The following is a 139,257-nucleotide window of genomic DNA, read 5'->3' on the forward strand; positions in this document are numbered from 1 at the left end:
CTTATGACCAAGCTAGGTTATTTATTTATTTAGGATGATAACCAGGAAGGAATCTGTTAGCAGATTTTCAGGAGTTCATTCTTGGTGCTCATCCCGAGCAGATTTTGGAGAGCACAAGTTCCTCCCAACTTTACTGGAATGGCAATTGGCTTGTTCTTATCCTAAGGCTACAAGTGTCAAAGGGAAAGTGAATGTGTGTAGCAGAGAATGCTTCAAAGCAATTTGTGGTTAGGAATAATTTGCATTTAGAAAGAATGAAAGGGCCAGGGCCTCATTCTCCTGCCCTTAGTGATGCTACCAGATAGAAAAGAGCCATTATCCTTGCTTTCCTACAGAGGCCCAGCTCACACTTCCAAGACTACTGCTCATGTATGTACAGGTAAGCTGTTGTGCTGCGTTATTGTTAATGAAAAATGGCAGAGTTACTAGCACTCATGTTTTCTTCATTACCTAACTTCTTGTACTAACATTGCCCAGTTGGACATCCCAACTGGAGCTGAATCTTCTGTCCATGGTACAGTATATCTCTTTTGGCATGTTCGGAATGGTGTGGGGGGTGTAGGCAGGGCAAATAGCCATATATGACATGATTTGGTTTCAAGTGTGCTCTGAAATCACACCTTTTACAGCTCACAGTGGAGTGCTTGGAAGATTTCATTTTAAAAAGCATTGGCTTATGGAAACTCCTGGGCAAGGTTTAATCATTTGTATCTGAAATACGAGCATGTTGGAGCAGCCACAGATATTTGGACTTGGCTAACTTAGAATTTATTTGGAACATTTTCATGGCAAAGCTATCGGAAGAAACTTTATTCTGAGGAAATGCATAAAACACACTTGATTTACATTCCATGCACCGTAAAAAGTCCTTGTCCTCATGGGAATTTGAAGAGCTCAAGCTGCCTTTCACTATTGGTTTTTGCCACTTCTCTCTTCTTTTTTCTGCATTACACATACAGTTGAGGTGGTTTTAAAAGAATAAAGCAATCAACAATAGAATAAGAGTTCAAATGATCTGTAACAATTTACTACACAGCAGGAGTTAAGAAAAGCAATATTATTAAAAGACCTGCTAAAATAAAGCCATCTTTGCTTTACTAGTGAACAGTGATTGGGCCAGACTTAGGTGTTCTATATTTTGGATAAAACAACCCCAAATGCTTGATCATCCACCAAATGGCAGTCATTAATGCTCCCTTCATAGTAACCATTTTGTTATAGCACCCACAGTGCACTCTGAAGATTTCAAAAAGTTTGACAACAACTGATATTTCTGATGGCAGGTATAGTTATCAGGTGGATTTCAGAAGCCTATACACTCTGAGGAAACTTTGCAATAATACCAGGAAGCAGCAGGAGTCAGGAAAACGTCATTTTCGAACAACCAATCAAGAACTTAGCATAGCAGCTAGGATTTGCTAACATAGGTAATGCTAAGGTTTCAACTAGTTCCTACTGAGCTATAGAAGGAGCCACACCCAGAGAGAGGGTGTTTTTATTGCAGGCATAACATGTCTCTCAGAGACAGGCCCCCACCCCCACCCCACACAGTACAGCTGAATGCTAGAAAAGAGTCTCCGAGATGAGAGTGAAATTCTTGGGCATCAGCTAGGCGAAGTGGTTATTGAAATATTCTGCTCCCAGGCCATTTGAGGCTTTGGAGGTCAAAACCGGCAACTTTCTCATCTTTCAAAATGCTAGCTGGGTGGTTGTCTTCGTTTTCTGTTTAGCCTCTATTACCTTAAAGGAGACGGAAGAGCCTAGGACTTGCCAATCAGAAGGTTGGCGGTTCGAATCCCTGCGACAGGGTGAGCTCCCGTTGCTCTGTCCCTGCTCCTGTCACCCTAGCAGTTCGAAATAATGTCAAAGTGCAAGTAGGTAAATAGGTACCGCTCTGCTGGGAAGGTAAACGGCGTTCCCGTGCGCTGCTCTGGTTTCGCCAGTCATGCTGGTCACATGACCAGGGGAAACTGTGGACAAATGTTGGCTGCCTTGGCCAGTAAAGCGAAATGAGTGCCTTAACCCCAGAGTCGTTCATGACTGGACGTAACTGTCAGGGGTCCTTTACCTTTACCTTTACTATGTTGGGTTTGGGGTTCACTTCACTGAGGTTAAGGATCCTCGTCTCAACATTATTAGGGGGGCTGTTCAAATTTGGTTCACCCACTTTAAAGAGCATCTTCATCCCTGTAGTAAATAAATTATATAGATTTGGAAGAGAACTGTCTAGCACAAAGAAGCAGCAAATTGGTTTTAAAATTGCCCTGTTATTGTTAGTCTGGTATGCATATGCTTATTCCAACAGAAAATCAAAAGTTGCCAGTTGTGTTTTGAACTGTCACAGGGGAAATAAAGTTTGGGAGAAGGATGACGTGCTACCTCTCTCTCTACTTCTGTTTCTCTCTGTACTGGGCCTGTTAATTAATCCCCCTAGGTATGTGGATGTGGGGGTTTTTTTGTTTTATTTTAAATCATTCCAAAATTCAGCCAACTTTCATTCTCTGTGCGTGCTTATTCTATCCTCACTTTATATGGACAGCTTGTATTTGTTTATAAGTTCTGTGTTTGCTCATATGTTGCCAACTGAATAGATTCTTGGGTTGTATCTACATGACAGTCTCTTCTTCCCCTCTCCCCAGAGGCCCAAAGAACTACGTAAGTGATCTTGTTGGGTTTAATGCTCTCTAAAGATATCTCAGCATATCACCTGGGTCTTGCATCACAATGATCTAATGTCAGTTTGCAGTATGAATGCATCCATTGTGATGTAAGTTTGCAGTATGGATACACCCATTGTGATGTGACACATTGAACAGCATCCCAGGAGGTCTGATTAAGTGCAAGGAGACCATGTAGCAGGTGAGAAAGAAAGTGGTTCTTAGGCTATTTGGGCTTGGGAACTGTTGTCTTCCATAGGTGGGAGATCTGTTGTTTCCTTGTTATTCCTCAGGAGCTTAAAAACCTCAAAGTCCTATCAACCCTGACTTAGATGAGATTTGTGGTCATCAGGTCAACAAAGATTCAGCATGGTAGGTAACATTTTATTGAACATGGACCCCCACACAGACCTTCATCCCCAACCATAAAGAGGAAGATTCTTGTTTCTTTGTTAAGTCAGGAAACAGAGAAAAGTAGTGGCTACATAGCACTATTAATGAATTTGTTTAAAGCTCAGCAAAAAGTAACCCTGTGCGTGCGCGCATTTAAAAGGTGAATTAGTATCAAGCCATTTCCAAGGTTGGCAGCCATAGTGGTGATTGCTGAATGTGTAAGTCAGGCACTTAAAGATCTTATGTTACAGGTTGGAACCACAAGAGGTTTTGATTTATTTAATAACACAAAGAAAAAGATCAGAAGAGCAGAGATAAACAGGCACGCATGTTTTTTATTATTTCTGCCCTCCAGAATTAAATTTATTATTTCCAATCAACAGCGACAGTTGGTTTTTATTCCCTTTCATATTCCTGTAGGCTCCAAAAATAACATAGCTAAGCCATGCTGACACATAGTTTAAATAAACAGTGCTATTGAAGATTTTTTTCTTTAAAAAACAAAACAAGAAAACGAGCAAGTGAAAATTTTACAGTACCTGTCAACCTGAATTTTATATTTAGTTATAGTTTTACTTTAAATTACGATAATTGTGTTTTATGTTCACTTTAAATGTTCACACTTCATTTAATTATTATTTAATACTTGTTATGTAACTGCGATTGTAATCAGAATGTCTACTATAACAGCCGAATGGTTTTCAAAAGATTTGATAATATGGTAAGTTGAACTTAAACCTTTTGTCCTAGTAAACTCTTGTGTGTTGATGTTTCCCTATGGGGCCACAAGACCGTAGGAGAAATTTGTCAATGGACAGATACCAACCATACATGTAGTTGTCGCTTTGTTGATGGAATATAATTAAGATTTCTTAATGATTTGCACAGCTGGGGTACTGGGTCATGTATCTCTGAGTCCTCTTGGTTCTTTCCAAACTGCTTTTCATGCTGTGACAAGAGAATGAATACCATGGGCCTCTTCAGAAAAACCCTACATTCAGTTAATGCTCTTGCCCTGATGTATGTGCAGCCGATGGCATCTGTACAGAGACCCAGTATGGTGCAGTGATTAGAGTGTTGGACTAGGACTTGGGAGAACAGGGTTCAAATCCCTACTTGGCTATGAAGCTCACTGGGTGACCTTGGGCTTCTCAGCCTGACCTACCTCACAGAGTTGTTGTGGAGAAGAAATGAAGAGCAAGAGAACCACCTTGAGCTCCTTCAAGAAAGAGGCAGGATATAAATGCAAATAAATAGACTACAGGTGCAAAAGGGGATGGGAATCTGGCAAAGTGATCTGTGCAAGGGATCACATGGGTGGACCCCATGTGAGGTCGATTTCCCTACTGTGGTACCTCGGGTTACAGACACTTCAGGTTACAGACGCTTCAGGTTACAGACTCCGCTAACCCAGAAATAGTACCTCGGGTTAAGAACTTTGCTTCAGAATGAGAACAGAAATCGGGCGGCGGCAGTGGGAGGCCCCATTAGCTAAAGTGATACCTCAGGTTAAGAAGTTTCAGGTTGAGAACGGACCTCCAGAACGAATTAAGTTCTTAACGTGATGTACCACTGTACAGAAGTTAGTCTACTAAATACCACCCATTGTCAGGAAAGATATGAGCTGTGTCTTTGGCCTCTACCCTCTTGTGCTTTGACTGAGCCAGGAGAAGAATATAATAGTCACCCAAACTTTGCCCCCAAACTGTTGTACTGTAGAAGGCAGAATGCCCCCAAGCCCTCCATTGATTTTTGCTTTTCCTTCAGGAATTGTGCTGGTATATCCATTTCATATCCATTTCATTTCATAAATGGCCTCGGTCCTGTATACCTGAAGGAGCGTCTCCACCCCCATCGTTCAGCCTGGACATTGAGATCCAGCGCCGAGGGCCTTCTGGCGGTTCCCTCATTGCAAGAAGGTTACAGAGAACCAGGCAGAGGGCCTTCTCGGTGGTGGCATCCACCCTGTAGAACAACCTCCCATCAGATGTCAAGGCAATAAACAACTATTTTACTTTTAAAAGACAAGTGAAGGCAGCCCTCTTTAGGGAAGTTTTTAATGTCTGATGCTGTATTGTTTTTAATATTCAGTTGGAAGCCGCCCAGAGTGGCTGGGAAAACCCAGCCAGATGGGCGGGGTATAAATAATAAATTATTATTATTATTATTATTCATATGTTATCTGTATGCAATGAGCAGGGTATACAGCAGGAGTTGGAAACGTGCAGTCTTCCAAACCTTTTGGGACTCCAACTCCCATCAGCCCCAGTCAGCATAGCCAATGGCCATGGGTGATCAATGGAGGCCAGCAACATCTGGAGAGCCACAAGTTCCACATCCCTGTTGCAAGGGCTAGTCACAGCATCTCCCTTCCTACTCCTACACATTCCCCAAACCAAGAATCATCTTGTGGGCACGCTGAGAATCAGAGGGCGGCTTGGCGTACCTGTATCTGATGCATGAGACCACAAATCCTTCCCTCACCGCGGCTCTCTTGAGGGGAGGTGATTTGTGGGGGCATTCTCAGCAACCAATATAGTAGCATGAAAATTGAGCGCTGGACTGTCAGACGTCCTGCGGTTAGATGTTTCATACACAGCCGTTCTTGCTAATGTCAGTGGGCGGAAATAAAGGAGAACTCCAGCCTCAAGCATTTTCATCTTCTCCCCCCCCCCCCCGTTTTCTGGCTTGGCCCTAGTACAGAGCTAGAGTTGCGAAAGCAAGGGGCAGAGCAAGATCACATTTTACATTGCCATGCTGCGGTTCGTGCACTGGAAGGACTAGCGAGTGGGTGTTAAGACAACTGGGAGCTATAAAGAATGCGATTCTGGCTGATCCAGGGAAGCAGGCTGAAACGTTTTGGTCATGTTGAGAAGGCGACGAGCTGAAGAAAGCATTTTGTGCTGGCAGGATATCAGGCAAGGGACCCTTTCATGTAGAGAAGGAGCAGCTCCGAACAGACATGTCCTCCAGGCCTTTTAAAGCTGCTGGAAAGGATCAAATTTTTTGCTTTTGGTAACAAGTGAGGGACTCTGCCTGCCCCCACTGCTGGTTTTGCTCTCTTCGTTTCATTGTCTTTCTAGCCTGCCCTGTCTCCAGTGAGTTCCAATTTAAAATTGATGCAAAAAGTATCCAACAAAATTTGACGGAGCTAAACCATATGTTTAACAAAAACACATCAACCTCACACTCATCCCAAGGCCAGCCAAGTATGGCCACACCAGCACCCCTTGTGTTATTTCTCATTGTTTGAGGTAGCGCCGCTATCTTCAAGCATCCTGTATATGCAGGGAGGTGATCGACCTGTGTCTGGGTCATAGCATCTTTGGACTGAAGATGGAGGCTCACAGGAGTTAGTGCTCCTCCGCAGAAATATAAGAAATGAATTCTTTACTCATAGACAACGAGCATGCCAAGGAGATGGAAGGGCTAGATCATGTCTCTTTCAGAGGTAGTTTCCCAAGGTGAGATTATGTTTTTGTATGGAAGAACAAGTTTTTGTATGGAGTTATTTCTACTCCCTCCAGCTGTTCACATCTGCACAGCTTCAATTCATTTTGGTTTGTGCACACACCAGAGGGTGTTGACCTGACAGGGATTATCTCAACCCTATGCAAAAGCCATGTGGCTAAGGACAAATTAGGAAACTACAGTGGTACCTCGGGTTACATACGCTTCAGGTTACAGACTCCGCTAACCCAGGTTAGAACTTTGCTTCAGATGAGAACAGAAATCGTGCTCTGGCAGCACGGCGGCAGCAGGAGGCCCCATTAGCTAAAGTGGTGCTTCAGGTTAAGAACAGTTTCAGGTTAAGAACGGACCTCCGGAACGAATTAAGTACTTAACCCGAGGTACCACTGTACAGTCTGTGTGAAGCTAGTTTGAGAAACAATGCATCGGACAGTGGTATATTGTAACAAAAGGACACACACACATTTTGGATAATGTCATGTGGACACTTTAAAAACTCAGCCGCGTCTGCCTGCTCAGTCTGCTGTTGATGGGCGACTTCAAGGCCTCTGCTCTCCTTGCTTATCTTTCCACTGGACTTGGACCTGGCAGTTCTTCAAACAGAGGCCTGTCTTCTGTTAAGTAGGACATATGGCCATCGTAGACAGCTGTGCTGCTTAGAACACCACATTGTTGCAGCTACTTGTGAGCAAATGACTTAATGAGCTGATGCAGCAATGCCCTTCATAGGGCCTGTCCAAACACTTGAGGGGGCGACTGTGGAAAGTTTGCATTAGAGAAAGGCAACTGACCTTAATCGCTCTGCAAAGGAACCCAGAAAAACAGTGCATATCACAAATAGGTCTTGAGATGAAGTGGGGGTTGTAGCAAGGACATCCCTCTCTTTCTCTCTCTGACACACGCAAGCAGCAGACAGACATTATGTCCTCTTTTTCCAGGACGCACCCTCTTTTTCATGGGTAGAGTCGTCATAGCGATCCATAGTTAAAAGCAGAAGTCGGAAAATGTGTCCTCTTCAGAATATGGCAACTGTATACGACCAATTTTTTGATATAGTCATTTGATTCCACCTCTTGCAAATGCTATGGTCACCACAATAGCTGTAGTAATGTATTCCAGAACAAAGAAGAAAAGTTGACGGGAATAATTTTCTTCATAGAATCATTGCCAGGGTGGGAAATAAATGTAATAAATGGGTAATGAAACCCCTGGTAATTAATGTAGACCCCTAAAATAAGACACTATGGAGCCATACTGTCACTTCCTTGACCAAATGCTGAGGATGATATTGATAAGCTGTTGTAATAAACAAAAATCTGCCCTTATTCCCTTATGGGGAACATGAGCCCTTATAGAGTCCTTTGTAGATTCTCCATCGGTCGGAGAAAATAAAAGAGGCTAACCAGAGAATATTGTGAAGCAAAGCAGCTCGTAAGCCTGATCTTTATTGAACTGTTGCAACAGGGTGCTCCCCTCACACGCAGGAAAGGAGGAGGACCCCGAACAAAGATAAGGTTCCTGAAATTACGATCAATGTTGCCAAATTCTGTGTAGCCGCTATTAGGCGCAGGAAACAAGAGCTTTCTAATGCCAATATGCAGGCGAAGGCAAATACTTAATTTTATTTATGCTGTCTAATTTTAAATTGCTGTTATGGCCTAATCTGTATTGAAATTGTCCTTTGTTTTTTTCCGGTGTTATGCTTTGTTGACTAGCTGTACGAGTTAATCTGGTCTGTGACCGTTTAATAAAATTTGATTTGATTTGAAGGTGTGCCCGCCCTTATATAGACATTTTAAATTGCCCACCCTGGAGTCCAAGACCACCCCCAGAAACATCATACATACATCACAGAAAGGGGTGTAGCTCAAAACCACCCCCTAGATACATCATACCTACATCACAGAAAGGGAAGTCTACAACATAAATCTGAGTGCGTTGTTTATCTCCTGTCTGGCAGATTACCTGTTAATAGTTACTTGATTGGTTACCCTGGCCAGTCTTTTGTTATGATAAATACTTAGTTCCTGAGCCAGGTCACAGGCTCACCCTATTCATACACAGACATCCCCTTAAGACAGGATTTGTGAAGGAAAAGACAATGGGGAGGCTTTTCCATTTTCCTTCGACCTTGCAGAGAAAATATTTGGTCAGTTTGGGAGTCAAAATGGTTTCAGGGCTGTTTTCCTGTGCTGCTTCAGACATGTAGTTTATACATGTTTGCTTGGTACATTTATGAACATGTATTATATATATAAGACCTTACATTTTTTATTTCACTGTATTTGCTAAGGGTTCCTGGAACTGAAGCTCTGTGCCAGGTAAACCATGGTTCCTAGGAATCCTTAGGGTGGGATGTGCTTTAAATGTATGTTGTGTGTGCAGCTAAAGCAAGAAATAGTCAAAGGAGATAATGCTGTAAGAATAAATGACTTCACCTACCCTCACATTGGCTTGAGATACACACACACACACACACACACTCCAGCCCTGCCTAGCGGTATTATATCCATAAAGCATTATTGGATGTTAGGCTGTGGCTGAGAGAGAAGCATAAAACAAACTTGCACTGCTCTCTACTGCTGTTATCACCATGCTGGAGGTTGAGGAGGGTCAGGTGAGTGGGGGGCGGGGAGTGAGAAATGTCCCTATTTTCATCTGAGGAATGCTGGATGTTATGACAAGTTTATCCAGTGAGGGAAAGTCCCCTTTCCCTTCTTTTGAAAAAGGAAGGAGTAATTGGCAAAAATGCATAAATCAAAATCAAATAAGTGTTGGAAGTGCAAAGAGAAAGAAGGTACTTTTTATCACATGTGGTGGTCTTCTAAGGTTAAAGCTTACTGGGAGATGATATATAATGAATTGAAAAAGATGTTTAAAATAACATTTGTAAAAACAACAACCCAGAAGCTTAGGTTTACATTTACGTGAGCCACTTATTTTCTCAAAGAAAAAGAAACTCAGCTGAAATGGAATATCCTAAACTTGGGTGAGTGAGGAGATATATATAACAAGATGCTCACTACCATCATGTTAAACTAACGTCGATTTCTCTCCAGCCCCAGCAGCACTTCCGCCACTCTTGGCCCCGCATATGGTGGAGGCACTGTAGCAGGAACCGGAAGTCAAGGCGACGCCGAAAAAAACCCTTGCTTATCGGGCTTTCTCTTCCAACCCCCAACCCCCGCATCTCTTAGCGTTTCCCCTTCTCGCCGAGGCACAAGCGCCCGGCTGACGACAAACATGCGGCGGCGCGGGTGCGCATGCGCGCGCCGGGGAGAGAGCCTCAAGCCCGCGCGAACGGGCGGGCGGGTGAGTGAGTGTTCCCAACGCAGCCTCAGGCAGCGCCAGCGTTCCCGCCACGCGCCGACGCAAGGCCGCGCGCATGCGAGAGAGCGCCGCTAGGTCCAGCCCGGCCTCGTCGCGCCGGCGGCTGGGTCGCTCGCTCCCCAGTCTCCAGACGCTGACGGAGGAGGGCAGCGCTCGGGGAGCTGGAGGGCGGAGCTTAGCAGGGCGGGCCGGGCCCCGGGGCTGCGCGGGAACCTCGTCCGCGGTGCCTGAGGGGTGGAAGCGAGGCTGGAGCCTTCGAGCCGAGCGCCTTGAACTCAGGGCCTCGCCGGGTCCTCTCCTGGGGGACGTGAGGCGCCGAAGCCGCGACTCTTCGCCCCGTATCCTAGCGCTGCTGCTCCCGTCGGGTCCCAGGCAGGGGCTCCCGTTGCCATAGCGACGCGTGGATGAGCCCTTTCCAGCTACAGCCCTCTCAGAGTAGAGATGGCGGTTGACATTTCTCCTGCCATGTGACTGAGGAGCTTCCCAGCCCCCCGATTTGTGGCCATTCATGTGGACCATCCATCACCACCTTGGTCTCTGTTGGCTGCTTAGAGCCCAGCTGCGCCCTGCAGCTCTCCTGAGCTTAAGTAAGACCAAGTTGCTTGAGAAGGTTTGCTGGCCTGTGTTGAAGTCGCCTCGGGTGCGATGAGATGGGGATGGTGCTGCGTTTATTCCCACCTTTCCCAGTGTGTGCTTTGCTTCAGGCAGCCTTGCTGTGAAGTAAATGCTACATACATGAGGAGAGAGGGGAGACTTAATGTAAAAAGGAATATATGTGGTCCAGCAATAAAGCTACTGCTACATTTGCAAAGCTAAGCAGGCTCTGGTATAGTTTCAAATTGGATGGGAGACTGAGATTCCTGCGTAGATGACCCCTGAGGTCCCTTCCAACTCTCTAATTCTATGATTCTATTAAATAAAATATGCTATGATTTTTGCATTAATAACGTTCTGCTGCACTTCACTGACAAAATGTTGCAGTAGGTTTTGAGATCCTAAAAGGACATGCTGGAATAGTTAACATTCTAATACTTGGGTTTTGTGGCAGAGGTGGAGTTTCAGAAGGGGAAGGGAGCCCCTTATTTGGGGGTGACTCAATTTTATTTTCAAATTGATAGGACACGTGAGTTTTTTATTTGAGAGAATCGTGATGTTCTATTTGTAAAACATTCCCATTAGAATTATCAAACTAAAAAGGCACCTAAAAGTTTTCTGTGGCGGTTTTAAAAACCTAACTGCTGTCTATATTTGTTTCTGTTTTTATTTAAAGGCCAGCTTACTAGCACAATAGAAAAGGCAGATGTGTGATACGACTATATTGTACAGCGTTGTCACGTTTGTAGGCTACTATCTGGTGTTTCCTATAATTGTTTTTGTACTGAGGGGGGTGGTCATCCTACATGGAATGGTAGTACCTTCACAAAAATATACTGCATGAAATCACCAATGGACAGACAAATGCTATACTGTATGCTTATTCATTTGTTTTCAGGGAGAGTCCTCAGCTGTGTTTTCTCTTGGATGGAAGTATGCTGTTCTCCACAGAAGATGGTAACCTTGAAGTATGAGCATGGAAAAGGGGATAAGCTCAGTAGAAGTTCTACCCTCCAGATCTTCACACACCACTGCAGTAGGGGAGATGGTGAAAGAACACGAAGCAAAGCAAGCTCAGAAAGGGAGACGAGTGGGATTTGTACTTGTCCATGCAGGTGAAGGCATGTGCGGTGTCCCATAGGAAATTTGTGTATAATATTTTGGGGGAAGATGGGGGGTAGAGAAGAAATTTATACGCAGGAAGTTGCTCTCATTCAGGGCTATGCTTCATCTCATTTAAGTTAGGAAGTACGATGCATATATCTTTGCACTTCTCATTTGAGCTGGAGACATCTCATTTTATGTTTAACATCATATTCTCCTGCACTTTCTCATTTGAAAACAAAAACTGTATTGGGCCCCTTTTACATTTGTGGCCCAGTGTGGGAGCTGCTTCTGCATGGTGGTGTAGTTTCACACTTTAGTGTTAGGCATGTGTGTGGGTATTTCTGATGCAGCTGGCACTCTGCTAGGAGGCCGGGTGCTGACTGAGTGCTGAAGACCTACATGTTCAGTCCCTATTCTTGAGGTTGCACTGTGCACATGCATGTCCTTATACTGCTGGATTGCACTAGATAGATTTAGTTCACCCACTGATGGCAATGTGTATGAATGAACTTTTAATGGGATGGATTATTTTTAGCTCCAGGAAGCAGCTGGGCTGTATTTTATATTAGTGAGGAAACGTTAGTTCCGTTAACTTTAGATAAAGTGAGAGGGTCTAACTCATTAAATTAATCCCTTCTCTTCCCTTCAATTCTTCCTTGATATTAGGTGCAGGGTATCATTCTGAATCCAAAGCCAAAGAATATAAGCATGTGTGCAAAAGAGCATGTAGGAAGGTAAGAGTTTGCTAGTTTTGGAGCAAGTGTTTAATCTTTTGGAACATGTTACTGTATTTCTTCATGAAGTACAGAATTGAAATGTTAATCTTTTCTCCATGTATGCACAAGGATGTTCCCTCCCGTAAATATATAACTTATACATTAAAAAATGTCATCTGTCCGATAGCAACTTTGAACATTTAAAATTAATTTTTAAATTTAAGTGACTTTTCTGCACAATACTTGAGAAAGTCATCATCTTGTGCAAGAAAGAAATGGAATGCTTATGTTACTTGTGTAGTGTTTCAGCTGCTTCAACACCTTGAAATGCCTTGATCTTTCTGCTCTTCTTAATTTTCTCATTTTGCAAGATGCTTTTTATAAACTTTGGATCTTCACAAATTGTCTTTTTATTAGCTCTACATGGGCTGAATCTTATACATATGTACGGAGGAGTAAGTCCTATTGAAGTCAGTGAGACTTACTTCTGAGTAGCCATGCATATGGTTGCACTGTTAACTATTTTATTTCCATTTTTTCTCTTACTACGCTTGGTATAGTATCAGACCTAGATGGTGTTACACTGACTAAAGAGTAACCAGCTCCCTTGCCTCTTGCATTTTAACTTCAGCTTTATCGCTATTTAATATGTTTTAAGAGTTTTAAAATCTCAACCTTATTTATATAGTTACATATTTAAAACTTGCTTAGAAACAACCATAAAAATATTTTTCTGAGTTGAAGTGGGATTTTGTATTGCTTCTCACTTGGGCTTTCTTCAACCCCTTGGAGGGAAGGAATTCTCAAATTGGGGAATAACAATGGGGAATATCTCCTTGTGTCATTGTTAGGAACCCAAGCTCAACAGCCTGTAGAAATCATGATAGGAAGTGAGGAAGGCCCAGAGGTAATCTCTGTCAATTGGAGCCCTGTTGGATAAAAAATCTTCAGATGTGTCTTCAGTGTTATACGATGGTACCTCTAGATGCGAACGGGATCGGTTCCGGAGCCCCGTTCGCATCTAGAAGCAAACATAACCAGCGACGTCACATCTGCGCACGGGCGTGTCGCTTTTCATTTTGAGCGTCTGCGCATGCGCAAGCGGCGAAACCCGGAAGTAACGCGCTCCGTTACTTCCGGGTTGCCGCAGAGTGCAACTTGAACGCGCTCATCCCGAAGCACATTCAACACAAGGTATGACTTAAAACATCAATGGAAGATGTTCCCTGTAGATCCTCTCCCCTTCCCAGTCCACCAGATGTTTGGATTGCTTTTAGTTGCTGTGTTTGCCATTTCACTTCACTCTACTTTCTGGACAGAAAACCAACAAATGTCTAATCTGAAAGCAAGCCTTATAACATCTTTTTCGCCTGTAGTGTGGCATTAGGTTAATGCAGTGTGTGTGTGTGTGGTAGAAATCTGTTTCAAAACAGAAGTATGCTTTCTTTACAAATCCATAATTTGAAAATTATTTTGTCATTATTGACTGGTTTGTTTCCTATTTCATGCAGTGAAACTGGGGGGAAATTCCATTTTTCTCTGTGTAAATGGTAGTGCTGGTATTTTAATGTCCTAGTGTTATCTTAATATGTGAAGTACAATGTAGTCAGAGTTACTGGTATTATGTGGTGCCTTAATTTAATAATAGTGAAATAAGTGTTTAGTTTCTTTATTTCCCTTCTCAGAGTACTCCTTACACCAGGGATGGGGAACCCCTAGATGCTAGTGGTTTGCAGCTCCCATATTCCCAGACCATTGGCCAGGCTGGCTGGTGCTGATGAAGTCTAGCAACTTTGGAGGACCACAGGTTCCCCATCCCTGCCCTGAACCCTTCTTGATTATAATTATGTTTTGTAATGTCTGTCTCAGGACCAAGTGACTCTTTGGCCTTTTCTGTATAGAAGATTTAGTATGTAAAAAATAAGAGGCAAAACTTTATATCCTAAAAATTCTGTCTTCTAGGCAATTGAAAAGCTACAGGCTGGGGCTCTTGTAACAGATGCAGTGACTGCAGCGCTAGTTGAACTAGAGGTACTTCTCTTTATTCAGGCATTCACTCTTTTGGTTGCAGTTTGTTGACCACATTTTTCTGTTCAGCTGCCCTATATTAAATGCATTAAATTTGCAACCAATGCTAGAAGTCTTTCATATGTAAAAGGGCAATTTTAATATAATTATGATTTCCCTCCTCATTTTTCTGTCTGCTTCTGCTTTTTATTGCTGCAGGTGTCATTCCTTTTGTGGAAAGGAAGGTGGCTGAGCTTATCACTCTGGGTGCATTTCAGCTTTTTGTTGCTTTTTCTTTGGCAGTTAGGGTTTGCTTCCTTAATGTCTGCTTTAATTGTTGTGGGGAGCCACTAGTAATTCCTAATGTGCTTTCAATAAAGACATGCATCTGTTTTCATAAGATGAGGGACAGTGCCATAACAAAACACCACATTAATTCCCTAGGTAAGACCTTGAACAACTAATCTTGCTACCCTAAATATGTGGTATGATTTAAACAAACATTTTTTTTAGTTAAATTTAAAAAGTGCAGTAGAATATCATTTGGTATTTCTGAGGAACTTAAAAAGCATGAATAACTAAACGGATAACAGTACTGGAATTACAGTTGTCCCATAGGTCAGGTTATTGTGTTTGAAAGTAAAAATGTTCTGAATCCCTGCGGTTGTGCAGGGTAATTACATAGAGAGAATTAGCTCCTAATCGAATGATTTCTGATATCAGCTCTTGGCCACTCAGCTTTGGTTTCGTAGGAGGTATAGGTACTTCACTGTCTCTTAACTATGATTTGAAATATTAAGCTTTAAACCTTTAGCTATTATTATGAATATGCCATTAAATGGTTGGCATGTGCATGGAAATTGATACTGCAGATGAGATGGGTTATTTCTGAATAGATGGGTGAATGCCAGACAGAGCTTTCCTTTCCGAGCCAGCTTTGTCTGTTTTCTTTTCCTTAGTCTCTGCTTCTTCCCTCTCTCTGTCCCTTGGTGGTTCTGCTTCACCTTACCTGCTGTTTTCTATATGCTCTTCCTTCCCTTTGGTCTTATTCAGTGGTAGTCCACCCCTGTGACCATGTTGGCAATGGTGGGAAGCAATCTTAAGTCTTCTCCCAAATATATTTGGAGGCCTAGCAATAAGCATTACTACGAGAATGGCTTTGCCACAACTTCCCCATAGAATCCACTTTCTTTAACTTGGTTACCTTTCCCCGCCTGCATGTCTTTCTCTGCCTTTTAAAGCTTAATTGGATGCTGAAATGTATCAGTTGGAATATGCACAGTGCCCCACCTTGCCCTTTAGTCCAGCTGTGGGGAACCTTCCCAGATGTTGCTGGGGGAAAAACATATTTGGAAAGATCTGGCTTGAGTTCTTTCAGTTCTTGATATTTCGTCTTTATTTCTCAGTTCCAAGGGGATCTTGGAAACTGTGAATAAACAAGGGTTTACAACTGGTAGGAGGAAAACATTACTTTCCATTCTGGCTGAACTATAATCATATGAGCTCTTAATGGAATTGAGTTGGGAAGGAACTTTCCCTCAATAGCAGATCAGGGCCTTTATCAATGTTGCTACCAGTACAGTGGTACCTCTGGATGCGAATGGGGTCCATTCCAGAGCCCCGTTTGCATCCTGAACTGAACGTAAGATGCGATTGTGTGTCTGTGCGCGCACGGGTCACGTTTTGCCGCTTCCGCGCATGCACGTGATGTCATTTTGAGCGCCTGCACAAGTGGCAAAACTCGGAAGTAACATGCTCCGTTACTTCTGGGTCGCCACGGAGTGCAACCCGAAAATATTTAAGCTGAAGCGTATTCATCCCAAGGTATGACTGTACCTGTAATACTGATAGGAAAGTCTCTGAATGTAGTGGAATGCATAAGGAGCTCCTGACTGAGGTTACCTTTTTATTTTCATTTTTACACCCTTTTCTACAGAGACTTCTACAGAGTAGACTACAAATCATCTGATTTTGTTTGAATGTGAGAAAGAGGGGGAAAGATGATGTGCCTTATCAGGCAGTTGTCTCCTCCCATCTGCTCCCCACTCAGTTCTGCTGAGTTTACATGTTGTCGATTACACAGGATTCCAGCCAGTCCAAGAGGCATCACTTCAAAGACTTGTCAAGGAGCAGGAGTTTCTATTGATCTTTTATGAGCTAGTAGACAGTTTGCTTGTGGTATGCTGGCTGTTTTTTGCTCACTTTGTGTGTAGAAAGAACACAAGCTTCTTGTGCCAGACGATGTGACTTCACAGAAATGCAGCCAGCTACTCTGTGAATTGGAGATAGCAGTTTGCATGTTGAGAAGATAATCTGCTGTGATTTAGTTGTCAGTGACCGCCGTATTTCCTAATATTAAGGTGGCCGATGTTGATTGCAGGTGCTTGCCAGATGGGGACATAATTAAGTATTTTTACATTCCTTTGGTGTGAGCCAAAAGTGTGACGAATATTTGTAAATACAGCACAAAGGAATCTAGAACATCAGCGATGGATACTTAACGGGACAGCACAAGCTGTAAATATGAATGCTGTGGGTGGGAACCCCTGTGCGTCCTGACCAGTGTGCAAATCCAGAGTTTCAGATATTTGGGTGGACGGAGAACTGGAACATGCTTTCTTTACTATGGAGGTTCCTTAAGGATGCACTCCCTCCGCAGCACACATACACACTCACTCTCTGATTATTTTTCTAGATTGTTCCCCAGGAAAGTTCCTCAGTACTGGGCAGTAAGTAAGGGCTTAATTCTAGTTAAGATGAAATGGAAGTATTAGCTATTAGACCTATGTCAGGTGTGGGGAAGGTCCATGGGCCAGTTGTGGCCTGCGAGGCCATTTCCCGCAAACCACACTCACCTGTGCATCAGCTGATGTGTCTGGTGATGTCAGCCAGGCAGGAGGACAGAGCTTAATCCTGTACTGGCTACATGCCTGTTCTCGGCGGGGAATAAGGTGCTTCTCAAAGCATGCTTGAAGCACTCTGTACACTTCTCCTGTAACAGGGAGGGAGGGTGGGTGGGTGGCAGCCGCTGCTGCCTGCTCACAGGAGAAATTTCAAGCAGCATTTTTGAGAAGTGATGTAAAGCAGCCCTGCTGCTCTTGTTTCAGCTGAAATGGGATAACGGGGGCTGCCTTAAAGCACTTCTCAAAAACGCAGTTTGAAGCAGCTCTCTTCTCCATTTAAAAGAAAAGGGGGTGACTACTTCCAACAGCACTTCTGCAAAAGGCTTTAAGACAGCCCCTGTGTTCATAATTCAGGCTGAATTTTATGTGGACCTTAATCAGATGTGAATTTCTGTGTATTGTTTCTGGAGTTGGAATGCCCAGGACAGTCTCCATAATTGGTCAGTTTTCTTGGCATTCCCAGAGACATCACATACAAAGTTTTGCCTTGCTCATGACATTTTTTAGATTGGTCAGAGAAGATAAATGTGATCAGTGTTTTGCAGTTATCTGTTGTTGCTTAAACACAACAAGATTGTTCTTGTTGTTGTAGAAATAAAGGGAGGACTTTTGAATAATTTCAGTTGAAATAAAATATAGTATCAAGTCAAGTGCATGCTGTTAACTTTCAAGAAAGCAGTGCTGAGACAGTTTCTCTATTGGAGTACTTTTGATTATTATTTATTACACCTGCTCTATTGCAGAGTGTATTGCTTTGGTCGTTGCTTAGCCTAATTTTTTATTTTTTATTTTTATTTGAAAAAGGTTTTGTGCTGAGCTTTGTGGGTGGCTGGCCATTTCTCTTAGCTTGTTCTCGCTCCTTTTTTTCCGAGTGAAAGAAAACTCTTATTTGTTTTCTTAACAGATGAATATTGTATTGACACGTTTTGGAGGACTGGAAACTCTAAGCTGAAGAATACTAGAGACGGCAGTGAAATGCATTGCTGCTATAAAAGAGTGATAAAAATTCCTAGCAGATCTTTCAAATTTTAAATGTGACTTTATTTTAATGATTGCAGCTCATAAAATGAGATTTTCAAATCATTCCCTCCCTCCTTTCACAAGCATAGGTAGTCTTAAATCACTGGGCTAATACCATTGGTATTTAAATGATATATTTGAGTTCATTCTTCGGATGGTAATTGACAAAGTGTAGAGAAAAGACCATTTTCCATAGGCGTTATTCTTTTTCTGACTATTTTGGGCGGTGTGAGTGTGACGTTTTTCCTCTGATGCCCTAACATTTTATCTGTGATTAAAACACAGTGGCTTCAAAGCATAGCCTAAAATTTAACATACCAAAAGATTCTTTCTTGTTGAATTTCATCGGTTTGCCACTCCCATTTTCCAACAAGGACCCTTTCTAGTAAGGCATCTACTCCCTCCCCCAAGTTGCTTGTCCTGTGGTGACTATCAATAGAAAGGGTCAGTGCTTTTTTTCTAAAAAAAGTTTAAGTGTACTCAAGAAAATCACCATTTTATAGTTCAAATTGGGAAAAATAAATACAGTAAATGGACAAAAGTACAAAGATGCACAAAATGTTTAGGGGCATTCATACCCCTGTGTACCCCCAGAAAAAAAGCACTGGAAAGGGTCAATCACCATGATGATGTAAGGACTGGTTGGAGCAATAGTGGAAGACTGGCAACTTTTGTGGACATGATCAAGACAGGATAGCTTGAGTTGCCCATGGCAAGAGAAGGCATCTAATAAATTCAAATAATAATAACTTGAGTTCCCAGTTATGTGACATAGACTACATTCGCTCATCCTAGTAAGGCATGGTTAATGGTTCACTGTGAACATGGAGATCAACTTTGATGCACCGTGCTAATAAGTTCGAGCAACAACCACAATCAAAGGCTTAGAAACACACACGGGGATTGTGCTGTGCTTTTCTCAAACCAGAAGCAGTGAGGCTTGGCTTCAGATGATGGCTTGTTTGAAGTGAAACAGACCATGATTCCTCATTTGAATGTAATGTTAATCAAAGAATCCTGGTTTGTTGCCCTTGCTTGTTATCAGGGAGAAGCGGAAGTAGGAGCACACTGTGTGTTTGTAGCGAAAATGTTATTTACCCTGAATTTCTGTTGTGTTGGAGGACATTCTCTTCTTATGCCTCCTATTCCAGCAGGAGGAGTCATCATGCCTTCCAGATCTTCCTGCCTTAGATGGAATAGGACGGGTCTTTTGCCTGTCTGGCGAAAATTCCCTTTTCCCCTCTACGTTTGCTGTGAGTTCATTCCTTCTATTTCCTCCTCTTCCCTTGCTGTCTTTGTCAGGTTTGTTGTTTACTTCTTGGTTTTTTTTTTATGTTTGTGTTTCCCCACAAACACCCACCCACACCTTGTGTGTTGCCTTTCTTTGTTTTTACTGGCCAGGGTGGGGGTGGTTTCCCTAGTCATTTTCTCCTGGTTCCTTTTTGGCCTCCTGGTGAGTCCTGCATTACTACGTCAAGCAGGACTACCACTGTTGGACACTGAGCACCCTTATTGCTTGGTGGATCTGGCAGGGTCCTGCATTACTCCATCAAGGAAGACCACCATTATCGTGAAAATGAACTCCTTCACTCCTCAGTGGCAATTGCAGTAGGTCCCGCATTTACCCCACCAAGTGATATTATTGTCTTCCCAGAGATAGGCAGCTAGTGTTGATTATACCCTTGGTGAGTCCTACATTTACCACCTCATCAAGCGGGACCACGATTAAACAGGCTTTGGGTGCCTTTTTTGTTCTTTATGGGATGCACCTGTAATTTGTACTGACAACACTTTGACATGAGCTTACATCAACAAGCAGGGTGGTACCCTCTTGCAGAGGTTGCTTTTGTATGAACTGAGTTATCTTCTAAATAACTTACAATCTTCCACAGTCCAGTTAACTGATGTTTTTAACCTGTGTGAATTTACAAAGGTTTTTTTGGTAATGGAAGATATCTGAAAATTGTTTTACATCAATGTCATAATTTATTCAAAGGCTTAATTGAAACAATACAGATATATTTCTGGAACAGAGAATATATCCCTTACCAGAGACACTCCTCCAGCTCAATCCAGTATACCATTAATCATGGCATATTGTAACCCACTGAGTCTTTGAATTGTCATTATGAGTTTGTTTCCAGCACTGTGATCAAGGCTTCCATACTGATCTTCATAAAAAGAACATCTTTGTTTTTTTGGAACATCTGAGGAAATGTGCTAATTTAAGAAGTTGCCTCGTTGCATTGGCCACAGACCTTTGATCTGATCTGCTTATTTTGCTTGTTAATTAGTTGCCGGTTATTTGTGTAACTTTAATTTATTGAACCGTTTCAGTGTTTCTTCACAGATATAAAATACCACCTGCAGTTTGGTTTTGAGGAATGTTTCACTTCTAGCAAGAGCAGAGAGATAAATAGAAATTGTAATTTGGGTTGTGCAGAACAGAAATGGGAAGAGAACGGAAATTCATATGGTGCTGTAATTTACTGATGTTGTGGGATAGCTCAGTCAGTAGAGCAAGAGGCTCTCAATCTCAGGATTGTGAGTTTGAGCCCTATGTTGGGCACAAAGATTATTGCATTGCAGGGGTTGGACTAGATGGCCCTTGTGGTCCCTTCCAACTCTACAATCCTGTGATGTTCCTAGGGCCTGTCTCCAGGTCAGGCCCTCAGCTGCTCTGCTGAGTCCAGACTTTCCTTAAAGTACTGTCTGCCATCATGTACTGGCAGCAGTAGGTCTCTCTCTTTATATTCTTCCTCTAGTAAATCTACGCAAGACACATGGAGTGAGATACAGTCACCTTGGAATCGAGCCAGACCAGATCATAGACAGTTAAAACATAAAAATAAATTTGCTTATGGAAAATAATATCTAAAACAAGTAGTCATTGTACACAGAATTGTCATATTTTCAGTATCATAACATAAGTCTTCTCCACAACATCTATGCTTTTATGCATGTGCTTTCATGATCTCTGTCATCTCATTCATCTTGTCTGTTTTGCTCGCAGACACTTTCTCCTTTTAGTTGTCATTTCTGAACCCCACCCTGTCACTCACTCTGCTCTGCCCAACATTCCATTCAGCTTCCCTAATGTCAATCATCCTTCCATTGACACTCAACAACTTTTGAAGATTAATGCTGCAGGTCTTAATGGCCATTGCCTATTGACACTTTTAGGAAATAGGTATTCATACTGTCACATGTTCTCCAAACTGGGGAGACCAATTACGTAACCACATTTTAAAAAGTTAGTATTTATATATACTTCCAAAACAGATACAGTTTATTGGTCTCTACCCCCCTTTGGCTTCTTTTCATTTAATTGTAAGTAGCCAGTTGAGTGCTTGAGAAAGAGCTGACAATAAGTAAATGCGAGAAATGAGAGAGTGCTTGCTTATAGTGATAGAGTCTCTGTATTGTACCACAAAGTGCCTCTGGCTCGTAGTTCAGCCACACTATTAGGTGTTTGGGAATGCAGTAGGTTGTATTCTAGAGCCTTTTATAGCTTTGTCTTACCTGAAGGAGGCTGAAGTGCTCAGTGGACTTCTAACTAGCTATTACAGTGGTGCCTCGCAAGACGAAATTAATTCGTTCCACGAGTTTTTCGTCTTGCGAAGCACGGTTTCCCATAGGAATGCATTGCAAATCAATTAATGCGTTCCTATGGAGACCACCTTCAGACCAGGTCCGGGGACAGCGGGGAAGACGCGCTGCGCTTCCTCGCTGTCCCCGGAGATTGCGGGGCTGGCGGTGGGGAGAAGGGCTCTTCTCCCCACCGCCAGCCTTCAGAAGAGGTCCGGGGACAGCGGGGAAGACGCGCTGCGCTTCCCCTCTGTCCCCGGAGCTTGCGGGGCTGGCAACGGGGAGAAGCGATCTTCTCTCCACCGCCAGCCTTCAGAAGAGGTCCGGGGACAGCGGGGAAGCGCAGCGCGCTTTCCCTCTGTCCCCGTAGCTTGCGGGACTGGCAGCGGGGAGAAGCGATCTTCTCCCTGCCGCCAGTCTTCAGAAGAGGTCCGGGGACAGCGGGGAAGACGCGCTGCCCTTCCCCTCTGTCCCCGGAGCTTGCGGGGCTGGCAACGGGGAGAAGCGATCTTCTCCCCACCGCCAGCCTTCAGAAGAGGTCCGGGGACAGCGGGGAAGACGCACTGCGCTTCCCCTCTGTCCCCGGAGCTTGCGGGGCAAGCTTCGTCTTGCGAAGCAAGCCCATAGGGAAATGTGTCTTGCGAAGCACCTAAGAAAACGAAAAACTCTTTCGTCTAGCAAGTTTTTCGTCTTCCGAGGCGTTCGTCTTGCGGGGTACCACTGTACTGTGATTACAATAGGTTTGTACACAGTCTCATAAATGCAACAGTGAGGATTTGTTTTCACAGAAGCTCGCTCTCTGTATGCATGTATAGAAATATATCTAAAACCAACAACTTCATATGTCCCAGAGGCCTGAGATTTTGTTTTTGACAGTTCATAGAGAGATAGATAACTGTAATTATTTAATGATTGGTCTTTAGGCAGTGTATGTAATATTAGCCCTGTGTATGAGCAAGCAGGGGTTAATCAAACTGGCCACTGAATGACGTTTAGCACATAGTGGCCCAGTTTCCATATCATGGTAAACCTAGTTAATGGTTCTGTGAGTGTGGAGATTGCTGCTGCTGCTTCGCTCCTTCCGTAGTGCATGTGGGAGCATCGATGATCTGTGGCTTAGCGTTCTGTCTGCACCATGGATTGTGGTTTTGTTTTGCTCCAAACAAACCACAACATGAAGGCAGGAACAAGCCTTGCCTACTCTTTGTAGTTTATTTGAAGCAAACCAAACCAATATCTCCAGTTCAGACAGAACACTAAGCTAGGGATTGTTGATGGTTACTTCCAGTTGCAAAAGGGAAGGGAAGCCCCATGTCCCCAGTCAGCAATTAGCTATGTCTTACCATGATATGTACATGCAAAGAAAAACTGTGCTGGAATCTCAGAATTCAGAAACTTCTTGAGGTGTTACAGCACTGAGCACAGTTATGAAACTGCCAATATATTAGCAAATAAATATTGGATAGAAAATATTGAAGAAATGTAAGTGATAGTACATGTGACGAGAGAAATTTATTTTGACACTGTATGATTAGAATTATCAACTGCAGTTGTTATGGGATTAAGTCAGTGATGACATAATTCTCATTTTCAGTGTGATAAACTATGCCTTAAGCTCTGAAGACTTGGTTGACAAATGCTTTGGCTGATGTTTTTAATCTTTATTCTCTCATTGTGATGGATTGATCTTGCTTATTCACCAGAACAAACCCATGATCATTCTGTTTGGGAGGATTGTGTGTGTTTTGCATACTCCTTAGGGAATGCAAAGTTGTTGTGTGTTTTTTTTTTAAGAAATGAAATCAATTGTGTCCTTAAATGTTACTCCCTAATTTGGAGGCTGGGATGAAAGGAGGAGGAGAAATGACAGTGAAACTTGGGCAGATTAATGGCCTCATTTTAAAAATGGCATTGCTTTCAAGGCTTTGTTTGGTCTTTTATGGAACTGAATGTTTGTAGCTGGAATAATTAACATCCTCTAACTGCTATATGGTTTATTTTCTAGTAAAAGGGATACCAGTAAGTTTGTTGCAATAAGGTTCCACTGAAGTATGTGTGAAAAGTTAGGCATGGCTAAGAGAAGTCCAACTGATTTCAATAGGGACAGAGTTCGACTAACTTGCTCTGGGTCTAACCCAAAGTACTTTAATCATAGCTGTGGATTATCTGATTCCTGCTGGCCTACGTAAGGGTTATGATGACAAACACTCTTTATTTCCACACTTCAAAGATGTTACTTGCTTTGTAGTTTTGGGGAAATGAGAATTTCTTCCATATGAGTAGTTTGACAGACTTGTTTCTTAAGCCACACCGCCTTTATGAGATGTGTAAATATTATAATAAAATGGCTAGTTAAGAAAGAAAATAATAGGGTGGCAAATTTGCGGAGTTGAGAGAAACCACTTTATCCTTCATTTTAGGTTTATTAAGCACATAACTTTATCATCCAGCTTGCAAGTCCCCAAATGTTTCACACAGCCCTGCGTTCAGCTGTGTACCTTACTGACCCTTATTCAAATTCTTCTAGACAATTCATATCTGGTGTCCATAATTGCAAATTTCCTTGTGGTGGCAGCTTTATTAACCCCCAACTACCTCCTCCTCCTGGAAGAGTAGTGGCTGAGAAGCCCCCACTACAAATGCAACAGGATCCTGGACAATATGCACAGATTTGGCTAATTTCTGGCCACATCCTTGGTTTTCTGGTTGCACAACTATATATAGACAGTTTACTTTGGAGCCTCTTTTCTAACATGCTTCACATGTCATGCAGCTTTGAGCACATATTTGCACGGTGTGTGAGGTTCCATGCATGTATGTAAAGCTTAAGTTTATTCATAAAAGTCTAAATGAAACTGCCTGAACAAGACTTATTCTTGCTATACTGAGAAGCAGTTGTCTTTTTCTTCATTTTTAGCTGGAACAATCAAATTCTTTTTATCTATGGTAAACTGTACACTGGCAACTCCCCGTTTGCACGGAGGTTGCGTTCTGGGTCACAGTGCATGTTAACGGAGTTGCCTATACATGTTTATCTTTGTTTTTCTCTACAGGCACAGGTACAGACACATTTTGTTTCCCATATTTATTTAGGTTATATTTGGCATACTGTTGCCCGGAGAGAGAGACGAAATCTCTGGTGGATAATGCAGGGATGCATGTTTATGTGTTAGAACTACATCCAGTATATTGGATGAAGTCTGACACTAAAATAATGATGCAATTTTAGCATTTGTTACCAGGGTCTCTCCCCCCCCCCCCGCAGTTCACACTCTTCGTGTGCTCTGCCAATTTTCATGTTTGGAATCCATTGAAATTGTTTCTCTGGTCTCATAATTCAGTTGTTGCAGAAAGTGTCTCAAATACTTCCCATCCTAGCCCTCTTTAAGGCAGAAAGCACAGTTGCTTTTTTCTCCACCTGCCATTCCTTTGCATCTTCCTCTTCACTCTGCATCCTTCATTGGCTTCTCTCTGTAAGGAAACTTGAGTTTCAGCTGATGGGATGAGCAGCATGTGCTGGGAGGCCAGTTGGCCCCAGTACTCATCATATAACTCCTTTGATAATATGCATAATTATGGATAGTTTGCCTTCATGCATTCTTTCTTTACATTTCTTTACAGGATTCACCCTTTACTAATGCAGGAATGGGGTCTAACCTAAACCTTTTGGGTGAAATAGAATGTGATGCCAGTATCATGGATGGAAAATCACTCAATTTTGGAGCAGTTGGCGCTCTCAGTGGTATGTTGAGCAAGCTCTAGAAGACGGAATGTTTAGATTCAAAAAGATATTTGAGTATGTAGTTGGAGTCCTAATACGCTATAAATATGGTGCATAATGTTACTTCAAATCCTATTACATGGATAGGATTGCATGTGACGAAGAGCAAGCACCGTATCTTTTTAGGCATTGCGCAAAATAATCGTTTGATGGCTATTAGCCATATTTTGTTTTCACCCTTTTTTTCTTATTAGTTTAAGGTTTTTGCCTTCATCTATCCTGTCTCTGTTCTGTTTTTAATTTGACATCTCTGGTGTTTGGGGTGCTAAAATAAGGCTTATTTTTGAGATGTTAATTGCAAAGCCAAGGAATAAATGAACCCCCCCCCGAATAACTTGTTGAGTTAATTGGTTTAATTCCAAGGTAATTAAAACTATCTGGAGTACTGCATGACCATTTCCTTAAATGACTTTTCTTCCTGTTCCTAGGAATCAAAAATCCTGTTTCCGTGGCAAATAGATTGTTGTGTGAAGGGCAGAAAGGAAAGCTGTCTGCTGGCAGAATTCCACCTTGGTAATTACTTTGTTCTGTTTGTTTCTTATTTGGGGCAGTAATGCATACAATATTTGAAAGTTACTCTTATTAAAAGAAGGCTGATGCTTTTTAGTGTGCATCAGTAATAGCGTGCTTTTAAGATGAGGACTGGCTTTGTTGTTGATCTTGGAACATCTTGCATGCTTATTGCAGCTGTAAATAGCATAACTTTGCCTTTTATCTTTAATATTCTGTTCTAAGTCTGAACTTCTTCCTCTGTGGTTGTTTATGCAGATATTTACACTGCTAAGCTTTTATTTCTGATGTTTCGGGTTCAAAATATTAAAAATCCAATAAATCAGACCTCAAAGCTAAACATAGCTTGTTGTTGTGAAATGTTACATTTGTGCTCTCCTTTTGGTTCCAGAGTTTTAAACTTTCAGCATATGCTCTCATTTTTGTTGAGGAGAAAATGGTTTCACATTAATTTTTATATAGATTTGAAGGTGAACTATAATTATTCACATTCGCTCCAATTGTAATAATTTTCAAGTGTGGGAGATTAAGGAAGTTTATTATATTTTTTAATAATAATAATAATAATAATAATAATAATAATAATAATAATAGCCAAACTATGGTCTGAACATCCTGTTCAAGCTGATTAGCTTACATGCTATATCATACACCTATAAATGTAAAAATAGGTGAAAAATCTTGCCAGAGAAATCAGGTTGAAATAAGTTTTTCAACAGTCTATATAGAATGTTGACAAAGGAGAAGATCTCTTCAGCTTAGCAGACAGGACATGATAGAGTATAGAGCCTAAAGTGCTTAAAGCCCCTGACCCTTAGGGGTAAAACAATGTCATATCCCAATGCTATTTTCAACAGGGATCATGTTCAGTCATACTTCTCTTCACAGAGGGCTTGAAATAGTTGGGTTTTTCTCTCTTGAGGAGGCAACAACCGAGTGGCAAAATGATGCAGGGGGTATTATGAAATGGTTTTTACTTTTTCTCAGAATACAAAAATCTGGGCTTTTCCAGGGTAATTGGTATGTGGCAGGTTTTAAGATAAGCAGAATACATTTTTGTGTGCTGTGTTAATAACCAATGATTAACCAAGTTGCAATAGTAGCTGGCTTAAATAATTGGCTACCTATTCGTTGTTGCTAGTCATGCGAACAAGAATCACAACACCCATCTTTGGAGCCTTGTGCAATCAACAACAAACAGGAGGACAACTGTTGCTGTTTCATTTTACACAAATAAGAAGTGTAGTAACTTATAGCGAGCAACTGATCTGAATGTGTGTGTACGGGGGGGTGGAACTTCTCATTGTTTCATTACTTAGGACTATGTTATGCCTGTTGTAACAACAGAAGTTCTCATAATAATTCTGTGTTCATTTTTTTTACTGTTAATTCCTAGTTTCCACCTCGTTTTAAATGTTCCAGAAATAAAGGCTAAAGACCAGCGCCTCTTAACTTGAAGAGGTGGATTAGGCTGTAACCCAAAACATTAGACTAGCTTTCCCCAGCCTGGTTTTTTCCAGATGTTGTTGGACTACAACTCCCATCATTCTTGACCCCTGGCTATGCTGGCTAGGTGCTGGTGATGAGGGTTCGGCATCAGCAGGAAGACACCAGCCTGGGGAAGGCTGTATTATTAGAGAGTAAGCCCCAATGAGGTTAGAGGGGCACAGTTCTGAGTAATCACGTATGGGGTTATTCACTTAACCTGAACCTGTAAATTGAATTACGTTTGTGACGTTTCCTGACATGATAAACGGAAACCTTGCATTTAAGCTGCAGCTAACCTTACCTGAAGTACATCCCTAGTCAAAGTTTGTCTTCCCCACCCCTTTTGTCTTCCTCATTGCTAGTTTTTTAGTTGGCGAAGGAGCTTTCAGATGGGCAGTGGATCACGGGATACCTGCCTGCCCTCCTGGTGTCATGGCAACAAGTGAGTAAACTGTTCCTAGGAATTCTTCTTCTGAGAAGTTTAAGGCACACAATCAAGAAAACAATCAAATCAGTGGGATCTAGGCCACTAAACACTTGGATACCGTTCAAATTAAAGAATGGTAGTCACACTGGATTTTTATCTGCATAACAGCCAAAATATCATCTCTGGAGCTAAGGAGGTTTTAAATAGTGTAACTGGTGGTGTAGCATTTGAAAAGCTTCAGCAACTTCAGTATATTGTCAGTCTCACTTTCAGATACTTACCGGTACTCTTAATTATTTTCATCTCTGCCTCTCCTTGGTTACGCAGTTTATAAGCTGCTGACCTAATAGCTTTGCTAAACAAGCTTACTCTCGCTGACTCTCTAGTAATTGTGCTTTGTAATCTTTCTTTTGCCAATCATTTTACCCCCCAGCCAGCTTTAGAAGGGAAGCTGCAGTACCACTTCAGCCACTTCAGTGCATTTTCGGTACACTCCATTAAATGACTGCTAGAGGGTGCTGTATGATTGGCCAGAGTCAGATTGCTTTTCTGAGGATTAGGAACATATTCTTTTGTTGTTGCTGTGATCGCACTTAAAACTCTTTCTAGGGCTTATAGCATGTTTCTAAATTTGTTTTGGTGATTCCAAACAATATTGTTGCTTTAATGCTGGTGGTGAACTAGACATGGTGATTGCTCATGGCCTGTGAAATTGTTGGATATCTAGCGATGCCTATCCTGCTTAATTTCAGTTCACTGCAAATAGAAGGAATCTGAATAACATTTCTGAAAATTTAGAGTATAATTAAACTGAATACAGTGGTACCTCGGGTTACATACACTTCAGGTTACATACGCTTCAGGTTACAGACTCCACTAACCCAGAAATATTACCTCAGGTTAAGAACTTTGCTTCAGGATAAATACAGAAATCATGCAGTGGCGGTGCGGCGGCGGCAGCAGGAGGCCCCATTAGCTAAAGTGGTGCTTCAGGTTAAGAACAATTTCAGGTTAAGAACAGACCTCCAGAATGAATTAAGTACTTAACCCGAGGTACCACTGTACATGGCTGGGGGCGGGGGGGAGATTGACTTAATAATAAATTTTTGACCAATCTGAATTTGAGAGGGTAATTTCACCAAACTTGCATAATCACCAGTTGAAAAGACCATGTCTCCAACAGGTGGCCAAAAAATCTTCCTCTTAAAAAAAAGTATTTGCTCATCTGGTTCACAAAAATATTCGGATTATTTAAAACAAACATAATTGTTTTAAATGCACAGATATACTCTGTGTGACCCCCTGTGCTTTATTTCTTCAGACCACTCATGGGAAGAATTTATAATATCTGTGATTGACACACAGGCCAGCCAGCTTACACTTCAGGGCCTGCTGCTGGTAGTTGCCATTCTCCCTCCATAGGTATCCAGACAGGTAGCTGATTCCTGACTATCCACAAAGGTCAGGATACAGCTCACATGAGCGTACATGCACTTTCCTTACCATATGTAGGTAAGCTTTTCCACCTTCTACTTCTGTCCTGTGTTGCGTGATCTGCAGCAGATACCAGCTATCAAGTGATGAATCTGACAGATCTGAACCATTTGGAGACAAAGAACAATTGAACCAAAGAGATTTCTTTAGAGGAGCAAACAGTTTCAAGCTTATCAAAGGAAACACAAAAAGAGTGTTCAGTCTTATAATGTTTCTTTCACATAAACATTAAGTGCCATAGATTAGGGTGACATACTAATAGAGAATGGATAGGCACCCTGTCCATCGTAGAGAGCAAAAGGATTGCCCTCCCGATCTTGGCAGATGTCATCACAAGCAGTGTGTGTCCACAAAGCAGTCAGTCAACTCCTAACTTCAAACAGGTCTATTATCAAGAAAAGCATTCCTTTGAAGATGGAGTGACATCCCATTGCTCATGGGGAGAAATATCCTCAGCATCCTTTGAAGTTTTCACTGTTTCATGCATGTACGTTTTATTAATGCTGCTGCAAATGTTGATAGGCTGTAAGTTGCTTTGATTATCTACAAGGAAGGTAGGGTAAAAAATAATTTAAAATAAACAAGTTTGTATTCATTTAAATAATGTTTAAATTCTCTGTGAGTGGGAATTCCATCTAAGAGTCTTTTAATCATCATTAGACAGTGTAACCATGATTGCTGACCCCCACTTTTGTTAGAATAAAGTTGAGTGTGTGATGAGATAAAAGGTCAAAATGCCATCGATGGCCAATGCAGTACCCTCCAGCTGTTGACTACCTCCCATCAATCCCAAAGGTCAGGGATGATGCGAGTTGTAATCCTATAGCACCTGGAGGGCACTATTTTGGCTACTCAACCGATGAAGATGATTAGAAGAGTTTGAAAGGTGGCAACCTTTCCTTTTAATGCAAGGCCACAGCCATGATCCCAGTGCATGTTCTGAAGGCACATGATGAAGCTAGCAAGGCAGGGGCCTGGTCAGTATCTTGATGGGAGACCTGTATGTTTCTGTGAGTTCCATTATGAAATAAAGGTGGGGATATAGAAATGAAGTAAGTAAGCTAGATACATAAATGTAGAAGTGACCGCTTGAATCCTCTTGAGATTTTTCTCTGTGAATCCTCTGTGCAAAGCAGAGCAGTTTTGCAGACCCTTGCCCTCTATATTGGCTAGCATTCTTTTTATACAGGCAACTCCCGTTTTAGGCGGAAACTATATGTGCACGGTCATGCACATGCTCACAGTGCTGCCCCTGGAAGTGACCCGGAAGTATCATAAAAATTTCACTGAAATGTCACTAAAAGTGCAGAACGGATGTGGGGCAGAGTGAGAGTCGAATGGGGTGCTTGCAGGTTTTTTCAACAAGTTTGCAAATTCACACAAGCGTGAAATGACCCGGAATGCAGCACCTGTGCAAACAGGGAGTTGCCTGTATTGCATTTTTATTTATAAGATAGAGAAATTGAGAACAATTATGTTCAACACAAATTTTAGAGTTGATCACATTTTAAGGAGAGCCATGCTGCTCAATACTTCCAATAGAGGAAGTGGTTTACTTTGGGTAAGTTTATAGTGAGGTTGAACCCAGTAGACAGGCTGAGGTACTCGACACCAGCTACTCTGGCCTTATGCAGGAAGCCAGCAACATGGCATATAGCAAGCCTGGGCTCATTGAGAATAAAATTAGTGAATGCTTTTATTTGCATTTCATCAATGACCTAGTTTACACATTTTGCACTGTGATTTAATGTGAATGAGAAGCATTCTAGTTCATGCTGTTCCACAGTTCCTGCTTCACTGCTCCTCCTGCTAACCTTTGTTCACACTGGGGAGGAATTGGATTGGCTTTGGGTTATGTGGGAACCAGCACTTGTGATTTGTTTTCCCTAGACAAACCATGATTGAGAAGCCAAGAAGCAAACCAAAAACACTGGTTTTGCACATAACATGAAGCTAGTCTCTAGTTTTCCCTGTTGCAGCAAATGATTAGCAGAGGGAAGAGCAAAGCAGGGAGTTCAGAGCAGTGTGCACCCTGCTCATTTGCTTTAAACCTTAGTTTCAAATAAGCTGCGGTTTAGTGCGACATGCCAGCTAGGCCAAGTTTTGAGTAATTTGTATTTTTGATATTCATAAATCCATGCTTATTCAGTGGACAGGATGAAATATAATCTGTACATAGATCTGAGTAGGGGCTATTGTTGTCAGTACCAAAGTGTAGTATTTAAAGAAGGTGTCCTTGGTTTAATTTTTAAGTAATTAAAATGCCATTAAATATTTTATAGGACTTAGTTTAGCAGCTTTTAAGAGGAACAAGAGGAAACTGGAATTGGCGGAAAAGGTGGAAACCGATCTTTTTCAGTTGAAGAAAAGAAGACAATCAAGTGAAAAGGTTGGTATCTGTTCAGAAAACTATTGGTCAACCTTAAATCACTACAGTGACAAGGACTGAAGTTTCTGGGAGTTCTTGTTGCTATTGTGAATTAATAGTCAACATGATGTTGCAGTATTATTTATCATTATATTTTAATTGCAACAGAGGTGTGCATGCATGCATGCATGCATGCATGCTTGTGTTGATTTGTCCTTCCAGCAATTTCCCCTTCTGGCTCATTGAAGGCTGCTCTGGAGAGTTCCATGGCCTTTGGGAGCAGCTTTATGGTGTATCTCTGTGTGAACATAACCTGTGTACAAAGGATAAACCACTTGTACTCATAGCCAACATGTCATAAGTAATTTCCCCCCCTCGTCTTAGGGGAATATGAAAACAGAACTATCAAAGGAATCTACTATTGTCTGCTGAACAAATAAGTGTGCCTTACCATTATGATTTGTTTATATATTTTACTATTCATTTTCACTTTTTCAGAATGTGCATGACACATGCAAACATGAAAAGATAAATATCTGTTGAAAAATTTTCTCCAGTTTAAGATTTTGGTGAACATTTCTCACTTTAAAGCATTTTCTGTGGAGCTGGAAGGGGATGAAATTGGTAATACCAGGTAGGTAAACATGTCTGGACATTTACCCAGCATTGACCTGGCCCAGAATGGTCCTCTATAGAAAAATCATAGCTGGGTTTTTTTCTTTACTAAGTGGTCATTTCTGCACCGTAGTTTTTACCTGCTGCCAACTATATTTTGAATACAGTTTTGCTGTCAGTAATTAAAAAGGAAAAATGAGGTGTACTGTAGAACTTCTTGCTCTGTTTCTCCTTTTATGGAGAAACAAAAGCAAAAAAACCAAAAAGCTATTCAAGTTACAGTAGCATATGTGAAAATTCATGTCTTTGGAGTATTGCTTACGTTTTATATCCAAAAAAACTAGGAGCCTTGAAAACATAAAACTAAGGAAACAGTACAATTTATATATTAAAGGTCAAGTCAATGCTTACATATGCCAGTACATGGACTTACCAACCTGCTATTTGAGATTTGGAGGGTCTTTTGACAATACTTTAAGGCAGCAGTTCCAAACCCGTGTCCCTGTCCCCACTGACCACTTGAAATTTTCTGGTTGAGTCTTGGCTTACAATTACATGCAAATGGGCCCAGTTTCTAGCAGAGCATGAAATAACTTCTGTTGCACTGTACTATAGCTTCTTTAGTGCTTAATAATTTTGAGTGTACGTAAATTCATTTTTACATAGTGAGATAATTATGTTCCAGTTATAATTTGGAAATTGAAGCCAGGTTTTAAAATTGCTTTGTGAACTCCATAGTAGTATATGTACTCTAACCCAAGCTGTGATTTAGATAATTGAATAAATAAGTAACTGGATTCCAAATGTCTTTTGTTAACAGATTGAACAGTTCATTAAAAAAAAATATGAATGGTTTAATTATTGTGTTAGACTTACATTGTCTTCTTAAATATTTGAGATTTCTTTAACCAATGGAATTCCCCCTTCCTCTCCCCCAGTCTTATGACACCGATGCAGGATTTGATCCATAGTTACTCTTCTGCAAATGGAATGACTCCTTCTGTTCACAGAAGGAACTGTAATCCGGTAGAGGCTGCCGGTTGGGGAAGGAAAGAGATATTTCTCTTTGTAGTCAAGTATGCCACCTTGCTTCCTGTTCTGTTGGGTCCCCCTGCCCTCTAGAGCAGGTTTCCGGGGTGGGGAGTGGGGTGGGCGGGCTGCAGAGGCGATGACAAATCAGTGAAAGTCTCTTCCCCCCCCCTTACTTCACTGGAAGTGTCCCATGAGTGGTATTCAGCTCATGAGAACTCACAATTCAAGCCACAGTATTTTTTCACATGAAAAAATGTTCACATGACAAGAATGAGAGAGAGGTGATCATGCATGTGAAATAGCTGATGAGGGGAGGCATGGTAGTTTGCCTTTTAAATCTGCCTCTTTTATTTGACTTTTTAGGGTGAAGGTAAGATTGTATTGCTTGATTACTGTAGCTTGATTTTCTGTTTTGAAGTCCCCAAGGATCTTCAGGTGAAGAAGGGTGGTATGCAAAATCAATCAATTAATAATAAAATTAGAGTGTTGTGTTGCATTTCCTATCTTTGTAATATTAAAATGGAAATGTTATCTTACATCTTAACAACTGTTAACAAAATTCTGTTTGTGTAATAGGACTTTCTTAGCCCTCCTCTCTGTGCCCCCCCCCCAAAAGCAGCTCCTGAGAGTTGGGGCAAATGTTGGGACCAGTGCAGGCATGGGCAAATGGAGTTGCCACTGAAATCCAGGCCCCTTTCCACTCTTGCTAGGCAACTTGTTATCTAACCCATTATTATTATTATTTTTACTTACTGTGGGTGAGAGAGATAAGTTTGATGTTCAAGAGTGTGTCTTTTGCTCTGTTTTGGCATACACTAGATTAGCCATCTGTAGAGTTGATCTAAAGACTCCTCCATTAGCCTCATTAACTTTAATAGGGAGGCTGAATAACGTTTAATAACAATTACTGCTTTGGGCACATTCTGAAAATTATCCAAGTCTGTGTGATTAAAGAATTCTAAATGGAGAAACCTCCTCTCCCCATGCTTTCAGTGCAATGTAGGTGAGCGAGTGTGTGATCCTGACTTTTTGCTATTGATTGTGAAGACAGAGCTTGTGGGTGATTAGGGTTAATTAATTGGCAATGGGTGTATTCTTTTGAATGGAATGCGATTATGCCCACAAGCTACAAGAGCTTTAATCTCAGTTAATGGTTCTCAAATGTTTTCGTAATAAACCTTCTAACTTTTAAAAACCAGTTTGAGCCTCCCTCTGGCAAAATAGAACAGCTCAGTTTTACTGTTTTTTATTCTCACTTGGCATTAATATCATTCAGATCAAAGCAAGAACTGTGGTGAGCCCTTTTGGAGTATTTTTGTTCTACTGAACTTAAAGCCTACCAAGTCCAGGGAATTGCCTGCTTGACTCTTTAACACAAGGCTGAGGAACCTTTGGTCCTCAAGAGGTTGCTGGACTCTCATCATCCTTGACCATTGACCATGCTGGCTGGGGTTGATGAGAGCTGTAGCCAGACAACATCTGGAGAACCACAGACTTTCCACCTCTAACATTATTCAGCAGTGAGGGAGGTATACCTTGCTCTTCTCTCTGCATTAATTTGAATGGGCAACTTGGCATTGTCTTTCAGCGGGAAGATCAGACAGGAAGTCTGGTGGACAAGTAAAGGGAAATAACTTTAATGGATAAGTTTCCTTTAGCCCCTGAGTACAGACAACAGCTATTGGATATTTGCTTTATTTTTTTACACATTTTACACTACCGTTCATATTTAAGATATGGTGTCTGTATACAGCACAAAATAAATATAAAAGAACAATAAAATGACAGATTTTCCTCATTTTAAATTAGTAAAATCTGTTAATGCCTAGGTAAAGAAAAATAATAGCAATGATAGCCCCAGGTGAACCTCCTTATTTTGTTTATTTCAACAATTTATATACTTCTTAATTAATTGTCTCTAAGACATGTACATCGAGCTCCAGAAATAAAATAGAGGTAAAAAAAGAGATACTGACTAAATATCAGGAAGAACTTTGTGACAGCCCATCTGTCATGAATGCTTTGGTTGAAACTCCTGCATTCCAGAGTGTTGGACTAGATGTTTCTTTCAACTCTACAGCTCTATGAGTCTATGTTTTTATGATTCTATGATTAACATGCTTGCTGAAATAAAAAGAAGTCGTCTTCAGTAGGTAATGGAAGTGTGATAGGGAAGAGGCTGAATGTCTGCATCTAAGCTATGGGTTGCCACTAGGAGTGACTCCCCCAAAGACCTTGACGATTGGGTAGGGATGTAAAGGCAGCTATTCCCTAACTCTGGTGCCATTGCTGAAAAAGTCCGCTCCCTTGTATATTGTATACCTTGGATAGAAGAGCTACATAGTAATCACCTTGGCATATGATTTTAAAGAATGGATATGTAATGGATCCAGGCTGAGTGAAGAGATATAAATGGTCCCACGCTGTGTTGCTGGCTCTGTGAACCAGTCATGTCTTCATCTATGGAGGCATCAAAATACTGTCAAGTCTGTATGTTTTCAGTGTCTTTGTTTCCCTGTCACATAGGAGAATGACTCAGGAACGCTGGATACCGTTGGAGCAGTTGTTGTTGACCAGGAAGGAAATGTCGCTGCTGCAGTGTCCAGTGGAGGTTTAGCCTTGAAGCACCCTGGACGAGTTGGTCAGGTAGGTCTTAGTAGGTCTTTCATGTTGACTTGCATTTTACCCTAATTGTTCCCAACTTGCTGTGAAAGAGAGAACTGGCTGGGTGACGTTCTTTACAACTTGGAAAAAGTAGTGTTTATGAGAAAGCTGTGTTTTACGTGATAAATCATTGTAAGTGGAATCAGCCAAAAGCTCGATATCATAAGCAGAGTTATAACTTTGGGTATGGGTCTAGGTAAAAAGAAAAAAGAAAAAAAGGTAAAGGACCCCTGGCAGTTAAGTCCAGTTGCGAACGACTCTGGAGTTGCGGCGCTCATCTCACTTTACTGGCCGAGGGAGCCGATGTTTGTTTTTCGGGGTCATGTGGCCAGCATGACTAAGCAGCTTCTGATAAAAACAGAGCAGCGCACGGAAACGCCGTTTACCTTCCCGCCAGAGTGGTACCTATTTCTCTGCTTGCACTTTGACGTGCTTTTGAAGTGCTAGGTTGGCAGGAGCTGGGACCGAGCAACGGGAGCTCACCCTGTCGCGGGGATTTGAACCGCTGACCTTCCGATCGGCAAGCCCAAGGCTCAGTTGTTTAGACCACAGCACCCCCCACGTCCCAAGGGTATGGGTCTAGGGTACATAAAATACTGCTGATTTGCTGATTGAGATGTTCCACATTCCACTGCTGTCTGAAGTATGATTGGTAGCTACATGGGACAGGGCTTTCTTGACCATAACACCCAGAGTTCCTCTTCTGGAAAGTATCCTGACAGCAGGTCTTGCAGAATGCACAGTTAAGATGGTCTCTGGCCCCTTCAGCATCATCTTTTATAACTGGAGTAAGTCAGGGCTGCACCTGCCCAGGCCAGCTGGAAATAGGCCAGCAAAGCAGGGGGCAGGACTTGCAGAGAAGGAAACCACAGAGACCAGCAGCAATGGTACCAATTTGTGTATATTTTTTTTTAAAGCAGCAAAACCACCTTAAACACATTATTGGTAATAGTATTCCAGAGCTCCCAAACTTCCACGTGTTAGGTCGTTGCTTTATCTAACTAGATGTCCAGACTAGGAGCACAGAGAAGTGAAGGCAGCTGGGTGATGGTGGTGGAAGCTTCATACTACTACTCCTTCAGCTACTTCACAGGCTTTTATCCTAGGAGTGACCATGTGCCAAGAGTTCTTACACTTTGCTTAGTCTCTTGATATGTGGCATTAGACTGATTTCTTGATTGCAGACATTATCTTGGACTGGAAGACTTTTTGTTGATATGTAACTACAGGTCATAAACTTTTGGCCTGATCAGAGTGCCTCTAGGCAAATGGACATATGCACCCTAGAACATGCCATTTCATCGTCCAAGGAATGTTCTTTTCCTTTGATCTGATTGTTTTGCTTAAAGGCAAAGTCCTATTTATTTGAGAGCGCCATTAGCAGCTACAACTTACTTCCCCTCTTTGGCACTTGCAGAGCCCCACTTTTGTTCGAAATCATTTGCCTTTCTCATTCATACAGTTTATAATTCATTACATTTAAAATAGTAATCGTACAAAGTAGGTTGAAACCTTCATAAGAATACTTGAGTGTATTCACAAAATTTTCAGATTCTGATTTTGCAAAATCATATCTGACTTATTGCAGAGTGTGACACCTGAAACCACATTCAAATGGGTCTAGATAATCAGTACCATTTTTAGAGTACCTGGAGCTGTCCAGCAACCAACTGCTTGAGCATCTTGCTCAAAAAGGGTGTTTGTGATCGCCCTACAATGACCACATTTTTCAAGGTTTGGAGAGACCTCCTTTAGGAGTGGTCTCTTAACTGCTTATTTCAGGGTGTCAGGGATCACCCTCTTTTTTCTAAGATATTTATCACTCCCTGTTCGAAATTCCCATTGTTCTAGGCACATTTTGCAACAGGGAATTTCATTAGCTTGAGCAGTTTCTGAGCTCTGGGCGCAGTACTGCACCTAAGTTTTCCGATTAAAACTGCAGAGTGCAAGAGGACCTTTTTCTGCCTCCCCACTTCCAGCTACTCTCTGAAGACTGGAGAAGAGGCCCTCTTTTAAAAATTAGGGGGGTGGGCAGGGGAAGGACTAGAACATGTAAAAATAATAATTTAGCTGCAGTTCATTCATTTTCAGCTTTGTATAACCTAGGTTTAAGGTGCCATTTAGCTCCTACCTTTTGTATCTCAGTTTCTAACACTGCCTGGATCCAGCTAGTTAATCCCCCTCTGCTAGCTGCATGAGGAGGGAAGAGCCAGCTAAGTGTTCTGGATACCTCCCTGGATTGAAGTGCCAAAGTAGTGGCATCCGTGCAAAATTGAATGCAGAGTACTTAGCAAACATGTTGCAGCGTGCCCTTGAGGGTACTTTCACATTTCTATGTAGGCCAAGCTGGAGAAACCCCCAGACCTCCTGGAAAAAGCACCACAAGATGGCATGCTGAAGATGCAGTGATGACAGGGAAGTATGGTTTGTACACTGTCTTCACCACTGTTACCATGTAGGCTTGATAATGGGCTCTTATCTGTATTCTATGGACCTAACATAGAATCGTCCACCAGTTGCTTGCATTGGACTTGAGATCATTATGTCTAAAATGGGCCGTCCATTTGAATCACATGGATGAAAGACCTGATTATACAATTCTTACCGAAATAGAGGTATATGGCACCATTTGCAGATGATCAAAGGAAACGATTCTTTACCCAAAAGTTTTACTTGGTGTAAAGGGACAAATAGTTCTCTCTCTTTCTTCTTCTGTCAGGCTGCTCTTTACGGATGTGGGTGCTGGGCTGAAAACTTGGGAATTCAGAATCCTTACTCTACAGCTGTGAGTACCTCAGGTATTTGCTGTTCCTACAAATATTTCACCGGAACATATTTTCCTTCTATATACAGCTATTTGAAGTATATTCTTATGGATGAACCTATATGAAGAACTGAAATAGATTCTACTGTTTCCATTATCTTACTTATTCAGATTCGCATTAATGGGAAGATGATGCTGTTACCATAATCATAAATGTGCAGATTAACTTTGATATACAGATACATGCAAAATGCAGCAAAAATCATGCTTGCTCCAGATTAAAGAATAAATAGTTATGAAACATTTATCTGTGCATTTAACAATGCAAAACTAAATGATGGTTTAGTATTGCATGAGCAAACCTTGGACTTTTGTGCTCCCCCTTCGCTTCTTTTCCAGTGCAGCCATGAGAAGGAGATTGGAAGCTTACGTTTTCTGTATATTACTTATTTCCGAGCCCCAAATTAGTTAGCCTTGATTTAGTTAGTTGTAATTTTAAACCATGGTTTGAAGCTGGCTTTTTGAGATATGAGTACCAGCACCTCATATTTTACACACACAAAAAGAGCGGGTAGGCACTGACTATACCAATGGTTGCTAATAAACTCATTTCAAAATTTGGAGGTGCTGTGATGGAAAATTAACTTTGGCTTTATCTTCCTTGAACTGCTATTGAGAAGTAACTTGTTTTAAGGAGCCACGTGGAATTTATATTCTTTATGTAAGCATGAATACTTATGCGAAGAAAGGGGTGCCTAGTGAGCGCTTGTTGTATCTCGATGGGAATTCTATTCCGTAGAATAGGGGCAGCCACACTAAAAACCCTGCTCCAAGTTACTGCAGAGTGGGCTTCTGAGATCTTTGGAATTTGCAGGAGAAACTCCCCTGTAGGTTGCAGTAATCTGCTTTGCATATGCAGTCTATATTGTTAGGAATCCTGAACAAGGCTAGTCATAGATTTTCATTTAAAATGTAGTTGTAGTAGGGGTTTTTTTTGGGGGGGGGAGTAGAATGCAAATTGTGCCTTCTTTCCACTACTGTAGTATTACTGTAGTAACACCATCTCTTACTCTAAATATCTTGCCTCTCCTGCTTCCTTTTCTTCACTCCTTACTGTCATATTGTAGAGTTTAAACTTGTCAAGACAGTGACCTGTCTTTTCCCCCTACTCTATGTTGCATAAATCATAATGATCGGTATAACCCTTCTGTTAGCTCCTGACAATCAAGTAAAATAACAATTGATTTATCTAAATCATGCTACCAGAGTTTCTTCCTACCTACCAGAGTTTTTAAGCAGCATGCTTGTTCCTAATTGCATTATTCCAAAAATTATCTTGCAACAATGTTGAAATCTCTTCAAAATTGGTTTGCATGTACAGTATTATATGTATATATAGAGAGAGAAGGAGAGAGTTTTATCAAGAATTGTTCCTTGAAAACAGCAGGGAGAATAGGGAGATACTATACTATGTACACGTATGTGGTTTTATTTATTATTTACTATTTATCATTGTGACTTAAAATGCTACGCTGAGAAACTCTTTTCAAAATACTACATAGCAAGTTTTGATATACTAATGAGTGCCACCTCTGAAGTAGTATACAATGCTGATTGTTGTTTTTTTATAGTGTTGCATAGCAGATAACAATTTTAATGTCTTTGTGTGCAGTTCTGTTTTTGTTTAGATTCCAGAGCTGTTTTGCTATTGCGGCAAGAGTATCTAACAATAGCTCACGAGCTATTAACATGCTGCCTGACTTTCTCCCTCATAGCCTTTTGCATATGGCTTGCAGAAAGAGGGCCTGGGTTTTCATTTCTCCCTCCGTTCAATAGGACTTGCTTTCATGTTTGAAAATTGAAAACGTGTGTGTTTCAGTGTGGTGTATGAATGTGGGTGCCCTATGACACACCTGCTTCTAATTTCCTGACTTGAAAGGAAAGCCCATCAAAAGGAGCAGAAAACAGTTTCTGTGACATGCTGCTCTGAAACCCTTTTGCTTTACAGAAGTTCTTTGCTATGCCATCTTTATTCCATTGCTAGATGACTCTGAGGTGCAGGGCTGGAATAATAAGTAATGTTTTACTTTGTCCTATGCTGAGGTTTTTTTAAGGCTCTTGTTGTGGTTACTTTAAAGTGCAGAAATCTGCTTAGGGGGAGAGCATGGTGTAGGTGCTGGGCTTTGTGACAAGCTTAAACGAGAAACAATACATATGGTAGTAAATGGTCATGTAAACTGATAAAGCGGGTTACACTGTTAACAGTTAAACTTTGCATGTTTTCAGTGTTTCATTGTAAAATACCTGAAATACTGCCAGAACTGAATGGTGTGCCCTCTATAAATGATTTCCTGGCTTAATAATGGCAAAGCAAAAGATGTTAGATACATTTTGAGGACTACTGTAATGCACACTGTGCCTGTAAATGCTTCCTCCAACTTTGGAAGCAACTCATTATAATGAGTAAATGAGAACCAAACTCCATGTTATGCAGGAGATCCACAAGGTTTTCTTTCCTCGCATTGAAACCACACGGGGCTGCCAGTTTGACTAAAGTGGTGGCTGGGGGAGGAGGTGTTGAATGCGCGCACACACACACACACACACACACACACTCACTTATCTGCTGCTTGCCCCGTGAGGGAAATACGAAATCATCTGGGGAAGTTTGAATATACCTAATAGTTACTTGTTTTCTGAAATGTACACCCTCTACCTTTTTTTTTGTCAAATTGCTGTTTAAATCACCTTATGACAGAATAAAATTATCAAATAACAATAAAAAGTGACAAGAACAAACAAAGCTTAGAACAGCATAAAATAGTCAGATAATACAGCAGATAAAGCAGTCAAACCAGCAACAGCTAAAATAAAAAAATAAAAACAGTAGTGTGGCCAATAAATCCAACAGATTAAAAAACACAATTGTAGCATAAAATGTTCTGCATTCGTGGGGCGCCTCAAGTAAATAAAGTTCAGAGGCAGATAGTAGAAGAGGTGGCATTGCCCTGATCTAAGGCTGTGTGTCATGGGCTTTCCAATGATACTTTGCTGGGCTGGTGGTACTAAAATAATAATAATTTAATTTTATATCCCTACCAGAGGAGCCCAAGGCAGTGAACAACAAGCAAATACAGTTGTACCTCAGAAGTTGAACAGAATCCGTTCCGGAAGTCCATTCGACTTCCAAAATATTCTACCTCCAAAGTGCGGCTTCTGATTGGTTGCAGGAAGCTCCTGCAGCCAATCAGAAGCCCCGTCGGATGTTCAGCTTCCGAAAGAACGTTCAAAAACCAGAACACTCACTTCTGGGTTTGTGCCGTTTGGGAGCTGGAATGTTCGACTCCCAAGGCGTTCGGGAGTCGAGGTACGACTGTAAAATCATTAAAATTCAAGTACAGATCCAGACTGAGAAAGGTCTCACCTTAAATGGCTTGCTAGAAGAGGAAGGTATTCAGTAGTTGCTGAAAAGACAACAAACGGTGCCTGTCTAAAATTGAAAAAGGAGAAATTTCCAAAGGGTCGTTGTGATGATATTAAATGCCTGATTCTTACATGGTGTGAATTGGATCTCCTGATAATATGGTATCTGTGGAAGACCCTCCCTTGCCTGCAGAGTGCAGTGACCAACTGGATTTATAAGGGGTGAGACAATCCTTCAGGTATTGACATTGCACATAGTGCACAGAAATACCTCACAGCAAAATTATTCATTTGCAGAACAGAGAAATAAAATCCAATCAAAACCTTCCATATTACTTGGAGGTATGAAAACAGGCATGGCAACTGCGTGACATGGTTCACCTGCTGAAATTCCCTCTTCTACATAACCATTAAAGATGCAGCAGCCCTGTCCTCTTTTTCATATGGCCATCCTCTTTGAAGGTAATGTAACTTTCAGCACAATCCTAAACATTTTTTTAAAAGAAAATCCCATTATGGTATGTGTGTCTAGGATTGTAGCCTTTGCCAAACAGTCCTAACACTGGTAAGTTGACAGGCCAAATTCTGAATTCACAGGTTTTGCTGAAAGGATTGAAATGAGAGGAAATATATGGTGTAAACCAACCCAGAGCACTTGAAATCTAGAGGGGAGGGGAGGAAAGAAAGCCAGGTAAAAATAAACTGTTTTGAGCGACCTGAATACATCTCATTCAGGTACCATTCCAAAAGCATCTGATCACTTTCAAATCTGGGTAACTTCTCCTGGTGGTTTCTTATCCTTCATGTATACCTTATGGTCATATCTAGAAGGACTTCTAGAGTCTTTCTCTGGAATTGTGCAAGTCCTTCACATTGAATCCATTTTAATGGCTAGAAGTAAGTTGGAGCAGTGAATTTTTGGCTGAATTTATGGGGATTAAACAATCTTGGTGTGTGTTCTCCTTTTAGCCCAGTATATTATGAGCCAAATTAACTTAAAGGCGTGTTTCTTTTCTCTCTCTTTTGTCCCTTGCCAAATAAAAATATTTTCCTAACATATTAGTGCAGTACTGTATTGAAAGTAGACAATCCAGTTCTGCAGACGCTTTGGGATACTGGTGGTGGCTCACACAACTGAATTATTCTCCATTCAAAAATGATGTCTGGGAAGTCTAGACCCTAGTTTTATGTGTGGAGAGAGAGTTCAGTTAAGTGAGCACTTAGAGTCTGACGTGGTATAGTTCAGACACAGGTTTGGTGCAATCTGAGAGCGAGGCCAGTATTTAGAGACACTCCTGTGTTGCATGTGTGGTAGAAATAAGTCGTCATGCAAGGTTTATTTTGTTTTCAAAGCGTAGAAGTTAGTCATAGCTCAGGTAGAGCATTTACAAGGGAGGAAGCCACAACACACAAGTTTTCTGTGGCATACAGGGTTTTTTTTACCAGCTGTACATTTATGGATAGAATGCGCAAAAATGATCAGCATAAAATATCTTTCTGCTCATCTGCCATCGGCTGGTAAAGTCAGAGGGTGTGTCTTTGCTGCCCAGCTGTGTTCTGGAATTCCTTGAAGTCTGCCAACAAACTTGGAGGTGAAAAGGACTGGGTGTATTACAGCTGGCAAACTCTTACTGCTGAATCCAAGGTTTGCGGCTGACTAAATTTCTGGGATCCTGTCTGTTCCATTCAGTTTGAGAAACAGGTTCACCGTTACTCTCTCTGAGCCCATTGTTGCACAGTTATCTCCACAAGCACTATGTTAGTCAGCTATCATTGTTGTTACCAGCATTCATGCTGAAAAAGATCTGCCACCTTGAATGAAGCCTCTGTCCTGAGAATGGCATTGGGAATAAAGTTAATTAGGAACATCTGTGGTCTTAAAAATCCCAGAAATCATAACTAAATATATTGAAATGACAAAGCGAAGGTACTTGCTGGTGTGCTTGAGTCAGACACCATTCTGGAAAATGTTCTGCCCTACTTTCATTAAAGTACAGTGGTACCTCGGGTTACAAACGCTTCGGGTTATGCGTTTTCAGGTTGTGGACTGCAGGAAACCCAGAAGTACTGGAAAGGGTTACTTCCGGGTTTCGCCACTCGTGCATGCGCATAAGTGTTAAATTGCGTCACGCGCAGGCGCGGCGCTGCAGGTTATGAACACTGCAGGTTGCAGACATGCCTCCGTCACGGATTACGTCCGAAACCTGAGTTTCCACTGTACAGACCTAGGGTGTAGCTTTTTAACCCTTTAAAATGGGAATAGGAGGGTTTTCCAGTTAATGGCTTTCCTGGCATCTGGTTGAGGTGAGTGAGAAGAGAAATGTTGCCTTAAACTTAGTTATACTGGCTCTTAACCAATCCCCCTAACCAATCTGTGAAAATTCTGACATCAAAAGGATTTCTGTATTTCTAAAACTGGTATATCTTTAACTGATGCACAACTATGTGCTTCCTTGAGTGTCTGTATAAATTGGACTTGACAGTTAATCGATAAAAAAAGGTCTTAACTTGAGGTTAGGGGAGGCATGGATGAGAGAAGGATTATCAAACACTTTGTACGTTGACACTTGAGGCCTAAATAAGTAGGCGTTTTCTTGAAAGTAAGCCTGTTGGGTTGTACTTGACACAACAGCCTTCACTGTGCTGTGGAATCCTAAGTCATTGTGAAATACGAGTTAATAAAGAATAAAACTGATGCCTTCACTTTTTAAATGTTTTCTTTTCCTTTGCATTATTTTCCTGCTTTGTTCATATGTCTTAACTTTCTGAAACCTTTCTTGGGATTTGCGCAGAGACAATATTGCAATGATTTGCCCCCAAAATTTGTGTTTAGTGCTTTTCCCAATCATACAGATATAGGTTAACCATGCTTGTTAATGTTTTGTGTAGGTTGTGGGGAGCACCTTGTACGGACCTTATTGGCCAGAGAATGTTCGTGTGCTTTGCAAAATGAAGATGCTCATCAGGCTCTACTAGAAACTATGCAAAACAAGTTTATTAGTAAGTACAAGATTTGTTAGCAGATCTCTGATGTGGCTAAGAGCTGGTGTCTGTCTACTTCTCTTCTGATCCTCCCCAAAGTGACACTTGTACCAGTGTTCCACTTCACAAACTTCCTAGCGTTGCTTCAAGTGGGTATTCTTTTAATATCCCCATGCTCCCTTAAACACCAAGAAGCCAGTGTTTCATAGTGCTGGTTATTGGCATTAATGGAGTTCACCTTCTGTGTTAGATGGAGACAGGTGTTGCTTCACATCTACAGAGCAAGCAGTTTCACTTAAACCTTTCACTATGCACAGGTGGTTATTAGTAAATGTTTTATAGAGCAAGTGAGATAAGACTTGCCAGCCATGTTGTTCTGTTGCTGCAGCAAAAAACAATGAGGCTTGTGACACCGGGAAGAGTAACACATTGATTAGAGCTTTAGCTTTTGGGGACTACCATAATACCTGTTCAGTGCAATGCAGTCTAATCTATTTGGGCGTGGGGAGGTTGAACTTCAGAGTTCCAGAAGACTCTGTTGTTTTTGTCTTAAGCCTGTTGCAGCAGAAATGGTTTTGGTATGTTAGGGGGTCTTGTGACACGAGCCGATAGCTATAATGTGTATAACACATACATGAAATAATTCAGAGTATAGAAGAGAGATATAAATAGGCAATATTGAGCAACATCTTGGTGGCTTTTGTGTTACCTACTTTTATACTTCAGTACCTTTTCTTCTGTGCTATCCTTCCGATTCTTTGATCCCACCTGCTTTGTTGTGTGGATGTTTGCAAATGAAAATGTGTAGGTGGTTGAATGTGTAAGAGGTTCGCAACAAAATCCTAAGCCCTTAATAGAAATGGAATTTTACCCAAAAGTTGTAACTGATTATGTTGAAGGGATGTGTGCATGTGTTGAAAATATGGATGAAGAATGTTTCTATGAAACCATTTCAACCAACTTCTCATTGACTTAAACTAGTATGACTACTAGTACTACTATTTTCAATTTGTGATAGCTTGCTAAATATGGGCAACTTCTGCTGAAAGTTTGCCATTAGTTTTTAGGCAAGAAAAGCCCTTTCAAGAATTGACAGAATGAGGATTAGTGAGTAGATTTCTTGTCATAGTAGCAGTGTTTGAATTAGAATGATCTTGTTTTGGCTTGGCTCTCATTATTCCTGGAAATATGTGTTTTATTTATGATTAAAAGGACATTAATGCTCTTGTTTTATGTGAGGGCTCCTAAAAAAGAAAACTGCCTTCTTTGCAAAATCTAAGATAGTCCTAACCTCTAGTTTATCTTCTGTCACATTAGTCACCAAAACAAACAATGGAGAAGTGAATGGCTCTTTAACTTGATTAAGACCTTGATGTAATTTTAACAACATCCTGAATAGTTTCCCGCCCCTGTAACTACTTCACAAAACACTACTGTATTTTTATAAGAATGTTTATGAAAGGGATGTTTAGAGCCTTTTAAACTACAACACATGCCTTTCTGTGCTGATAACCTTGTGTGAAGGTGGGGGGAGCCCTACTGTGTTTTAGCTGAAATGTTGAAAGGGAACTTTTTAGAGACAGAATATTTCAGTGTTGGGTCCAAAGAATCCTGAAACCCCAGCATATGGTTTGCTAAAAGCTGCCGTTTCTCGGAATCGGCACAGCTAACTTTTTGCAAAAGTACACCTAAGAGGTTATGCAAAAATACTGGGCATATGCTGAATAGCTCTTTTCTTAAAAACTTTCCTGCTGTTGATTTTAAATGATACAAAAGTTTGCTTGAGGTGTAATGTATGATGCAGGTTTTCCCTCTCCTATGAAATAACTGTGAATAAAATAGGCTAATAGCCTTCTTATGACAGTATGACTTGTTCTCAATTTTTTTTTTTTTTTAAAAGTAGCATGCTTTATGGTAACATTAAAACGTCTACTATAACAGTACAGATCTTTAGAGAAATAATAGCTCGGCAAGAAATAACTGAAAAGGATAGTCAGAACTGAAAATATTAGCCTCAAGGGCAGCTGAATACAGCTTTTTTCCACTATACTTCTGCTGATGTTCCTTCCTCCCCCCCCCAACTTTTTTTCATAATTCAGATATCTACAGAGGCTTGGGAATATTTCTTCCCACTTAGGAATACCTGACTTAACATCTGGGTGTTTTTTTTTTTAAAAAAAGGTGATGGGCAGAATTAGTGGCAGATGGTCTTTTGTCATCTGATATTTATAGCAAGCACTGCGGAGGACATAAATGATGATTGAGTTAACAGTAGAATACCTGGTTTGTTTATTTTTTTTATACAGATAGTTTAATGAAGATGTAGGATGATGTACACAATGGTCTGATGCAGAGTGGAAATGGTATTCTGTATACATAAGCATATTTCATAAAGAACAGTGGATTTTATAACTCGTCTAGTCCTTTCAAATTCAGCCAAGTTTGTGGAATGCAGCTTGTGGAATGTTTATCCTGTTTTGCAAGCAGGCAGATTGGGAAGCTAACAATGGAAATATGTGTAGAATTGCATGTAAAGTACTTTTAAACCTTTGGAAACCTGATAGTGGTGTTTTTTCGTGTGTGTTTTTTAATGCTTGCATTGTTTTGCAAAGGGAGTATTTATTTGAATCTTCTCCTTGCAGTTTTATCATTTTGTGGTGGCTGCTTCTGTGGCCAAAAAGGATGCCCCACCTCCAGAATGAAGCAGCTGTCTTGCTGTCCCCATGGTATCATCATTCATCAGGCATAGACAGATGGAAGCGTTCTAAATAGTCCTTTACCTTCAGATATACTTTTTTTTTAACCAAGAGAAGGACGGAGGTCCCATCAGCTAGCTCATTGTTGATGCCCCACCCTGTAATTCTGTGTGGGGAGAATCCAAATTGCCCTAGAGAAGCATTGAGGAGAGCAACAGACCTATCAAAGGTCCATATAGTTTTGGGGTAGCAGGCTTTCCTTTTGGTTGATGACATCTAGCCAGGACACCCTCTCACAGAACTACAGTTCCCAGCACTTTTAAGCTACAGTTCCTACAATTCTTTGGGTGAAGCTACAAATGTTAAGGTGGTAAAAGATTGCTTTAAATATATGGTGTGGGTGTTAGTCTAGGTCTGTCAATCAAAACCTTCTTACTCGCTTTCTCTGCTGTCCTGAAGTGCCCACCCTGTTTCCTTTGTTGTACCACCTCCTTGATGATATAAAAAAGGGGGAAATGTTAACCAGTGGCAGGGAAAGTTATTATTATTTGTTTCTGTGCAGGACGCCTAATTAACAGTAGCTAACAAGTGAGTTTGTTTTTGTTGAAGAAAATGCTTTCATTTCTTCAATATTCTCTGAAAGTACAAAATGATTTTTAAATTGTAAGTATGGAACTTCAGGCATAGTGAAACATGCATGCAGAACCAAGCATCCTTTCCAACATTATCATGGGCACGCAAGCGAATTGTTTTTTAAAAGGAAAATGGAAATTCCTTCATCATTTTTCTCCATGAAACTCATTAGCTAGCTTGAAGCCTTTTGATTATGGAACTTTAGAACCCTATAAAGTCTAGTTAAAAAAGTACACTTTGTTTTCAGTTCTGACCTAGAAACAGTAACACATACATTCACATCATTAACATGGAAAGGAAAAACCTTTGAGTGGAGACCTGGCTGTTCCAGCCCCCACCTCGCCAAAGCGTACTGTGAAGTAGGTCTCAAAACCCACTGAAAGCTTCCTTGCTGTACCCCATTGCTTGTTGCCATGCAAGCGGAGCCAAAGGTCTATTGAATTTTTGGATTGTTTCCATCTAACTTGGTTTTAAAGCTGTTCTAAAAAACAAACAAAACAAAACCTTGGAATCTGATTGGTACCAAAGAATTATTGGCATGATCATCTGTCTCCCTTGAGCATATGCCATCTAAACAGTGCGTTGTCCCAACTAAATATTGCTGTTGCATAAAGGCAATATTTTTGTGTGATAGTTGATAACATTTAGCCAACCATTTTTCTTTAAAAGGGAGTATTTGTGTACACAGTTCTGTAGGATGAAAACTAAACTGGTGATCCGTATAAATTTATTAGACTTACTTTTGGCATTTGTTGCATTACAGACACTGTAGAGGCTGTTGAAAACAGTTTCGAACAGTTTCTAGCACAAATGCTGCTTTGCAGATGTTATATTTGCACCTGTGCACATACAATATAACATATAGCCTTTAAGACTGACAACAGACACTGCAGAGAAGAAAAACACTTTTTCTTACGTATCCAATTTAATATTGCAGTATGTTGATCGACATTAATGTTTCATAAAGTTATGACAGAAAACTCAATTTGTATGTGAATACAGGTGTCTCCCCACTTATGCAGGGGTTACATTCCCAGGTACCACTTGTATATGTTAAATAGTGGGGAACATCATCTAAAAAGCCTGTAAACACCCTCTAAAAGCCTGGAACCTCTTGGCGAAAAACCACTTTAAAAAGCAGCAGCACTTACCAGACTGGTGTGAATGGAGGTTCTCAATCTTCCTCATTGCTGGAGAGGACAATGTGGAAACAACGGCAAGGAGGGCGGGGTAGACCGGTACCCTGAAGGGCCTGGCTCTGATTCAGAGGTAGACTTCAGAGTGCTTGGCTGTGGGTCATTTTTGCAGTTTCCCTGCTCTTTTGGGGTCATTTTTGCTGTTTTTGTGCCTTTTTACAGTTTGCTTTATTTCCCAGCACTCTGCATATAGGTCGCACATGAGTCAAAATGTGCGTAAGTGAGGAGACGCCTGTATTTATCTGTGTGTCAGAATAATAAAGCTAAATGGGATGGCATGCAGTCTGTTCTTGATGGTAGATACCAAGGGGTCAAATAGTACAATAAATTAACTGGTTTTATGTGTGCACTGATTGATACTTGTAGACCAGCATCAGACCTAAGAACTCATTTTCTGTTAATATGAAGTGGAAACTAATCAGGTGAAACAAAATTCTGATCTTGTTTGACAGCTGTGCTGATCCATTGGGGGGGGAATTATTTTGGCTGCTGTCCTTAGAGCTCCTTTAGGACTTGGAGATGCCATTAGGACTACTGGTTTGTTTTGTTTGCCATCAATTTTCTACCCTGCTTCTTGGCTCAAATGAGTCCCCAAGAGATGTTGCATCTTTTTGAACCTTTGGGCACATCAGAAATTTTGAGAATGCTGTGGGTATCAGCACCTCTTGCTTCTCTTCTCCCTCTTCCAGGTCATTTCTCCTGTCCCCAGACTGAAAGCACACACAGATGATTCGCAGTTACAAAAAGCAACAGTGGTACTCACTACTGAGGAGGGTGGCTGCCTTTTAAACTGAACACTGGCCTATCTCTTCAGCAGCATTAGCTGCTATTATGAAAAGTGTACAGAAAGTAAAAACTCTTGCCCTTCCATGCTTATGAGGTTCCTTTTTGGATCAGAGCCTAGATGTACTGCATCCCTTCCTCCAGAAAATAATGTAATCTTCTCAATAAAAGTTTAGAGTTGGGTCCGTCCCCCCCCCCAACACAAATCTGGGTAACATTTCCCCTCTGACCACCCTGTTGATGCAAATCATGGTTGCTGTTTACTATGTGTGTGTATTTTTGAGTAAATCTTTATTTATGAACAGGTTTAGATGTTACTGTGCAGCTTGAAATGTAGTAGAAATATTTATATTTCAAACTTCAAAGTCTCAAAATACTGCTAGTAAAAACTTCAGTGAATTCGAAAAATGGAGTGACAAGTATTCTTGAACTGCTGTTCACTTTCCGCATAGTACTACTGCTACTTCTTTTACTTGATGGTCCTGGCTACAAGACCTTCCTAGTCACAATTTATATTAGCAAATACCCAAATTCAGAAAGTGTCAAGATGTTTCACAAATGGATTTTCCTTTATTGACACCCCCTTTCCTTCCCAGGAAAGAGATGGTGCGTCTCAAGTAATTTCACATGCGTGTAGGCGCACATCACATGGTACATGTTTTCCCCTTACACAGTAAAGATGCTTTGGTATGGAAATGACATGTTGCAAAGTTTCCTTTATTGCACTAGAATAAGTAAGAATGAGGTTAGGACCCAGGAATTTCTTTATTGAATATGAACCTAATAAAATTCATGTAGTAATTAACGTTACTCAACTATGTTAGTTATTAAATAGTTACGGTGGGGAAATGTTGCTTTTAAAAAAGAATTGGGAATAACATGTTGAAAATTCATTGCAGCCTAGAGCATAAACAAAGGACTAGTAACATGATAGATGGCAAAGAGCATGATAGCTTGGTTATGTTATCCATTTATATGTCGGAATTGTTAATTAACGTTAAAAATTGTATTTGAAGTCTTCTTGGTTTTAGTATTTAAAGCTTTCCCCAACCTGATGCCCTCCAGACTTTGTTGGACTACAATATCCATCCATTCTGACCAATGGTCATGCTGGGGCAGATTGGCATTATTCAAAAATATGTTTTTGAAGGTGGGCGGAACCTGCAATCTGTTTAGATAAATTTAAATTTTCAGAAATCCAGAATGAAGGGGAAGCCCATGAGCAGGCTGCTGCAGCCCTTCTCGAAATTGTTGTAACCAGAGTAAGTTCCCTCTTTGGCTTTTGCGGAGGGATGGGCACCTTCCTTGAAAAAGTCAGAAATGCCTGGATAGTTCAGTTGGTTAGAGTGTGCTTCTGATAACACCAAGGTTGCAGGTTCAATCCCCGTATGGGACAGATACATAGATGATCCTCAGGATCACTTCTAACTCTACAGTTCTATGGTTCTATTACTGTGAATATCCTAGGTCTCTCAGAAACTCTTTGGGAAGGTTAGGGGGTTCCCTGGGGTCTTTGTGTTCATTTGATAGGTCATATTTCCCACCCATTTTTAAGGTCCCGGAGCCTGGAGTACTCCTTATTTGTCAGGCCCGGCCTCAACGTTCCTGTTTGTGAGCCAGGCTCACATTGGTTCCTGGGTTTCTGTTCAGCGTCTGAGTTTTTATCTGTGAAAGGTAGCTTATCAGTTAAACATTTTGCCTTCAACTGACTTCGATTACTGTGCTCCTCAAAAGTTAAGCACCAGTATTGGAGAAACTAATTGTAGATGTTACTTGGAGTAGTAATTAGCTCATGGCTTTGTGAAATAGATTGAACTATATCCCTAAGATCAATGTTATGTTACCTTCATATCCTTAGCTACCCAGCTATGTACCGCAGACATATCTTGCAGCAATCATGAAACAAACAGTGCTTTCTCACATTTTGGTTGTTCTAGCCAGAGGCTTGAAGTTTAAAATCTCTCATTCCTCCCGCATGGTGAAGAGATTGGCTCCAGTACAAGCACTGTTGCCCACGCAAATAGCAGAGTTTGGGGGGCTGCTCCAGATTAGAGTTGTAGCAGGGAGGAAAAGGTTAATGCCCACCTCCAAGTGCTTGCTTTTTTTTTTTTTTTTTAAAAAGCCTGCACTCCCAGGCTAACCATATGACAGTCACTTGTAGTGTGGCCCTAAGTTTTCACTTTTTTGGTGTGGTGTAAAGCAATCTTTCCATGAGTGGAAGGACGTCTGTTGATAGTGGTCCATAAAGCAAGTAAAGTTAGTTGCACTTAAAGTTCCATAGAAATCAGTGGGACAAGCTAGTTAAACTACTTGATTGGGCTGCCACCTAGATTGATGTTTCTAGCCTCACCCTACCCCACAAAACATTACGGTGTTAATATTTAGATTGCTCAGGGTTTTACTTGACCAATTGCTAATTGATTTGTGGAATCTCAGGAACATTTCTGCTAAAATGTGACAGTCTTTGGAATGGATATCAAAATCCTTGAGCACTTCCTTTGGGATGGGTGTAGAGACTGAACTCTGTTTCAGGCAGTGCTGCTGCTCAAAGCCTCTTGGCCTCCAGTAGCTTTTGTACAGGATCCACATTCAGTGTTTTGTACCATCTTTGTGCAGAGTATTCAAAGACCTTATGATGAAAAAACACATCTTTGTCCGAGTTTTAAAAAAATTGTCAAAAACGTACGTTTTTCTCAAGTAAAAATAAATGAAATGGTTGTGTTTCACTGTTGTTGCTTGATATTTAGGGCAATAAACATTTAGCAAATGTGTGATCAAAGACTTTTTGGCCTTAACTAACTTGTTACATTTGCATTTAATCTTGTGGCTTAAGATGTTTAGGTCATATTTAAACCATAAAATACTTTCCACGTTCTGAAAGCGTATGACATTAATTTCAAGTCACACAAAAGGGGAATGCATAAGTTTTATTTGGCTAATTTAAAAATAATTACAGCTTCTGGTATAGCACCTTTTTTTCAAAAAAGCATGTTTTGAATTTGAAAGGAAACATTTGTCAGACAGTTGTTTTCTGCTCTCTTGCCAATGTTTCTGACGGGCTTCTCAGCACGGAAAGCACAGGATGCAAACAGCACTGACTTTGGCCAGCTTTCTTTAGTAGTGGGTACTGCAACTCGTAGAAGTCCCAGTATTTTAGGACCTGCTGTTTATTGTCACTTCAGTGGTAGCGTGCTTATTCTTCTTTGAAAACACAAGAAAAGAACGTTTCAAAATGCTTTGAAGAGTGGCTGAAATGCTTCGATCTGAGTGAGTGATCCATGCCTCTGCCAGTACGGGATGGGATTCTGTAGGAAGCCCCTGGGCCTAATTCTGTCGTCTAGACCACTCCTCTGTCTGAGGCCATATCCATCAATGTCCCTGCTCCATGGCCCTAGGGTAACCCAGTCAGATGGCTGGAATGTGTATTTGAACTGTGCCTATTGCTTGCCTGGGTGGAGAGATTTGTGTGCAGAAACCTCTAACTTCTCTATGGCTCGAATGTGCTATATAGTACTCCTTGGTGTACAAAGGTTAAGAATCTCCACCCACTTTTTGTCTCTGGCTTCGCCCACCACTTGCCTGCAGCCTCCAGAAGTTTGCCCAGGAGGAAATGTGGCTCTTGAGCTGGAAAAGATTCCCCACCTCTGCTATAGGGCTTAATTGGATCCTTCCTCCCTTTCCTATATGGTGCAGGGTATACCGGAACACAAACAAATTCTTAACTTTGCACGTGTGCTGAGTAACCTGCACTGCACAACCTTGGACAGAAGTGAGGTGGTTGATTCTACATATGGCAGACACATGTTGGCCTCTTGGGGAAGGTAATGACCACATGCATTAGCATGCGCCTTGCAGTAAACGCTCCTGGTTGAACATGAATTGTATCTTTTATCATTTCCTCTAATGAGAAATGTAATGGGCCTAATTTGACGTGAAGGACAGAGAAATGGGACCACCAGCAGACAAGGGAGATTTTTTATTTTATTTTATTTTTTGCATACTCAAGTATGCTACTTGTTTTAAAACATATGGAGGCAAATTTGTACTATATAGTGCACTTTAAAAAAATCGATTTTCATGGTTCTCTCCCTCCCCGCCCCAAATTTCTACCCAGGTTCACCTTTTCTAGCCAACGAGGATGGTGTTCTCGGAGGTGTGATAGTTCTTCGATCTTGTCAGTGTTCTGCAGAGTCAAACTCTCCACAGGATAAGCAGTCTCTACTAGGTAAGTGTGCGAAGAAAACCCTACTGAATATCTTATTTTTAAGTTCTTTAATTTAGATATATTATTAACTACAGCTTGTGAGAGCTGGGGGGAAATGAATGGAAGTCAACAAATTACAACTCATATCAATTAGTTATAGCCCATAAAGCTGTCTAAATGTCAGAATTTTACTATTGGCGGTTTCCAGTTTTGTTCCTTCATTTGCGGAAGATTGCTTGTTCCATGAAAGGTTTCCATGAGTGAAAGCAGGAAGAAAGCTGTTTTTGCCAATTATTCTTTTCTTATTCTGCCCCCTCCCTGCTTCGTGCTACTTTACATTCTGTTTTCAAGGGTTCCCCTGCAATGGAATGTGGCTGGGAGAGTGCAGGGTGCTGCAGGGGAAATTGGTGAAAATTGCCTCTTCTATTCACCAAAGACTATGGGGGATAGTATGTGGCTAGGTTCTTCTACTATGCTCTCCTGAAGGGAAGAAATGGATAATCTGCCTGTAATTTAGCATGATTTCTCTTGCCATCTGTGAGCGTGGCTCTACATGGGCTTTCTTTTACACTTAATAAGTAAAGCATTACTGTTGTGTTTAAACCTATAGTAGAGTTCCTGTGGAGTCATACAACAGAGAGCATGTGTGTCGGGTATATGTCAGCACAGGATGGCAAAGCTAAGGTAAGTCACAAATAATACTTAGCACATGGGTAGGCAAACTAAGGCCCGGGGGCTGGATCCTGCCCAATCGCCTTCTAAATCTGGTCCGCGGATGCCTGGTGTTTTTACATGAGTAGAATGTGTGCTTTTCTTTAAAATCCATCTCTGGCTTATTTGTGGGGCATAGGAATTTGTTCATTTTTATTTTTTTTCAAAATATAGTCCAGCCCTCCACAAGGTCTGAGGGATAGTGGACCGGCCCCCTGCTGAAAAAGTTTACTGATCCCTGACTTAGTGTGTAAAAAATTGTGGTTATCTTGGGGTGTGTTTTCTCCCTATCCTTTTCTTGTACCAAAAGAAAAATAAAGGATGCTGAAGGGTTGTAAATTTCCTGGTTGAATTTGGATTCTATCTTTCCATGTCCATACCAAGCCTTGGCCCAGTTCAGATATTTTTTGCTATTTGTTCAATGGTCACAGGTGCTTATTTGTGCTTATGCACCATCCCCTTTTCCTAAGTTGTTCATACCATAGGCCACAGGGTGCTCCCAATTACCAAATTGTGCTTGGCCATGATGTCTTGAGTAGGCTTCTTTCTGGCATAGCATACCTGAAATAGTGACTATAAGCAATAGAAAATGAATAGTGTTCTTCAGCAAATCCAGTTTTTAAAAAATTGGCAAGAGCATTTCCTTTTGCTCCTGCTGCTTGGTCAAGTTGAAAGTTGCATCCAGATCTTTGACCTCTAAATACTTTTGGGATCAGAGTTATGGAGTAAAGCAAAAGTAGATGCACTGATGAAGTGAAACCAAAGTAAATAAGTTTCAATGGCTTGTAAGAAGATGGAATTGGTGGGTGGAAAGTTAAGCCTGCCTCTGAGAAAGCTAAGGAACAATAAGCCTGTCCATTGAATGGTCTAGATACAAGCAACACAGCTATGTCTGGGTTGCTTTTTAATCAGGTGTTTTGCAGGGAGGAAGTAAAGATAAAGAGACAGGTTTTCCTTTCAAGCTTTTATTTTAACTAGTCATACTGTAAGCCAAACTAGTACTGTTCAGTTGCTGATTTAGCCATATGTGAATATTTTATGGCATTGTACAAAAAAACACAATAAAAATATTCCTTATCAAAAGGAATCTGCCACTTTGATGCCTTGCTCTTCTGGACTTGTGTTATGACACTTGCCATAGATTCAGAAAAAGAAGACATGTCAATCCTTCAGCTTGCACTCTGCGCCCTTGTTCCTTTTGTCACCTCACAGTATCCAGTTTCCTGCATCCAAATGTCTTTATGCTAAGAAAAATGGTTTATCTCCCTAATTCCCAGAGAGTCCGTATTTTGGGAGAGAGGAATGCTACTACTGCTACTACTGCTGTATTGCTAGGCAAGTTCAATGTTAGATTAGAAGTACTATAATCCTAAACTTTATGTAGTACTAGGGTAGCATGTGGCTTGAAGGCAGCCTATGAGGCATTGATGCTAACAAGGCTAATAGTTCAGTTTGCCCAGAGATCTTTTCCTACTTGCAGAACCTCCATTGGACATCTGGTGTGCATTGTTATCATACTGCTGGCAAATTCTCCAGCTGGCAATTTTGATTGGGCTGACAGACACAGCTGCTCTTCTTGGTTCACTTTTAAATTATGCTTGTGACCTTCCTTTAGGAGAGTTAATCCTTCTCTTTCTTTTGAGCCTATGGCTGCAAATGTTTTCCAGAAAGTAAACCGCAAATGTCATGACCACTTAACTGCTAATGCTTAAGAAACCAACTGCTCTTGTAAAAGATGGATTTCTGTGTTCTTGGGAGTTGAGACAAACTTAAAGATGGCTCTCTTGAGCTAAGAGAGTGCTTTTTTCTGTATAAAACAAGGTGCTGGTACTCCTATATTGATAAAAGTGCTGTGTGTGCCAGCAGAAAATAGATGCTAAAGATGAGAAAAAAAGAAGAGCTGGTACCTTAAAATAATATTTGGTGTTTGCTAAAATACTGTTCTTTTCTATATGTTGCCTGCTTAGTATGCAATGCCTTTAGCATTAGATGTAGTACATCTGAAAGAAGCTCCAGGAACTTTTTTTAAAATGAAAATAGGCAACAGATTGTGCTACAAGATCTTGTTGATGGATTTCCCTTTTATTTGGAGGTTTGCCTTCAAGAATAGCACTTGCCATCATGAGGTATTTTTCCATGGGCCTGCTCTCTCTTTCTCTTTTGACCAACCACCTAACAATAGAAGCACCAGACCCAGCAGTTTGTCTATTGGCTGCGGCTACTTTTTGGGTTGGCTTAATAGAAGTAGACAGCAAGAGCAGCTTGGCTGTAAATGGCTAATGATCAAGGTTTCGATTAAAAAATAGTAGCTCTCTGAGCTTGTAACCACTCTCTTTTCCAGCAACTGTATTTAGTCTGTCTTAAAATACACTTTTGAGGAGGAAGATGGGAAATGGTTGGTTGGGAGGAAGCAACCCATTTGCCTGTGGAAATGTTATTTTGGGCTACAGTTCAGTACAGCTCGCTTTCGTGCCATTTCTGTCCTTCGGGGCAACGCTTCCTAAAATTAGCCCTGTGTTTCTTTGAAAACAGCATTGAAATAGGCATTTGGAGAAGTCTGATTCAGATCTTCTTGGAGATTATAGAGAGGCATAAGTGAGTGCCTGAGGGAAGCGTTCGTGGTGCAGTTTCACTGTGGGTTCATGTATGGGTGGTAGGAAGGCAAGTGCTTATTATTGTGGGGTGGGCTCTTGTTCCTTTTGTTAAAGGCTCTACGTGGTTGCCAATAGCAGAAATGCAATCCCTCACTGTACTTTCTTGTGTGCTTGATAGTGGACCTCACTCAGCTTCACCTAAGCTTTAACATAGGGGTCAGCAAACTTTTTCAGCAGGGGGCTGGTCCACTGTCCCTCAGACTTTGTGGGGGCCCGGACTATATTGGGGGGGGGCAATGAACGAATTCCTATGCCCCGCAAATAACCCAGAGATGCATTTTAAATAAAGGGACACATTCTGCTCATGTAAAAACACACTGGTTCCCGGACCATCTGCGGGCTGGATTTAGAAGGCGATTGGGCCGGATCCGGCCCCTGGGCCTTGGTTTGCCTACCCATACTTTCACACCTTCAATCTGATCTGCTGAGCAGTAAGCTCCACTTGTTGCCGTAGTGCTTCTTCCCAAGCCTGTTTACGTGGGACTGTAGCATATATGTGTGTTTAAACTGTAGCCCTCGTGTTTGTTTGGAAATATCAGAGATTTCTAAAACACAATTTTAAGGAAGTACACTTGGGGCGCTTCCTCAAAGTTGTTACAGTGTAGACTGCTACTGTTCAGGTTTCCATCCACTCCGTTCCACATATTCCCAACACTACTTTTCTCTCCATCTCCTCAATAGTCAGCATTTTGAGAACACTAAATAGGCTTACTTCTCATTGGGCTGGGTTTCTTGTAAGGGGCATCCCTCTTCAAAGGTGACTATGGGTGCGGCGCTCATCACGCTTCAGGCCGAGAGAGCCGGCGTTTTTTCGCAGACAGCTTTCCGGGTCATGTGGCCAGCATGACCGAACCGCTTCTTGCGCAATGGGACACTGTGACAGAAGCCAGAGTGCATGGAAACGCTGCTTACCTTCCCACCGCAGCAATACCTATTTATCTACTTGCACTGGTGTGCTTTTGAGCTGCTGGGTTGGCAGAAGCTGGGAGCTTACCCCATTGCGCAAATTTGAACCACCGACCTTCTGATCGGCAAGCCCAAGATGCTCCATGGTTTAGACCACAGCGCAACCTGCTCTTGAATATATATATTCTGTGTGAAGCAGACTGAGGTGGTTCTTTCTCTTCCATTTTTATATAGATGGCATATAGCTATCATTTTCTGGTTGTCATCAACAAAACTTTTATTTTATTTTTTATTCCCCAGAAAGGGGAGAGAGTGCTCCATTGACATCAATGTAGATATTAAATATATCCATCTTCCTCTTCCAGCACTCTGCTCTCACTCTCCTTCCCACCCAGTTATCAGTTTTTAAAATCTCTCACTCAGTATTCCAGGCTACTAAGTTATTATAGGGCTGTATGGTGGGGAGAGTTCAGGAGGGAAAATGAATTGGCCCCTTTAGGATTTTTTTTTAGCATTTTGTGGTTACCACGACTCTGCCAACCTAGCAGTGGTGTTGTTTGGGCTTATAGCAACCCTAAAGTATGAGTATGAGAAGAGTCGAACTGGTACCAGTGCCCTTTTCTTTCTCCCTCCTCAAAAAATACCTTGGCACTTGTTGAAAATCTAAAAACGTCAGAAGCCATGGGTTTGAGGTATTTCTTTCTTTAATATGCAGAGCAAGTGTTCTGAAAAGAGACAGTAATTTTATCATGCTGTGGAATAGAACAGCTTCTTGACACAGTAACACCTACCACCTGTAGCTAATTGGCTGGTATCCAAGTAACACTTTTGGAAATGCATGTTCTCCAGAGATGTTAGGACTCTGAAATTTTGATACAGTCAGAGTTGGAATATAATCGAGACTCAGGTGATTTATGTTTTTAGTCAGTCTAGTATGAAGTCTAAATTTTGAATACTCAGCCAGTGAAGACACTCCAAATCCAACTACCAATTTTAAACCTATTCCTTACACTTTGAATTTGTGCCGTGAAGCCTGAATCATCCCCTAGGCCTGGCTTCTATATTTCATTGCCAAATGTACATCTCCCCCCATTTTCTAATAGTGGTAGATTTAAATTTTGGTCCAAAGGAAAATAAAAGCCGAACTCATAAACAAAAATCTGTATTCTGCAGTGTTTTCAATGGATATTGGTGTGACGACCCCCGCCCGCCCTCCAAAAGGATTTTGCAAATGAAGTATTTGATATCATTGACCAATTCAATGAGCAGCTGTAGTATGCATTCAGAAGCCAGATGTGGGCGGAATTCCCACATCTGTCAGGGCCCCAATAGTGTTTTGTTGCCACCTCTCAGCAGATAGTAATTGCCAGTTTTCAGAATGAAGCTTTGCATCGTCTCCTGGTTCCCCTCCCTTGATGGCTGCCATCAAGTGTATTAAGGGCTGAAGCCACTGTATGTACACATGGCGGTTAAACGGGTGAAGGCTGGGGTGTCATTTAATACTGGTACTGCATTTAATACCCCTTTCTCTGGCTGTGTGTAAATGGGATACAATCGTTATTCCTGCTTAGGTTTGAGAATGCTAACTGGGCAAAATCATACTTTTCACAACTGTTAGTAATGCCATTTTTTTCACTGTGATAGCTTAAGCTTCTTCAAATGCAAGCCTTAAAGTTCATATATGTGCATTTTCCTCAGTGGACTTCTTAAGATGCTTTTTTTATTAAAAAAAATCCATCCTTATTTTTTTGTATTTTTATGTGTTTTGTGAAATATGTCAATGTGATTCATTTTTAATCTCTACAATAGAAGAAAGTATAATCTATTCTCTATACTGAGAACTCTGTGCCAGCTCTCAGCAACATACTGGCATTAGTTTATACAAGAATGTTTTGTTCTTGTGCTATAAATATATTACTGAAGCCCAGTGCCTGTGTGTAGTAAACAAATATAAGTGAATGTACATAATGGGGGTTTGCATTTTTGCCATATGGCAGCAGAACTGCTGAAATATGCATGTACCACAGTGTAATGTGTTCATGCAGTATTCCTTTCTTATAGCTTGCTTTCTGCATGAACATATTGTTTCAAACTATTTATGGTGTCCATAAAATAGCTAATACTCATTTATGAAAAACTTCATTGTCTAAAAATTAAAAGGTTCCTATGTCCTTTTGGTGGGGGGGAGAGACATGTGTTCCTTTGATTTCAAGATTTGGGATACACCCTGTGACCCAGTTACACTGTTAAAATGACCGTGACTGCCTTGAGACATACCGGTGACTTGTTTTATTGAAGCTTTAAAGCAAGCAAAATGGATTTTTCATTTCAACACTGTCCCTCGCAATTCTATCAACTTGTTTTATAAAATGAAAGCATTTGTATAACATATTACTTTCTTCCAAGGAGCTCACACCCGGTTCTTTTTTCTTTCCCCACTGCACCCCCCCCCCAATTCTCACAACAATTTTCTGTGTGTATGACTGGCCCATGTCCATCCCTTGAGCTTCATGTATGAGTGGAAATTTGAACTTGGGTCCTAGACTTGATTGATTTTGATTGATTGATTATATTTCTATGCCGCTTTTCATTCACATGAATCACAAAGCTTCTTAGAAGCAATAAATAACAATAACATAATAGAACATCACAAATGCAACACAAATCACACAGAATAGTTAACAAATCTTCAGTAAAACAGTTAGCAATCTATAAAACAATATTTTAAAAACCTAAAAAAAGAGAAAAATTACAACAAAAGTCATATTGTAGGATTCAGAAAGTACTACAGCATTCGTAATCTATAAAACAACATTAACAAAATAGCAACCAAAAAATAAACTAAGCACTGTTGAATTCATACAGGCACTTTCCACACCTCCATGACTCATAATCTTTCACTCGATTCAGTCCCTTAAAAGACACATACACACGAAGCCCGTGGCAGCAACTCTAACCACGTTAAGAGTGCAGATGTAATAGTGTGAATTTGGCCGGAAGCATGCTGTGTGACTAGGGATCTGTTGAGGAGAATATTTGCTGAGCACAGACCTGTCTTCAGTTCAGCAGCCTTTTCTTGAAGGCAGAGCCAAACCTGTGTAACGTAGTAATCAATCCAGACCTATTTCTGTGACCTCTTCCCTGGTACATAATTTGTATTTCTGATTATCTGGAGTGACTTTCCTTCTTACTCACCCATTAGCAGACCATAAATCTAAAGCCCATGGATGTATTTTATGCCCATATTTCCACCTCTCTCCAAGTCCCCTGTTTTCAGCACAGTGGAAGCCAGAAAAATGCTACTGAAAGAAACTGCAGTTTTCCAGGAACTGAGTAATATATTCTCCAAATGTTCATTGTGTTGAGACATTGTTAGATTCCTTTCCAACATTAAGTGGAATGTCTGGTTGTAAAGGTTGATCTATGCCAGGGGTAACCAAGATGGTCTCCTCTAGATGTTGGATCCCATCAACCCCATTCAGCATGGCCAATGGTTAGAGATAATGGTTGTTGACATCACATTGGCTGCCACTTGTATACAGTGTTAGGTGGACAGTTTGATATATGCCAGCAACTCTTAGAACTCACAACAAGCCTTCTCAAAAAACCATCTTGATTCATTCATGAGTGCATTCATAGGAAGACATCCTTTGAAACGTTAGCGTTGAATCGTCCATTTAAAGAAATATTCCCTTTGTGCAAAAGTATATATTAGTAATGCGCTATTGCTGATATCCCACCTCCTGAACCTTCATGTTTGCTGATTTTTAACCAAAAGCATCCTAGTCTGTGTGTGAGAAGAGGGATCGAGTTGTTTAGTACTTCACATGTATCATAGCATGAAAGAAAAGTCTAAAGGGTGACTGACTGTTGTGCTAAAATAGCAAAGCACAGTTAGCATATTAAAGTATATTTAATAAACTTATTCCCATGGTGCATGTGCACATCTGTGTATGCACACAACACACACACACACACATTGTGCCATTGTAATGATGAGTGTTAAAATAGGATTATATTTTTCTAGTACAAATTAAGCATTTACTAAAGCATAAATCAGTTTATATACCCTATTTAATAATCACTTATCTTGGACATGTTATTTTTCGGTTACAGTGGTACCTCAGGTTACAAACTTAATTCATTCCGGAGGTCCGTTCTTAACCCAAAACCGTTCTTAACCTGAGGTGCGCTTTCGCTAATGGGGCCTCCCGCTGCCACCACGCGATTTCCGTTCTCATCCTGGGGCAAAGTTTGCAACCCGGAGCAACTACTTCTGGGTTAGTGGAGTTCGTAACCCGAAGCGTTTATAATCCAAAGTATTTGTAACCCAAGGTACCACTGTATCTGAGGCTTCATGTTAATGGATGATACTTTTGTTATCTATTTTTGTTTTGTCATTTGTCTAGTGGCTTTTTAAAATCTACCTGAAGTCTCACCACTTTCTCTCTTGTTTCCTGATATCTCACCAATTTCTCTGCAGACCCACATTTCAAGACTTCCCCCTGGAGCTGTGGCGGGGCAGTCGGTGGCAATTGAAGGAGGAGTCTGTCGGCTGGAGAGCTCAGCAAGCTGAACCGCTCCTTGTCTGGTCAGCAAGCAGAGCACAAATCCATTATGTATATTAAGCTCCTTGGTGTTTTAACAGATGTTGAGGATTTTACTCTCATTTTATACTCCTTATTGCAACCACGTGCACCCTAACTTGAAACAAGTGCTGCTGTAGCTTTATATTCTTTGTTTGAATGTATATGAGAATTTGTCTCCCAGTGGAATAGAAACTCTGTTCCCAGTTGTGCAAATGAAAATAATGTATGGATAATTTAATGTTACGAAACATTTTTATGTGTTAATCGGTTAGCCTATAAGAAAATAATGCCCTAAAATTCCAAGGGGAAATGGTTAAAAATTGTGCGGTAGTAGCAAATGTTGTTGTTTCACATTGTGAAGCTAGAGGCTTCTAAGCTACTTGGAATACAGTAGTGACCAAATGCTCTTTACATTATTTAATAGTTTCAGTGGGTCCAGTGGTATCTTAAACATGTTCTTTTCGCATATAATATATATAAACAGTGATTGGTTTCAGTGAAACAATTTGGAGGTGACTATGGCCTGACTTTTTGTTCTTCCCTATTCAGTTGATGGTACTTTTTTGGCTTAAGTATTGCATACTTCAAGCTGTTAGATGTTATGAAAGGCTCTGTAAAGATAACGTACAGTCATGAAGTCGTTACTTTGTGTATAATGGAATATTGGAATGTAAATAAGAACAAAGTTTATTGGAAGAGTCAATATTATTCTTTGGTTTAAATATATTTTTAAGAGAATGGTGTAGAAATAAACATGATATTACTGGATAAATAATGTAAAGTGTATTAAATTGATGATGAAGAGGACCCTAATTCTACCTTTCTTCGTCAGTTCTTTAAATTCCAAATTTGTAGTAAAGGTATATAAATGTCTGCAATTATATTTACATGTTATGAATATAGAGTTACAAGTGGCCTTTTGAAGAATTTATACAGCCAAAATTCATGATATTGCATCATTTTATATACTTGATTCTTAGATATGAGTTCATTTTTCTTATTGTTTCAGGATCTTCAGCTGTTTAATTGTTTGCATGTTTACAGGGATGTAATGGCTTAGAACAATCTTATTGAGTACTTGATGAGCTGTCAAAATAGTCTAAGGGAATTTTATTGGAGATTTTTTATATTGTGTTGAAAGATGTTATATGCCGCCTTTAGAAATAATTGCTTGGTTTCATACAACTTATTCTTAATCCCACAACCAACTTTCCTTGGCAAATTGATGTGCCATCACTCTGTTTAACTTCACAAATGAAAGGAAACATTAAAAACTGATTTTAATCAGGTTCATTCTATTTGATATGTAAAGCATGAAATCTCAGTGGTAAGAAATATTTGTTGATCTTTTATTTCAGTTACATATTTGAACATGATGTCTGCTGGTTTGCTAAACTTCATCACAGGAGGCTACAAGTTGTGCCACAATAGCTGCATTTGGGTATGTCTAGATGCACAAAACTTTAGCACTAAGCCTATCTGGAAATGGGCTCAATGCAGCAATGCCACACATTTATCTTCTCATCCAGAAACAGGCATAGGGAGAACCATTTTTGTCTGGTCTGAAAAGATGCCAGTTTTCCACAGCACTGATTTGTTAAAGCTTCTGTCAGTCACACAGCTAACTTCCCTTCTTCAAATCAGGGCTGTGTTACAGTGCTAATTGGTGGTTTTTGTGTTGGTCACTGGAGCCTGATGAAAGGAGAAGTGGAACGCCATTTAAAAATAATGCACTATAAAAAATGAAATTCAAAGTGAGCAGCCTGCCTAAGGTGCAAGGAGAGGGAATGATAGTCAGGTTTCAGCCTGGAACCAGATTGCATAGACAATGAAAAGCAAATGTTTGGGAAGCTCACCCTGCAGCTGGGGGGGGGGGTAGGGGGAACCCACAATCTTGTTTGCAGGTTCACAATTTTTACCCCCAACATTCCTGCTTCTGGACAAAGGAAGCACAATCTGTTTCTCACTCATGATTCCAGATACTATTTATTCATAGTAGTCAGATGCCCGGCAGCAGAGATCGCAAATTGTTCACATCAAACCTGTGAAAAAAGGGAATTGGTTCCATTGTTAAACTTTCTAATTCACAAAGCACCGTTTTTTGTTCATTCTTGCAATAACCTCATGAGACTGTTTTCTAATAGAGATCCATATGGATGGGAGATAGGAAACTACTGCTTGCTTCCCTCCATTGTAAGAATTGTCAGTTTACCCTTTGCTCTCTGTTCTTCAGCCAGTTACCAAGCCGCACAGGGCCAGTCTCATTCACTCAGTCTGACAGAGCCTGTCTTTACATGCAGGGTAAGTCCCTAACTCACCGAAGGTGTGACTACCCTCACCTGGGGTAGCCAGCCAGTCAAGTCCATTCCTGTGGTGTGGTGCCTGAATTACATCCAAGTGCAATTAGGTGCAATTTCCCCCTTTACACTTTAGGACCAATTAGAGCATTTCTCCCAGAAATCTCCACCATGCTCCAGATTTATTTACAAAACACAGTGGTACACCGGGGTTAAGTACTTAATTCGTTCTGGAGGTCCGTACTTAACCTGAAACTGTTCTTAACCTGAAGCACCACTTTAGCTAATGGGGCCTCCTGCTGCTGCCACGCCGCCGAAGCACGATTTCTGTTCTCATCATGAAGCAAAGTTCTTAACCTGAAGCACTATTTCTGGGTTAGCGGAGTCTGTAACCTGAAGCGTATGTAACCTGAAGTGTACGTAACCCGAGGTACCACTGTAATCTTGCATGTGGGATTGTCTCAAGATAGGTTTGAAGGGAACTGATGGTGTAGCTTTGTGTAATGCCACGTTTAAAGGGCCAGTGGCTTGAATTCCACTGAGCAACCGCTGATCAATCTACCTAATTTCTGTCTGAGCACTACCATCTCATGATCTGAGTGTCTACAAAGCACATTTGGTGGCAGTTGATCTGATGGGTTTCTAGTAAGTACAATGTAGTTCTAGAAAAAGGTGCCGGAACACACAATGAACGCTTCCCTCATTTTCTTAGAATGGCAATGATGCCCACCTGAGAGGTGCCAGAACTGAGTTCTGGTGAGTTCCAGCTGAAAAAAATCCCTGGTACCATGTTAAGTATTGCATTCAATACATAGAGAAGGGATGAAGATAGCACAAAGTTCACCTAGTGTTAGCAAGGTTTTGTCCTTGTGCATTTTATAGAGGGACGCTCGAGATGCACGTTCACAACCCGCAGCGTTCACAACCCACAGCGGCACGTCTGCACATGCGCAGGTTGAGATTTGGTGCTTCTGCACATGCGCGACCGCTGAGACCCGGAAGTAACCCATTCCGGTACTTCCGGGTTTCGGTGGTCTGTAAGCCAAAAAAACGCAACCTGAAGTGTCTGTAACCCGAGTTATGACTGTATATGTAAAGCATGAACAGTTACAAGATCCAGAATATAAGGTACTATTATTGTACTCCATATATTGTACACTGATAGAGATACAGAGAGGCCAAACTAACAATATTAATCAAGGAATAACTCAAGGTAGATATTTGATTAATATTGTTTGGTTTTCTTTCATTATATGTACAATATAGCATAGAGTGAAATATATACTTATTTTTTAAAGGTAAACAGTGTTTCTTTGTGCTCTGGTTTCCGCCACAGTGTCCCGTTGTGCCAGAAGCGGTTTAATTATGCTGGCCACATGACCCAGAAAGCTGTCTGGACAAATGCCAGCTCCCTCGGCCTGAAAGCGAGATGAGCGCCACAACCCCATAGTCTCCTTTGACTGGACTTAACCGTCCAGGTGTCATTTACCTTGATTACCTTTTTTTAAGTGTGCCGAGTCTTGTTATTGTTTATGCTTTGGCTTCCAGGGACCCCTTCTCTCTCTTTACTTTATCCTGGGATTTTAGTTTTATGTAAGTTTTAGTTTTATGTAAGACCCTGATGTTGGGAAAGATTGAGGGCACAAGGAGACGGGGACAACAGAAGACAAAATGGTTGGACAGTGTTCTCGAAGCTACCACCATGACCAAACTGCGGGAGGCAGTGGAAGACAGGAGTGCCTGGCATGCTCTGGTCCACGGGGTCACAAAGAGTCGGACATGACTAAATGACTAAACAACAAAGACAATAAGTGGTCCAGATTGAAAAGCTTGGTCTGTGTAGCATTCTGAGAAATAAAAATGAATTATTAGCATGATGAGATTTGAACACTAAATGCTTGCTGACAAAGCCTTGCAAGTGCTGGTTTCACTGCCACTGTTAGAATGTCAAATGAGGGTGTGGCGTGAACTAAAGCTTAATGAATGGGCCAGGGTTCCTCACCTAAACTGCTCCTACTAGCATCTTGGGTAAATTGCCATTGGCTTCGTTTCCCTTGAGAAATGGGCTCAGAGTGTGCCTTTTAATTTTAGGAACAAGAAAGGATTATCAAAGATAAATGAATTCCAACATAAATGAATTCTGGAGTCCCTGGCACCATGTAATTTTGGCTCTCGGCGGTAACTGATATTGTCCAAGGAGAAATTACACACTTGTTGGTTGAAATTATAAAGGAAGGGCAATAGATGAAGTGCATGTAAATACAAATTGCTTGTAAACTGTTGATTTATGTTAATCAAACACGCAATTAGACTAGTCACGCACTAGACAGGTTGGAGCCGTAATTTCAACTGGTTTTTCTTAACAAGGCTTGGCCATGCTCTGTATGCTATTACATCTACAGTAATAATGTAGCATATTATAAAAGGGAAGTGGTATAGAATGCTAAGAGAATTTTAGGGTGGATATTAATCTTTCATGTGAAGGATAGGGAGACTACTGTTAAGAGCTTACTTGAGGTTTGCATAATAAGTGTATGCTACTTGTGGGGAAATGCAGGTGTGTGTCTGAGGGGACCTGATATTATTTGCAGCCCATTTTAAGATTACTGTATTTGTTTGGGAGAACCTTTTAAGAGAATGCAGTTACGTCCAAGAGGTCTGGGAGTATTTTTTTACAGCTCTTTTCAACTATATGCAACACCTTTTGACTGGAAGAAGAAAAACTACAATTGCCCAGAGTATTCCTAGCTGGTGAGTTGCTCCTCGATGCTGTGCTGCAAGGAGCATTAGCTTTAAAATTATAATGCCTTATGGGGTTTGTTGTTTTGGAATATACCATCAACTTGCAACTTGATCACCTGCAATTTGATGAGCTTGCATTTCTCATGAGCTTTGTCTAGAGTGAGGAGTAGTTCTAGACCCATGGTTCCAAACGTGGGGCACATTCCCCACAGGGGGGCAATTTGATTTTTAAGGGGGGCAATTTGAAAATGATATTTATAAGAATTATAATAATTATTATATGTCATGGGGGGTGCATCAGAATTTTAGAGATGCTTAAGTGGGGCATGGCCAAAAGAAAGGTTGGGAACCACTGCACTAGATGATCTGTGTTAATATTAATGGCTGTTGTCAATGAAATAATAACAATACAGTAATTTATTATTTGTACCCCACCCATCTGGCTGGGTTTTTCCAGCCACTCTGGGCGGCTTCCAACAAAGATTAAAAATACATTAAAATGTCACACATTAAAAACTTCCCTGAACAGGGCTGCCTTCAGATGTCTTCTAAATGTCAGGTAGTTGTTTATCTCTTTGACATCTGATGAGAGGGCATTCCACAGGGCGGGTGCCACTACCGAGAAGGCCCTCTGCCTGGTTCCCTGTAGCTTTGCTTCTCGCAATGAGGGAACCACCAGAAGGCCCTCGGAGCTGGACCTCAGGTCCAGGCAGAACAGTGGGGATGGAGACGCTCCTTCAGGTATACTGGGCCAATGCTGTTATGACTGTATTGACAGTCTGGAATCCTGGGACAAATCTATTCTTTATTTATCTCCACTGCCCCAGCCACACACACAGACTTTTTCTGATTTTTTTTTAAATTAAAAAAGCATCAGTCTTTTCACTTTCACAACAGTGTAGTTAAAGGCCCTTAGGCCAGGCTTCTACTCCAACGCCACAATTTACTCTCCTTTGACTCTTGCCACACAGGAGTTCAGCATGAAAAAAGGACAGGCTCTAAAGCCTACAAGAGGAGGAAGGATTAAATATAAAACTGGCGAAGAGCCACACTGAAGGATTGTAATGTCGGTGTTTGCAGTACTCTAGAAAGCCAAGCTGAGGGTGGTTCACTGTGACCAGTGTGTAATGACTGTGGGGGAAATTACCACAATGGGAGGGAAACCAGCTGCAGTTGCTGAAACTATAGTAAAGGAAGCCAGTTTAAATGAAGGCTAGCCATTTACTATGCCTTGAAAAAGCAGAGTATTTTCTCAGGGCGGTAATTGACAGCAGTATTTCACAAGGCCTTGGATAAACTACAGAACAATATAATATTGACATCTACAGCAGCTAGGGATTCCACCAATATGCATTTACCTCTCAAATTGCGGTTGGTTTTATGATGTTTAGATGTTATGTTTTGAAATTGCTTAGTGTAGTCATAAAACACTATGTGATTATGCAGTCATCACTTTATAATAACGCTTTCATGCACACTTGGGAGGCCAGCTCACAAAGATACAATCAGGTGATTTCAAAACAAGAGGGAAAACTCTTGATTTTGTTAATGAATAAAAACTATAAACACTGTGTGTTTTTTCTTTCTTTCCGTTAAAGAGGACATAACCTGAGACCAGTTCAGTGTTGATACGCTTAGCCCACCAGTGATGGGAAAATAACCCTTCTCCAAATTTTGATTCCTTGCAGCATATTGGTCATGTCAGTCTGAACTCCTTTTTCGTGTGCGTTATTTTGAAACATTTTTGCTCACAACTAAGTAAGAAACAAATCACAGAGCGCTAACTACGTTCCAGATGGTTCTGCTCTTGTTACATCCAAAAGAAAAATTAACGGGAGGGGGAAGCTAATATTTTAAAACAAGGTTGACTATGCTTGATTGAGCTTTCCCCTGAAGCACATCATGTCCTCTTTCTGAGAGCGGTCTTGCAAGTTGCAAAGATGCAGACCTAGATTTCTTAATCACTGGATGAGTTATTGGATTCAGATGTATTTGAGATGCACTGGGATGCATCCAGCTAAGTTCTCAGTCAATCCCATTGAAATTCATTTACCTAAGTTAGTTGTGTCTATTAATTTTAATGGGTCTACTTTGAGGTGTTACTAGCAATGGGTACAACCCAGTGTTCCCCCATTTTCTCTTGCTCTCTAAAACACACACTCAGTTTGGTTTTAACAGAATTCAGTAAAACAATTACAAGTTTCCAACTTCTTCAGTGTGTTGAGATCTTAAAGTGGCTTGCAAAGTTTAGCCAAATTGAAACACCGACTTTTTACCTAATTCTTTCCTGGAAAGCATTAAGCTTGGCAAAACCATTATTGCTCAAACTGCATTTAACGACAATATACTGCATAGAGGCAGACGTCTGTGACTCTCAAGGAAGTTAACTGAATTTTAGGGTGAATTTATAACTCAAAAGTTTAAAAATCAGCTCTACAAAGCTTCCTCTCCCTATTCACCCTCCCTGAAAGAATATAGATACATAGAGCACTGTCAAACTATCTTGGTTCCAGCCATTAGTTTGCATTCTGTTGCTGCTATCCAGAAAGAAGGAAGGCTTTGCTAAGGAACGGCATTGTTGAGGATGCAAATAGGCCCACTATTGCAGATGTGTCTGTCTTTTGCTCTATCACTAGTCATAGCCAGCTGCAACAGGTCAAGCATTTACCCTGCAATACTTGCTATATGTGTATTCTCTGAACTAAACCCCACTGAGTTCAATGAGACTCACCCTCGGGTAATGGGTGTTTTATTGAAGCCTTGTTATCTATTTCCCTGCCCCTTTTGAAACATCTTGTTGAGCCTTGAAGAAGAGAGTATCCCTCTGTTTGCCATTTTGACCTCCTGCTTTCTAGTACCTCTGCATCATTAATTACAGATTTTATTGTATTTAAATAACATTTTGTCTAGAAACATGGATGACTGCAAGTTGGCAATTCCTGACCATGACAGGGAGTTCAGAACAATCCTTGACTTAAAAGCTTTCAAAACTCATCATGTCTGATCGGCTCCATACATGTTGAAAGAATTGTCACCAGTATTACAATATTCAAAATATTAATCTGGACGGCGAATTGAGTTCTTGTCTCATAAACCTACATCCATTGCAATCTCATCTTTGGTTTGTTCTGCCAGCCAAGTGCCAAGAGCAATAATGACTGGCTGCCAGTTGGCCATTAGCCTTTTCACTAGTCCTGAAAAGTCATACTGAGGAAATCCATAAAGTTTTCATATGTGTTGAAAAATGTATATATTTCCATGTAGGGTATGACTAATGGCAATGCAAGCAGACGGCTTGTTCATGTTTAAAGCTGTATAATGGAGCCACATCCTTAAACACCCAGTTTTGGCATCGAAAGCAGTGTGAGAGGTGAGCGAGGTTGTCTTTCTTGGAGCTATTTTCTAGTTTGGTTCCTCAACCTGTGCATAACATAGTTGCCTGAAACTGCCACCCTAGGAAATACTTAACACTACGCCACATTTACACAAGTCATTTCTTTTTGTAGAATGGTAGCCCAAAGCACTGCTGAGAGAAATACCTTACATTATATTGAGAAATGAGTACTGTATAAGCAAACTCTCCAAAGCATGCTTGGGCTGCCATGCATTTTGTATCAGCACAATATAAATCTTAGAGATGCACTATTTCCACAAAGATACCTAGGTATAAATTAACTAGTGTAAACTTCCAAGACATAGCTGGCTGCATGTCTTCCCTGTGCCCTACACCCTTTCCCAGACTTTGCCCAAGCTACAGCTCAGCAGGATTGCAGCCCTGATTTCTTGGAATAGGACTCCCTCCAGTAACTCCCATATTCTACATATTCTCATTAGATGTCAGCAGTTATTCTTCTCACCAATTCAGGGAAGTAAGTTTTAATGAAACTTTGAGAACATTCTTCTGGTGCAAACTTCTGCTCCTTCGGCACATTTGTATTTTATATACAGTGGTACCTCAGGTTACATACGCTTCAGGTTACAGACTCCGCTAACCCAGAAATAGTGCTTCAGGTTAAGAACTTTGTTTCAGGATGAGAACAGAAATCGTGCTTTGGCGATGCGGCAGCAGCAGGAGGCCCCATTAGCTAAAGTGGTGCTTCAGGTTAAGAACAGTTTCGGGTTAAGAACGGACCTCCAGAACGAATTAAGTACTTAACCTGAGGTACCACTGTAGATGATATGGCTCTTAGCTTTAATTTGGATTGAATTGCTGCTTAAAAACCAGCTACTTTTTCATACTTCTGGAAATGCTGAGTGAATCTTCTGTATTCCATGCTGAGTATGCTAACATCTAAAACATTAATAGTTCCTGCCATGATACAAAAACTATTTTGGTGGAGGAAGTATGGAGAGTGCAACATTTAATATCTCCTGTAGGTCAAATAATGCTGACATCTCCCTTTTTTAGCATTTCTTTATTCATTTTTTCAGTTACAACCACCAACCAAAGAAAACACATACAGTACAACCAAGGCTTTTTTCAGCCAGAACTCACTGGAACGCAGTTCCGGCACCTCTCAGGTGGGTGATATTGAGAAGGGAGGCATTCATGGTGAGTTCTGTCACCTCTTTTTCAAGAAAAATAGCACTGTGTGTTGGGAATTCCATTCCACCCTTTGTTACATGTCACATGTCTGTTTACATTCCAGCACAGATTGCTGGTGTGAGCGGACCTTCCGCTCTATTGCTTTTGCTTTTTAGTCTCTCCGAGAAGACGGCAAGGAGAGATGCCATGTTTTCTTTGTCCTGATTTATGTATAATAAATGCGTAGTTTAGTATGTGTCTACAGCCTCAAGCCTCTTCTGTAGCGCAGCTTACACTGCTGAGTAAAGTGTGCTCAAGTCTGCAAGCTTGAGTCACTGATGTACGTCGGAGCAGAGGTCTATGGATCTCCTCAGCGGCAAGGCTGAGGGGAGACACTCCAGCTGGGGCCGAGCCAGCTGGCCTTTCAACCCCCCGATTCCGACACTGCGTACAACCCAATGCATAATCACACAGTCCCAAGCATGCTGTGCCTTATTAACTCAATAAACCTTTCCTTGCTTGTCTAGTGGTGCCACCACTCTGTCTTTCTTTGCTTTTAAAGGCAATGAAACAATACTACTGTTCTCTGAAGTCAAGGTCAACTCCATATGCTTCTTTCAAGTTGACCTGCAGATTAATTGTTTTGCAGCAATCATAAAGGTTAACTTGAGGATCACCAACCTTCTTGGATAATGGTCATGTTTTGAATGTTGATAGTCCTGGGGGCACACATAACACAAGATGGCTGCTGCAGAGTGCGGCATAACACAAAATGGCTGCCATGGGGAGCAGGACAGAACCCAAAATGAGAGAGACTACTACCCCAAGTGACCGTTTGCTTACCATGGGAAGTCAGTGTATCCAGCTGGTCCTCATTATGAAGGTTTCTTTCACGTACACTCAATGACTAATCCTATTGGTGTCTATGACCATCATGGAGCATTCCTCAGTAACGTACGAGGAACAATAGACAAAGTAATCACACCACACTCATTTTACATGAATCACTTAGAAGGTACCTCCACACATTACCCCATAACATCCTAGGAGGGCTAGAGACTTACTTTTTCTCAGTCTTCATGGGTGCATTGTGCCTGCAGGTGCTGGGTTTGTGTTATCTTTCTATGGTAACTTCTTATTATCACTTTCAAATATCAATAGTGATGCTAGCTGAGAAGTTGAATGAACTGACTGTCCCACAATGACCCAGTTCAACTTCATGGTCTTCCAAAAGGACAGATGAAATTAAGTGTCAATACAGTGATGAACCCTGAGGACTTTAATGGGTGTCTGTAGAAAGGGGGACAGGGCAGAAACAATTCAATGTTGAGTTTTAATTGTTGTAATTCACCCTATTACATTAGGGAAAAGGGCATGTAATAAATGGTAATATAATAATAATAATAATAATAATAATAATAATAATAAAAATAAAGAATAACATATACAGTGGTACCTCGGGTTAAGTACTTAATTCGTTCTGGAGGTCCGTTCTTAACCTGAAACTGTTCTTAACCTGAAGCACCACTTTAGGTAATGGGGCCTCGTGCTGCTGCTGTGCCGCCGGAGCACGATTTCTGTTCTCATCCTGAAGCAAAGTTCTTAACCCGAGGTACTATTTCTGGGTTAGTGGAGTCTGTAACCTGTATTTCAGAATTGATCATAGGTTATTTGATTATAGGTAAAAATCAGATTAGGGATATGTGCCTGTCCTGGAAATTTGATGTCCCTCTTTCTTCCTTCCACAATAATAATTGTGAGTGCATGTGTGGCAATAATTGTGAGTGCATGTGTGGCATTTGCCCTCCTGGGTGTGTGACATCATGCTGGGTCATAAGGAAAGGGTTAAATGAGTGTGAAGTGATTGGCAAGTGGGGACCCAAGGGGAGGAGTTAGAGTTAGAGTTGTGAAGAAGTCAGTCGGGTGTTAGAGAAGAGAGAGGGAGGATAAATCTGTGGGTTGGGATAGTTTGATGTGAGAGAGTGAGAGAATCTGTTAAGAGGAGTCAGATAGACAGTTGGGATAATCAGTTAGGAGTTATTAGGAAGGTATAGGCCGGTAAAGAAAGTAAGATTAAGAAACTGACAAGAAAAATTATCTGAAACCATAAATTTGTTAATGCTTATAAAATAAACTTGTTTATTTGGTTTAATGTTAACAACTGTGTGGACTCCGTGTGTACCCGAGAGAAACGGGTTGGTGGCACTGGGGAAGCAATCACAGTGGTGGCACAGGGATCAATAGGCCGTCAAACGTCCGGGGACCCTGTGTGATCACCACAGCATGGTGTTAGGCAGCAAGCCTATACCCACTTACATGGGAGTAAGCCCCATTGAATTCTGTAGAACTTCCTTCTGTACCATGTCTTCATAATACCTCACACGCGGCCAGAATGTTAAGCAGATCTGTGCAAGAAACCATTTCAAAGCTGCAGCAGGCCAAAGCTTTTGAGTCACCAGGTTCTGACATTGTAACTTTTGCCAAGGGCGCAATTGCTGAAGGACATGCTTTCTTGCTCCTTTTGCTTACACAGGGCCTTGCCCAGATGGGCGTCTGTGGGGGTGGGCGAAAGCTTTCTCTCTATGGAAAATAAACATTGCACCTCTGCAAGGCACTAGCCCTTCAGGAATACAAGTCCCATTTCCAACTGTGAGCCACTTCTTGCTATAAGGGGCCTTTATTTTAGAGAGAGGAGTGGTGGTGATATTTGGTAGTGAAAATAAACATTGGAAAGATGAGGCTTCTACATGTGGCCCATCCAAGCAAATTCCAGGCAAAGGGAGCAGTGTTACATTCTGAATAAACAACACACTTGGTTGTTGTCATTTCTTTCAATTTATTATGTTCTCTTTTCTGTATTATCTACCATTCATTAAAGTAGAGCTATTCATTATTGTAATCTGACTCTTTTTTTTTAACACAATGAATAGGAGTATAGCATCTAGATCAAGGGAAGTAATAGTGCCACTGTATTCTGCTCTGGTCAGACCTCACCTGGAGTACTGTGTCCAGTTCTGGGCACCACAGTTCAAGAAGGACACTGACAAACTGGAACGTGTCCAGAGGAGGGCAACCAAAATGGTCAAAGGCCTGGAAACCATGCCTTATGAGGAACGGCTAAGGGAGATGGGCATGTTTAGCCTGGAGAAGAGGAGGTTAAGGGGTGATATGATAGCCATGTTCAAATATATAAAAGGATGTCACATAGAGGAGGGAGAAAGGTTGTTTTCTGCTGCTCCAGAGAAGCGGACACGGAGCAATGGTTCCAAACTACAAGAAAGAAGATTCCACCTAAACATTAGGAAGAACTTCCTGACAGTAAGAGCTGTTCGGCAGTGGAATTTGCTGCCAAGGAGTGTGGTGGAGTCTCCTTCTTTGGAGGTCTTTAAGCAGAGGCTTGACAACCATATGTCAGGAGTGCTCTGATGGTGTTTCCTGCTTGGCAGGGGGTTGGACTCGATGGCCCTTGTGGTCTCTTCCAATTCTATGATTCTATTATTCAAACATTTAATTAATTGACTACCCTTCTAAATGTTCTGAAATAGAAATTTGATTTGGCAATGCCCATTGCTCACTTCTGTGCTCCGGGGTGCGGGAACGTTGATCAAGTCTAACACTGAAAAAAGAAAAAGTGGAGGTGTGGGGAATGGAATTGACGATACGGTTTTACATTCTGGTCGCGAGGCAAAATAAACAAGTTTTGTGACTTTCCCGGTTGGGACGGGTCTATTTTTGGTCTGGATGTGGGAAAATGTGACCAAACTCTATTCTGGGTAAATTGCTTCACATGGCATTGAGTTGCCAGTGCCCAGGGAGTTTGCTGGAATAAGAAAGGACAACTGAAGCCAGAACTTTGTTAATATTTACAGCCTAAGACATTACGATACCTGAGACGGAGAAGCAACTGTCACACTCAGACATCCCTGCGCACCTGAGGTAGAACACCACATGTGCCTTTATCTGGCATTAAAAATAAGAAATATCTATCCTTTTTGCTGGCTTTTCACGATGATCTAATCTCAGCTTAATAAATAGATATAAATTAGCTTCACACATCCACATATGCCTACTTTGTTCCTTCACATGAGTGGGTAAATGCGAGATGGGAAGCCACAATTAGCCATCACATCCTGCTATATCCAAATCAGGAACTATGGCTAATGGCTTCCAAACATTGATACAGAAGCCAGATGTTAAACCATGTCTTTATATACTGTCTTGTTTGAAAGCCATTAACCATAGCTTCCCAGTTCAACATAATGGAAACCTATGGTTAGCTGTGGCTTCCTGACTTGTTTTCTTGCTTGCAGGATAAAGTGGCTGCATATAGGAGCAACACAGGAAACTGCCTTTTACAGAGTCAGGCCATTAGTCCACCTAGCTCAGCATTGTCGACACTAGCTGGCAACAGCTCTCCAGGGTTTCAGACAAGGGACATTTTAATCTTCCTGGAGATGCCAGGATTTAACCTGGCACTCTGCAGGCAAAGCAGATGTTCTACCCTTGAGCTACGGTAATTTATATATCTGCTTATTAAACTGAGATTTGCTTGTCCAAATGAGGCCAATGACTAGGCCAATTCCACAATAATGAATGTCAAGGATACGGGACTTTATTGTTGGTTGGTTGGTTGGTTGGTTGGTTGGTTGTTAAGCATATGTGTGATTTATCTGATTACAAAACTGCTCATCACAAATAAAGTAATAAAGATCTACTGAAAACATAACACGATAAAATAACCCTAAGAGAAAAATATTATAAACAAACAAAATGTAAACAGAACCTAAATGAAGCAGCTGTTCCTGTTAGACACAGCAGCAGAGATTAATGGTACAGTCAACACAGAAATGGTAAAAAATAATTTAAAAAAGCAGGTCGCAGCAACCCATCCATAGTTCTGGAGACCACGAAAGCCTTAAGTTGGCATTTAAAAGACACAAATGTAGGTTCCATCCTGGGGACGGCATTCCAGATGGGCAGCAACACAGAAAGGGCCTTTTCTCTGCTTGCCACATGCCTGATATTTGGAAGGCTGAGGCACCCAGAGAAAGACCTCAGATGAATATCTTAAAAAACTGGACAGATACAGGAGAAAGCCTTGACCTCAGAGGTGTCCATCACAGGCCCCACTCAGCTCTTTGTTAGTTATGTCTTGTTTGAATGGTACGTGTGCTGTGTTATGAACTCTGTGGCTGCCACTTTTCCCATTAGCAAAAGAGGCACAGCAGTTGGGTCCATCACACACTCCTTCGTGGCAAAGTTTTTCTTTCCAAATAATCTGCCATACGGTCTTGGTCAGCGCTGGGACCATCTTCCAACAACCTTGTTTTGCAGGTCTCTAATACTTCCATGTTGCCTATTTTCATTTATTTATCGAAAACTGATTTTAGACAATGGTTTCACTACAAAAATGAAATTAAAAGCAAGTCAAATAGTGAGAAACAAATGTAGCAAGCGGGCTTTAAGAGTTTAACATATTTAAGATATTTAAAATGTTCTTTAAATGCTTGACTGAATTGTCATTTTTCATTGTTTTGCCTGGCACCTAGAGAACAATACAGCTGGTGCCAGGACATACCTTGCTGGGAGAGGTATTCAGTAGCTGAGGCGCCACTACCAAAACAGCCCTGTTCCCTGGAGATACAAGCGTCACCTTTCCAAAAGAGACTATGTTTGGAGAAGGAAATGTGGCATTTGCCTCCTAGGATGGGTCATAAGGAAAGGGTTAAAATAGGTGTGATGTGATTGGCCAGTGAGAATGCAAGGGGGGAATAAAAGTTAGAGTGGGAGGTTTTGAAAGTCAGTTGAGGTTTGGGAGTTGAGGTTTGGGAGTTGAGAGTTGAGGTTTGGGAGTAGGTTGAGGTTTGGGAGTTGAAGAAGGAAGAGGGAGGTTTAGGTGTGGGTTGGTAGAGTTGTATTGTGAGAGAGTGAGAGGAATTGCTAGGTGGAGTCAGATAGATAGTTGGGAATAATCAGTTTGAAGTTGTTAGGAACTAAGATTAAGAAACTGTCAAGAAAAACTAACTGAAACCATAAGCTTGTTCCTGTATTTAAAAATAAACTTGATTATTTGTTTAATTTACAACTGACTGGACTCTGTGTATCCCCGCGAGATACGGGGTGGTGGCAGTGGAAAAAGCAATCGCAGTGGCGGCACAGGGTCAATAGACCGTCAAACGTCTGGAGGCCCTGTGTGATCGCCACAGGGCATCAGTCAATGATTTTAGTGTGCAGACAGACTGATATGGGAGGAGGCAATCCTTCAAGCAATCTGGTGCTTTAAAGGTAAGTACCAGCACTTCGAATTGGACCCAGAAGCAAGTAGACGGCCAGCGAAGTTCTGTCAAAACAGGTGAGATACACAAGGAGAGAGAGCAGAGACTTTGGCTGCTGCATTGCGGGCTATCTAAAGCCTCTGAACCCCTTTCAAAGGCGGCTCTATGTATAACACGTTGCATTAAGCCAGACAGGATGTTACCAGAGCATGGATAACTGTGGCCAGATGGAGAAAAGAAGACAGTGGAATTGTGGCAGAGCTTGGATTTGAGCACCATGTGTCTCTGCTCATTATGCCACATGGCCAATGGCTTGCAGGATCAAAGAACAGTTAATGAAATATATTTCTCGAGGTGATGGCAGTCATCTGCAGAGGGCAGATGACTGCCATCACCTAAAGTTCTTAATAATTTCTGACTGGGGAGGGACAGTGTACATACTTGGCAGATCCTTCTGGCTGGATTAAAGAATCCTGATCTGTGGCTCCATGTGCTTTTACTCATTAAATCACACTTTGATGCTCTTTATATACAAAAAGAAGATGAATCAATGCAGGCGGCTGCTTCTGCTGCTGCCCTGAAACCTTTTGCAGCATTTTGAAGGTGGCATTTGGGTTTTGTACAAAGCATGCTTATCCATCCTGTGCCTTGAACAGGAGATCAGGATGCACGTTTGCTCCACTGTAAAGTGGCAGCCGGGGGGGGGGCGTCAGCTGATTGGACAAAAGAAGGCCATGCGAATTCTCCCATCTTCAATCTGTTCACCAAACCCATTTTGAAGTCTGATGCATCCCAGTCTGTGCCTGCTCTTTTATATAGCATGCTAATACCTCTGTTTACTGACTTTAAAGAAACAGTTTAGATCATTTGGCAACCGTTCATGATGGCCAGAAGCCAGCCTCTTAGTACAAGTTCAGTGCTGTAAAAGTGTAAACAGTTCCAAATGGGTAACAGCTGGAAGACTAGGGATGTAAGAAGTGGATCTCTATTAGCTCACGGAAATGGGGTGAGGGTTGTATGGATGATGACTTTGTTCCACACAGGTTGGCCACATGTCCCGCTTTACACGCTTTTCATGTGTCCTCTTTACTTGCCCAATTGAAGTTTGGTTTAAAGATAAGCAAACAAAAGAGTGGGGAGAGGAGCAGCCTAGAAGTTGCCCATCAACAATGAGCACCCAGAGAGCAGGTTGAGGAGACACACAGGTCTCTTGCTGATAGTCTTGCCCACTAGGTACCCTGTTTCTATTTAAACCCCACTCTCTATTTCTAAATATGCACATATTAATTTTGTTGTTTAGTCATTTAGTCGTGTCCAACTCTTCGTGAATTAGCATGCCCAAAATTTATACAAATCCATGCCCTCTTTTTCATTGATGCTTTTCCTCTTTCTTGGCAATGCAAAAGCGGCCACCCTAGTTCCACATCTGGAGTTTTCAAATATTTGTTGTCCCCCATTGCCATACTGGACAGAAGTGTTGTGTGTAATAAACCATATGCTGGTTTTCTGTAGACAATTATGGTAGTAGAAAATCGCTTACGCTTTGCTTGTGTGATGGACTACATATGAGTCAAACCAACATGTCCTGCTTACAGAAAGCCTTTCAATTGTCCATAATAGGTATACTTCGGAAGTAGCTATATATTGCCCGAAAGGCAAAAAAAAGGGACTTCCAATACAGTGAAGGAAATGAAGCCCAAATGTTATCACTTATGTACTACTGTGTAACCAAATCCTTGATTGTAGGTTTGATTGTCCCATCACAACTATTCTACCAACTATTCTACTAGCCGCCCAGAGTGGCTGGGGAAACCCAGTGAGATGGGCGGCGTATAAATAATAAATTATTATTATTATTATACCATTTTCTGTTCCCAGAATCTAGCTGCTGGTCATCTCCTTACTGGGCTCTTTCCTCCACACTTGTTGATCCGCTGAGCCTGACTCCTCTCAGCATTCAGATGTCCCTTCTCATGCTGCTGATTTAACAGATGCCTGGCTGTTCCATGTCAGTTACCCTCGATCAGAATTGGGGATGCTGCAGTCTTCCAGATGTTGGACTACAACTCTCATAATATTGGGCCATTGGCTATGTTGGAGTCCAACATCATCTGGAAAGCCACTGGCTGCTCATCCATGCTTAGTCTACAGCATGACTGGGGAACCTTTGGTGAACAACCACATGTTGCTGAACTACAACTCCCATCAGTCCCTGAGAGTATAGCCAATGGGTCTGGGATGATGGGAGCTGCAGTTCAGCAACAAGCAGAGAGCCAAAGCTTCCCTACACCTGCTCTACACCCATAGATCTTACTTTCTTTGTTTATCCCTTATTGGTCTTACAAAGCAGGAGCCTGTTCCCCTAAGGTGCTTTGAAAGCGTCATCTCCCCATACATTCGTTCTGCCAAAGTGCTGTGCCTTCCCTCAACCAAGTGCTCTTATAAAGATGCTTGTCAATAAGATCTGTCCTCATCTTAAAGCAATTATTTCACCCTAAAGGTTTTGTATAGACATCAGACTTCCACTCTGAATACACAGTGCATTTAGCAAAATAAGAATGGAAGCAGTCGTTCTCTCCATTTAACTTCTCTGGCACGGATTTTTTTTTGGGGGGGGGCATTGCATTAAAAAAAAAAAAACCCTGAATGAGGCTGTTCATTCATACGCAATAAGGAGAGCTGGAGACTGTATTTATTTTGTCCATTTAGATTTTAATCTTCGGCAAGCCACATGAGATGGCGCTCATCCAAGGCTCTAGTTCCCCTTGGAGCACATTTGTAGAAGCAGTTTGCAGAAGGATGGCTCATAAAACACTAAACAGCATAATATATCTGATAAAAGAAACCACCACCCCTGCCACTATTTCCTAGTGGGAAGAAATATTAAACCTCCCTCCTCCTGCCCTCAAGCACTTCCCATCCTACCTTCAGCCATTGCGGCGCTGGTCGCTTGCAATGGTTGCACTGCACTGAAAAGGAGACAGATAGGCTGATGCTCGTGTGGACATTTCTAGAATGGTCACCACAGCATCAGCATGGTATTTATTGAGCAATGTCACATACCTGTGCCAAAACGTTGGACAAGAGGTGCAACAAGAATCTCTACCAAAGGATCCACTGTTTGAGATCAAGTTGCTGGCAGGACCAACGTTTATGTTAACAGTTTTGGTCTTAGAGCCAAATGTGACTGGGGAAACCAGAGCAGGAGGAAACAAGCTTGCTTCATCTCCCATGTGACAACCATTGAGATATTTGAAGGTGGCTATCATATCTCCTCTCAGTCTCCTCTTTTCCAGGCTAAGCATACCCAGTTCCTTCAACCATTCCTCATAAGGCTTGGTTTCCAGACCCTTAATCATCTTGGTTGCCTTCCTCTGCACACGTTCCAGCTTGTCAATATCCTTATTGAATTGTGAAGTTGTAAGTTAAAGAGGGCACAAGGAGAAGGGGACGACAGAGGACGAGATGGTTGGACAGTGTTCTCGAAGCTACCAGCATGTGTCTGACCAAACTGCGGGAGGCAGTGGAAGGCAGGAGTGCCTGGCATGCTCTGGTCCATGGGGTCACGAAGAGTCGGACACGACTAAACGACTAAACAACAAGAAGTTAAAGAAGCTGTCCCTAACTGCTATGAAAAACTGTGCAAAAATGTTTCGAAGGTACCGTGTGGCTGAGAGATCATGACACAGATATGTTGGTATTTCCAAATGGCAGGGATGGGGAATCTGGGCCTCTCCAGATAATGATGGACAGAAACTCCCATCAGTTCAACAACATCTGGAGGGCCACAGGCTTTCCATCCCTGCCATTGGACATGTGGATGTTATTGCAGGGCAACAGATGTGAAATAACTGTGACTGAAGGATGAGTTGTATGAATCTCTTCTTTTTGATAGAGACTTAAAAAAAACAACCCTTGATGAAACATTCTAGTGTGGATCCAAAGGGCTGATGCCCTTCTAAAGGAATTAAGAAAGTCATTCTCCAATGGGATGTTCATTCTTGAATGTTGTTTTTTTAGCTGATGTGTGATTTTCTTTGAAGACCAGGCAGCTGTAATGGAAATGCTAGGACCTTTAAAGAACATGGAGTTCTCTGCAGCACAAGCTGTGTCCTGGCTTTTTCTGATAAAAAATCCAAAACTATTTATGCCTCTTTTTCTTTTTCTTGCACCAACTCAAATATAGCAACAAGAAAATGCCACATAACTCATGAAGTAAAGGCTGGCTTGTGCCAAGGGTAATATTTGCATTTGGGAAACATGACCCAGATTGTATGAAGCAGTAGCCTCCGCACGGCCTCCGAGGTTTCTTTTGGCTGGATGTTTATGTGGACAGTCTTTGCTGTTCATTCATTTAATGGCTGAGAGGCAGCTGAGTGTTTTTACATGAGGAAACTGGAATACCTCAGCTTTTACTATTTTGAACCACGCTGAATGCTGTCTTCACTGCGGCACTGGGGGAAATGTGGCAAAGCGAACACAGGGCTCCCAAGGTCCAGAAACAGTGAAACTGATGTCCTAGGCTCTGGGCAAAAAAGTGCCCCTTGTGTTCTGTGGTTCTCAGCTTGGTTTTCCAGTGGGCTGAGCTCCACTGACAACTCTGTTCTGAGGCCTTACTCTGATGCATTTGTTTCCCTTGAGGGCTGCCAGGACTCAGTTGAAGAAGAAGAAAAAAAAGTGGCATGATATGGCCTCTGACATTTAAATGATGCAATGCCCTTTAATAAGAAACTGATGTGTATCTTAATAAGGCGGCCATGCACGAGGCAAAATCCTTGTTGGCACATGCATGTCTGGCGGGGGTGGTGTGGAGGAGAGTGCCAGCAGGAAGAGGCAAGAAGTGTCTCTTCCCCAAATTGTAAAACAAAATGGAGAGTTTTGCTGGGTTTTGATTCTGGGATCCCTGACTTCCAGACTCAGCTCAGCCATAGAAGTACACCTGGGACTTTTGCATGGAAAGCATGTTCTCCACCAATAACTGTAACAATTGCAAAACTGTGCTTCTCCAGACCAAACCAAGCTAAGGTCTGTCTCTAAAACTGTTCACCTCTTGTGTAACAATTTGGCAACTTGCCTAAACGCCTTAGTATTGAGAATAGGGCTTTTATCTTCTTGATTTTAACTATCGGTATTGAGATCCCTACTTTTTGGGAGAAAAGCAATGTCAAACCTAAACAGCATCTTAAAAAGCAGAGACATCACCTTGCCAACAAAGGTCCGTATAGTTAAAGCTATGGTTTTCCCAGTAGTGGTGTATGGAAGTGAGAGCTGGACCATAAAGAAGGCTGATCGCTGAAGAATTGGTGCTTTTGAATTATGGTGCTGGAGGAGACTCTTGAGAGTCCCATGGACTGCAAGAAGATCAAACCTCTCCATTCTTAAGGAAATCAGCCCTGAGAGCTCACTGGAAGTACAGATCCTGAAGCTGAGGCTCCAATACTTTGGCCACCTCATGAGAAGAGTAGACTCCCTGGAAAAGACCCTGATGTTGGGAAAGATGGAGGGCACAAGGAGAAGGGGACGACAGAGGATGAGATGGTTGGACAGGGTTCTCGAAGCTACCAGCATGAGTTTGACCAAACTGCGGGAGGCAGTGGAAGACAGGAGTGCCTGGCGTGTTCTGGTCCATGGGGTCACGAAGAGTCCGACACAACTAAACGACTAAACAACAACAAAATTGAGATCCCTTACTAGGGGTGGGGTGGGGGTGAGGCTGGTGAGGAAGGGAGCTGGACTTCCAGTTGTCACCTCTTCAGCTGAGTGTTTGTTTCAGATTTGCACTGCTTTTTAGTGCTGGTCTTTCTGCATCGTACAGGAGTACAGAAAACTGCATTCTGAGGAAGACCCACAATAAGAGCTGAGTGCGCATGAATTCTGACATGAATATTACATTGTCTGAAGGTTTTTTAGTACTGTTGCAATGTTCCTTGGGCTTTATTGTTTTTGCTGGTGATCTCGCCAGGGCCGTGAATGGAGAAGTTATTTTGCTTCCTTAAATGAAATTCCATGTGGCTTCTGTGCCAGCTTTGTTCTCCTCACGTTCGTGTATGTTTACTCGGTTCCTTTGTTCCAGATGGGTTTCTCCGCACTGGTGTAAACTTGCCAAAAAATCATCAGAGGACACTGATCCTCAAAATGCCCAAATTCTCAAGAATGCAGCCCCTGGGGCCAGGAATGATTTCATCAAAAGTGACTTTCCAGCCACTCTGAAACCTTTCATGTCTCTTGTGAAATCTGCCATCTTCAGGCAAACAAATCAAGAGCCAGATGATTGTCATAAATGCTCAGATACTTCAGCAACTTAAAACCCTTCTGATTTTATCAAAGCAGACAGAGTGCTGTTACTACACTTATTAGGTAAGAAGCTGGTGGAAAGACACGCGTGAGTTTGACTGGCTGTCAGCAGCAACCACTTTTCATTGTCTCAAAGTTATAATCAAAATAAGTATTCGGGAATTTGGGGGGACCAAATGCACTTTGTGACCCTTCTAAGCTTCGGACAAATTTTTACTGCAGTTTGTATTTGTGCTTAAAAGCACAGTAGGTGCCACTAGAATTTATTTTTGCCAAACTACAAGAGGGAAATTGGATTTTACTAGGGAGGCATTAATATTATTGGACTTTGCTTTCTGTGACTTAAGGTAGGAATTTGGCCTTGTAAGGAACAGTTCAGCATAAAAAGAGAAGCAATGGATCTTCTCAGTTATGGATTTTCTCAATTTTTCACCCTCTTGGCTTGGCATCCTGTGCAGGGGAACTTCCTACACTGCCCTAAATCTGGCACTGGAAAAGGAAGCCACACAGCAGATCCTATGCACAAAAAACTGCCATATTGGGGAGAAGATGTGAGAATTGATCTACTTGACATCAACTGGCCTCTCTGGTATAAAGTTGGGCAACCCAGACACAGGTTAACCAACTCTGAGAGAACTAGGTCAGCTTTCCCCAATGTGGCCCTCCAGAAATTTCTGTACTATAGTTCCCATCATCCTTGACCATTGGCTCTACCAGCTGGGGCTGCTGGGAGTTCTAGATCAACCGATTCAAACAATTGTGGCACAATGAGCTCATCTGGGGTAAGAAGGGCCCACTGAACCTAGAAAAACCAAGGGCAATTTTTGGGCAGCTAAACACACCACTATCATGAGCATGGCATTTGCAGGCTGACACACAGATACTACAGAATGTAGAACTGCAGCAATTTTGTGGCAAAATAATACATTTGCTGCTAGAAGGTTGTACATGTTAAGAAAGCAAAGGCGTAAATCCCATTCTTCAGACAGCAGCAAATTTTGGTTTTGTGCCAGACTCAGTGGGATTTCAATCAAGTCCTCTTGGAACTGTCAAGCCCAATTCCAAGGTTGCTGCTATTGCAAATTTCCCTATATTGCTGTTTTTCTTTCTCTTCCATTTCCAATTTCTCTTTGGACCAGCATTTTCCAATATGGAGGGGGCCAGTTCAGACAAAGCAAGAAACAGCAAGAAAATTGTTGCCTTGTCTTGTATCAGCTACATTATAATAGTTGGTACCTTCCACATATACTTATGTGGAATCTACACACCCAAAAATGCTTAAAAAAAAAAGTTTTGAAAAATACATTGAATTGGCATAGCTCACTGTTTCCATCTAGTGTCACATTTGTATATTGCACTTTACAACACATTTAAAAGTTTTGTTTGCAGCTGTCTAGCTGAGTCCCTAGTTGCTTCTCAGTAATCTTTCCACCTCGGAGGTGGCCCACCAGAAGCTGTTGAACTGCGACTCCCACCATCCCTGATAATTGCCCATGCTGGCTGGGGCTGATGGGAGTGGGAGTCCAACAACATTCGGAGAACTGCAGGTCCTTTGGTGGCCCTGATGCTAAAGAAGGGCTTGAGCCACTTGTCTGCATTCCTAGAATGGCTGGAATGTGTGACGACAGAGTTTATAATTTAGAGTTATTCCTTTAGTATCAAGATTGTGAGGTAATGTGAGGGCTTGTCCTAAAGTCACATGTCCCAGGCAGTTTCAAAGGCAGAGAGCAGAATTTCCCAAACTTAGTCTTCAGCTGTTTTGGGACTACAATTCCCATAACCCCTGACCACTGGTCCTGCTAGCTAGGGATGATGGGAGTTGTAGTCCAAAAACAGCTGGAGACCCAAGTTTGGGAAACCCTGACCTAGAGGTTGTTACACAGGTTTGTCTTGGAGGAGAGGTGATGAACTTTTGGCCCTCAAGCAGGCATGGACAATGGCCAAGGATAATAGATATCATAGTACACTAACATCTGGAGGGCCACAGGTTCCTCACCCCATCTTAGAGACTCTGGTGAACAAAGTCATTCTAACATCTAGTGCAGTGTTTCTCAAACTTGGGTCTCCCACTGTTTTTAGACTACAACTCCCATCATGCCCTAGCTAGCAGGACCAGTGGTCAAGGATGATGAGAGTTGTAGTCCAACCACAGCTGGAGACACAAGTTTGAGAAACACTGCTCTAGTTTGCATGTGGACCCAGAATCACTCACTCAAGGTGCCCAGGGTGCCAGAAGTGCAGAAAAAGGAGTTGACTGAATCATTACAGCAGGTAACATAGCAGTTGAGCTTTTTCTTATCCAGACATGCGTTTTCCACTGCTTCAAAGGAGAGCTTGTACAGATGAAACTGGGCCTCTCTAGCCATGCTAACTAATGAAGGCAAGGAGAGGAACTGAGCTGTTCTGACTTTCCAGATGTGGCTTGTTGAGTGCTCAGGGGTTTCGCTATCAATGGCCCGGCTTCCATGTTTCAAGAGTAGAGCCAGGGCTTTGTTTTGGGCTTCTCCAGCAGGTAACAGGACATTCTCCAGTAGGTAGTTACAACAAGGGGGGCCCCCACAGTGTAAGGCACAAACACAACCAACCAAACTCTTTGCTGTTCACTCTTTTTGATGATATTTCCCCCCTTTGCAAACATCTTCCACAAACAGAAACATGGCACACAATGCAGAACAGCAACACACTTAAAATAATGCCACGTGGAAGAATTTAGTGGCCGCCAGTCACCTTTTCATGACCCTCCTCATTCTCCCACCTCCATTGATGTCTCTCATGATTCTGGAGGGTAGAACCAGTCCAATGTTTCAGGATATGGCACTTTCCAAAAAAGAAACAAGCAAACATTTCCCATTCTTTCCTTTTTCTTTTTGGCACCAGTAGTTGTAAATTATTTCCAGGGACAACAAATCTGCTTCAGGAAAACAAGGGAACAAAAACAAGTGTCACCATCCTCATGAAAATAGTCATGAGATCAACCACATAATGCAGATGGGAAGCAAGGGAAGGTGGAAACCAATTGCCTTTTCAGAGTTTTACGGTGTTCTGTTCTTTAAAAAAACAAAAGCAAACCATCCTATTGGAGTAAACCCATTAAAATCAATGGATCTCATGTGTTGTACTTTAGGTAAAGGTAAAGGGGCCCCTGACCATTAGGTCCAGTCGTGACCAACTCTGGGGTTGCAGTGCTCATCTCGCTTTACTGGCCGAGGGAGCCGGCGTACAGCTTCCATTTCATGTGTCCAGCATGACTAAGCCGTTTCTGGTGAACCAGAGCAGCGCACGGAAACACTGTTTACCTTTCCGCTGGAGCAGTACCTCTTTATCTACTTGCACTGGTATGCTTTCAAACTGCTAGGTTGGCAGGAGCTGGGACCGAACAACAGGAGCTCACCCCGTCATGGGGATTCAAACCGCCAACCTTCTGATCAGCAAGTCCTAGGTTCTGTGGTTTAACCCACAGCGCCACCCGTGTCCCTCTTGTACTTTAAAAAGGTAAAGGGGACCCCTGACCATTAGGTCCAGTCGTGACCGACTCTGGGGTTGCGGTGCTCATCTCGCTCTACAGGCCGAGGAGCCGGTGTTTGTCCGCAGACAGCTTCCGGGTCATGTGGCCAGCATGACTATGCCGCTTCTGGCGAACCAGAGCAGTGCACAGAAACGCTGTTTACCTTCCCGCCGGAGCGGTACCTATTTATCTACTTGCACTTTGATGTGCTTTCGAACTGCTAGGTGGGCAGGAGCAGGGACCGAGCAACGGGAGCTCACCCCATCACGGGGATTCGAACCGCCGACCTTCTGATCGGCAAGTCCTAGGCTCTGTGGTTTAACCCACAGCGCCACCCGCGTCCCTTCTTGTACTTTACCTAAGTATAATTAATGATGTATTATTGCCCGGTATCCTGCAGAAAAGTGTGCTCCTTTCCTGCTACTAATGTTTGCAATGTTTCTATAGCCCTTTCCACCCAGACATATCCCTTTCAAGCATAGTGGAGCAAAGCGAAGACTTTTTGTGAACTTGGCAAAGAGTTCTGCCTTGTCACAGAGTCCTTTGCAGTGTAGCTTTCTTTGCTGTAAACATATTTCAACAAAGCAGAGTGTTTTGCTCTGTGCTAGCAAACAGCTCTAGGGCAATGTATCTCCAGACTGTCACTACTTTGCTTGAGGGATTCAAGAGTGTACTTCGTTGGAAATTTAGGTTTGTGCAATTAAAGTTCTCTGTTGCCCTAGCACAACAAATTCACTTACAGAACAAAACAAAACAAAACAAAACTTTTTTGTAGTTAGGAAAGTAACAGGGAAGTGCTCTGAAAAGTGTGAGGTGAAATAATGATTATTGGGAAGATCTATAAACACTCCAGAAGTGAATCATGATGATTGCTCATTGTTGTATAATCTCCCCACAAAACAAAGGCTCAATAAAGACCATACATAGTCAAATTTCTGCATAGGTTTTGCCCCATCAAATCAGGATGAATGCTTAATACATAGGTTGGCAGGAGCTGCCCTATGAGAAATTCTCAGCAATCGTAGCTGGAATGAGCAGCCTTTATGGGGATGATTTTGCTCATCACCTTGAAAAATTCAAATGCAACTTAACAGCCTCAGGGCTTGAAAGGCTGATTGACTATAAAGCATTTCATAACTGACCCTATGAAATCAAACTCTAGCCTTTATCCCTGCCAGCTGCCACTTCTCCTTTCTGCTCTGAAGCTCCCTTGTTGGTTTGAGGAAAGAACTTGGCTTGCTCTGCCGGTTAGAGCAGGGGTCAGTAAACTTTTTGAGCAGGGGGCTGGTCCACTGTCCCTCAGACCTTGTGGGGGGCCGGACTATATTTTGGGGAAAAAATATGAATGAATTCCTATGCCCAAATAACCCAGAGATGCATTTTAAATAAAAGCACACATTCTACTCATGTAAAAACACGCTGATTCCCGGACTGTCTGTGGGCCGGATTTAGAAGGTGATTTGGCCGGATCCGGCCCCCGGGCCTTAGTTTGCCTACCCATGGGTTAGAGTGTGGCGCTGATAATGGCAAGGTTTGCAAGTTCAGTCCCCAAATGGGACAGCTACATCTTCCTGCACTGCAGTGAGTTGGTCCTCAGGGTCCCTTCCAACTCTATAATTCTATGAAAATGAGGTGCCCATTTATGTTGGTGTGCCAAAGTCTCTTTGCTTCCTCTAGGCAGGCTCCTCCTCCTCAGTGGTGAAGCATCTGCATTTCCAGGCTGTTATGTACTGAGTTGAATAGGATCCAAACTGCAGCAGTCTGATTGGTCCTAGAACAATAGGATCCAAAAGGCAGCAGTCTGATTGGTCCTAGAACAATAGGATTCAGAATGCAGCAGTCTGATTGGTCCTAGAACAATGCAGCAGTATGATTGGTTGGCAGGAACTACCCAATCATGCTCCAGATAGAAGTGAATCCACAACCTGATTGGCTTACAGTAGAATTCCGGAATTAGCCAATCATGTGCAGCCCATTGTGTAAATAATGTATATAAAGCAGATACTTTGAGGGGACTTTCATTCATTCCTCCTCACCACTATGAGCTGAAAAAAGAGCATGAAATCACTTTGCGACTCTGAGTATATTTCACTGGCGACGAGGATGGGATCCCGCTGAGCTGACTGCCACACACAGCACCGCAGCACCGCCACCTGCCGCACCGCTGCCTCGCACCGTGTATCCAGGCTTCAGCTCCGGGACACAAGGAACTCAGAATGGCAACCGACAACAGCTTCTCGCCATTCAACCCAGCATCTGGAGACTGGGAAGCGTACGCCTCCCATTTCACCTTCCTCCTAGAAGGCAAAGGGGTCACCGACGAAGAAGACGCCAAGAAGAGGGCGATATTCTTCAGCGTCTGCGGAGAGGAGACGTTTGAAATTGCCCGGGCCCTCCTTGCGCCTGAAGACGTCGCTACTGTTCCATACAAAACAATAATGGAACAGCTGAAGGGGCACTTTTCGCCGCAGCCCTCAGTGGTGGCTCGTCGAAATGCCTTCTACGCAAAGCGGCAACTCTGAGTATATTTCACAGGCAGAGCCAGGAATGTCACATGGTGCCTTAAGGAGCCCTTCATTGCAACTGGCTGGCTTGGTTTGGAATATAATGCTCCCACAAGGGCTCCAAAGTGTAAGGGATGGACAATGTCCAATTTCCCCCAGAAAAGTCGCTTTTCCTTGCCTCCTCCTAAATATCAAAAATGTTTAAATAGCTCCCAAAGGCCATCTTTTCTATGCATTTCCAAATGCAGGATGTATGAAGAAGCAGGTCTGGAAAATACGCTGCAATATTGGATACAAATTCACTACATACTGACTGCTGGAACACACACTTAGAAATGAGGCATAGGGCGAAGGGTATTCAAGTAACTGATTTTTTTATTTTAAAAAAAGATTTAGGAACCTTTGTCTTTTCTTAAAATAAAGGACACCTGGTATCTGAACCTGTCAATGGTATATAATAAAGCATAAGCAATCACTGTGGCCGGGGAGCTGTTGGTGTTTGTGTCAAGCTCTGCCCGATTTAGCTACCTGTACTTGCAGCCTTCATAGAGAAGATGTAAAGTAAAGGTGTCAATCCTTTTCAGCCCTGGCCATCTTGAAAGTTCAAAGCAGACCATAGTTCTGTCCCGCTCTTGCCTGGCAGAAGGTGGCAAAAGGCAATGAGGTGCAATTGGTTAAATCCTGCTCAGATTGGACCCATCACTCCATTGATCTCAGTGGGTTTGCTCAGAGGCGTCCCACCCTGTTTCGCCACCTGAGGAGAAACAGGAAAGGGCTGCCCTGCATGTCCACCTGGTATCCACCCTACCAAAACCTCATTTCCCAGGGTCACAGGACTGCAGTTTCTGGGTTCGGGAGAGATTTCGCAGCCCCATGAAGCTCTTGCGAGATCTCGCTGGAACCCACAAACCGCCGCTGCCACTTCTCCAGCAGAGGCAGCAGTGCCCCTTGGATTCAGCCGCCTGAGGTGGCTGCCTCAGTCTGCCTCATGGATGGGCCAGCCCTGGGCCTAACTCCAAGTAGGGCTTGGTTGGAGACACCGCACTGTGTCTCATTGATTGTGTTCAGAGGAATTGCATAAACCCTTTTAAGGGAGAAAATAGCATTCTGTGAGGCTGGCTAGAAAGCTACGAACCTGTTGTATGATGTTGTTGTTGTTTTAAAAAGGGTGTTTAAGAGTCAAAGCTGGGTCTCTTCATCCCTCTCTTGTCATTTGAAGCGCTGCCGTGGAATCCGAGTTTTGTTGAAACTGTGACTAAATACCAGTCTTCTGTGAAGTACAAAGAGCATCATCTCACCTACCCAGTGGGTTTTCCATGTGTTCCTAACAATTGTACTGTCTGGGAGTGAGCTGAAGAGTGAAAGACTGGGGGATTTCCTGCCTTTATTTACAGATCTGTGGGCATGCACATGCACTAGTAATTACCCAGTCAGTCCCTTAATTTGCCTTGTACCGTGTGGGTGCAGTCTAACGGAAACTGCCCAAGCAACTTTCCACTGAAAAATTATAACCAGATACATGTTTGGAGGGAGAATGCCACACATTTTTATCATCTTCTGTACAATTGGAGAGTGGAGTAGGGGGAGGGGATTGTAATAGGTCCCCCCCCCCCGCCTTACATGCTGAGGAATGTCTTCCATGGCTATGTTTTTACAGCTACTGGCATTTTTCCCTGGTGCCCTACTTGCCCCCACCTTTATGTTATTGCAAATGCAGCTGAACAGGTCTGTGTCATCTGATGGCAGTGTTAGGTTTGCAGTGATGTATGTGCCTCAAATCTACTTCCAAACTTCATCTCTTTTCTCTTTATGGCCACAGTCCCAGGGCCCACAGCCCAGGGGCCACTTAAAGTCATGGGTTTGAAGAGGTTTAAGTACGTCCAACTCAAGTGTTGGATTGTGGCCTGTGTGCAAGCAATCTCTACCCCCTGCACACACACAACTATCCATTTTTGGCTTGGTGCGATGTTATCCGTCTTCGTAATGGAACATTATAATTGCTGTACCCCTTTTGAGCAGACCCAAGGGCACAGACTTATGACAAGGGCGAAAATGTACGTGCTGAGATGTAAGGAAATGGACATTTCAATGCTAATATTTTATAAAAATAAATTGGTGAGGCATGCCAGGAAATAGCCTGGAAGTAACTTGCTCATCTTCTGGGCTTTCCACCATACTATGAATCACTTGTTTACTTCGCATAACAGAAATGCAGCTGTATTCCTCAGCTATAGGCTGTACACTGTAAGTGAGAGGGGAGAGTGAGCAGGTGCAAGGCCTGTACCTCAGTAGCAGGGCCTCTGCTTTCCATCCAGAATGTTCTGGGCTTAATCCCTGGTGTCTCCAGATGGGGTTGAGACTCCTGCCTGAAAACCTGGAGAGCTGCTACTAGTCCGTGCATGTAATACTGAAATTTGGTAGGTTTCATCCCCTCAAAAGGGTCCAAGAAGCCTGCAAATTTCATCTACTTCTGCCTCAGTTTTTTTTAAAAAAAGTTATAGATTTTCCCTTCTCTTTTTTGTTTGACAGTGCCCAGCACAAAACTCTTATTTGTCTGTAAGTTGGTAGGCTCTGTCCACTCAGGAGGGGCTACTACGCCTGCAGATTCCATCCAATTTTACTAAGAAGAGGAAATATAGCCATTTAAAAAATTTCCCCGTAACAGTGAATGGGGGAGGCATGAAACTTTACTTCTCCAAATCAGGATTCAAATGTGCACCAAACTGGGCAGGATTTGAAGCACTTCAGACCAAATCGGGTTGTTTTTCCGAGGACTGAATTGGAGTGTGAACTGAATCTTGCAGACAGTGCATGACCCGGCCCCCCCTCACCTGAGTTTGCACAACATTTTTGTGGTAAGCATTTCTGAGAGATTACTCACACCAGTTGGGAGGCAAGGTAATATTTGAATCCTACCTCCATTTTTTGGCATCAGCTTGAACTTCTGAATAATCCTCTGCAACATCCGCTTGCCCTTCCTTTGTTCCTGGCTAGCTGATGTGTTGCTTTCTATATGGTTTCAACCTAAATGCTGTAAGCACACAGGTGGCTGAACCTTGGCTCAGTGCAGCTCACACATGTTCACAGTGCATGAATGTTCTTGGGCCATACATACCCAAGCTCCCCCTGCCCTCCCCAGTGCTCTTTTTCCACCATTCTTTGACAACAGAGCAGTCATAAGGTAAACCTGCGCTGAAGAGGCAGACCTCTTGTAAGTTATGTACTGTGCAGTTCCCACACACACAGAGACCACATAACTGATGTCTCTGTGGGTTGCTCAATGCTTGGCGTTATGGTTTTCTGATTAGGGACACGCCATGTTAAGGAAGATCTAATTACATTATACACAAACGCACACTTCATTATTTACAAAATCAAGCCGTAGCCATCAATGGACTGCTCCAAGCTGGAGCCAGAAGTAAAATTGGACCCTGCTCTGTCACAGTTGTCAATGGGATACTAAAACTATCAGGCTATAAAATTCATTTTTCCCCCAAGCAAAAACAATAACATTATTATTATTATTTTAAAATGCTATTCCTGAAGACCACAGAGGGAGAAATATTTTTCCTTCTGATCTGTTCCAGGGCTGCTGCTGGGAAAAGCTGTAGTGAGCCTGAAAACATATTGTTGTGGTCTGCCAAAGTGTTTCTAGCCTTGGCAGGTCTGAAGCAATGGGATTTTAATGAATGAGGTGAGAGACAAATTCTAAAATAATTCCCTCCCATCACCTTGACAAGTCTTGTGGCAGTGGCTGATATTAATGTTTTCTTAGACCTCGCTGTGGAAGCTACATTTAAATTTTTGTTATTTTTCATTCTTGGTCACAGAAACCCGTGAATCTGTTCCCAAACTCCTGGTAAGGAACGTATTAGCCTTATGGAATGTATTAGCATATACAAAAATTGTTTTAAGATGCTTTTACTAGAAGACACTGTCGGTGGGTCGCCTGCTCGGTCTTTCTGGCATCCCTCCCTCACCTGCTCAGGCCTTCTTCATGGAGCCATAAGGATTCCTTCACATTTCTTCCCTGTTGTATTTAACATCCACATAATGAGAATGCAAATTAACAGACGTTTCATCATGGCTTTATTGATAAACCTGGATTTATGCACCAGCTCTCTATGGAACATGATTGTCCCTTTTAGAAAGTCCCTTTGCTTGCCACTTTTAACTCTGCCGAATTCATGTTAGCTGCAGTTTAATAAATACACTACAAAAGAATGCAGTAAAGTTATAACACTCCATCCCTTCACTGATTATTTAAAAAAAAACTTTGTTAAAGAATAGACTGTCTTTCGTAAAATACTATGCATTTATTTGGTATATGGCCAAATGACTTGGTATAGACTCAAGAATAAATAACAACAAGGGCATATTTTAAGAACAAATCTCTTTACGGTATGTTCCTTCAGAAGATGAGTTTGGACAAACAACAAGGGTATCACATGGAGTCTGCTTTAAATTGTTCTCCCATGGCTGATCCATTCATGTTAGCAAAGCATGATGCGTGTGCAAGGGCAGTAGAGTGGATTGGGCCATATTCCTTTTGTTGTGGTAGAGTTTGCCTGTGTAAACATAGGCAAGTGCACTTAAATTCACTGTAGGATTCAGTAGGCTTGAGAGTTCTCAAGCTGGTTGGATTGGGACTTGCTCTGCAGCGGTATGGAGAAAATGTTCCCTGCCCTCCTAACAAAGCCACTACTACAGTCATACCTCTGGTTAAATATGCTTCATGTTGAGCGCTTTCGGGTTGCGCTCTGCGGTGACCCGGAAGTAACGGAACGCGTTACTTCCGGGTTTCGCCGCTCGCGCATGCGCAGACGGTCAAAATGATGTCATGGGCGGAAGCGGCGAATCATGACCCCCGCAGGCGTGGGTTACATTCACTTCAGGATGTGAACGGGGATCCGGAACGGATCCTGTTTGTATACAGAGGTACCACTGTACATAGAAGGAATTAAACTGGCTTCTACATGGAGATTGTGTATCATGTATACAGACCCTCTAGGAGTGAAAGCTCATAGAATTAGCAATTGTGGTTGTTTATGAATAAACTAAACACGGCATCACATTGGTCATAACATGAATCAGACCCTAATGCGCATGCGCAAACTTGCCTTCAACCCAGAAATGCATTTCTGACACTTTTCCAATTAACTGATCCGGTTATGTGTGCATTTTTAATTGCAACTCCCAGTTTTTAAGATACCCCCCATATTTTTGCTTTATTCACAGCATGTAAGCCTGCTCCAAGTTGCTTAAGGTTATTTTGCTTAGGGCTGCTTCACACATTGTGCAGGATAAATCAAAGTTAGTCAACAAAACGGGCATTCAAAAGGGAGATGAGGCCAGTTCTGGGTCCCAGAAAAATGTGGCTATACGATACGTGAGTTTGCTGTGTTTACATCCTTGTAATAAGGCAGTATGTGAAGAAGACTTTGAGGAACTTTAACTATCCGTGCAGTTCCTCCCTCCCCAGGCCTTATCTTTGAGTGGTGGCACAAAATAATAATTGTAATGAAAATGTGCTTTACTTCTGCTCACATCCCTGGAGCTATTAAGAGCTCTTAGTAACTGGACCCCTGCCAAGCTAAATTGCAAGGCAAGTATAACTCCAAAATGGGAATGAAGAGAGCTTTGCTTTGTCTATTATTGTATCTACCAGCTTCGTTCCTCCTCTCGAATAATTACTGCCCTTCCCCTTTTAAAAAAACTCTTTTTCTTAAATATGTCTAAATATTTTCTTCAATATATCTCTAAGGAAATTATGCTGCATTTGTATTAAATAACTTATGTATGGAAACTGTTTAATAATGATCTGGTTATAGTCCTTGGCTTTGATTTAGTAAAAATATTTCAGAGGTACTTGTACACTTTGCAGAATAAGGGATATTTGATTGCGTCAGCCACACCTTAGGTATCACAGTCTTTTACTCACCAATCACACAGACGTAGTATTTGACACAAATCAAAGTCCCTGACTTCTGCACAGGCACAATGGCAGTGGATGCTGATATTTCTCTCTGCTGTTCTGCACAAAAGTAGTACTATCAGATGCAGTTCTCAGATGCATTAGATGGATAACCCACCAGCAAAAACCCCATAACTGGGGTTTGCAGTTGAGAAATGGACTCTTTGAGTTCTGTTGCCTCAACCACTGAAAGCTGAGCTTTCCCCATACAGATTAAAAAATGATAGCCCAGTCCTTACTTGAGCATGATTTTAAAAACACAAAACCTTACATTGGTGCAGAATGCATAACATTATATAAAATGTCTATTTGCACAGGGGTCCATATGCAATTTCTATATGCATATATAAATAACACACTTATGAAAAAATGTGTATTCTATACAACTATATACAGTTAGTTGGGGTGGGTGGAGGAATGGGACATTAAATCTGTATGCTGAGAGTTTCTTTGATTTGCAGACCAACCGCCTGTGTTGCACAGACTGTGAAAGAAGTTGGCTTCTTTCTTCCGCCTTCTTAGTACTCTCTTGCTTCCTGAAATTGTCTGTAATAGTCCTCCTCTGAAGGATTCTCTGTACATTTCTGACCATTATTAGGAGGCCTGACTTCATTATAGCGGCTCCAGTCCCCTTTGCAAATGATCCAAGGCAAAATGTCCACTTTGTAATGTAGTTCGGCGGAGAATTCTATGCTGATCAGGTTTGGGGTGCCTGCTCCTTTGCCCCTCGTGATCAGCTGCATGATGTCGTCGTAGCAACAGTGCTGTGCTGCCAGGGTGGTACTTTCCAAAGAAAGCATGGACCGGATGCAATAGCGAGCGGTCGGCTTATAGATCTCCAGTTTTTCCTTTGGCCCACTCGCATCCTTCCAGCGAAAGTTTTTCCGCTTAAGCCGGTCATAGATATCAGCCGTGCTGTAGGCAACCTCCGTGGGATACGTGCAAGGGCAAGCAGGGAGGTCGTTGACCACTTTGTGCATGTACTTCTTTAAGAATTCACTCTTGCAGCTCATCCACCTTTCACAGCTGTCAGTATCTGGACAGTAGAAAAGGGACACAAGGAGAACTTGACTGTGTTTCAGAGATGACAAAAATGCAGGATTTTGACAGTATTTAGCTAACATCACACTCTGGTAGTCAAGGGTTTGCTTTGTGTTCTATCACAAAATCAATTCCAATATTATTTTTAAAATGTTTTAAGGCCCTGGAAAACATGCAACAACAACGATTTTTTATTATTTATACCCTGCCCATCAAACATTAAAAACTCCCCTAAATAGGGCTGCCTTCAGATGTCTTCTAAAAGTCAGATAGTTGTTTATTTCCTTGACATCTGATGGGAGGGTGTGCCATAGGGTGGGCGCCACTACCGAGAAGGCCCTCTGCCTGGTTCCCTGTAACTTCACTTCTCGTAGTGAGGGAACAAGCAGAAGACCTTCGGAGGAGGACTTCAGTGTCTGGGCCGTTTAGGGCTTTAAAGGTCAGAACCAACACTTTGAATTGTACCAGTTTCACTGTCAATGTGTGATATGTCAATATGTCAGCCTTTCCCTATGGAGTGTGCATCTTGTCAGAAGAAAAGACATTATTATTATTATTATTATTATTATTATTATTATTATTATTAAAATGATTATAGTGAGTAAAAGTAAATATGAAAAGAAAAGAACAGAAAAGAGAAAAAGAAAAATGATTTTTTTTAAAGCAGAGGAAAACAGCAATAACATAATAACCATAACATATAATTAATGTTACCAAACTATATAGTATATATGTCAATGTATTAAACTTATTGTTTCTCTCAAGCATATGTTAACTCATGGGTCACTATGGTTTTCATAAATACGTTCCAAATATTATTTAAATTTGTCCATGTATAATCTTTGTCTGAAAGCAATCCATTCACGTGTTGCAAGAGTTGTCGTATCATCTATCCATTGACCAAAGGGGGCTGTATTTTTGCCCTTCCATATATCAATATCAATCTTCTGAAAATATACTGTGCATTCTTTAGCTACACTAAAGCTGAAGTGAGTGCATTGTAGTGCACCTAGTTTTCATGAGGTTCCCTCATGATTAAAAAATAAAATGTGGGTTAAAATTTGGCAGAGCACCCCCCCTGCCTCTGTGAGGGCCTCTTGAATGCAGCTGCACAGAGACACTGGAGCTATAATCTTAACGGATGATATTGAAACAGCTCCTTTATAACTGAAGCCATAAGTGGCTCACATTCCAGACTTGTAATATGTGGGGAGACAGCAAGATATCTGTGCAAATCAGGATATGACACTAGCAGAACATTCATGAATGATGAAGTGAGGATCTGCATCTGGAATAAAGAACAGAGTCAAACCTTTGTGGAAGTTTTAAGAAAATCCTCAGCCTTGCTCCAAGCAATGCTTTCACATCCCATAAACAATGCTCCGGATTAACCATGTCTTGGCCAGTATGGACAGATTTTGGAGTGCTACCTGTTGGTTGCAGAGTCACCCTGAACATATTATGTGCAGCTGTAGTATTCAAGTTTTTGCCTTTTGTCCTTGAATAACGAACTTGCAATGATTCAAGAAGGCTGTGGCACAGCTGGAGGCAGAAACGTTTAGTCCAACATTTTTCCTTTAGAAAGCCCACTGGGAAAGGCTGCTGAACAAGGTATAACTGGCTCAGTCAAAACCCACACATTACAAAGATGGGAAATATTTGAGTGCTCCCTCACAGCACCTTCTCAGAAGTGTAGGGGGAAACTGTCACACAGATTGAAGCTTGCCTGCATCATCTAGCTCTGAAGGAAGAGAACCCCCTGCTCTTATCTGCTTACCGACTTCAAAGAGCTTTGTGGCATTGAATTCTTCGCTTCCTGCGAGCAAACTCACTTCTGTTGCTGCTGTCCTGAAGGTGTCTTCAATCCCTGAAGAAAGCAGGGTATATAAATATATTTTTTTCAGTAACGGCACATAATACAAGGCAGTAGAGAAACTAGGCTTGCATTAGTACCCCACTGATTTCTTATGTTCCTATAAACACTCATGCCGTCATTGTTACTTTTAGTTTATTGGATTTCTTAACCATCTGTCACCATGAGGTCCCAGGGGAAGGTTACAACAGCAATATAAAAATGCAATATTAAAATTGGTTAAAGCTCTTGCTTTCGATGCAGAGAGAATGAGAAAGAACCTAAGAGAATGAAAATTACTTCTGAGCCTCAGCAGTCTTGCACTTTAATACAAAGGTCAAAACAAATGTCCTCCCACCCTTCTCTGACACCATCCCCTCTCTCAAATACTTTAATATTGACTTGAGATGAATACCTGATACTACTTGCTGGTGCCATTAAGTACCTTCTGAATGGTTATGTTTCTCTGAACATCACAGCAATCGCTTATAACTGCCAGCGACTGGAAACTTAAGTCGCAAGACAGATTTTCATTATTTTCTGCTTGCGGTGCCAGCAAACGAGTGCTGAGCAGAGGAGTTTTCGACTGCTACGCAAGCAGATTTTTATTTTATTTTTACAAAAAACAGGATGTGCTACATACTGGTGTTGCAGGCTGTTGAAGACAATGTGACTGACAGAAATGGTGGTGCAAATATTTGGGCTATTAATAAATCCAGACCTTAAGAAACCACCCCAACATGAGAGGAACGACCAACAACAACAACAAATGCCTGCAGATGTTCTCTCAGCTATGCAGGAACATCTTATCTGGGGCCATGTTTAAATGACCTAACCACACGAGCAGAGAAAGAACCACCTGATTCCACACACCTCCTTCAGCTCCAGCTGGGTCAGGTGGAAGCGACTTGTAAACAAAGTTTACATTGTTTGGAAAATGTATTTGGACAACAAAGGCAATCCTCTGTCTGAAAGATGCTGCTCTGTTGAGCTAGGAGCCTCTTTGCCAAGCCGATATTAGCAGCACCTTTGAGACTGAGCCTTGCCTTTCCTCCCCTCAGATGCAGAGTCAAGGGCTAGTCAATTTAAACTGCACTGTCTCAGGTGGTTGACAGGGTTGCCATTTTCATGCCTCTATTCCCGTTGACAACAGAAAGGGGAGATGCGGGGCGGACCAAAAAATCAAGGTTGCTTTCCCATAAAAAACAATCAAGTGGAAAAAAATCCTTAAATAAAGCAAAGATGGCACTTTCTATGTAGCCTAAAACTATGCACATTCCGCAACGCACATCTTCAAATTGGCATGTCAGCATTACACATGACGATTCTGGAGAAGTATCAGCAAATTAGCTTTGTAAGTTGAAGACACACTTATTTGTTCAGATGAGCTTTCCCTTGCTGTTGTTCCAGACACGTACCCTCCCTACAAGTTATGGAAAGTTTGTTGAGCAAGATACCCAAGAACCCACCATGAAGGCAAAATTCACAGCAGTTTAGTTTTTGCCCTTGACATTTCCAAATTCTCGGTGGAGTTCTAATGAGGGTGAGGGTTCATTCTCTTTGGCAAATCCTTGGGCAATTTCTACTGTGTCGTCAAGCTCCTTCCAAGGAAACAAACATGGCGCCGTCAGTGCCAGCTGTCAGGCGCCAGGTTGAGACACTCCGTGTTGCCCAGGCATTGCGTTATTAATCTGGGACACACTCTGGTATGAATTTGGCCTTTTTTGTGGTGCTCACCATTTAGGTCAGGGGAATGATTTCTTCTTTTCATAGCATTGTTTGAATTTGTGTTTATTGCATCTTGGGATTTTTTTCGCATCTGGTTCTTAACTGATAGTTGTTAATGCTGTTTGTAGTTTTATGGATCTGTATGTTGCTCTGAGACAATTTATTTGAAATAATAAAGCAATGAAATAATAATAGTAGCATGATTAATGAATATGCTTTTTTAAAAAATAGTGCTAATGCTCTCTCCACAAGTAAGAATTCCCTGAAGATCTCAATGTGTTTTCCAGTTGAACTTTTGCATCTAAATACAGGCTGTGATGGAGGGATGGATGAGAAATATCAGGGGAGGGCTCCATTGCCTAAGCTAAAGTATAGTTACCAGCATGTTCACATCTGAGTGAAGGGCCTCCCTGACCCCACTAGTGATGTGTGTGCAAGAGTCATAGTTTAGTCAAGGTACCACATCCAAGGCATTAGGCTTTGAACTGCTATGGTTGTCTTGATCATCTCATTTTGCAGATTGCTCTCTTTCTCTACACTTTGAAACCTGGTGTCACTGCAAAAACACCAAAGCATCTTATTCTCTTAGCACTTAATGCAATTAGAACTTCAGAAGGCAGGATACTCTTATTTCCTATAGTACCCCATCTAGTGCATCTCGCAAGAAATGCATGTCTCTTTTGCCTACATCTCTGTAGGCTCTATTGAAATCTGAGGCACACAGCATGAGCAGTGCTCCTGAAGGTCCTTTAGAAAGGAAAAGCATCTGGTTCTGCCTTAAAGGCACAACAAAGCTGATAATTTCAGATATGGGGTAGCATCTCCTCCTATTATTTTAATATGATACTTTTTACCAGCGAAGGGTTGCAAGCAGTTGTGCCGTTCAGGTAAAAGCAATTAAGCGGAGCCTAACCTGGACAGTTGGGCCTGTCACATGTTCTTGATTCGGTGGCTGTGCAGGCATAGCCACAGGTTCTGGTGCGCTTCTGATTGCCGTTGCCACAGGTTATACTACAAATAGACCAGGGGCTCCAGTCTCCTTCCCCGTCTATGTAATCTGCAAGGGAGGAACAAGAAAAAACAGAAGAGAACTAGCTGGTAAACAAGTAAATGTTTGATTATAAAAGTAGAAATGGCAAGAAAACAATACATGTTGCTATCAGAGGACTGGCTCAGATATTAAGTGGTGTCTTCAACAAAACATTTGCTGCTGTCCACAATGCCAGTCAGCATTGCCTTTTCTTGGGATACTCTATCCTATCATTTCCCTCCCCAGTTTTCCATTCCAGGCTCATTGAACATGCTTAGACCTTAGTGAGCTGATTTGGTTTTCCCTCCATTCCCCACAAAGTTTATGTGTGCTTCTGCAAATTTTGGGGTTCCCTCGAGCCGGCTGATACTTCCCTCTCCTGTGTAAGTGGGTGTGCTTTGGCTACACAATAGTCAGAGAAGATCGGTATCAGTGCATAGTATATATTATCTAAACCTCAGGGAATCAGTTAATCTGAAATAACTGAAACACAATTCCTTTTCTCTCTCACCTGTGCCCCTGACCCTCCCTTCCCTCTTATTATCTTTGGTGCCCAGTCACTCTCCGTAGTGGTGGGTGCCCGCCCAACACCTGCTTCCCTGTTAGTGCAGCGCCGGGTGGTGGCAAAGTTGTGCAGATGCACAAGACTGGTCCCACCGGTGCCCCTGCGTGCTCCCTACCTCATGCCACCCTCCCCCAACCAAGTCCAGGTAAGAAGCAGGAATGCTGGTGTTGAAAGTACCTACTCCTGCCCCCTGTGGCTCTGCCCCACCTCACATTTCCACTGCTGATGGTTCCTCACCTGCAGAGCACTGCTATCAACCTGAGGTGCTACAAACAAGGGATTCAGAAGGCTCACTCACCATACTCTGGCTGTGCCTTTGAGTCAAATGTCCGGTGACTAGGTGCGTGACTTTCCCACCCGCCACCAACGGGGTTCAGGAAGTTGCTGTCTTCGGTTGTGCTGTCATACTTGTAATCCTGGTCCCCGCTACTCATGCGGGTGACCGTGGGTGCTGATCTCTGCCACCAGTTCCTCCAGTCTGGTGATGGGACAGGCCAGCTGGGTTTGCTGCCTTCCTTTCGGAGATCCTTCTCTGGTTCAGAGTCTGGCCCATCAACAACTTCTATAGTCACCTGGAGAATTCGAGACAGCAGGCAAATAAGTATTCAGGTCTCTACAGCTATGTCCCAAACACCAATCCAAGAAAGAAAGAAAAATATGTTGACAGGCCAGTGAAAGATTTTGTCAAGCCAAGACAAAAGGCAAGTGCCACCTGCAACTTGCAAGGGAGGGGGAAAGGAATCCATATACACTCGTACCTTGGATCCCGAAGGCCTTGCGAGTCAAACGTTTTGGCTCTGGAATGCCGCAAACCTGGAAGTGAGTTTTCCAGTTTGCGAACGTTCTTTGGAACCCAAACGTCTGAGGTGACTTCCATGGCTTCCAATTGGCTGCAGAAGCTTCCTGCAGCCAATTGGAAGCTGCAACTTGGTTTCTGGAACGGATTCTGTTCAACTTCCGAGGTACCACTGTGTGTGTGTGTGTGTGTGTGTGTGTGTGTGTGTGTGTGTGCAACAAACAGAAAGGATGTCCTGCTGTCTTCTGTCAGACTGGTCCTCAGTTAGTGGAAGAAGACTCACAAGTAGATTAGGCCTAGGGAGGTTTGTACTACTAGCATCACCAATATTGACTTTTTTGTTTGGGTTTCTTTTTAAAGTGGAGTAGAGGCAGGGAGCAAAGGTTCAGAGAAGGACAGAGGTGCCACAGGACACTTTGTTCTTGTTTATGCCGCATAGAATTAACGTGCTCTGGAAATGTGAGAAACGGTGACTTAAAAACTGGAGGAAGAGGAGAGTTCACAAAAACAGAAGCAGCGAGGTATCGGAATCCAAGCCCAGGAGCTCCTCACAGTTGGTACACATTTAAATAGGCTGGGAAACCGAGGGGGGGGGGGGGAGAACATCACACAGAAAAAAATTTTGGCAGCCAAATTATTGGCTTGACACATGACTTCACTTTGTTTCGAAGGAAAAGAAAGTGAAGCTGTTGCACCCTGAATAGCCTTGCACTGCTGGCATGACCGCATGAGCTGGCATGTGTCAAATCAATGGGCGATCAACAAAAGAGCTTTTCACCAAGAACGAAGAAAATCTCTGATCCCCAAGGAAATATGTTACTGGCTTTTTTAAAAAAAGCACCTCATTTTCAAGGACTTCCTGTGAATTCGTTTACTTGAGTGCAGTGGTGCATTTGGCTGCTGATTTGGCAACGGGGTTTAAAAAAGCATCCGTAGCACAAAAGTAACAGCTGCTTGGGTTACCCTTTTCAAATGTCTCCTTGTCTTGCTAATACTGAAACAATTGCACAAATGGAAAAGGGGCTGAATAAAAATATTTCATTTCTGGGAAAGATTGAGCCAAATAATGAGTAAACAGACAGGCACTGTATTCATTTCAACTGGAACTAGGTAGAACAAGTCTCAAAATTTTGTGCAAGGCTATTGTCAGTGACTGACTGCTGTCTTGTATTGCAAACATTTAAAAAACAACTTACCTACCTTTACTGTAAGAAAGCCCAAGGAAGTGTTTATTTTTAAGTGTACATGTGGGGGAACGGTAGAATAAGTTATACATGTCTACCTGAAAATCTTCCGTATATGGTTGTATCCCATGTTCGTTATTGTTCTCCTCAGAGTATACCCACTGAAATTAATGTACGCAACTTACTCGTTTTTTATTTAATTTCGGTGGGTCCACTTAATGGATAGAACTAACATTGGGTGCAACTCATAGCAGATTCTGACATTAAACCAGTGACATATACAAAGCAATGTGCCATTTTCAGGCAAACAATTTTGCTCTAAAATATTGCAAATGTTCTGGCTGATGATTTTGGAGGAACTTGCTCGAAGTCTAGTGTTTGTTTCAAGTTATGTGTTTTGTCCCTGTTCCACAGTTCAGTGGTTTATTTCCATTCAAGCTGATGTTTATCCATAAGGTTTTGTTTTCTGGGCTCATTTCAATATTTGAATCAGTCCTCTTATACAATATTCTAGGCAAAGCAGGTCCAAACCATTTCAAAAAAGCTATGTGAGTGTTTCAGCACCACACGTTTACTGTTTAATTGCAGCAAAACATTTTCAGTCAGATGAATAAAGTTCCAAAGAACTTGTGCCAGAGATCTCCATATTTATACTTCAACTTTCAATGCATGACCTTTGTTGCAGGGTTTGCTAAGAAACTGGTCTGTAGGTATTTTGCATTATGTTGATAATATGTTTTATCATATTGACACCAACAATATACCTTTTGAACAGAATAAGCCATCTGTTTGAAGAGATCAATCAATCCATTCACCAATCACCTCAGCTGTACGGCAAATGGAAACATGGGGGAGGAAAAACTCCTTTCTTACATTTCTTGTTTTCCATGTGGCTTGTAGGTTTTGTGAATGAAATTGTACCTTTGTTAGACGCTGTTTATTCCATGATTCAAGTAAGAGCCTAAATAGGAAAGAAGAGTTTTTTACCTGGATGTTTGGGTTTTGCCCATTGATGTCTGCTTTTGAGAGGTCGGGAAAGTTTGGGAGATCCAGAAGGAATGGTCTGGGCCCATCTCTTTGCAAAGCTGTATGCCCATTCTCTTGCCTGAATCGCTGCTTGGTGAACGATTTGTGTGCTACATGGTGGTCAGGATAATCCCGTCTGTCCTCAGGGTTGAGGGTAAAGCTGGCTTCAGGTGATGGAAGACCATCTGTGTGGAGGGCATCCTGGGGTCAAGAAGCAAACACCAAGATTACACACAGCAAATAAGAAAGACGAACAAGAGTTAGCAGAACACAGTGGGTTGGTTTACATGTCACAGTTACGCTTAATAACTATGCTTTAAAGGTGTGGTGGTACACTGGCAAAAATGGTGTTCACTTTGCTTCTCCCCCACTCTAACAATGGTTTGCTCCTGGATTGCCACTTGCCATTTGCCTGGGGGAACCCTAAGCCAAACCATGGGTTAGCTCCCTGTAGGAGCAGGAGATGAGCAAAGCAGTCGTGAGTTTAGCCCCATGCACAAACGTTTTGCACATTCACTTTTTAGCTACGCGATTCCCCCTCATTTTATCATCACAACAGCTTTGTCAGGTAGCTTGGGCTGCAAGACAGTAATTGATTACCCAATGAGCATCACAACTCAGGGGCTTGTCACACTGACCATTTATAGTGGAATAGTCACTGTTTGATTTGACATTTTAAAGACTTGACTTTGTAGCTGATACAAATGTTAAGAGAGTGAGCGCAGGGTTTTCCTTTCCACGGTAATAGTGAGCTTTGCCCAAACTGAGAAAAGTTCAGTGGTTACATTCACACTCCTAAAGTGTCCTTGTGTTCCTCTAGCCATTAAATATCAGCATGCTGAGGGGGCCAGCCCCTTTTAATTTATTTATTTTTAATGCCTAGTACCCCAGAATATTGACCTTGTGGAAGTACAGTGGTACCTCAGGTTAAGTACTTAATTCGTTCTGGAGGTCCGTTCTTAACCTGAAACTGTTCTTAACCTTAGCTAATGGGGCCTCCTGCTGCTGTCGTGCCGCCGGAGCCCAATTTCTGTTCTCATCCAGAAACAAAGTTCTTAACCTGAAGCACTATTTCTGGGTTAGCGGAGTCTGTAACCTGAAGCGTATGTAACCCGAGGTACCACTGTATAGGAAATTGGAAGAGGAAGTACGCTTCTTGCAAACCTGGTTTTTGAGGCAAAATTTTGTCTGCAGCTAATGATGGTTGTCATGGATCAGATGTTGACTCGGTACCATCATCTCTATCTGCCACAACTCTCCTCTGAACTCAGCTCTCAAACCAACAGCTCGCAGTGGTCCAAGGGAAGCAGCACGAAACGGACGTCTTCCAAACTATTGCCGCTGACCCCCACCACCCTTCACGCAAAGAACAGGACAATGCTTGTCCCCCATGCCACACAACTAAAAATATTGAGGATCCATTCTGGATCTTTCACCAAGTTGGATTCCTTACGGTATAAGAAGCAGCAGATTTCCAAGTACATTATTCTGGAATACTAGCTGGAATATGCATGCTGACGTCATGCAGCAATGTGTCAAAAAATCTGAAAAACCCAGCAACCATTATGCTATAAAAATGGAAAGCGTAGAAAGGCCCTAAATAAGATTTTCAACCTGGATGTCACAGGTCCTAGTCTGAGACTCTAGCCACTACTCCACACTAAGGTCTGCAGGGAGTTGTTAATTGCTATATCTAGATAATCTCCTTTTCAGGTTGACTTCAAGTGGGTCTTCAATTCTTGCAACATGGTAGAAAAACCCTGCAGCTTTAAAAGCATGCAGGTTCTCAGAGCTGTCTGTAGTTTCCAGCAGGCAGCTGCTCTCTGCTCTTTGCCTCTCCTCCTGCCCACTCCCCAAAATCATTCACCATCTCCTTGCTAAATATATATGTGTAGCCATCGCCTGTCAAATGGTGTTTCCCTTGGTGTCTTGAAAGCATTTTGTCGACATGGCTCACAAGCAACAAGGATTTCACCAGAGATTCAAAGACCAAAAAACATCTCTCTCAGATGCCTCTCCCAGGATGAACCTTGTCTTTTCAAATATAACGCTTGCCCACTGCGTCCTCCTGGGGCTTTAACTTCTGACTGTAACAGAAGGGTGTTATATTTGAAAAAGCAGGGTCATCTGGGGAGAGGCAATCTATTTAAACAAAAGATGTTTGGGGCTCTTGTTTATAGAAGCAAATGCCCTGGGTGTCAAGGGAATTGCACCTGTGGTCTCTTTACTTCATTTGTGAAAGCGTCAATGGCATTTGCCAGAGTTTGACTCAGAAACAATCTCTGTGGGCTTGGTAATGCTCAAAAGGAGATGTGAGCATTCAAAGCCCCAAATTCTTCTCTGGTTGCTGTATGTCAATCATATGTTGTCAACTGCAAGTTGGTTTTCACTTTATGTGACAAAGGTGCTGAAAGTACATTCGTTGGGCCTTCCTGGTATATGTTCCCTCCAGGTGTGCCCACAAAAAGCATGTTTCCATCTTAGTGTTTGCTGCTCCAGACACCCAGTTTATGCTGCAAGCACCCTTGTTACGTAGAATGAGAATCGTTTAGTGTTTTGAATGATACAGTCTGGAATACCCTATGCCATAGGATAAATGGACATAAATCTGACCTCAGGAAATCACGAGACAGAGAAACTAGTAGGAGAACACTTCAGTCTCCCAGGACCTTCTGTACAAGATCTCAAAGTAGCTGTCTTATTACAAAAGAATTTCAGAAATAGACTGGAAAGAGAAGTAGCTGTATTGCAATTTACTACCAAACTTAAAACCATGGAGAGACCTGGTCTGAATAGAGACATTGGATTCTTATCTCATTATACATGATAAAGCTATTTTTAGCCATCTCACCCCTTGTTTTTTCCTGTAAGACCAATTGCTGTCGTTAACAGTCGTCAACAGGTTTACCACACCTATCAGCCAATCACCCATTCCCACCACCCTTCTGAGTAATACCCCTCCCCACCCTCCCACTATATATAAGGGTCTGGTGACTTCTGTTTCAGTGCATCTGAAGAAGTGTGCATGCACACGAAAGCTCATACCAATGACAAACTTAGTTGGTCTCTAAGGTGCTACTGGAAGGAATTTTTTTATTTTGTTTCGAGTCTGGAATATGTAAAGCGTGGGAACTACCAGGAATGCTAATGGTTATTCAGAATAATTTCTGAGAACAAAACAACATTGTCTTTAATAAGCATCTGACTATTTAAGGCCTAGAATTAGCTGGACTGTGAAACTAATAACATGCCTAGTTTTCAAATGTTGCTGACACTAAACTATCTGAACCGGTTAGTGTTTTCTTCTATGCTATGTAGCCTAAGCTGGTGGGTTTGAGAGGCCCGTGGGGTGAAAGAAATGTCTTGATGCCTTTATGTAACTAGTAAAGCACCTAGTGTACAATGCAAGTTTCCACAGCACCTGGTTTATAATTAAAAATGATAAATGCAAGAGACTCCAGGCTGAAATTGTACAAAAACTATATGACAGACGCCGCACAATCTCTTCCTGCAAGAAGCAAGGAAGCATGCAGAAATAAAGTTCTGCTACACATTAGAAGCCTCTCTCTTTGAAACTAATGAATGCAGCTTCATTTCGACATTGTTCAAGCCCTAATACTCCTCTTGGCCTATGCGCTATTGTTACAACATCAAAGACCCACTGCTGGCTCAGATACAGTCAATATGAAAAGAGATGGCCCCCTAAATTTACTGCTTGACTGCGTTCTCTTTTAAACGGATAGCACCGTGGTCCTCTTTCAAAGAGGTATCGCAGACATAGATCTTCTTTATAGGACATCATGTACAATAAAGCAGAGCTATAACTTTGTAAAAAAGAGAAAGAAACTAACAACATGAAGCACCTTTAAAGAATCCCCATGAGGTGAACATTCCTTATAGAAATATCTCTGTGGTTACCAGTTTTTAAATGCTTGGTACACTCTGGCCATAGTTCAAAGCTCTTTGATGATATATTATTGTTTAACTGACTAACTGAATTATATTTTAGCTAGGCTATAACTTCACATGTTTTACGCTCTGAAAATTATATATATTTAAACTTGATTGCCCCAAACATTAGGAATGTAGCAAAATGGCAATACTTCTTGCTGGGTTCTTCGCCATAGATAGGTTCCCATAAATCTACCCACTTCAGAAAAAGATTTCTCCCTCCTCCCAAAACGAATGCTTCATCGCGACTTATCTAATTGAACTAAAAAATAATAAATGTGGGGGGGGGGGGCGGGGGGAATCCACATCTCTATTAAAACTATTTTGTTTCCAGTCTTGAGTAGTGGATGTTTTGAAGGCTACTTGGTTCAAATAAAGCCTAAGATCAGTTACACATTATGCTGCCAGAACCTAAATCTCCATTCACTATGGGAAATTTAATCCATCCTTGTTATGGAGCTATTTTAGCATTTGCAGATGCTACAGCAATGTTAAAAATGGGGGCTATAACATGCTTCAAGGGCCATGGAAGAGGCACATGCAGGAACAGGAAAGCCAAGGAAAACAGGAAGAGGGTCCCACTCACCTCCTTTAGCACCATGGGGTGTAGGCAGCTGTGCTGGTTCACTTGGGAAAAATAATTATCTAAAAATCACGGTCGGGCAATGCCTTCATGAGGCCCAACTAAAACGGCACAAGGTAAGTGAGCAAGCTTTCATCTTCTCCAGAGCTCTTCCTTAAGCTGGACGTTATGCAAAGCGGGATGTGGGGGAGATGGAAGAGCAATGGAGATGTTACATTGCCATGATGTAAGAGTGAAGACAGGTGTGGCATTTCCAGGTGAGGTGGACGTGGCTTTGCTGCCCTGTAGGCAAGTGCATTTGAGTGCAGTAAATGGTACGGAAGGCACCACACTTAAGAGTGCCTGAGACAAATGAGAATCACACAATAGTATGACGTCTCGTGCCACCCTTGGGAAGAAAAGCTTGAGAGGAAAACCAACCAACCAAAAATCCTGAGAGAGCACCATTGGCTGGCTAGGTGGGTGGGGGGGAGGTCAAAAAATTCAGGTGCTTAAACTGAGGGGTTTTTTGTGGGTGTTTTTTTTAGGTTCCTTATGAAGAATAAGATACTAATCTTCTGCCCAGATGAACCAGATTTCATAGAATTCCTTCACATTTAGTTTGCAGTAGTTTGTGTCTCAACAGCAGGATCATCCAATGGATATTGGAACTGGCACATAGCCAGCCAATTAAGCCCTAGATTTCCTACGGCTAGACTGACTTGCTCAACAGAAATGGGAGCCTTGTTGTTCTAAAAATCACATAATCTGAACAAGCTAATTTTCTCCCAGGAGAAAGATGATTGTCCACAAGCTCATATCCTTAACTTATTAGGCTATTAGCATTTACATAAGCACTAGGACAATAGCACGATACCAATTTATATAATAATGTATGGGAATATCGTATATTGCTCTTTTTTGGGGGGTATATTTTCATTTTTATATGCATCTGTGTGTTTTCCCCCCTCTCCTCACTTTTCCTTCTTTCCCCCCCTGTATCACTTTATTTCTTTTAACTGAAATCACCTTAATAAAATATAAATATTTTAAAAAGTTAATGTCCCTAACCTGCAGTGGTGGCAGTCTAGTGGCAGGAGTGGCGAACAAGTGTGAGAAAGAGAGTGGGCTGCACAATTCACGATTCAGTTTTATAAGTGGGTTCCAATCTAAAAAGGACTTGTGATATTGTGATGCCCTTGAAACAATGTGCTGCTTGCACTAGTAAAAGTGCAATACTTTTCCAGTCAGAGCCAAATGTAGTCTTCAGAGAGGATATCTGGATACATTGGCTCCAGAACAGAAGTGAATTGTAATTAATATGTGCAGCACATACTGCAGGAGCCCTCTCAAAACCTCTCTCGCTAAGACAGGAATATACAAATACAAGTGGGGTGGGGGTTGTTTCTTCGGTAGGAAGACAGAGCTCAAATGCAGATCACCTCCAAATCTTCATCTATCGTTACAGTATTCAAATGCCATCCTAAGAGTTAAGCATCGATACCAGTAGCAAATAATACATGTAATGTCTGAACAAAATTTGCACATGCCTTTCACATTCATGCAGCCCAAATAGCTTTAAAAGCACCTCCAAGTAAAACAATATGGGACGTCCATTTATCTAGCTGGTTCATATTTTGTTGGGAGGAAGAGAATTTTGTGAAGCAATATGCAATGATATCCGTAGACATGAGTTTGGGCAAGGCATGCCTGCCTTAGCTGACCACATGAAAGAACTCCAGGAAAGGAAGAAATCTTCTAATTCTTCAGCACATGCAAAATAGCTGCAGGTTTACAGCAGGTGAAACCCACAAACAGGAAATACCCATAATACCCCCTGGGTTTTGAGTCAGCTCCAGTTTTGGTTCCAGGCAACTCAATATGAAAAAGAGGAAAGAGTTGGTTTATTTTTAAGAATATTTCTAAACCACCAGCTCATAAAATATATCAAGGCGGTATACAATAAAACCATTAAAACACGTGTTCTCTGCACACATACTCCACACTATTCCACCCATGGATTCCACTATTGAGGTTCGTAAGAAGCTGTTTCTATTCAAATGTTGTTCTCAACAAAATCTACACAGGGGAACTTACATACTGGGTGGATGTGCCATTAATTTTCACATGCTACTACTCTAAAAATTAAACAGCTACATATATTAGCAATTTTGTTCAATGCTGTTAATACTAAAAACTGAAAGTAACCTATTGTGGCTTCATTCCAGGGAGGGCTAATTACTAAGGATGCAAATTGTGAACATGACTTGCTATTCTCCAAGATACAACTTATCTACCTGCAGGGATGAAATACTTTCCTTCATCTCTTGCAAATTGTCCCTCCCTTGGAAGTGTATCATGGCAGCCTTAGCCTTTGTGAAATGAAAGCTGGGTATATACAGGAAAAGAAGAACAGGAAGAGGCCCCGGCAAACAGTCTTAAAAAACAAAAGTGCTCTTTGTTTTAAAATATAATGTGCTTAGACCCTATTTTACAAAATGCCAAAACCCACAAAACAACAACTTCAAATGTTACCAGAAGATAGTCTGCATGTAGTTATGCATAAATGAAAAATTACCCATCAGTATTGCACAAAACTGCCAGTAGGGTAGAATAAACTTCCAAAAAGTGTTATTAGTCATCTGCTGTTTCTGAGATGTTTATACCTGAAATTGAAGTTGGGCTGTCATTTTCTGACTTCTTAGTCCAATACTTCTTCTTCTTCTTTTAAGCATCACTGGGCATGTTTGTGCGAGAGAGACGTTTTTAGGATTAATCATGACATTCCTGCATTGCTTGGCAGATCTTTGTGCCCTTGTTCCAAAGAAGCAGTCCGCTTGTTCTTGTAAGAGAACGGCACCATGACATGACTTAGATCAGAAGTTTTAAGACATTGTACCTTCGTAGAACTCCTTTTGCGTCACCAAATAGTCTGCAGAACTCATCTATTGGAGAAGATCCTGGGAGCACCTGCCATTGCCCAAGTTAACAGGGAGCTCACTGCCCTGTATTGGATAGATGGATGGGCAGTGGCAAGCAAGCTGACTTCAAGGATCCCTTGGCAAGCTTCCAAGGAACCTCCAGGTTCTCCTGCATGCAGCTCAAAAGCCACAGGTTTATATAATATGGCCATAACCAAGAGTAGCTTCAGAAGTTGCTGAAGAAAAGGTGCTCTTTGAATAGTCAATTCCCCATTCCGCTCACAGTGCTTCTCTGTAGATATGGATACAGTGATTGTACATTCAGCTTGTGGATCTTCACCACACACACCTACGTCTGCTATAAGGCACTGAGAAAATGCACAGGAGTGCGCAACGGTTAGATTTTGGCATCAGAGGACGGGACCTCTTTTATAAAAAAGATCTTGTACATGCCTAGATGCTTCAGGCACGTAATAAATATTTTACATCAGAGCCTGCTCTAAATACCTCAAGGAACAGACCTCCAAAGCACGTCTCAGCTGATGAATTTCAAATGTTTGCAACCCCTTGTCTTAATGGAAAACACAAGGAAGCGTGGGCGAGATTGTTCCTTTGTGTTTCATGGAAACTGGCATGCCTCTGACTCTTCTGCCCTGGTGAGCCAGGTGGCCTTGGGTGAAGTACGTCTCAGTGGTCTGGCCTGAATGGTTTCCTACAGTAGAAAATAACCGAGATCTCAGAGACTAATGGGCTGATCGTCTTGGCTCAATACATCTGAGAAGGATAATGGTGAAGTTAAGGAGGAAGTAGACTAAGGCTAATCTGGTTGCAGCAACAGGAACAGAAGTTCTAGTATCCATTAGATTGAGCAAAGAAGTCCCATTCCTTTGGTTGGAGAACTGCATTGCAAAATTCAGAGAAGGGCATATTTCCAAGGACGGGTGGGTTTTGGTTTGCATATTGTTTCACAAAGTGCAAATTAGGTAGCTTCACCTAGAACTGAAAACTGAACCAAATTTCTCCCCAGACCTTCTAGAGATACACCAGTGGTGAAACCCTGCTGTGGTTCACAAGTCATATCATGCTCCAATGGTTTCCCCCTGAGCAAGTATTATGTTTAAACCATTCCTCCCCAGAACTCTTTTGCTCCTTGGAAATAAAGGGCTAATTCTTATTAGAACTAACCAAGCTTTAGGTAAGCAGATATTGCTCATTAGGAAGAAGTCAGGCATGCTGAACAACAGTTATAAACTAGGATTGCAAACCAGCAGCAAACCTCAGGAATGGCTCCTCCTGTTTCCTGCCCCGCCGACAAATTCTCCTCTATTCTATCATCAGCCTTAAATGAGGTTGCGCAAACTAGGTCCCTCTTAACCAGGACATGCAAACACATTTCAGACTCTTCCATCAAGCTCTAAGTCAGTGATAACCATGGTTCCTTCTGAGGAAGGTGTCATAATAAATCACAGTTGAGCGTTAGAAGGGAGGCAGGGGGAGGAATTCATGCTGGAGAGGTGAAGGACTGCTGAGGAACATGCGCCCATTCTGAAGGACTAGATAAAAATATGTACAGTGGTACCTCGTGTTACATACGCTTCAGGTTACATATGCTTCAGGTTACAGACTCCACTAGCTCAGAAACAGTGCTTCAGGTTAAGAACTTTGCTTCAGGATGAGAACAGAAATCGTGCTCCAGTGCCACGGCAGCAGCAGGAGGCCCCATTAGCTAAAGTAGTGCTTCAGGTTAAGAACAGTTTCAGGTTAAGAACAGACCTCTGGAACGAATTAAGTACTTAACCCGAGGTACCACTGTATAGTTTTATTCTTTGTAGATGCAGAAAAACACTTGCATTCCTAAGAGACCTGAAAGTATCAGTCAAAACCTGCAATGTAATATAGTGGAACCTCGGTTGTCAAATGTAATCCATTCCACACGACCGTTTGACTTCCAGAACATTCGACAACCGAGGCTCAATTGCAGGTCAGCAAAATCCATTGAAAAAATGGAGAAACACGCCTTGGAAGCCATTCAACTTCTGAGGCGCGTTCAAAAACAGAAGCATTCACTTCCGGGTTGCTGGCGTTTGAAAGCCGAAACGTTCAGCTTCCAAAGTATTTGACAACCAAGGTTCCACTGTACTTTTATTTGCTTCAAAGGCATAGTAGTGACAGTGTATACCTTTTCAAAAAAAAATTCAGCCTGCATCTCCTTAAAGAACAGGGCTTGAAAGAGGATGCGCTGTCATTGACTAAGCCGCTTCTGGAGAACCAGAGCAGTGCACGGAAGTGCCGTTTACCTTCCCGCCGGAGAGATACCTATTTATCTACTTGCACTTTGACATGCTTTCGAACTGCTAGGTTGGCAGGAGCTGGGACCAAGCAATGGGAGCTCACCCCATTGCGGGGATTCGAACTGCCGACCTTCTGATCGGCAAGTCCAAGGCTCTGTGGTTTAACCCACAGCGCCAGCTGTGTCCCATGTACAGGGATAGTGTCTCCCTAATGTCAACAGGCAGGGAGTTCCAAAGCGCACACTAAAGGAACGACTCCTTACAAACTTGGAACAAGCTCTGTGTGGTGTGCAACTTCCACAGACTGAAGTGACTGAATCAGCACATATGTATATAAGGGCTCCATAATGTCCCAATTCCTGGGATTAAAATGGAGACTTGGAATTCCAGAACAGAACGCCCACTCATTCATCTGTCATTTGTGTCAGAATGCATCACCGGAGAACGAGCGAGGACATTTTTGTCCCTGGAATTCCAAACAGGGTGTGAGAGAACAAAATGTAGTAACAATTTATGCCAGGGTAGACTGGGTTGCCAGATATCCTTTTTTTTTTTTAAAGGCAGGAATTCCTCAGTTATTGGTCATCGGGTGAGACTTTTGGGTGAGTCACCAAGACTGGCAGCTGTGGGTACTAAGGCAAAATAGCAAAGATGCTTTGCAGAAGTTTCAGATGGGCCCCCAAAGTAGATCAAAATTTTGTTGGTATTCACTGCCTGAGCTGGTTTAAGAGTAAGACTGCCCACCACACAAACCAGAATCAAGGCAGCTTTTTAAAAACAGGTATATATAACTTGTACAAAAATACATCTTTTTGATATTTATGTCTGATTCTTCTAGCAGTAAAGTGGCAAATAAGAACTGGGGAAATGCCCATTTAGTGTTGGCTAAGAGGTTTTTTTTTAAAATGCCTCTCATGACTGCCCAAGGGTGTACTTTGTGTGTTTTTCTACTTCATTGCTCTCTAGTCTCATTGCTTATTTACTTGGCTACCTGATGTTTGAATCTGGCCACAATGAGCAAGTGGTGAGGAAAGGGAACAGGCTGCCACAGTGAGCACCCTCAAGGAGGGTGATAGGGTGCCGCCTAATAGACCCCTTTTCCCCAACCCTTTCAAAGGGGGGGAGGGAGGCATCCTTTGGGCCCCGTAGGTTTCACCCTTCCCAATGTCAGACAGTAGGGGTTGGTGATGGTGGCAAAGCTCCCTCAGCTCATAATTTGGAGGGCTGGCAAAGAGGGGCTTAGATAATATCAGATAATAGTTTTATTTGTTGTGTTTGCCATAATTGGTTTGAATGTTTATATTGTGTTTGTAAGTCACTTTGGGTCACTACTGTGAGGAAAGTGGCAGAATAATAATAATAATAATAATAATAATAATAATAATAATAATAATTGTCAGGGGCTCAGGAGCAGAAGCACAGGGGAGAGAGGAAATGGAGAGCGAAGGGGAGGAATCCGAGGGCAGCGTAGGGGAGTATGACAGTGACCCGAGAGATTCCATGAGCTTCTCCAGCGAATCAGAAGATTCCCAGAAGGGGGCGCCGATGGTCAGGGCAAGGGGGGTCCCAGGGGGGACGCACCAGAAACAAGGGGCGAGCGGGGACTCCCAAAGCAGCAGCAGGGGATCAGGACCAGCTTCCCCACCAGAGCGTAGTGGGGGGGAAGAGTCACATGTGTCAGGACCAGCGTCTCCTCCAGCGGGGAGAGAAGATGAGTCAGGGCTGACCACGCCTCCATCGGAGAGTGGGGGAACGGAGGGGAGGTCAGTTCCAGCTAGCCTCCCCGAAGGGGGGAGCAGTGACAGGAGCAGTGCAACGGTTAGGAGGAAGGTCGCAGGTTGGGCGCGCTCGCCAAGTTCAAATGTACAGGCGCGCGGGACAGCAGGAAACCCGGATTGGGAACCAGGTCCTAAAGCCCGCCGGAGGGAGGGGGAAGATTCAGGGGACTCAGCGTCAGAAGAGTCTAGGAAGGGCGAGACCCCGACGGACAGGCGGAACCAGAGGAGGAAAGAGCAGAGGAAGAGGTGGAGCAAGGCTAGAGTCTTAAACTGGTGTCTGGGGGGAGGAGATTCAGACGGAGCTTCAGCGGTCTAGAGTTTGAGACGTAGGGCTGCACGCTGCGGCTGTGAAAGTGAAACTGAACTTCAATAAAGACTTTTATACTTAACAACGAAGCGGCGTTGGTCCTTTGTGAGCTGGGACCTTGGGCAGCTCTGACAATAATAATAATAATAATAATAATAATAATAATAATAATAATAATAATATCATCCAGTGCTTGGAGCCAAGGTAGCATGTAATCTGTGCTATTTTTCTAGAAAAAGAGGTGCTGGAACTCACCATGGACACCTCCCTTGTTCTCTTATAACGGCCATAGCACCTACCTGTGAGGTGCCAAAACTGAGTTCCGGCTCTTAATTGCATTTATGGTGCCCTGTACTTCCTTCTGGGTGTTGGGGCAAAATAGTTTGTTTCGCAGGAACTTCAGAGTGGATTTGATCTGCATGTTTTCAGCTCAGCACTGGCTATGAAAGGAGAAAAGCAGCAGAGAGAGCCATAGAGCAGGGCTGTGGCTTTATCATCAGAGGCCCTTTCTCTAGGTACTCCTGCTGCCAGAGCTTTAGCAGGTAGTGATGACTAGGGAGAAGGACCTTTTCCTATGGTGGTACCTCAGCTTTGGGATGCTTTCCTGGCATCTTGCCTAATAAGTTTTAGGTAAGACTATTTCAACTGCCCAGGCCTTAGAATTATTAGTTACCATGTTGCTGCTGGCTGAGAAATTTGTGGCCTGCTTGTTTCTTTGCTTTTTAAAACTGCTATTATTGTTTATGACTTTGATTTTTGTAGCAACTGTATTTTAATTGTGGTTGTTACTGCTGTTCTGCCTACTTTGTCAGCTGCATTGAAAATCTGTATGATAAAATACATACTTTTAAGTCGTCCCCGTCCCCCCGAAAAATAGATGCTCAGCTTTTCTGAACAGATGGAGGGAGTTTGTGCTAAAGAGGGAGATGTCTTCACATTTTGTCAGTTGTATTGGATTCTATCCAATGGTGTCGCTCAGCTGACAGTAAGGCATCCATCACTAGGAAAGCAATTTTCAATGATTCCCCTCCTAAATGTGCTCCAGAGGATGGGGCGGGGGGAGCCTCCAGAGCAGATTTAGGGAAGCACAGGGGCAACAGAGGAGGAATCACTGAAAATTGCTTTCCTTCTTCTTCTGGTGACTGAAGCCTTCAGAGGAGAACAACTGTTGAAACAACCCATTGTTTTTAACTAATGATGTAAGCTACATAGAGAGGGCTCAGAGACAGAATAAAATAGTCCTATAAATATAATTTTTTTCAAAAGTGTCTCATTAAGTGGTTGCGTGTATTTTGTCTACACAGAGATCTTGCATTCTGTCCATTTGGTTAGGTCATCTTTACAGCCGTATTTTCTCCATAATTTGTATTTACATCATCATCACAATCTATTTCCTACGTTAAATCATCACTATACAAATGAGAGTTCTGACACTTTTAACGTCTCTTTATTTTTCTTCCAGTGCTCAGAAGAAGTCAGCCATGGGTGTGTTACATGCAAAGTCATAAACCATGTCAGAATTATATTCCTCAGGCGAAGAGAAAAGCACAAATATCTGCTCCTAGTATCCTCTTAATCTTTCTCTGTTGTGAAACTAGTAGCAATAATAATAATAATAATAATAATAATAATAATAATAATAATAATATATTTACACCCTACCCATCTGACTGGGTTTCCCCAGCCACTCTGGGCAGCTCCCAACAGAATATTAAAAACATGATCAAACATTATAAACTTCCCTAAACAGGGTTGCCTTCAGATGTCTTCTAAAAGTCAGATAGTTGTTTATTTCCTTGACATCTGATGGGGGGGGGGCGTTTCCTACTTCTACAACAGAGGAAGGCATCTACAGTTCCCACACTGGGATGGATTAGAATAAAAAGATTTACTAGGAGTCATATTCTAGGAGTAGCCTCCTGGGATTCAGTTATCAACCCCCCCCCCCCAGGTTTCTTCCACTTTTTGCATTTTGATTGTGGAGGCCAAATTTAAAGGACAGCCCCTCTGTTTCTCCTGGAGTTTTCTCATCCAGCAGCAGTTGCCCAGCAGAACTAATATGAAAGTTGCCAAACATGCCTTGAAACACCAGTTGGCTGGTGATTTGTTGATTGAGATTATAACTTCATTTACTATGCAGTTATTTGGGAGTGAGCTCCATTGAACACAGGGGAGCTTACATTGGAGCAATCATAACCCCATAAGCGATCATAACCTGAAAAGCAATGGGCTGCAAAAGTCAAGACATTCCTGCGGTTGCAAACAATGACACTGTGGGCACACCCTGAAAACAAGAAGCTCTGGAGTATTTCTGAGCACCTGCCACCCATTCACACAACCCCTCAGAAATGCTGCAAGAGGTATGTAATCCCAAATGCTATGAAAACCAAACTGTCTGCAATATTAGATGCAGATATTTGCCAGCCAGCTAAAACCATCAGCCACCTGGTTTACTTTTGTTTGTTTACAGCACATCCAATAAATCTCCTTTTCCATGCAATTTTCCTTCCTTTTTTTAAAAGGAATAAGAACATAGGATAGATTTAAGAGAATTCAGAATCCTCCCTGGAAATATTAGAAAACTGGGAGCTAGCAAACATTTCAGAGGCCCCAAAGCATCAGTTTACTTGTGCTTTGAAATGTACAGCGGAGGCAGGTTACTATAATTTTGGCTAGAGAATAAGTAAATTTGCAACTTATGTTTCCATCTGTTTAAATGCTTAGCGCGACATCTGATATACTCTTTGCCTTTAATGTCTGCAGGATTCTGCTCTCCCAAATCCCAGAGCTGCAAAATCAATTGAGTTAGGAAGTATATAACTTTGTATTGCTACACACGGCAGAATCTATGAAAAAGATCTACTGAAGCTCTTGTTCTGCAGTGTTTCTCAAATGCAGAAACTTAATTTAACAGATCGTTTTATGAGGAATGGTGAGATTTCATGAAATCAGCAGTCCATATACAAACACATAAGCCGCTGTTAAACAGAATCTGCCTTTTGCCTTATTTTATTTTTTTAAAACCCAGATAAGTCACTCCCACCCCCTCAATTCAGTAGCATATAAATAACTCCGCTGGGAATTAGTTTCACCTAGATTTTCATTTGCCCAGCTGTTTCCCTCATTATGTTACTGGCCTTTAAAGAGAGGCAAATTCAGGGTTATTCCAGTGGTACCAAACGCCTCATAAAACAACAACAAAATCCTTCTCAGATTTACTGTTCTACAGAAGGGTCCCACAAGGAAAGAAAGCATCGTTCATATAAAGAAAGTTATAGCTAGGCATCTTGAAGATATTGTTAGCAAGAGCGAAAGTTGTTCTACAAGGCTAGCCTACAAGAAATGGGTCAAATGATGGCTCTTGTCAGTCAGAACACAGTCCAACGGCCCTCCAGATGTTGCTGGACTACAGCTCCCATAATCCCTCACCACTGGCCATCCTGGCTGGGGCTTATGGGAGTTGGAGTCAGCAGGTTCCCCAGTTTCTTACATCGTTCAAGCTCCCTCCTAACAAACCCTCTTTCTCCCTCTTCATCTTGGCCGTGGTGGTGGGGATTTTGTATCTGCTTGGCCTCCCTGGAGCAACTTTAGGCTGGACTAACAATAAGGAAGCAGCTTAAAATAGGAATTCAGCTGTTGGGCAGCCCAGTAGAACCCTCCCTAAGTGTCACCATTCCCCATATATTTCTTTCCCATGTCACTTCATGCAGAAGGGCATCCTAAATTTGGTTTCATGCTTTAAAGCTACACTGAGGTTAAGTCCTCATGCCATTCAGCTATCTCAACCTCCTGTAAGCAGGCAGGGCTTTTACGTCCTTACAAACAAGGGGAAGCTCCCATTTTAATACCCTAATTTCAAGTTGCAGCCATGCACGTTTAGATTAATAAGCACCCTCGCAGAAACACCAGTTGTGGAAACTATGCAGCCTTCTATTAAGAAGAAGCTGGGGGGGGGGTGGAGAGAAAGAAAGGTACTTTCCCCCAATACTCAGGGTGCAGCTGTCATTGTCCCAGCACATTATTCTGTTCTGAAGGCTGAAACTTTGCAACATAAATGTGGCCTTCCTGCATCCCATCTGCACAAACTCAGTCACACCTACCCGGAATTTGAAAAAAGCAAAATGAGGACAGCATTTATTGGTTTCAAAGGAGGGGCGAGATCAACTTGGATGGGGAGAACTTAAAACTTGCTTGCTCCTAGATGAAGCATACATTATTAGTTTAGAAAACACTGAATCGTCCACATGGTTTTTGAGGCTGGTTTTTAAAATGTCATAAACTATCCCGAAACTGTAAGGACTGGAAAGAAATCAAAATAGTAAAGTATCTGGGAAAGTATTTGGGAATTTCCAAAATTCCCTATCCACAGATGTATGGAGAGACTATAATAAGAAGAGAAATTCTCACCACAGTATCTATGCAACACCTGTCACTCACACAGGTGATTCCTACTTTCTGCCCTGAGATCTTCGGATAAAGGGTGGTATACAAATCCGATAAATATAAATCAATTTTCCTTAAGCCATGCTAGCTTCTCCAGACCACATTTCTCACCAGCCCTGCTCTGTGCTCCTACAAGTGCTTTCGCCTGGCTGGAACTGTGAAAATGCCTTTTGCTTACGTGGATGGAGCCTCTGAACAGATGGAATGTGGTCTGCTGTACTGCTTTGCCCACCTTTGCCCCCTGGGCATGTCCACCAATGGCATGTGGCCCCTGGAAAGTTCCCCAAGAGGGAATGTGGCCCTTAACATCATGGCTAAAAATCTAACTACAAACCAGTTAGTCCCCATCTTGAATCTTACTACTGCCATGAATTTACTAGCTGGCCATAGGTTCTCATTCTCTCTCTCTCTGACATCTGAAACATGGCAACACCGGCCAACCTCACAGGGGTGTTGTAAGGAGGACAAGATACTTTATTGGAAGCCCTCTGAACCCCCGTGCAGTAGAACTGTTAAACACTATCAGAAAATGCTAAGAAGCATTACTACAAATCCATGCACATGATAATTATCTTATCCCTACACACTGGTCCACTTTTCCACTCCATTCTTCCTTAGCATTTCCCACAATGTTTCCAGTTCAGTAGAGAAGAGGGGGGGGGTAGTTCTAGAATTTGGGATGGAGCACACCTGCTGTCACCCAGAATATTTGCAAGAATATTACTATTATTGTTGTGGGCAGAGGGATATATTCTATTCTTCAGACTCCCAAGTCCACACTGGTTTAGAGATGCTCATAGGACATGTGAAAAATATACAGGCCTATCATACCTGGACTGGGAAAAGGACTTGGCAGGATGTGTGTTCATGCAAGTTTAAATACCACACAGGGGAAAGACAGAGAGACCTTTTGCAACATTCACTGGAGGTGTGGGTGGGGAGGAGCACAGAGCACACCTTGCTGGGCAGCGGGCTGAAACAACCTCCCATGCAACAGTGTAATGGCAATTGGTGTTTGAATGATGCAGCAAGTATTTTAAAGTGGTGGAGATGAATGGGTTGAGATCCGCTGCAGGGTGCACAACATCTTGGGGCCAGCATGAGAAGATCAGGATCAAGACCTGGCGTCTCTGCTCCAGCAGGTAGGCTGTAAAAACTGGAGACCTAGCAAAAGAGGTAGGTCCCCAAAGCCTATGCATGTAGGTTCCATCCAGACCTTTGGAAGAACATGTGGAAGTCTGGAGCAGAGACCTCACACATGATCCTACTCCTCTTCATGCAGGCACTGAAAGAATGAAAGGAGCCAAATGTACAAGTTCTAAAGCAGAGATGGGGAACCTCCAGATCAGGGGTCAGCAACCTTTTTCAGCCGTGATCCGGTCCACCGTCCCTCAAACCATGTGGTGGGATGGACTATATTTTTTTTTTGGGGGGGGGGAATGAACGAATTCCTATGCCCCACAAATAACCCAGAGATGCGTTTTAAATAAAAGGACACATTCTACTCATGTAAAAACACACTGATTCCCGGACCGTCCGCGGGCCAGGGGTGCTGGGAGTTAAAAGTACAGCAAAATCTGGAGGACCAACCCCGTCTTCTAAAACGATGGTGGAAATAGCCTGAAATCACACACGGGATACACTGCAAGGCATTTTTTTTCAGGACTCCTGTTTGCTGTGTGCACTCGCTGCATTTCTGTTGCGCTGAGTTTTTAATCCATGCTCACACAACGCTATCCAAACTGCCAAGTCCTTGGACCATTCCTAATTCATCCCTAGTGTGAACACTTAGCGGCAACTTCTTTGTGCTCTAAAGCGGCAACATGAACACACCCTTAGTTAAGCCGAAATAACATAACTTATTGAAAAACACAAGCTTTGCATGCGGACGTTCTTGAGTTCAATCCCCAGGATCTCTAATTAAAAGGAGAAGCACAGAACACGCTTGTATTTCTTCGGAGGTTTTTTCTACCTGGCTCAGTACAGTATTGTTTATGTGGAGTGGCAGAGCCTCTCCGGGGTTTCAGGCGAGGGAAGGCATTCCCAGTCCTACCTGGAGATGCTGAGGACCGAATTTGGGAACTTTGGCATCCAGAGTGTGTGCTCCTCCAAGAAGACGAGAAGGGATGGGCAAGACCTTTCTCCACCCAAGACAATGAAGAGCCAGTCCCAGTCCGGGGGAGCCTAATAAGCTGCCTTATACGCCTCACGACCACTGGATCCATCTAGCTTAGCACTGGTTATACACTGACTGGCAGCAGTTCTCCTGGTTTTTTTGGGGGGGGCATCCCAACCAATGCCAGGGGCTGAACCTGGGTCCTCCTGCATGCAAAGCAGATGCTCTGTCATTGAGCCACAACCCTTCTTCTCCCTGCAGTGTTTCTCAGATTTGATCCTCAGTTGTGGGACTACAACTCCCATCATTCCTGACCACTGGTCCTATTTGCTAGGGATTATAGTTGTAGTGCAATAGCATCTTGGGAACCAGGTGAGAGGAACACTATCTGAACTAACAACCTGATAGCTCCGGTTGATAGAACATGAGACTCTTAATCTCAGGGTTGTGGGTTCGAGTTCCACACTGGGTGAAAGATTGCAGGGGGCTGGACTAGATGACCCCCGGGGTACCTTCTATGAGCAACTTCAGGCATATTTGCACCAACATATGCAGCGATCCCGGTGGGTGGAAGTAAAAGAAGAGAGGGGGGTAGGGGAGCGAATTAAGAGGGTGGCTAGCAGAGGGACGCCTTGGTTCCTTGGTAAATCCTCTCCCTTCCCACCCCAGAATGTAAACCCGCAACTTTCGCCGGTAACCGCGAAGGATCCTGCAAGGGTGCTCGCTCACCGGTTGGCGCTGGCTGTGGTTTCCCGTGGCGGCGTCGGGCTCGCTGCCCCGCAGCACCGTGATGTGCAAGGTGAGCAGGAGGAGTCCCAGCAGCAGGAGTAGCTCGGCCGCCAGGCGCACCATCCTCTTGCAGCGGGCGGCTTTAGGGCTCCGCGACGGCGACGGCACAGCAGCGGCAGCAGCGAGAGGAGGAGCCGCGGCGGCGGCAGGAGCAGCAGCAGCAGGAGCTCCGGCCGCGCCGGCGGCGTCTAGTGGGGCAGCAGCCGGATTCCCTGCGCCGCTCTCGGGATCAACCGGGCCGGCAGACGACGACGACGGGGAGCAGGAGGAGGAGGAGCTGCTGCTGCTGCTGCAGCCCGCGCCGCTGCCGCACCGCCACCACCCCGGCGGAGCCACTTCGGGGCGGGAGGCGGCTTCCGAGGCGGCGGCGCGAGGAGGCTGCGGGCGCCCGCCCGACGGCAGCGGGGCCGTGGCAGGGAGCGGGTCCGGCTGCAGGGGGCGCTGCTCTCGCTGCTCCTCCGGCAGCCCGGCGCCCGCATGGGGTCGCGCCCGCCGGCAGGAGCGCACCGGGAGGCAGCTGCCGCCGGCCTCTCGCCCGCCCACCGCCGCCTCGTCGGGCCCCGAGCGCGCTTCCGAAGCAGCCGGAGCAGCGGCGGCGGCGGGGCAGCCCTCGTGGCGCAGCGCAGCCGAGAGCCGTCGGCGCTGCGCCTGCGGACGACGAAGGCGAGGAGGAGGAGGAGGTGGAGAGGGAGCGCGCCTTGCGCTGGAGGTGCCCGGCCTGCCTTCGAAGGCAGCATGCGAGGCGGGGGCGGCGTCCGCCCCTGCTGGCGGCCGGAGGGAGCGCCCCGCTCAGAGGGCTCTCCTCTCTCGTCTCTAGCTCGGGCTACTGCTGCCCCCAAGGCCGGGAAAGGCGACTTCTCCTCCTCTCTCCAGCCCCCCAGGTGCTCCCCACCGTGCCCACCACCGGGCGCCTTCGCAGGGGCGCCTACGGGGCTCTCCAGCCCACCCGAGGGCTCCCGGGACGGTCGGCGGGCGCCTGTTTTCTTCAGCCCATGAGCCGGGCTGGGCTGGGTGCTGTCAGAGGGGTGCGGGTGGGGGCTGCTCCGGCCGCCCCCTCGGGGCTTCTGCGCCTCTTGCAGGCTAAAGGTCTTCCCCGGGGTCTTCGGCTTGGCTCCCGAACCTCTTCCCTTCCTGGGGGTAAAATCCTCTCGGAGGGAAACCAGGAAACGTCCAAGTCTTTGAGGGGCAACTCGCAGGAGAACTTGTCCCCGGTCCTAAGACGGCAAAGGCGGAGAGTTTGTGTGCGAATCCACCCCGTCTGCTGGCCGGTGTGTCTCCGCTTGCAAGAGGCTGTCTCTCTTCCCCGTCCCGCCAGGCTTTCTCATTGCGTGGGTCTCATGCTTTTATACCGCGCTCTTTCCCTCCTCTGCATGGCTGCTGTCTCTCTCCCTCCCCAACCCCCCCTCCTCGTAAAGTTTTATTTCTTCTGATCTCGTCAGAGCAGCTTCTCCCCCCCCCCTCCTTCCTTGCTTAACTCCCTGTTGCTGTTTACTTGCCCCTAACTGCCAACTTGGATAATTACAGGCCAGTACAGCAGCGGACGCCGATGCCCTAGTAGCTTTCCTGTATTTCATGAAGTAGGTTGTTGCCTGTGGACAGAAGACCCCGGACCAAGCAAACCATTGTCATATGGAACTAGACACTCTAAGTCGGTGTTAGACATCAGAAAACACAGGCTTTTGTTGAGCATTCATTCTGATAGGTTTGCAGGGCGGTGGCGATGTTAGATAATGTTGCCTCAAAGCAACCTTAGCCCGCACTTTTGCCTTGCATTTTCTCTTCACTCCTTCTTGCAAAAGGCTCACATTTGGGGGAAGTGGGTTTGCTGCCCCAGATTGAATCCCACATGAAAACAATGACAGCCTGGAAATGCCTTATGGGTGCTTGGAGACAGCAGTTTATTGTGGAATTGGCACTGCTTGTGTGTACAAGTTTTTCGCAGCATCCACATGACATCGGCTTCATCAAAATTGCTGCCCCATATCTCCCCCTTCATTTAATCCAGATGTCCCCTTTCTTTCTTTCTCCTCGTGCAAATTCAGGTTGCTGAAAGGTCTTGTGCAACACACTTACTTCCCCAAAATATTAGGCTTTTTGCGATAAAGAACATGATGGGCAAATGCACTTGAAAATGTGGGAGGGCACTTGATTTTGAACCATCATCTAACCTCCCCGTAAACAAACCAGAAACCAGTTTTCCCCACCAAAGACATTTCTCCTTAAACAGTAACAATTCAGAATGGTCATGTTTACATCCCCTTTGTCTGACACCATTAAATGTTAAGAACAAGCTCTTATTTCGCCTTTTGTTTCCTGAGAAAATACGATTTTCCCGAAATGACATGTCAACAGAAAGTTCAAGAGCTATTTACAGATGTACAAGTGAAAACCAAAGTCACTCAAATGACTTTGTATCCGTTTTAAGTGCGTTCAGGGAGGGCTTCTTCACACAAAATGTGGCCTCCGGTGGTTACCACAGAAAGTGTGAAGAGAAGGTAGGCACATAGGAATTTGCCTTGTCCATCTGCTCTGACTACCAGTAATTCCACATGGTTGGTCTCAGCCATGGTGCAGCTGGGTAGCTTGATGCCTTAGGGTTTTGGTCTTACAGGAGCTCATCTTTAGCCAGCCATGTGTATTACTTTTGTTGTGAATCACACAATTAACATATCTCCCTCCCCTACATCACCATCCCGTGCTTTACAGTTGATTCTACATTCCTCATGTATGTTAGAACACACACAAAGAAACACTCAGAACTTTTGCAGTTTTGCATTTTAAAGACTCACTTGAATTGCAGCACTGTCATGACGACTGGAACAAAATGGAGTTTACTTCTGTTGCCCTGATGCTAAAGGTATTTACTTGGGAATGAGACCATTGTGGAGAGTGGGGTTTATTGTTGGCATTCACCTGCCTCAAGAGACAGTGGATTGTGCCCTCAGGGATGAAACCAAACTGCTGGAGAATCACAGCGCCTGCTGTGGCTGCAGAGACCGGTAATTCATAGCTGCTGCCTCTTGCATTGTTTTCGCTGTGTTAGCAACATTGATGTAGCTCCCCAGGGCATAAGACTGGGCAGCGTGTAGGGAGGTCTTGGGCTGCCCATCCTTGCTGGTGTGCTCTAAAGGAAAGCAGAGCAATATGCTTGGCACCAGCTTGGCTGCATGAGCTGCCAGAAGTACAAGGTGCTATCCAACTGCCTTTGGGACTCCACTCCGAATTTGCTGTCTTTTCTTCCCCCAAATCTGTCCCATAAGGCCGTGGGTGTGGGTTTTCCTCGGGGTTTACTCCCGAAGCCTTTCTCATGACTGAGTATAGCCGCAAGGCAGCGAAGATTTCAGACCAGAGTTTTCCTTCTTCTAGGTGGGCAACGTTCACAGGTCGATGAGCCTCTTCCCCTCATTTTCCTCTATAGCATGTGCAGTTTCTGCCTTGCTGACCAATAATGGAAGAGCGGGGTAGAAAAGAATAATCTATATTTCAAAGTGAAAAATAAAAGGAGCTCCCTGCTCCTTTTAACTAGAGATGCCACTGCTGTGTGCGATATTGCACTTGTGCTCATTGCTGACTATGGTCATCCCAGGTTGTGTTCATCAGGCCAGACCTGGGGTCAGAGAGAGCCGTGTGAGTTGCTTACATGTCTGCCTCACAGGTCAACCTTACAGATGCCCACCCAGAATGGAAATAAATACCGTTTAAGCCTGTGGGGTTTAATTCTGAGTAAATATGAACAAGATTAGGCTGCATGGGTGTGAATGGTGTTGACAATGCAGCTATCGATAGCAGGCCAGGCTTTTTGAATCCTCGTGGCACCAGCAGTAAATCTTTACTGCACTGTGGTACATAAGACCTGTAAGCCATTGAGATCACAGTGTATGTTACCGTTCCTTTGAAAGCTTTGATTTGGAGGAGTAAAAATAATCTACTTTGTGGTTAATATCTAACATGTTTAGATATTAATGTGAACCAGCAAATGCAGTTAGAGTTGAGTGACTGAGTTAAGTTTTATAACAGAAATTACACATGGCTCCACTGGCAGCTTAAAAAGCATCTGTGTTGGTTCTGAAAAGGACACAGGCCTTAAAAAACTCAATTGTATGCAAGCCCAATTCAAAGCATTGTGTCTTTTTTTTTTTAATGAATTTGAGGTTTAGGGATGAAGCTTCTGTAGTTCATTGTCCTCTCACTGATATAAATAAGATCCAGAAAAAAGGTCAGTCAGTGGATTGACGTAGAATGAAAGACAACGGACTGGCTACGAAACAACATTTTCCACTATTAGTTCTTGGAATCTGATTTGTTAAGCCACCGGCATCCAATCAATCACATACTTCCATGCCTTTTCAACCATTCTCAGATCACCTTTGGAGGGCCAGCCACAGAGAGCCCAATTTAGTCCACTGGTAGCCAGCCTGTGTCTTCTGTGGAGGGAGGGAAGAAGGCAGGCAGGAGTTGAGCTGGCTGGCTGGGGAGAGAACCCCATGTAGTGCTTGTGTGAATCTCTCTGTGTGTGTCTGTGAGTGACACAAAGAATACGAATTATACAAATATGGGTGATGGATGAATAAAGGAGAGATGTTGAGGGTCTCAGAGGGAGGCTAGCTAGCTAGCTAGTGTGAGAGAGAGACTTAAGAGAGAGGGTGGATATATACAGTGCTTTTTCCTGAAAAAATGTTTAGGGGTACTGTCATTTTCCTACTCATATTGAAATACTGCCGCTCAATGAGGCCAAAGTTAGATTCACAAAATGGTATGGAGTATGCGTACCTCTGTGTGTCCCCCAGAAAAAACACTCTGGATATATGAGAGAGAGAGACTGTCCACTTTTCACTTTAGCCTTGCCCATGTTTTGCTTTGGGTCACATCCATCACCAATACGCAGCCCCAGATCACCTTTTCCCAATTGAATACAGCCCTCAAAAAGGCTTCCCACCTCTACTTTAGACTAGCAGCGGTTCTCAACCTGTGGGTCCTCAGAGGTTGTTGGACTACAACTCCCATCATCCCTGAGCTCTGGCCTTTCTAGCTAGGGGTGATGGGAGTTGTAGTTCAACAACATCTGGGGACCCACAGGTTGAGAAAGGCTGGGCTAGAGCGTGGAACTTCTGAACATTGTGCAATGAAGCAAAAGTGCCAACTCTTGAATTTAGTGCCAAAGGGCTCCGAGATCATAGAACCGTAGAATTCTAGAGTTGTCCCATACAGGGATTGAACCTTCAACCTTGGCATTATGAGCGCCACACTGTAGCCAACTGAGCTCTCCATAATTTTGTGGAGTGGCAAAATAGCTGTACTTTGGCCATGAAACAGACCATGCCAGAAAGGAACCCTTGAGGAAGGTCTTTTCTGAAAGTGTAAAAGGTAGATTTTTTTTTGAGTTCTTGGGCGGGGAGGGGAAACAATTCGGTATGTGTTACGTTTTATTTTAAGGCTACAAATTGGTGGGTAGGGATGATGGAAAGAGCCTAAAGCACACCAGCTTAAGTGACAGCATGGTGAAATAAAAAGAAAGAAACCTCACACATATGAGCTGCAGCTGGGTTCTGGGTAATGTAAGTTCACCATGATGCCATGGTTGTTTTTTTTTTTTTAAAAATAAAATCTTTAATCCATCTGAGGCAGGCCTGTATTTGGCGTGCACTTCCGGATGCAACATTAACTTTTATGTGTCAAGATGTTGTGCAACAGCAGTAAAGGAGCCCTACTGCTGGCAGTGACAAGCAGGCAGTTTGAAACGGGATTCTCTTATGATCGGGAAAAGAATGACTTCACATTGTTTCAAAAGCATTATTGTTATTATATGCATATATGGGTTTTTTAAAAAGAGTTCTCTTGTAGATGCAGTGCCAGCGGCGTTGCAAGGTTGACTGGGGAGAAATGGAAAAGCACTTAGGCAACAAGACACAGCATAAACAGTCAAAGCCTGCTCTGTTGCCGATTGCAAAGCCCACACATGGTGGCTTTTGACTCGGAATCAAAAGCCACACACCAGATGAGTTCATTGACACAAATCGATGGACCAGAGACCGTTGTTTAAAGGAGTTGTGCCCCTTTGCTCCTGGCGTGTGGGGGTGGGGGGTGGGGACAACAACCCCAAAACAAAACGAAAACCAAGAGACACTCTGCTTTAGTTTAGCTGATTCTTTGCAGCTGCAATCTGTGTGCCAGTTAAAGTGGAGTATTGGATTGAAGCAGTTTTGCAGTGAATACCAGGTTCAGGGATGAGTAAACGTCCCCTGGTGTAGCAGCCCTGACCCGCAATGGCTCTCTGCGGCTCCTGTTACTTTACTTATTTGTTTGAGCAGAGGAATCCCAAGCACAGGATCCAAAGACTTGCATAACGTCACCTTTCATTTGACTCTTAAAGCAATGGGAGTAAAGGGATGAGGGGTCTGTTGCTCTCCAAATGCTGTGGGACTCCAACTCCCATCAGCTCCAGCAGGCATGTGCAATGGTCAGGGGTGATGGGAGTTGTAGTCCAGCACCTTGGATTAAATTAAGATAAATCCACGTGTTCTAATGTCCCTAGTTACACTGCCTGTATTACTTTTGGACACACTAAGCTGTGAGCTTTCTAGATTAAAGAGGTTTGCGGATCTTTACACATTTCATGCTGCCACCATGATCAAGCCATGATCAAAGCACGGTGTCAGATTATGGGTTCCTATGAAGCCATTGCTTAAACAAGGGACAACCAACCTGGTTCCCTACCAACCCCCTGATGTTGTTGGACTCCAGCTCCCATCATTCCTTACTATTGACCATGCTGACTGAGGCTGATGGGAGGTGGAGTCCAATGACATTTGGAGGGCATCATATCGGCTACCCCTGTTTTAAACAAACCACAGTTTCCCCATTTTGGATGTTATAGGGAACAGTCATTTGTTTAAAAGCAAATGCCAAAGCTTCCTTGCTCAAAGCTGCAAAAGAGGGAAGACCATGGTGGGGGGCAAGCCGCGGCCAGCTCATTCACAGAGTGGGGAAGTATGGTTTTCCATGACGTCTGAACTAGGCCATAGTCTGTAGCAACAAAATACCTGCAAATACAGCAGCTTGCTGCATCAGCAACCCACACCATCATTTCAGTGAAAGATGCCTGTTGAATATTCTTTCTGTGCAAAAATGTGATCCTTAATTAAGAGAGGGGCTATGCTTGTGTCACCACAAATATTTGCAGAGGATCTAGATCATGTTCATTTATGTTATAACAAGAACAACAAACAACAACAACAACAACAATTTATTATTTATAGCCTGTCCATCTGGCTGGGTTTCCCCAGCCACTCATATTTTGTGGTTTTATATTTTGAATTTGTTCTGTGAAGTGGCCTGAGACCTCTGGCCGGTATATAAATTCTAAGAAGGAAAAGAAGTTGTTTTGATTTGTGTTCATATATTACTTGGGGGTTGGTTAGCAGGAACTGGTTTAAGTTAAAAGGTGGGAAGACATTCTCTTTGGATTAGAATAATTAAATTATACAAGCTAGGATGACCTTCATTTGCAATTGTTCTATAATATGGCCTAGGTTAAATCTGGAGCCAAATGAAGTGAGGAAAGCATGAAGTAGTCAGGTGGACTGTACCAGTTGAGATTACAGATGGGAAAGCACCATTTTTTTTAAAAAAAATGTTTTAACACATTAAAAACATATTGGGTACTGTGTGTGAGATGGGTGGCAGAGAGAAGGGGCAGAAAGTGCTTTGGTCATTTCCACCTCATTTTGGGGCTCGTCCACACTTCCTCTTGTTCCGTGACTGGAAAGCATGAGTCTGGGCAGTTTTCCACTTGTGTGCTTCTAGGTATGGGTCTGAGTGGTTCTGCTTTGCCCTGCTGTTTCCCCCCAGAAAACCAACTCTTTAGCGCTAAATCAGAGCAAACGTCAATCTGGAGAAAACCCGATTGATGTTTGATCCGATTCAGTGGTAAAGAGCAGATTTCCTCAGAGGAGCAAGCAGAAGTGTGGATGAGAGCCCCGCTCTGAGTTTAGACCAGGCCTATGTTTGTGAATGCCACTTCCCCGTTTTGTGCTAGTTTAATATGGGAGTGGGTGGCGCTGTGGTCTAAACCACTGGGCCTCTTGTGCTTGCTGAGCGGAAGGTTAGCAGTTCAAATCCACGCAATGGGGTGATCTCCCATTGCTCTGTCCCAGCTTCTGCCAACTTAGCAGTTTGAAAGTTCACCAGTGCAAGTAGATAAATAGGTACCACTGTGGCGGGAAGATAAATGGCGTTTCCGTGCGCTCTGGTTTCCATCATGGTGTTCTGTTGCTCCAGAAGTGGTTTAGTCATGCTGGCCACATGACCTGGAAAGCTGTCTGTGGACAAATGCCGGCTCCCTTGACCTGAAAGCGAGATGAGCGCCGCACCCCATAGTCACCTTTGACTAAACTTAACTGTCCAGGGGTCCTTTACCTTTACCTTTTTTAAATATACGCAAGGAGTTTCTAACGTAATGCTGTTGAAATATGCAACATACACTCCTACCTGCAATCTGAAGCAGTACACTCTAAAGACATTGTTACCACAGTTTATCATTTTGTATAATGCATGAAGCGGCTCTAACACTTCACAGAGAGCGGGGAAATCCCCACTCGGTTGAATATCCTTCTGCAATGGATTCATAAATGTATCTTACTAGGAAAGCTCGCATTTTGCTCCCCACTCCTCGCTGAAAGAAGACAGAAGTAAATGTCTTTGGAACCTAGCCCCAAGAGAAGAAGGATGATGAAAGCAATATTATTGTTGACTATAAAACTCTTTGTTTATTTTCTCTCTCTATGATTACTTAAGTGTATGAGTCATTTAAATGAGTGGAACTGAGACATCCAAAACACATGGATAGCTAAGTGAATGCTTGGATAAACTCAGTACGTGCACTTAAGTTACACTTGAACGGGGTGCTTTGAGCTGAACGTATCTGAAGTGCAAAGCAAGCTACAAAACGTAGACATATGAAAAGCTACTCAAGGAGGTTGAAGATAAAGCTGGAACTCCAGAAGGGGGGGGGCAGCTCAGTTCACATTCTCCATGTGACTGAATCACTTTCTGATAACACCGCATGGGGAAGACCATTCTGAACATCTGGACCAGAAGCTCAGCACCAAAGGGGTAACTAATCTGTCTGCAGACGGATCTTCTTGGGTAAGTGCCCCTACAGGCATGCAGACTTCGAGAAGGAAGATGCAATTCAGATAAAGTTAAGCACGTTTTAATCCTGGTATAATAAAATAAACAGAGCTTGAAAATGTATTACAGGTTAACTGCATTTTCCTTCTGAATGCTAGGCTCCAAGTAGCCATCAAGAATATTCCTTCCTCACCTCGTGACATCAGTCTTTCCTCTTACACTACCGATATCTCCTATAGACGACTATACAGGAAAAACATTTATTGATGGAATCTAGATAAAATGGACTTCATAGAAAGAATAATGAGTGGGAACTGTTTCCCACTTGCAGATCTTTCTTGAAAGTACTATTGGTTAAGGAAGGAAAATCTCCTAGCACCAGTACCAGCTCTTAAGTTTTCAACCAACTTCATGCAATTTCTTTCTTTCTTTTTAAAAAATAAACCTACAACATTTCATAGCTCAAATACAGGTGATTTTGCAACAGAACTAAACGTGCACACCACTGACTAAATTAAATAAAATGCAAAACCAGCAAACAAAAATTTCCAAAAGCACAATTATACTAAAAGTATAGCAGGGGTGAGGTTTTAAGCAGGAATGATCTCAGGCCGCAAAGGTTAAGTAGTGAGGCGTTTCTGGTAAGCAACTGAAAGCTGTAGAATTATTACTTCTTGTTCATTATTCCTTTGTTCTGTTTTCCTAGTGTTCAAACTAGGAAGCTGGCTGCAAGGAAAATGAGAACACCGGTACTCCATAATGTTCATGCTGCCCAGAGGTGCACATAAGATCTGGTGTACGATTTATACATAGAATAAAATTGTGCAACACCCAAGCAAATGTGTCTGTCTCAATTTTAAACTGGTTTTAACTGTAGTGCCTTCTTTGAAGAAACTAGGGAGCTGCGCATTTTGTGGGGCACTGAAAATCCCCCAAATGAATCCCCATGTTCTGAAGGGATGACAATTTTGTTTTTGTTTCTTTGCAGTTGTTTCTCAGATTTTGGTGGACAACACATATGCAGTGAAACAGAAGGTTTAACCTCTCCTCCTCTATTTCTTCCTTCTTCCTTACTTGTCCTTTATCCCTTCTCCTTTGTGTTCATCTTATTGTTTCGGACGCTTATCATCACAAAATATTATTTGTCTGAATCCCATGTGTGGAACTTAATGCCTGCTGTCTCCTCATCTCCCTCTAGCAGATAGGAAACAGAAGGACAGATTAACGTCAAGCTGTATAGCTGTTGACATACAAAAGTGTACACAAACATAACAGGCAGACACACAGGGACTTGAAAGTAATCTGACTCTGAAGGCAACAAAGCTCACTTTATGCTTCCTCATTTCATTATTACCAGTCTGAGGTATCTTTTTGACTCCTCTCCTCTCCTCTGTGCTCTGGCTGCCTCTGTGAACTATGGCCTCAAATAGTATGGACAATACTCTAGATTCTAGAACTGCATGGTACAGTACACTTGGATGTTTATAAGAGAAATAAATTGTGCAAGCTGATAAAAGGTATACAAATATGCTATTCTTTGCATACAAATTAAACTGGGGTTCTTATTCAGCTTCTTGGTTTTTTGGGGAGTGGGGTTTTTTTTTTGGTGGTGGGCAGAATTCTGGAGATGCAAGGATATGTCATTCGTTAAAGAAAAGTATGAGGGAATGCCAGTGTCTTTATATCACCCAGATGTTAAAATAAAGTTCAGTCCACCAGTCACCAGTTCCATGTCAAGCCAAGACCTTAAAAGCTAACAAAGTTTTCCCCCTCAGGAAATAATTGTTGACTCTCTCATCATTAAATCAAAAACCCATCAAGTCAATCCAATCAAACCAAATAAGAGCCATCCTTCAAAATAACCACCTTTCTGGGTTCTTCAGTGCAGTTTTCTAGTAAGCCAAATCACCCAGACAAAAATGCATATATGCAGTGCTTTTTTCTAGGGGTATGCAGGAGTACGCAAACCCCTAAACATAAGTTTGGCTTCAGTGAGGGGCAGTTGTTCAATACGAGTAGGAAAATGAAAATACCCCTAAACTTTTTTTAAAAAGAAAAAGGAAAAAAAGCACTGCATATATGTATAAAATTGTATTTATTATTTTAAAAAAACATACAAGAATGTATTGTATTGAGGAAAATTGCTTTGCAAAATCTGGATATTAGGCAAAATTGCATTAAAAAAAGATTAGGAAAATTTTGCAAAACAAACAAACAAAACCAATGAATTCTCATGACGACTTTAAAAAATTGCACACTGATGTGGAAATGTGGAGACCTGAACTTGATTGGAAAAGTGATAAACTGAGAGAAACAAAAATCAGCAAATTTGCCCATCCTTAGACAGGCCTTTGGTCTTCCATTTTGCAAAGGATTTTTTATTTTCTTAAAAGCTATTGTCAATAACTATTTAATATGCCATGTCTTCTTGCTAAGTCTTGCCTGTATGAAATATTGCATAGAAAGAGCCTTTCAAAAGTAATTCTATAAAACTTTGAAACAGATATCCTGTCAGTAAAAATTGTTTGGCCTTGTCCTTGTTTCTCTCATTCGTTAGTATCAGCAGAGGCAAATGTTATCCACTAAACTTCAGGCTTTGCTCTTTGATTGCAGTGATTTACAGGAGTAGGGAACCTCCGGCTTGTGGGACAAATTTGGCTTGGCGTGCTAATACGGCCTGTGAGGCTGTTTCCCCCAATTGCATGACATCGTATGTGACATCAGGTGTGTTATGTACTGAAGTTCTCACCCTGGGCCAGGAGGGGGATACTGTAGATAGTTTTTACTCAGGTCAACATATGCAAATAAAGGATCGAAAGTGACGTTCAGTGATTGGATAGTTACAGAAAGTTGTTACAGTTACGTTGTACTGGAGCTCTATATAAGCAGGCTGACTGAACCCTTCAGTTCAGTTCTGTTCTGGCCTGTGAATAAACAAGAGCTGTTTGAAGAATCGCTGTGTCGTCTGATATGTTCACCCACAACTTAACAAGGTGTGGGACAGAGAGAGACCCAGGTGGATCAGCTGTGTGATCAAGATCGTTCCAACTCACATAGGGGTCTCTGCACATCTTATAGCTCCCCCCGAAGATGCTCATGCTTCATGCATGGACTTCAGAGGCAGGGAGGTGCCATAGCCCCTTCCATCAGATGGAGCTCCGGTCACATGATTAACACAATTCAAAAGCGTAAGAAGTGCCCTCTTTTGCTGTGCAATGTTGTTCATTAAAGGTGGCACACAGATCAGCTGTCCAGTCGCATTAACCTCCTGCCCTGGAGTTAAAAACCACAAGGGAAAGATGAATGTTATATCTGGGTTATAAGCAGAAATGATAGATTGGCCCAAAAGTCAAATCTTAAACCCAGCTTGAGTTCAGTGGGACTTACTCGCTGGAAAAATGCTTTTGGCTGGGCCTGTTGAGCAAGGAACATCTTTTCAAACACTTATGGTAAAAAAATAATTCCAAAAGTAGCAGGACTGGACCATGGGCAGTGCCGGATTTACATATAAGCTAAACAAGCCATAGCTTAGGGCCCCACTCTCTTGGGCCCCCCCAAAAAAAATAATTAAAGGAAAAAAACTGGATGTACATTTCCAAAAATATAAGATTAAAAACAAATAAAATAAAACCTACATACAGCAACAGTGTTTTGTGTTGTGTAGGTTCCTATGATGCTAGCCTGCTCCCTAAAATATCACTGGTTTGCTCATTTCTATATACAGTGGTACCTTGGTTCTCAAACTTAATCTGTTCCAGAAGTCTGTTCCAAAACCAAAGCGTTCCAAAACCAAGGCACGCTTGGTTAATATACTTCTTCTTAATTGTATTTCACTAGTAATATACTTCTTAATTGTATTTCAGTTCAACAATTACTTTGATGAAATATATATTTTGTTATGTGCAAATGGCTTTAGATACCTGTTA

At 42.5% G+C, this 139,257-nt stretch overlaps 2 protein-coding genes across 8 annotated transcripts; one reads left to right on the forward strand and one right to left on the reverse strand.

The window, feature by feature from the left end:
* Window positions 1-2,954: 2,954 nt before the first annotated feature.
* On the forward strand, window positions 2,955-64,993 carry TASP1 (taspase 1). 7 transcript variants are annotated; one of them, XM_053380610.1, is made up of 14 exons: window positions 2,955-3,029; window positions 11,344-11,566; window positions 12,219-12,286; window positions 14,231-14,299; window positions 25,408-25,528; window positions 25,996-26,080; window positions 27,928-28,007; window positions 31,769-31,875; window positions 36,028-36,147; window positions 38,885-38,963; window positions 45,242-45,352; window positions 54,757-54,867; window positions 55,457-55,530; window positions 63,601-64,993. In XM_053380610.1, exons 2-14 carry the CDS (start codon window positions 11,416-11,418, stop codon window positions 63,691-63,693), a joined length of 1,269 nt encoding a protein of 422 aa, XP_053236585.1. In that variant the 5' UTR covers window positions 2,955-3,029; window positions 11,344-11,415; the 3' UTR covers window positions 63,694-64,993. The 7 variants fall into 7 exon arrangements, with proteins under 7 accessions (XP_053236585.1, XP_053236584.1, XP_053236583.1 ...); XM_053380609.1 differs by lacking the exon at window positions 2,955-3,029 and adding an exon at window positions 9,724-9,833; XM_053380608.1 differs by lacking the exon at window positions 2,955-3,029 and adding an exon at window positions 10,339-10,438.
* A 33,291-nt stretch (window positions 64,994-98,284) lies between these two features.
* Window positions 98,285-126,610, reverse strand: ISM1 (isthmin 1). The gene is made up of 6 exons (XM_053380616.1): window positions 126,143-126,610; window positions 107,006-107,245; window positions 104,337-104,610; window positions 103,357-103,500; window positions 100,641-100,730; window positions 98,285-98,858 (listed from the first exon to the last, which is right to left on the reverse strand). Exons 1-6 carry the CDS (start codon window positions 126,263-126,265, stop codon window positions 98,341-98,343), a joined length of 1,389 nt encoding a protein of 462 aa, XP_053236591.1. The 5' UTR covers window positions 126,266-126,610; the 3' UTR covers window positions 98,285-98,340.
* Window positions 126,611-139,257: the final 12,647 nt, after the last annotated feature.

Source organism: Podarcis raffonei, chromosome 3 (assembly GCF_027172205.1).
Source record: "Podarcis raffonei isolate rPodRaf1 chromosome 3, rPodRaf1.pri, whole genome shotgun sequence".
In the NCBI taxonomy this organism is placed as follows: domain Eukaryota; kingdom Metazoa; phylum Chordata; class Lepidosauria; order Squamata; family Lacertidae; genus Podarcis; species Podarcis raffonei.

What these genes read in the sequence shown, in the direction of transcription:
- TASP1 (XM_053380610.1), top strand. Translation starts at nt 11,416, where the DNA reads ATGAGCATGGAAAAGGGGATAAGCTCAGTAGAAGTTCTACCCTCCAGA. An exon ending in CAGCGCTAGTTGAACTAGAG is followed by an intron (nt 14,300 to 25,407) that starts GTACTTCTCTTT and finishes ATTTCTTTACAG; the next exon opens with GATTCACCCTTTACTAATGC. An exon ending in CACAGGATGGCAAAGCTAAG is followed by an intron (nt 55,531 to 63,600) that starts GTAAGTCACAAA and finishes ATTTCTCTGCAG; the next exon opens with ACCCACATTTCAAGACTTCC.
- ISM1 (XM_053380616.1), bottom strand. Translation starts at nt 126,265, where the DNA reads ATGGTGCGCCTGGCGGCCGAGCTACTCCTGCTGCTGGGACTCCTCCTG. An exon ending in TGACAGGCCCAACTGTCCAG is followed by an intron (nt 100,731 to 103,356) that starts GTTAGGCTCCGC and finishes TGCTTTCTTCAG; the next exon opens with GGATTGAAGACACCTTCAGG. An exon ending in CACAAAGCTCTTTGAAGTCG is followed by an intron (nt 98,859 to 100,640) that starts GTAAGCAGATAA and finishes TCTACTGTCCAG; the next exon opens with ATACTGACAGCTGTGAAAGG.